At 36.7% G+C, this 144,179-nt stretch overlaps 1 pseudogene; it reads left to right on the top strand.

The window, feature by feature from the left end:
• The first annotated feature begins 35,826 nt into the window (after positions 1-35,826).
• LOC124240812 (14-3-3 protein zeta/delta-like) lies at positions 35,827-123,285 on the top strand (annotated as a pseudogene).
• The last annotated feature ends 20,894 nt before the right edge of the window (positions 123,286-144,179 follow it).

The following is a 144,179-nucleotide window of genomic DNA, read 5'->3' as shown; positions in this document are numbered from 1 at the left end:
CAATAAATATTCATAATTGGTTACATGCTCTAAGCAAGTGGCCTTTACTCACATGACCATTTGTTCAGCAGAGTATACCAATACAAATGGAGAGGCTCCTTCCATTTACATTACTGTCTGGGGAAATCTTAGACTGTAATAAGTGACCAGTTTTATAAATTGTTGAACAATTCTAAAAAGGAATAACATGTGATCATTTTTAAATGTTGTTTTTTTGTTTTTGTGGAGATATAATTGACATAACATCGTGGAAGTTTAAGGTGCACGTGTTGATTTGCTACATTTATGTACTGCAATAGGATTACCACCTTAGAGTCAGCTAACACCTCCATCATGTCGCATAATTACCATTTCTTTTTGTGGTGAGAACATTTAAGACCTAGTCTCTTAGCAACTTTGAAGCGTATAATACAGTATTGTTGACTATAATCACAATACTTTGCATAGATCCCAGAACTTAGTCATCTTCTAATTGCAAATTTGTACCCTTTAACCAACATCTCCCCAATTCTCTCATCCTCCAGCCCCTTCATAACCACCATTCTATTCTCTGTTTCTACCACTTTGGCTTTTCAGATTCCACATATAAGCGGTATCGTACAGTGTTAGTCTCTCTCTTACCTCATTTAGCATAATACCCTCAAGGTCCATCTATATTGTCCCAAATTGCAGAATTTCCTTCTTCCCCATGATTGGATACTATCTCATTGTGTGTGTGTGTGTGTGTGTGTGTACACACTAATATTTTTATCCATTAATCTGTTGACAGACACTTAGGTTGTTTCCATATCTTGGCTATTGTGAATATTGTTGCAATAAATATGGGTGTGCAGATATCTCTTTGGGATTCTATTTCATTTCCTTTGGATATATAGCCAGAAGTGGGATTGTTGGATCATATGGTAGTTCTATTTTAATTTTCTAAGGAACCTCCACTATTTTCCGTAGTAGCTGCACCAATTTACATTCCCACCAATAGCACACGAGGATTCCATTTTCTCCACATCCCAGCTAACACTTTTTGTCTCTTATCTTTTTGATCATAGCCTTTCTAACAGGTGTAAGGTAATGTCTCACTGTGGTTTTGATTTGCGTTTTCCTGATAACTAGTGATATCAAGCACGTTTTCATGTACCTGTCTGCCATTTATATGTCTTCTTTGGAAAAACGTCTATTTATTTCTTCTGCTCATGTTTTAACCTGATTGTTTTTTTGTGATTGAGTTGTAGGAGTTCTTTATATATTTTGGATATTAATCCTTTATCAGATATATGTTTTGCAAGAATTAATCCCGTCCCATAGGTTTCCTTTTCATTTTGTTGGTTGTTTCTTTTGCTGTGTAGAAGCTTTTTAGTTTGATGTCATTCCTCTTGGTGATTTTTGCTTTTGTTGCTTGTGCTTTTGGTGTCACATCCAAACACTCATTGCCAAGACCAATGTCAAGGAGTTTTTTCTCTTTTTTCTTCTAGGAGTTCTATGATTTCAGGTCTTATGTTTATGTCTTTTATCCATGTTGAGTTAATTTTTGTGAGTGGTATAAGAGAGGGGTCCAATTTCATTTTTCTTTATGTGGTTACCCAGTTTTCCCAGCATCACTTATTGAAGAGACTATCTTTTCCTCATTGAGTATTCTTGGCTTCCTGGTCAAGTATTTGTTGACCATATATGTGGGGGTTTATTTCTAGGCTCTTTAGTTTGTCCCATTGGTCTCATGATTCAGTCATTACTTTAAAAAATGATTCATACCAATATGTACTAATATCCAATCAAATCAGATATTTTATCAAGTCAAAAAACAAGGTGCAGAAAGTATGTGTATGTGTGCATGCATATGTATACATACACTTAGAAAGAATTCAGATTACAGATTCAACTAGTATGAGCTGGGAAAGCGGGCATACACAAGAATATAAAGACCCTTGTATACCACCCTAAAGAGAAAGTACTTGATCTCACAGGTATACTATTAAGGAAGAAAATTTAATAGCAGTGTGAAGGAAACATAATTTGATTGCTATCCTTTTAGCATTCAATTATTTTTCAACGCATGTAATCCTTGTTCAAATAATAAAGAAATTAAATTCAAAAGTACTATGTTATATTTGAGTTTACACTATAGTTTCTAAAAGTATTTATTATTTTTTTACACACCTTTATGTACTAAAAGCCTGTGAAATTAATGGCTATCTATTATATAAGTAGATAATTAAATTGAGAATAGTACACTGAATGTGGGCATAATATTCCCATTTGTTAACTGATTTTGGTCATGTACACAAAATAATCTGCTTACAATTGACTAAAAGGAACAAACATGGTATACATTAACATACCCTTTAACTCTTATCCTCTGTATTATGTTTAATTTTAGAGTCAGGAAGGGTCTCAAAGCTCTCTGGACAACTACCTTAACTCCAGGTTTTTCATCTTATTTTAAAGCTGGGCACAGATAAAACATTCTTAATATCCTTTTAACCCCACATGGATAATGGTCTCTTCTGACTGCCTATCCAAACTTTTGCTGTAATCTAAGCTTTTTCTTATTCTGTCTCCTCTAGAGATGAAAAAAAAAAAGAAAACTAATCATCACCTTCTAAAGTCTTTAAATAGTTGCAGTAGGTTGACATGCTTCTTGTCTCTAAACTAGTCTCTCCCAACTCATCAGACCTTCCTCCTAAGAATCTAGTTGTTAGCTCTTTAAGTACTTTGGTCGTGCTTTGCAGGGACCCTTCCAATTTATTCAAGTCTTTCATAAAAATCCATTATCAGAACTGCAAAGCTGAATTCACTGTTGTATTTATATAAGACTCAAATCCAATTCTGTTGATGCTACAAATGTCAAGATGATTTCAAATTATTTTGTGTGAGGGCCATGTTACATAATCCCAACTCTGCAATGAGATAAATCAATATTTTTTATCCAATAAACATCTATTGAATTTCTACTGTGTGTCAAACAATATAAACATAAAGTTCAATTAAAGAGTGTAAGAGACACTGAAATAAGGAGTTACACACAATAGGAGAAGAGCTTCGATACGGAGTATACGTGATGCCATTAGCAGTGAAAGGACAAAACATCTCATTCTGTCATAGATCAGAGAGAAAGTGGTAGAAGATATTCTTAGAGAAAATATCACTTTATTAAATCTTGAAAGATGAAGAAAATGTTAGCTGGGTAGATGAGAAAGAAAAACACTCGACAAAGGGCATGTAAAGTATAAGAAGTCAAATGTGAATAATCACAAATAAAACCAGTGTGTATGGGTCTAGATATAATACTGGGATATATGGCCAGAAAGAAGGCAAGACACTAGATTATGAGTTACTGAATGAAATCAGTAGGGATAGAGATGTGCAACAGATTGTAAAATTATTCATGTAGAAGACAACAGGATTAGCTAATTGTTTTTGACTGAAGCAATTGTATACATAAGAATTTTAGAGTATATAGCTGAAAAAATGCATTACAGATAAATTAAAATTAGCTATCTATTGGGCAAGCATGTAGAGCTATCCAATAAGTAAATATGTTTCTGATTTAGTTCAACAATTCATATCTTACCAGAACTATTGAAACAGTCTCCTAACTAATTTCCCCAAACAGGCTAATTCACTTTTTATAAAACTAAAAGAGAAATTTAGATTTAGGTAACATTGATACACAAGAAAAAATGAGAATGGAATCAATAGATATTGAGGACCTACTAACTACTGTGCACTATAATAGATTCTTTCCCACACATTATTATTATTTCACAATAACACTGAAAGATAAAATTTTGTCCTTATCTTACATATAAGGAAACTGAGCTGAGACAGTCTAAATAATTTGTGCGTTTTTCAACCACTTTATGGAAGTATGATTTGATTGACATCCAGAAAGCTCTACATATTTAATGTATACAACTTGATGAGTTTGGAGATAATTATACACCAGTGAAACTATCATCACATTCTATGTCACAAACATCTTGATCACGTCCAAAAGCATCTTCTCACCTTCTTTATTTATTACTATTTTTTTCTGTGATAAGAACAACATAAAGGAGACGGCCCCGTGGCCAAGTGATTAGGTTCCCTTGCTCCACTTTGGCAGCCCAGGGCTTCACCCGTTCAAATCCTGGGCGCAGACATGACACAGTTCATCAAGCCACGCTGAGGCTGCATCCCACATAGCACAACCAGAAGGACCTAAAACTAGAATATACAACTATGTACTGGGCGGGATTTGGGGAGAAGAAAAAAGAAAGATTGGCAACAGATGTTAGCTCAGGTGAAAATCTTTAATAAAAACAAAGAAAAGATCAACATAAGATCTACCCTCTCAGCAAATTTTTAAGTAGACAATACAGTACTGTTCACTATAGACACTATGCTGTACAGTAGATCCCTAGGACTTATTCATCTTGTATAACTGAAACTTTATACCTTTGGCCAATTCCTCCCCATTTCCCCTCCCTCCCAGCCCCACTTCTGGCAACCACCATTCTACTCTCTGCTTTTATGAATTTGACTATTCTAGATTCCTCATATAATTGATATCATTGGTGCAAGTATTATGGAAAACAGTATAGAGGGTCCTCAAAAAAATTAAAAATAGAGCTAACACGTGATCCAGTAACCCCACTTGTGGGTATATATCCAAAGTAATTGAAATCAAGATCTCAAAGAGATATCTGCACTATTTATTGGAGCATTATTTAAGATAGTCAAGATGTGAAACAATCCAAATGTCCAATGAATGGACAAAGAAAATGTGGCACAGTAGTCCTGCCTTATCCATGGGGATACCTTCCAAAACCCCCAGTGGATGCCTGAAAATGCACATTGTACCGAACCCTATATATACTATGTTTTTTTCATATACATAGATACTTAAGGTGCGACTGCAAAACTAGGATGAATTTCCTTTTCCTTTTTCATAGATGGAAGATTCATTCTCACCATAGATCTTAGAAACTTCAGCATATGACTTTTTTCTTTTCTTACTAAGTCTAAAACTTTCACCTTTTCACTTAAAGGAAGCACTTTACGCTTCTCTTTGGCATATCCAAATGGCCAGCATCACGACTACTCTTGTGCTTTATGGCCATTATTAAGTGAAATAAGGATTACTTGAACACAAGCACTGTGATACCACAACAGTCAATCTGATAACCAAGATGGCTACTGAGTGACTAATGGGCAGGTGGCACATATAACGTGGATACACTGGACAAAGGGATGATTCACGCCCTGTGCAGGACAGAGCGAGGAGTGCAAGATTTCATTACGCTACTCAGAATGGCATGTAATTTAAAACTTATGGATTGTTTATTTCCAGAATTTTCCATTTAATAGTTTTGGACCACAGTTGACTGGGGTAACTGAAATCATGGAAAACGAAACAGTGGATAAGGGAGGACTACTGTGTACACATACAATGGAACATCATTTAGCCTTAAAAAAGAAGGGAATCCTGTCCTTTGCAGGATGAATGGACCTGGAGGACATTAGTCTAAGTGAAATAAGCCAGACACAGAAGGACAAATTTATATGTAGTTTTAAAACTGAAAAATACCAGAGCTGAAATTTAAATGTATATCTAATTTAAATCATGCTTTATTGCTTGTGACATGCTGCCTCTACTCCTAATTGGATATGAAGTAAAGTGCCTTCTCCACTTTATTATACACGTTACTTTTAGATTTATCTTTCCTTAAGATCATTTTAAACATGCTGTGTCATTGCCAAACCTTCTCTAATCATTCTCCCTTACCTACAGAATAAAATGAACCACGGAATAAATTCATAGCCTGATATCCATGACTCTCCATAATCTATCCAAAAAGTTCCATTACTCTTATTCCTATTGCATTGTTCACATAGTCAAATTTGTCTTTCTAGCTAACCTGCTCTGAAAATTGTTTCCCATTTCTATGCCTTTCTAGTAATGCACTCCTTTCTACCTTGAATGCCCTGACTCTTATATAAGCCTATTAGAAATCCCTCCCAGTCGCTAAGGACCTCGACTCCAATGCACCCACTTTTATAAAACCTTTTTGATTGATCTGTTTTAAAGGAATCTATTGTGTGTGTGTGTTCATATGCATTACATGACAGCTGAAAATAGTTTTTTAAATAAATTAACCCTGTATTTTTAAGCCAAATTATTATCTAATGTCCAGAACTTTTTGAATTCTATTGTCTGGGGCTTTTTTTTCGATTTTAGGAAACTATACTATAATCAGTGAGCACATCTTTAGTTTTTTAGATTGGTAACAGAACAGGAACATTGCTAGGAAAGAACAAATGCACTGTCTAAAATCCAGCTGTCGAAAAGTGATCCAGAAGTGACAGAGAGATTATCATATTTGGAATATTAAAATAAAGTCATTTCTAAACACTCCAAGAATGTATAACAGTAATTTAAGAAACCACATATTTGTGGATGTGCTTTAAAAATAGACCACTAACACATTAGTAGATAAATAAAATCTTCCTTTAAAAATGAAGCTTTCTTGTTATATGAATAGGCAAATAATAGCTGCCACGATTTGTACTGTCCATATGGAAAACTATAACTTAATATAAATGATAAATTATTGAGGCATCTCATTATATTTATTAATAAAGAGTAGCTTTGCATGTGCGTGAGTGTACCTGTAGTAGACACAACTGGGTGCTAATACTCAACTGTTTATGAAATCTTCTATGCTGCCTGAATCCTAAAACTTTTCTGGATCTCTCTCTCTCCAATGTGACTTGGGTAAATACTGATTTGCCTAAGCCAATCATGCAGTCCTCTTTCCTAGTGATTGAATCACAGAAAACCATGTAACCTTCTGGCTGGCTTCCAGCACAGGTTTCTTCATGCTTAAAAAAACAAATAAATGTAAAAACACACATCCTTTCCATTTTTGTCTCTGGACTTTGGTGTAGAAGGATATGATGTCTCAGGAGTGCCACCTCATGAGTATGAAGGAAGCGAGGCAATCTACTGAAGATAGCCGAGGAAAATAGGAATGACAATTCCAGGACTTGATGACTTGTTGAACCACCTAATTGCCTAGTCTTAGACCCATCTATTTTTGGACTTATTGTTATAAGGAAACAATTCTCTTAATTTTAAGCCATTTTTAGTTGGACTTTGTTTTTTATTGCAACAGTTTCCTCCAGGACAAAAGACCATTTATTTAAGATGTGTGCAGTGCATTTGATTCTACACACTTCTGCTCCCTCCAAAAAAAAGGAAAAAACAAAAGATAAGGAGAAACATGGCGGGGAGTGAAATAATTCAATAGAGTGAGGAATTCTGCCTATCATTTCCTTTCATGAACTATGACATCGAATGAGTGAGATGGGAGATACAAATCCATTTTTCTTTCCATTGAGTCTCAGTGTCCATGTGTCAATCTTATTGTGGGTAGTCAGCTCCTCTGAGTGTGATTTTAATGTTTGGTGCATATTTTTCATACTTCATGGTCCTTAAATGTGAGTCAATCACTTCATTTGGTTCTCCTGAAATAAAATAGTAATCTCCAATGCTGGAGGGACACCTTGCTGCCCTGGACTTATTTAAAAATAGTACTCTCCTCGTCTACCTAGGTAACTCTGATGGATGCGAGTCTGATTTGACAATACAATCCTGTGTGTTAGCTTATTCACTAATCTTTTCATTGTGTTCAGTTGTTCACAGCAGCCGGGTCATCGTTATTACTAAATTCTTTGAGTAGTGCAATATGACAGGCACTATCCTAGGTGCTTTACTTAGATTATCCCATTTAAGGTGGATAGATGACCTAGGAGGTGTATTATTAACCCAGTCTTACCGATGGTGTTACCAGCCAACTTGAAGAGTCTGAGGTTCAGAAAGATTAGTCAACTTGTTCAAGTTTTTGCATAATTACAAGTAATTAGCTATAAACAAGCATATAATTTATTTTCCCCAATAGTTATGAATAAAAGTTGAAGTGAGAAAGCCAACTATTGACTGGCCTTCAGATAGATTGTTTTCTGCTAATACAACTTTGTCTTTCAGCTTTTAAGAACTAGGGAGGTACTAGCTGATTTTACGTCATCCTGAAACTATGGAGACAAAGAGAAAAATATCTTCTAATCCTCTTGTGTTATTGTTAACATTATCTTAAACCTAATATTTCATGGACTGTTACACAATAATATACTTACTGTCCATCATTACAAATATCAAATTATTAGAGCAAAACAAAGGTAGATTTGTAAAAACAAGCTTTAGAAAGATAAATAGCAAAATTTGTGTAAGTGTGTTTGTGTGTGTATGTCTATATATGTATGTTTTAACTGTGTTAACATTTAAAATCTTTTTAGATGATTATAACAGATCCAAAATATTTTCCACTTCAAAACAAAATTTTACATGAAGTTCAACACACACAAAAAGGACATTTTGCTTTTCCTAGGTCGTATCTACAATTAACCAACACATTGACTGCTTTTTGGCAGCTTTTTTTTCCTTTTAGGTGTCTCAAATGGCACAATCAATCAAATTTACTATACAACAATCCAGAACAGCCATTAAGAAGCAACCTTGAGGTGAAATGCTTTGACCTTCATGAAACTTTAAAGATTGGACTCCCCGAGGATCAGTTCCTATCCCTACACCTGACTTTGGAAGTTGACACCCTGAGGCACTTTATCAATGTAAAATTTCACTGAAATCTTTCACTTTCATCAGAGTTGCATGCAACTCCATTTATCATTTTCTTTCAGTTGAAAAATACCTCACTCCAAATATTCTTGAATTCTAAAAGAATTAATTCCACGATAGCACCATTTTCTTATTTTTTTAATTTTAGGTAAAAGATATGCATTTATAACTTTTTTAAAAATAAAAGGCTACCTAGCAGTTCTCCCATAGCTAATGTATTTCACACGTGTAACTCTTATTTCAGGCAAAAAGAAATTACATTAGAATTGAAGAATAATGTTAGATCACAAACAAATGCATGATACTCATGTATAACCGGGACAAGGTGGTTACTCAGTCTTCTTTGGAAGTGAGATAAATATGCGACGTCTGCTATCTAAAGGGCATCGCTCTCCATGCTATGATAAGAATACCAGCAGAAGTCTTTGGTTGCAAAGAACAGAAATTGATTCTGAATAGCTCCAGCAGAAATTTACTAGAAAGAACTCTGGTAGATGACAGAATTCACAGAAAATCTAGAAAATCAGCCTGTATCAGGATCTAGATAGAGCTAGTAACGATCAGTCTGCTGCGAATCCCACTGTGCTGCCACTGCCACCACCTTTACCACCGCCGGTTTTCTCCTGACAGCGTTAGACACTACATACCCTCAGTACCTTTAATTGCACAAGTGGACACTCCACTCAGCCACAGCCACAGTTAAAATCACGATCTGACTTTGAACCTTTGTTTCACCCCCTCAAGAATGAAAGCACAGACATATGTATCTCATTCACCATGTTTGGATCATGCAACAGGTGCTAGACAGAAGAGGGAGAGGAAACGGAATGTATGAGACATCCTCTCGGATCCTATAGTGGAAGGGGCTACCAAGATTATTCAGGGTCATGAAAGCCAAAATTGAAATTACTTAGTGGTAAAGACACACCCTATACTGATATTTCCAAACTAAAGTAAAGCACACACAGTGGCATAAGTCAAAAACAGACATTTTCCACAGGGTCTCAGAGAAAGGATTTAATTTGAGCTGGGCGATAATAAAGGATATATTAGATAGTATTAGATATAAACTTTGAAGTAGTTCAATTCAAACATTAAATAAAAAGAAATGTCAGTCTTAAATGCTTTCAGGAAATAGAGCAGTGAACACTTTTCAACCTGTTCTATGAGAAAAGTATAAGCTTCTTACCAAATATTATGAAGACATATTGGAAAAAAATTAGAGACTAATTTCCCTTGAGAGTATAATCACAAAAAGTCATTAATAAAATATTAACAAATTTAACCCAACAATATATCAAAAGCATGTTACATCATCATCAGTTGGATCTCATCTCAGGAATTCAAGGTTAGTTTAATGTACAAAAAGCAATCAAAGTAATTCATGGCATTAACAGAGTAAAGAAAAAAATTATACCCTCACCTCAACAGACACATAAAAAGCATCTGACAAATTCAATGCTCACTCGTGGTTTTAAAGGAAATATTCTCAGCAAACTAAGATATAAAAGAATCTCCTCAATCTGATAAATGTCAGTAACAAAACACCAATGGCTAATATATTCTAAATGGTGAAACATTGAACACTTTCCAAAAGGTCAAAAACAAGTCAAGCATATCAGTTACTTACTTCTATTTAACATCGTACTAGAAGATAATTAAATAATTGGCACAGAGATTAATTAGAAAGAAAAAAGTAAAACTGTGCCTATTTGCAGATGACATTGTTATGTAAAAGAAAATGCTGTTCAAACCACAAAAAATATACTAGAAATAATTAGGTCAATATGCAAAAAATCAATTGTTTTTCTATATATTAGCTGAGACTAATGGAAATTAAATAAAGCCATACCTTTTACAAAATTAGTAAATAACATCAAATGCCTAGAAATAAATCCAATAAAAATTACTGAAAACTATAAAACCTTGATAAGAAAAATTAAAGACGACGTAAGAAAAAGATTAGACACAGTCTTGTGCTAGAAGATTAAAAATTAATATATCCATTCTCCTCAAATTGATCTACCCAAGATTCAATGTAGTTCCAGTCAAAATCACAGCAGAATATTTCACAGAAATTGACAAGCTGATATTAAAATTTATATAGAAATACAAAAATATAAAGTAGCCAAAGTAATCTTCATAAACAAGAGCAATGCTAGAGAACTTAAACTGCCTGATTTCAAGACACACTGTAAAGCCACCGCAATCAAGACACTGTGATATTAGTCTAAAAATAGATCAATTCAACAGATGAGTGGCCAGATATAGACTCACATGTGTATGTTTAACTGATTTTCAACTAAAGAAGCAAGTTAATTTGGTGGGTAAAGGAAAATATGTTGGTACAACAAAAATAGATACTCATATAGGGAAGAAAAAGAACCTCAACCACTTATTCCATACACAAATGTTAAGTTGGGAATACATCACAGACTTAAATGCTAAATCTTGAACCATAACATTTCAAGAAGACATAAGGCAATATACTTGTAATATGGAGGTCAAGTCATCCTCAGTGAGTTAACAATTTATGAGCATCAGTAGGGATTTGAAAGATATATACTCATGGGATATATGGAAAATGATATAATAGTTACCTATTATGTTAACAAATATTGTTAAGTACCTAGTTGGTGTGTTAGTCATCGGGAACACACTAGTGAAAGAGCTCAGACAAGATGCCTGCTCTCATTGAACTGGAAGGAAGGAAAGAAGGAAGGAGGAAGAAAGGAAGGGAAGTAGGTAGGTAGGAAGGAGAAAGATAGAGAAAGAGAAAGAAATTAGGACATATTATAGATAAAGAGGCATTTATTATAACAGATAAATTTAAAAAAATAACTTTTGGTGACTCTCCCTAGAAACAGTACAGGATCTGGAATGAAAAAAAAAGTACATATGATAGGAGAGTGACATCCCCAAAATGACATTGTGGGAGACCCCAGTCTCTGGCCCCCACAGAGATCAACAATTAGACAGCTAGCCACAAAAATAGCTCTGGGAGAGCTCCGGAGTACATTTAAGAAACTTCAACAACACAGTGAAACACAGAACCTGAGAATAACTGCATAAAAAGGGAGACACCTTCATTCTGACTGCATTATCCCATCCCCAAGGCTGGCATTGCTCATTGCCAAGGGGCAACTCTCCAGTTAGAAAGAGCTGGGAGTGGAATGAAATGCTGGGAAAGGAGGAGCAGAATGAGCACCCAGCCTCCCAGCCTTAGGGGTATCACACGAAAGTCCTACTTCAGTTTCGCCTCACTGAGACCAGTAAAGCCAAGACTTACATAGATGACTAGAACAAAGGAAGAAACAGGGCCTACCCCAATGGTAGCCTTGCAGCAAGAGTGATTTCAGTTCACAGTGACCTTCTCTGCAGACAACACCGCAGCTTTCACCACTGAATAAACCAAAGGCCAGGACAGCTTCTGCAAAGCCTGCAGATTTCAGCAGCTTTCACCCCCCAGGTGTTGGTGTTTGCTAATGTCAGCTGCCTCAGTCCTTCCAACTCCTTCCCCCACCACCTGCCAAAGCCTCTGAACTGCACTGGTAGCCAGCCAAGTCCTCTGCAGCTGACAGTGCAAGATGCCAGACTTGACCCCCATAGCTGACCCTATATGCCACGCATGTGCTTGAGGCTAGCCCCTCCTGCTGTGCATTTGCACACTAATGGCCCTGATGCCCTCCACTGGCCTCCACTGGTGTGTACATGCCTGGGAGAGACTGTGCAGCCATGAGAGAGCACACTGACGGCCAGGGCCTGCAGCTGCTTGTCAGCCCAGGTCAAGTTCTGTCTTCTGTCACTGGCCTGCACTCACCTGCAGCTAGCCCCTCTAACTGTGCACCTGCATGCCCCCTGGCATGATGTCCATCACCAGCCTCCATTGCCATTTGCCTGTAGTGAGACCTAGCAGCCACTGTAGTGCACACCAACAGCCAAGGACCCCACAGCTGCCACTGTGCCTTCAGTTGGCTCCAGCCCTTGATAACTGCCCTGACTCCACCACTATGTGTGTGTCTGCAAATGGCCCCTGTCACTAAAAAGTCACCTGCAGTTGCCTTCTGCAGCTGAGTGTGTGCACCCCACTGACTCTGGCCACCACTGTTTCCCGCCCTGGTCCCTAACCTCTGGACATAGAAATGCCGCTGAGGAACCCAGCAGGCCTTGAAGCCAAAGTGGATGCCCATAGTGTTCTCCAAGGACACCACAGTTGTCAATGCTGTGGACTTCAGTGACCTGAGACAAAGAGACATAATGTTCTGCTGGGCCCAGTGTTACCACACACCCACACACTTGGCACCTTGCACCACTAGACGCTACAATAAAAGAAAACTACAGATCAATATCGCTTATGAATATAGCTGCAAAAATTCTCAACAAAATATTAGCAAGCCAAATTCAACAGAACATTAAAAGAATCATATACCATGATCAAGCAAGATTTATTCCTAGGATGTAAGGATGGCCCAACATGTACAAATCAATAAATACAATATACCACATTAATAGAATGAAAGACAAAAATCATATGATAAGCTCAATAAATGCATACAAAGTATTTGACAAAATTCCATATCCTTTTATGATAAAACTTCTCAACAAATTAGATGTAGAAGGAATGAACATCAACATAATAAAGGTCACATATGACAAGCCCACAGCTAACCTCATAGTCAGTGGTGAAAGGTTGAAAGCTTTCCCCCTAATCAGGAATAAGACAAGGGTGCCCACTCACCACTCCTATTCAACATAATACTGGAAGTCACAGCCAAAGCAATCAAGCAAGAAAAGAAATAAAAGCCATCCACATTGGAAGGAAGAAGTAAAATTGTCTTTTTTCAGATTATATAATCTTCTCCAATAGAAAATCCTAAAGATTTTACAAAAAAATACCTGTTAAAATTAATCAACAAATTCAGTAATTGCAGGGTACAGAATCAACATACAGAATTAGTTGTGTTTCTGTATACTAATAATGAAACATCTGAAAAAGAAATAGAGAACATAATCCTATTTTCAATGGCATCAAAAAGAATTAAATACTTCGGAATAAATTTAACCAAGAGATGAAAGATCTGTACACTGAAAACAACAAGACTCTGATAAAAGAAGTTGAAGATGACACAAACAAATTGAAAGATTTCCCATCTTGATGGATTAGAAGAATTAATACTGTTAAAATGTCCATACTACCCAAAGAGATCTATAGATTCAATGCAATCTCTATCAAAATTTCATTGGCATTTTCCACAGAAATAGAAAAACAATCCTAAAATCGGTATGGAACTGCAAAGATCCCAAATAAACAAAGCAAATTCTAAGAAGGAAAAACAAAGCTGAAGCATCACACTTCCTAATTTCAAACTATACTGCAAAGGTATAGCAATCCAAACAATATGGTACTGGCATAAAAACAGACAAAGGCAAATGCAAGAGAATTGACAGCTCAGAAATAAACTGTTGCATATATGGTCAACGAATATTTGACTACAGAGCCAAGAATCCTCAGTGGAGAAAGGATAGTCTCTTCAATAAATCATGTCTGGAAAACTGGATAACCACATGTAGAAAAATGAAATTGGACTCCTATCTCACAACACTTACAAAAATTAAATCAAAGTGGATTGAAGACTTAAACACTGAAACCAAAACCGTAAAACTCCTGGAAGAAAATATAGAGAAAAGCTCCTTGACGGTGGTCTCAGCAATGATTTTTTTGATGTGACACCAATAACACAAGCAACAAAAGAAAAAAACTAACAAGTGGGACTACATCAAACTAAAAAGCCTCTACAAAGCAAAAGAAACAATCAACAAAATGAGAAAACAACCTACAGAGTGGGGGAAAATATTTGCAAAACATATATCTGATATGTGATTAAAAAAAAACACCAAACAATCCAATTAAAAAATCGACAGAGGAACTGAATAAAAATTTTTCCAAATAAGACATACAAATGGCCAATAGGTACATGAAAAGGTGCTCAACATCACAAATCATTGGAAAAATGCAAATCAACACCACAATGAGATATTACCTCACACCTGTTAAAATGACTATGATCAAAAAGATGAGATGACAAGTGTTGGGTAGGATGTGGAGAAAAGGAAATCCTTGTACACTGTGGTTGAAATACAAATTGGTGCAGACACTATGAAAACAGTATGAAGAGTCCCTAAAAAATTAAAATAGACCTACTATATGATCCAGCAATTCCACTTCTGAGCATATATATAAAGGAAATGAAAACAGGACTTAGAAGCAATATCTGTACTCCCATGTTCATTGCAGCATTAACACAATAGCCAAGATATGAAAACAACCTATGTGTCTGTCAATGGATGTATAGATATATATACGTATATGTATATATATACACACACACATCTACAAGTATGCACCCATGTACTCACACACACACACACACACACACACACACACACACACACTGTGGAATATTATTCAGCCATAAACAGGAAGAAAATCCTGCCATGTGGGACAAAATGGATGGACCTTGAGGACATTATGCTAGTCAGACAGTGAAAGACAAATATTCCACTTACATGTGGAATCTCAAAAATATGAACTCTTAGAGAGTAGAATTGTGGTTACCAGGGTCAGGGGGTGGGGAAAAATGGGGAGATGTAGGCAAAAGAGTACAAACTTCCATTTATAAGATGAATAACTTCTAGGGATCTAATGTACAGCATGGTGATTATAGTTAATAACATTGTATTATGTACCAGAAGTTTGTGAGAGATTAGATCTAAAATATTCTTAGCAATAACAAGAAATATTAATTATGTGCTGTGATGGAGGTGTTAGCTAACACTAGGGTAGTAATCACTTTGCCATGTATAGTTGTATCTAATCAATACATTGTACATCTTAAATTTACATACTGTTATATGTCAATTATATCTCAGTAAAGCTGGAAAAAAAGTAAAGATTGATTAACATGGAAAATTTCATTGACTCTAATCATTGAGAGTGAAGGTTCTATATATCTATAATGTTATCATTCCTAAAACCACAACTGCTAGGAAAGCATTCATGATTCCATGAAATTTACTCTTTTGAATGGCTCTCTGTATCTGGTTTCTACTATGTTTCCATTATTCAAAGCCTGCTCAAATCATAAATATTCTTAAAGGCAAACTGGAAACTGATGTAAAAACTTCATATTTGTTGGAGTTGTTCTTTCTCTCAAATACCTAAAAATTAGTCACACCTTTGACAATACATATTTTCTAGATTGCCCTAGAAACTACTGTCCATGTAGCAGTTTATCAAATACTTTAAAATCATAAATAAGTAAAAGTTCAAATTTTGTTAATGTACATGTATGTTTGTAAATATATTTACATTATAGATGCATGAGTCAAATATTGAACCCTTGCAATGATTATGGCATTAAAGCATAAATAAAACAAACTCCACTTACGACTCTACAAACGACTAGATTACAATTTCACACCTTTTATTTAAAAAATCATATTTTTACTATTTTTCTCTGAAGTTCTTTCTTGCCCAAAGTAGCTGATTCAGTGTAGAATTTTGTATTCAGTGTCACCTTTATTAAATAGGAAAAACCATTCCAGCCAGCTCTTTCATTTCTGACATTTTCCACTGAATCAGTCACCACTAAAGCAAGGTAATCTTCTTTACCATCAAATTCAGTTAATCTAAGATTATATCTATCTATATCTTTCCATTCTGAACATAACACACCAGTAAGTTGAAGTCCATGTGACTTGAGAAGGAAGTTTATCATCTGTGTTTCAAGTCAAAGCACAATATTCAAAACCATCATAGTTTATGTAACAGTGTATTTATTGTCTGTGGTATTTTGTCCTAATCCAAGCATTGCAGCTTAGAATTTGCCTGTGAATAATGGGCAATAAGAAATCTCTGCATTCTAAAGGCTTCCAGTTGCTGGGGCAAGCCATTTTTCCATAGGGCTTGGAGAAAGGTACTTTGTGAAGTCTGAAATGCCTTATGCATGGACACACTTCATTGGAACAGGACAATTGGTTGCTTTTCCTCCCTATAGACAAGCAAGGGGTGCTTTGAAGGAATCAATAAGAAAATGTCTTTCAATGGATAAAAGGATAAAGAGAAAGCAATATGTATATTGCTTTATATAAACATATATAAAATACATTTGTGTTCATGTATTTGTGTGTGTAATCGAATTTTATTCAGATCTAAAAAAGAAGAAAATCCTGCCATTAGTAACAACATGGATGGAGCTGGAGAACATTGTGTTAAGTGAAACAAGCCAGACACAGGAAGGGAAATCGTGCATGGTCTCACTTACACGTGGAATCTAAAATAGGCAAACTCGTAAAACCAGAGAGTAGAATGGTGGTTGCCGGGGTTTAGGAGGAGGGGGAAATGGGGTGATGTTGGTCCAGGGATACAAATTTTCAGTTACACAAGATGAATAAGTTCTGGAGATCTAATATACAACACGATGATGATAGTTAACAATACTGCATTGTATGCACGAAATTTGTGGAGAAGATAAATTTTAAAACTTTTAAACATACACAAAAAACACACATAAAATGCCCACTGTGTAGAGGTGATGGATATGTTAATTAACTTGATTATGATGATCCTTTCACAATGCATACATATATCATAGCATCAACTTGCATACCTAAACATATACAATTTTTATATGTCAAAGATATCTTAATAAAGCTATTTTTAAAAATTCATATGCCTGACCCACCCTATTTCTACTAGGTAGGAAACTAATGAACATCTTTCCTGTAAATTTTCTGAGCCTCTTGACTAACACAGCGCCTGATCTTTCCGGGGCCTGAAGGATGGTGGGTCTGGAATAAGGTGAATCATCCTGCATATGGACCATTTGTCCTGGTTTACAAGGAAGTGCCTGGGCAAGTGTCCATCATGGAGCTACAGGACCTTAGCTTAAGGCTGGCAGAATGGAACCTTTCTGACAGAAGCTAAGTTAAATGAAGAAGATAACATAACTAAGCTATAGCTCCTATTCCTGGAAAACGTATCAAGAAAGACAGTGGATACTCAGGGTTCTCGGAAGAACACACTAACACACCAATAAAGAGGCGACGTTTGGCCATCTGGGGCACAGAGGGAGTAGGAATGACCAGAGAGGCTATGACGGTTAATTTGCAGGAGAAGGCAACATTTCCCAATCAAATACAGAGACATCTCTTTTTTCTCTCCCAGTCTTGGCTGTTACAATACCAGAGAATATTCCGTCCACAGAGGTAGAACTAAGTCAAGCAGTACTAGGAAGAGAGGAAAAGAAGAGCTTTAAATCAAAATGAGATATTGATGTTTCAAAATGAACAGGCCTGATTCTCAGTAAAAACTAGACTAATACTCTTTGAATAATCAAAAATTAATGAAAAATCATGGAGTTAAATGGAGATATCATTAAACATCTATTTATTCAGTGGGAAATATGAGTTAAAAATATCCTGGCTAGGCATAGTTATTATAAAAAAATTTTATAGCATCAATGAGCTGAAATTCACCAATAATTAAATCATGTTTCCTACAGGCTAGCATATTTTGAAAAGACAATGTGGAATATTGGAATGAGTACAGGATTTGGAATTCAAACCCCAGTTCTGCCACTAATTATGTATCATGGAGTAGCTCACTTAATCTCTCAAAATCTGTTTGTTTATAAAAAAAGATATTAAAAAAAAATCTTCTCTCACAGGATTATTTTGGGGATTAAATTAAGATAATGAACCAAAAAATACCTTATAACCTGCAATTAAGTTCAACAGAACAAATAATAACGAAACAGAGATTTAGAAGCTATGGAATTTGCATCTGTTTCCAGAGCGTAAGTGTTTTCCTCATTGCTTTGATGACTTTACCTCTGTTTTCATGAATGTCAAAAATTTCAGAAACATAAAGAGCTTAATGCGCACTTTGGTATGAGGTGTACTTTACAAAGAAGACAAAAGTTATGAATTAATCTAGAAGAAAAGGCAAGAGAAGGTTGAATTATGAAAGCCAAGATTATCCTATGTTTGCTTTTCACATTTATTTACATATTTTAACCATATTTAGTCAAAGTCTATTAAATGTCGGTCATTAATCAAGGTGCTCCTGTCTTAACAGAATTTAATTGTTGAAGGAGGGGATGAAGTCAGAGCTGCAGAAAGAAAAGCAAGATATATGCATACACATATATAGATGTAGATATATAACACATATCTGTATGGATAACATGTATAAAACACATATATACATGTGTATACATATATAAATGTGTATGTTCATATTTCTGAAATAATTTTATAAAGACAAAATAGTAGGAGAGAGTATAGAGAATGATAGGTGCCAAGAATAAATCTGTCTCTTTTCAATAAGGTGTCCAGAAAAACGGTCTCTGAGGAAGTGATAGTTAAGCACGCACTTAAATGAGGTGAGAATCCCTGTAGTAACTGTAGAAGATCTTCCCAGTCAGAGGATGAGGACAGCAAAGGATTCTTCTGGGGTGACTGGAAGGGTTCAAGCAATGGTCAGATAAGAGGTTGATTTAGTAGTAAAAATAGAGTACAAGTGACAGTAGGGGCCAGATTGTGAAGGCCTGCAGTGTGCTTGGAAGCTAACAGAGACTTTGAGAAGGAGTCCCATTGTCCAAAAATAACTCTGGCAGGTTAATGTAGAAACTGATTCCCATGAAGTGTTTTAAGCTGATTGTGTGCTGGCCTTGAAAGAGAAAGCTGATTGTGGTGTTCACTGGAGCAGTAGAGGTAGAGATGATGAGGAAATGTTTATAGTTAGAATTTGTTTTGTATGTAGACACCACAAGACTTGGATATGGGTTGTGAAATAGAGAGATAAATGAAGGGTAACTCCAAGATTGTTGTATTTTAATGAGGTAGATAAGAGAAAGAGGAGATGTGACCATTGTGTAACCCAAGATTCAGAGAGTGTGTGTCTCCCATCCTGTTCGTGCTTTACCCTAAATTCGCTATCTTCTCCCAAATCTTTCTTTTGGTTGTCACTGTGTACCTTATGTTGATTTAATAAACCAAATACTAAAGCGTTTTAATTTGGTCTTTGAGCATTTCTGTTCTATGACATCTGGATAGCTTGCCTAGTGCTGTACTGGGAAGCTACCATTGCGTCAAGGTAATTTCTCATGTGATAGAGGAACAGAGAAATAAAGCAATAGTGGGAGGGATGTGGGGATGTCAAAGAGCACTTTTAAAAGGAAAGATAATATAGAGTTATTATTTACTGCCGTTAATAACCGATTAATGAGAGGAAATTATGATTCAATTTAGAGGGAAAAACTTAGGTTCACACAAAAACCTGTACACAAATATTCATAGCAGCTTTATTCATAATAGCCCCAAACTGGAAGCAACCTAATGCCTCTCAGTGAGTGAATGGTTAAACAAACTGTGCTACATTCAGATCTTGCAACATTACTCAGCAAAAAAGGGAGCAGATTATTGATACATCCAACAACTTGCATGAAGGGAATTATGCTCACTGAAAAAAAGTCAGTTCCAAAATGTAACATACTGTATGATTCCATTTATATTACATTCTGGAAATGGCAAAATTATAGAAAGGGAGGAAAAATTCATGTTTTCCAGGAGTTAAGGAAGAAGGAGAGGAGGTAGGTGTTTCCACAAAAGGGCAGCATGAGGGATGATGGAAGTATTCTGTGCCTTCACTGTGGTTGTGACCACATGAATCTACACATGATAAAATTGCATAGAACTACATACACAACCCCCCCCCACACACACACACACACAAATAAGTGCAGGTAAAATTGATGAGATCTGAATAAGATTTGTGTATTGTATCAATATCAATTTCTTGGTTATAATATTGTAATATGGTTATACAAGATAGTAACATCAGAGAAACTGAGTGAAGGTTACAGGGATCTTTCTCTATTATTCCTTACAACTTCTTCTGAATCTACACTTATCTCAAAATTATTTTAAAATAGATATACTAAAAATCAAGAGGAAATGGAAAAATGTGAATACAGTTCCATGTCCATTTGAAAATATTTAATCAGTAAACGAAAACCTTCCCACAAAGAAAGCTCAAAACCTGGATGACGAGAATTTTCCAAGCCACTTAGGAAGAAATGAGATAATTTTTAAATCTTCTCCTTCAGAGAACAAAAAGAGGAAAAACTCTGATGATATGCATGTTAAAGTATTTATGACTGAAGTGTACTGATGATTCGACTTAATTCAAAATGCCTCAAACACAAGATGAACTGAGAGATTAATAGAGATAGATATCTGATAAAATAAAGATAACAAAAGGCTAATTGTAGAGGCTAGATAGGGGTATACATGCTTTCAAATTCTCTTTGTGCTTGATTATTCTCTTAAGAAAATATTGAAAAGTGGGAAGTCAAAAATTAGAGATCATAAACATAGACAGCACCTAGATGGAATTTTGCCACAAAGTGGTCATGAGTAGCTGAGAGAGGACAGTTTCAGAGATTGGCTTTAGATGATAATATTCAGATTTTATATATGATGCTAGGTGTGAAAATAGGGCATATAAAGTAGTCAATGCAATTCAACACATTACAAACAATGAGAATATTATATAATTATCTTATTAAATGTAGAAAAACGATTTGATAAAATTAAACAATTTTTCATGATTAAAACTTTCAGAAAACTAGGAATATGAGAACCACCTCAACCACCTCAATTCTAAAAAATAGGTCCAAAGAACATTGATTGCTAACAGCCTACTTAGTGAGGAAATGTTGAGTGTTCTTCCCTGAGGTTGGGAGTGAGATAAGGATGATCCAGTATCATTTCTTCTATTCATCATTATACCAGAAGACCTAGCTAGTACATTAGGATATGTATATGTATATGTCTTTTTAAAAAATTTTTGAGCCACTTCTTTTTTAATAAAAGGAAAATAATATCTCTATTTAGTTTATTATAGATATAATCATATAGAAATATATCAACTTAGCTATGCACTTTTCAAAATTAAAGAAAACCGCACAATGTATAGTTACGTAGTTTACATTAAAGCAGTGCAAAAAAGTGTAAAAATGCAAACCTTTTTTTCTATCTTTATCCACATTTACAATATGGTAAGACATTATCATTACTTTGCTAAACACCTAGATCTGGATAGATACCATTAATTTGGTAAGAAACTGAAACATACAAGCCAGCACCAAGGAAACGCTATAAATAGCTAACGATCTTCCTCATCATTAGAAAGCTGAAAGCTATCACCCCAAACTCCTCTACATTTTTCTGGCAAACCAAATGGCAAAAAAGCAAACAGAGGAGGCAGCTTGACTTCCAGGAGGCTTCGCAGATTAAGACCAAGTTAACTCAGACTGCAGTCCTTATTGAAGATGGTAGTATCTGATCTTCTCACGGATATGAGCTGTGGAAATTTGACATATAGCAACTATATATACAAGGGCCTCCTAGAATGCAACCAAGGATGCTACAGCCTGGAAGTGATGCTTATTATAAATGTCTGCGGACAATTTCAACCACTCATTGTCAGTGGGAGGTCCTAGCAACTGCTCTTTAGTGTTTGGATCCCAGGCAATGACAGCAGACATCATAAAAAGACATGCTGGAGAACAATAGAATAGCTCTATGGAATTACTGGCATTTAGAGGTAGAAAAGATCCTAGAAATCAGCCACTTTTTCTTTTTAACTGAACACATGAAATACAAGGTGGAGCACATCTCTTGCTCAAAGTCAGAGACACAAGAGATAGCTGAGGCAAGAATCAGGTTCTCTCATGCCCAATTCAAATTTCTGCCCTTGACAACACAGTGCCAACAACCACGGTGCTGAAATCCATATGGAGGTACATATAGTCAGCTGAGGAAGTATTTGGCACCTGCTAGTGGTAGTTGTTGTGCCTTCATTCATGAGTTTTCTATTCCATGAAATATTGAAGAGGGACCAGGTGCTGCATTCAGATGAAAGATCTGAGTAATACATTGCAGCAGAATCATATCAGTACAGATCATCCAACCTGGAATGCAGTAAAGTGGAGAACTAGTGCAGTCTTCAATGAGTAACTGACTGATGAACTGGCCACGTGGAATGGTAATTTTCACTTGAATGTAGCAAAGAACAGTGTTTTGGCCTCCAATTGAAACATTCTGGAATATATTCACATCATAGCTATCACTTCAGCTTGAAGGAAATTAGAATCCATTCAATGAATGATTGATAAATTGGCTGAAATTTATTTTTGGAATGTCCCAGATCTAAAAGAGCTGAGTATTAAACGGTCGCACAAAACATATTTTTTTCTATCCTCTCTCTCTTTTATTATGTTTATAGGTTGAAGTGAGCAGGGACACATTATGACTTTCATGAGGCCTAGGCTCTTTTGCTTTCACAGGCCCTTTCCTCCCTAAAAATATTAAAATTATGTTTTAAAGTGCCTTGGCATAAAACAAATATATTAATTATGTATTAAAATAATTTCTTTGACCTAAAAGTTTATTTTTCTAATGAAATTTTTAAAAATTAAAACATTTTAATGAGCTCCTAAAATTATTGTGAGGCCGAGGCAGTGTGTCTGCTGTGTCTAACAGATAAGTTGGCCCTTCGAAGACAGACATCTTTCCGTAGGAACTATAGAAATCCCTGGATTTCACACATCAGCAAAGTCAGAAATGCCAACACCTCCTTAGGTATCTTCAATGGATCATCAGTAGGAACATGTGACTTACTTCTAAAGGTCATTTTTGATACAAAAGCAGGTTCTTAATCACCTCACCATATTCTTAGAACTTAGAAGTGACTACTTAGAAGTAGAACTTAGAAATGACTAAAGAAAAACAGAGAGGTCGGGTTTGTAGATAGATGTTCCTCTGTAGAAGTCAACTCATGTGCATTAGCTCTTGGTATGAGGGTTTCCCTCTTTTTCTCAGCAAAGTCACACCTTATTTTAAGCCTGAAACAACAGTTAAAATTGAAAAAGTTAGAATTTACCAACAACAAAATCCACAGTACTTTGAAATAAACTTTATTCTAAAATATTTTAACCATTATCTTTTCTATAACAAGGTCATTTTATTTGGTTGCATGGGACTCGCAGAGGTAGGAAAGAAATATGTTCTCCATATGAGGATTTAGAAAGAGAGTTAAACTAATTCTGCATCACTAGTCCATCCATCAAGCATACACTTTCCACAATTCTTTTGGTCATGTCAAGATTAACTGAACCAGAAATAAGATCTCAATAGAATAAAACAAAGGAGAAATACAGAAGTGAAAGAACAATGATTTGATTTCTTTGTAGTCTACAATTGTTGATGTTTGATATTAATAATTGAGGGTCCTATTATGTTCATTTACGTGACTTTTCCAGGTTTTTCAATAACTGCAACAACCACCACCACACTTATGTCTAAAAACATTAAATACCAAAATTCACTGCTTTAAAACTTCCAGATTCTAACAGGTATTCTACAGATAAATATGCCCAAGCTGTTTGTCTTTTGTCTTTAGATTTATATATTTCTTAGTATATTCACACAACTAAAAGAGAATATGCCAGTAAATGCCTGCTTTATTTTTTTCTATTATTTTCTAGATTAAAATACTTTTATCAATTGTACAGGGTGACACAGTGCTACATAAAATAATCTCTGGAGGTGTTTTGGCCTCTACTTTTATGGTAGTAACTACAAATTTCCCCAGTTGTCTGCCTCATAAAAAATTTAACTGGAATCAGGTGCAGTAATAAGTTGAACTTCTGGTTGAATGACATATAGTGATTCAGTCCAGAACCCAATCATATTCAATTCAGTCAACTGAAGAATGCTTTTCAATCTTTCAGATAAAGTCCATAATACAAATCTGGAGGATATGCACTCTAAATTCAGGAATTCTTTGACCTTATCTTGTTTGTCTTGAGACTACATCTGGATCAGGTCATAAGTGATAATCTCCCATTTTTGGAATACGCCAGGGCAGAACAAACGAACTTGAAGTAGGGAACTATAGAACAGAATAAATAAAAAAGGGCATAACTCACTGAAGAAATGCCAGTTACTATCTCAATTCAAGAACTTCCATTTGCTTTGTCTTCTCATCCTTAAGCCTAATGTTACCAATATCATGACTATGTAGCTCTTATTAAGAAGCCACACTTTTCTTCCCATGACTTGAACCATGACAAATATTTTTGTGTAAAATTTTGAAATTCCAATATTGAAAAGTGTACAATTCCATGCCTCACTTGCAACATGAAATGGCCTTTCACGATGATTACCATGTAGCCACACTAGCGGGATAATTGAATAACTTTGGCATTTAAGTTATGGCCCAAGTGTATAAAATGTACAGTTTTACAAAGAAAACAGAAATGATGAAAATTTGCAATAACAAAACGACAGGAAAACGTTAGTTCTGCCACCATGTCAGGTTGCATTTATATGTCTGATCTTCTTATGGAGAGGGAAAACGTGGATACTTTTCCAGTGTTAATTATTCCCTGATGCTCTACAGACACTTTCCTCTGATTTAGAACACAAAAAACAATAAGCTTGGTTTCCATCAACAGTTATCCATTCTATCCCTAAAGATTTTTCTTGTGTATTTTTGTTTATTTTACTTTTCTAATTTGTGCCTCTAAAAAAAAAAATGGGAAAGTTCACCCCCAGAATCTGAGATCTTTGAAAACTGTAGGAAAGAAAAACATTTGCTGCAATCTCGTAAAAGCAGCGAAATGCCTGTTGGATTTCTCTTTCTGTCGCCCATTTCCTCAGAAAATTGCTACAATCATTCTTAGATTGCCTTTCTTTGGTTTTGAGAAAGAAAGATTTAAATATTTGAGCTCAATTATGGGCTTACACTGAGAAACTCCTTGAATATTATCCTCCGGAGTTATGGTGGACTTAAATAGTTGATGTGATTATGAAAAAAGTGATTGTGTTTGGAGTTTTCTTTGGAGCTCTTATTTCTGTTTGGGTTTTGATACTCTGCTTCTGAATGGAATTGATATAAAGCATTTCTTTGCCTCAGATTTTCATACTGGCCAACGTAGACCCAATTGGATAATGCTAGATATTGCAGAAACCTTGGAGGCCATATGGTCCAGTTCACTATCAAGATTAAACATTTCTTCCACCACATGCTCAGCAAGTTACTATCCAGGCTCTACGTGTATAATTGACATGCCAGTGAACATAATCCTATCTTAATGATAGTCATAACAGCTCACCCACTCCCCTACATTACCACCACTGTGGGATACCCGAAAGATTGAATTCAAGGCCCTCAAATGATAGAGAAAGAGACAAGCAAAAAGATTAAAGGCTTCACTGCTTTCTCTCCCTGGAAAACCAGGAAGCATGCTTTAGAAAAGGGATACTGAAGGATGTAAATTCCCCTAACTTAGTTGAGTATATGTGTATGTAAGGCTCAAACCATGAGCAAATCTCAGCAATGAAATAGGAATTTGATGTATTTTGAATGTTTTAATACAAAAAGCATTCATGACAGAAAATTGATGAAAGGGAAAAAATAGTATCTAACATTAGAAGAAGAGGATCACTAGACTCCACAGAACTGGATAATTCAAAAAATTAAAAAGAAGATACAGACAGAGGATGTGGGAATTTCCAAAATCTGACTAAAGTGACCAATTAACCTGAATGCCATAATTGGAATTTAATATCAGCACAAATTTAGTAATTTGTCACTAATAGTAATATTTTTATGTTCATTTCTGTGTTTATGTAAGTATATGATACGTACATGTCTTTATACTTAAAGAATACTCTAGAAAAATCACATATTTCTTATTCATTAAAATAGTCCATCGATTTAACTTAAACAATTTGTTGTATTTTTAACTTTCTGAGATAAATATCCAATTTTGGTTCTCTGTGATTTGGATAGGCCCCAGTTGACACTCCATCAAAATTCTGTTACTCTGAGTTCACAGATCAGTAAAGTAGCATCCCTTAAAAACAAAGTCTTATCACTTATATCCTTCCTTGAATTCTTAAAAGAATTAGGAAATTTATTAAGTCCATGGTAGCTCTCCCAAGTTGGAGACAATACTGTCAATGTGTACAAATCACCAGAATTCAAAAACCAGGCAAAACTATCAGAGAGAATCTCCTAAGGATGATGCTTGTGGAGAAAATGGAGGACATTCTCCCAGATCAAAAAATACGACAAAACTGTTTCCATCATTATTTTGAAGGAGCTACAAGTTACCAAAATATGTCTAAAATTCATAAGACTTTCTAAGATTCTTAAAGGATTGATATATTGTTTATAGAGGAAACAGATATGGAAGAATTAGATGTTTGTGAGTATACATTACAAAAGGAAGATCAACATAAAGAGTTGTATTTATGGCCTAGAACATATATTTGAGATATTTGCGAGCAGAGACTAATATGCCATGAATAATTAGAGCCTGTCTTGGGTTCTCCTTGACTTCAGCTAGATTTGTCTGTTGTGAATCTTCTTAGGTATCTCTCCTGGGGCATCACTAGGCAATGGATACCTTACCACCTCCCTTTGTTATACTGAGCAATCATAGAAATATAAAGAGGAACAGGATCATATTCCTTTCATCTGCTCTTGTGCATGATGCAAGCAATTCTTTTAAAAATGTATTGGGAAAATGGCAATCCAGCTTTCGCTTAAACATTTCAGCAATGGGGAGCTCACACCTAACAAGGCAACATGGTCCATCACTTGATATTTGTAATTTTCTAAGTCTTGATGTTGGACTGAAGCATGTTTCCCTCTTAATTCCACATGTTACAACTTCCGGAGATAGACATGATAACCATCCGGATGTCTAAAAGCAGCTATCAATTTCCTTCCACATGATATCTCTCTCTTTTCTTTTTCAGTCCTTTGAGCAATTCTAGATGTGGTAGTTTCTGGTCTCCTTTCACTATGTTTATATTCTCCTCTAGATAAGCTCTAATTAGTAACTCGGTTGTAACCTATATCCTCCTGAAAGTATAGAAACATTTCACAATCTAGACGTGGGCAGGTAATTCTTCCACTATCCAAAAGAGAATATACATATTAGTGTAGATTTTTGGGACTTTGAAACAAAGTGAATTTTTGTTTCATCTCTGCCATTGACATTGCCCTTGACTTTAGGAAAACTCCATATTATCCCAAGATACTAGGGAATTATTAAATTTATAATAAGGTATTATATTAAAGCCTTGGACCTTCAGGGATAAATCATGTCAAATAGTTACAAAGTAATGGTGGTAAGGTAATGATTTCTACTTAGCTTCTGAAAGGAGTATTTAAAATGGTCAGCAAGTTGATATCAGTGCTCCTTTCAAGTACTACAGAAATTGGAGGCAAAATTTTAGAAGCTCTGCTTTATGAATTCCTTATCTAGGAGCCTAGCATATCTTGAGATCCTGAATGACACTTTCATTGATTGCTACTTTAAATGTTAATTTCCCTGGCTTTGCATTTCACATTTCTACCTCTTTTTGCTACTCCATGGCAAGTAGTAACACTGAACTCATTTACAATTTAGTGTTAACTTTATTAAAATTTCATGAAATGACAGTATAGTTGGTTAAGCTATGGAGACAACTTAGTTTGGTGGAGTTTCACATTTTCCAAGCAGGTGAAAATCTCTGTGGAAATTCTTTGGGCTAAACAAAGACTTAAACCAACACAATAAGTAAATATAATGCATGATTATGTTGCCTTACCTAATATCTGTTCTGTTAAGCAACATCCAAGGACAATCTCATATGAGCTCTCAATGAAATAGGAAAATCTAACATTAATACAAGTCATTCCTACTTCACAAATCATACATCCTTCACACTGCAGTTAAAGTGATGTTTCTAAACTACAAATCTGCTTATCTAAGTCCTTTGTACAAACCTTTGAAGAACAGTGTTTAGAGTCATGTCTATGGATATTTCATCTTCAGAGATGAAAAAGAAGTAGAGATGACAGCCTGTATGTGGAAAATTTCAGCAAGATTATTTTCCCCTGGCAAAAGACAAAAGAAAAATAAAGGTCACCCTGAATTTCTTTCACTTTGAACAAGTTAATTATAGTAAATTTTTTGCTGCACAAGAATGTTTTCAACTTCATTATTAATATCTACTGCAAGCAAGATAGAACGAATGAATCTATTGGAACTGGCACCTATTTTTCTGAATGAATCTTCAAAGTGAAAAAAGTCAGTGAGAATTAAGAAACACCAGTCTTTTCAATATAGGTCCCATAGGAGACAAACCACTGAAGCATGGATCTTGCTTGTTTGAAGAAGAGTAGAGAGAATTAGACACCATTAAACATATTGATGTGCACATCTTACATGTTTGGAACCTTTGAAATAACTCTCATTTTGAAGCAGCAACGAAAATTGGGACACAGCAAAATGTAAGACAAGGTCCACAGGAGTCACCAAAAACTATCTGTGATCTGCCACAATCCAGAGCAAAAACAGTTAGATCATTATATTTTCCTGCTTTGAGCCTAACTTTGGGCCCAGGGTTAAAAGACTTAAGGGAAAAGGAAAATTGTACCGCTGTCCACAATTGCAAGACATGTTTTACTTAAACACCTGATATTAAGTGCACTCAATCTCAATCTTCAATAAGATATTAGAGGTCATCTACAATAAATGTCTAGGAAGAATGCCCCTACAAGAGATGCCCATGTCCTAAATCCTAGAACCTGTAAATATGCTACCTTTCATGGCAAAGGGTTTTTGCACGTGTGATTTAGTAAACAAATATCAGAACCATGTTCAGATACAAGAAGGATATTGGAATTATCAGACTGAGAATTTTAAAAAACTATGATTAATATGCTAAGGTCTCTAATAGATAAAGTAGACAGCATGAAAGAACAGATGGGCAATATAAGCAGAGAGGTGGCAATTCTAAGAAACAAACAAAAATAAATGCTACAGATCAGAAATACTGTTATAGAAATGAAGAAGCCTTACTTGGGCTTGTTAGACCGCACACAGCTAAGGAAAGCATTGCTGAGCTTAACGATATCTCAATAGAAACCTCCAAAAATGAAAAGCAAACAGAAAAAAAGACTGAGAGCCAGCCCTGATGCGTAGTGGTTAAAGTTTGGCACTCTCACTGCTTCAGTGGCCTGGGTTCACTTCCCAGTCATGGAACCACACCACCTGTCTGTCAGTTTCCATGTTGTGGTGGCAGGTCACATAGAAGAACTAGAAGCACTAGGATGTACAACCATGCACTGGAGCTTTAAGGAGGAAAAAAACAAAAGAAGTATGATTGGCAACAGATGTTAGCTCAGAGAAAATCTTTCTCTGAAAAAAAAAAAAGAAAAAAGGACTGAGAAAAATACAGAATATCCAAGAACTGTAGGAAAACTACAAAAAGTGTAACATATGCATAATGGGAATGCCAGTAGAAGAAAAGAGAAAATAACAGAAGTAATATTTGAAGCAATTATAACAGAATTTCCCCCATGTTAATGTCAGACACCAAACCACAGATCCAGGAAACTCAGAGAACTCCAAGCAGGGTAAATGCCAAAACAAAACAAGCACCTAGGCATATCATTTTCAAGCTACATAAAATCAAAGATAAAGAAACAATCCTGAAAGAAGGCAAAGGGAAAAAATCATCTTACCTATAGAGGAGCAAAGATAAAAAATTCCATCAATTTCTCAGAAAACACGCAAGCAAGAAAAGAGTAGAGTGAAGTATTTAAAGTGTTGAGAGAAAAAAACCGCTGACCTAGAATTCTGTACCCTGCAAAATTATCCTTCAAAAGTGAAAGAAAGACTTTCTCAGACAGACAAAAATTACAGGAAGTTTTGTCAGTAGACCTGCCTTGCAAGAAATATTAAAAGAAGTTTTTCAGAGATAAGGAAAGTGATATTGATCAGAAATCCAGTTCTACACACAGAGAGGAAGAGCATCATAAAAGCCATAAGTGAAGATAAAGTAAAACTTTAATTATTCTTAATTGATGGAACAGATAACAATTTGTTCAAAATAATATTAGCAAATGATGTATTTAATCATGTATGCTTTATGTATACATATATGTATATTATATATATATGCTTGTGTATAAATGAAATAAATGGCAATAATGATACAAAGGACAGGAGAGAGGAATTAGGATTATTTTGTTGTTATAAAGTTCTCATCCTGCCTCTGAGGTGGTATAGTATTATTTGAAAGTGGACTTGGATTAGTAGTAAATATATATTGTGAACTCTAGAGTAACCTGAAAAAAGTGATGGGGGAAAAAAAGTATAACTGATATGCTAAGAAGGGAAAGAAAATGAAATCATATAAAATTCTCAATTAAAAGCAAAAAAAGAATGCATATGGGAGACAAAAATAGGAACAAAGAATAAGTACAACAAATAGAAAATAGTAAAAAATGTGGTGGATATTAATCCAATTATATTAATAATTACTTTGAACATCAATACTCTAAACCCACCACTTAAAAGAGAGAGACTGTCAGAGTGGATCAAAAAACAAGAACCAATTATATATTGTCTACAAGAAATGCACTTTAAATATAAAGACATATATGGATGAAAAGCAAGGGATGGGGAAAGCTATATCATACTAACACTAATCAAAAGGAAGTGGTAATAGCTATATTAATTTCATACAGAGCAGATTTCAGACCATGGAAAGTTGTCGTGGATAAAGAGGATCCTTACATAAAGATAAAGAGATTAATTTTCCAAGAAGACATAACAACACTTAATAACTATACACTTAAGGAAATAACTTCAAATTACTTAAGGTAAAAACTGATGGAACTGCAAGAAAAGTAGATGAATCTACTATTATAGTTGGAGATTTCAACATCCCTCTATCAGAAATGGATAATACCAGCAGGCAGAGAACCATTAAGGACACAATTGAACTCAATAATACCATCAATCACTTGGGTATAATGGGCATCTAATACTATTTCACCCATCAACAGCAGAATATACTTTTTCTCAAGATCACATGAAACATTCACTGAGACGGGCTACATTCTGGGCTAGAATGCACATCTTAAGAAATTTAAAAGAATAGAAATCATATAATATCTTCTTTCTCAGACCACGATGGAATTAAAGTAGAAATCAATAACAGAAATATAGCTGGAAAATCTCAAAACACTTTTAAATTAAATAATATACTTCTAAATAATACATGGGTCAAAGAAGAAATTTCAAGAGAAATTTAAAAACATTTTGAACTAAATTAAAATGAAAACACAACTTATCAAAAATTGTGGGATGCAGTGGAAGCAGAGCTTAGAAGAAAATTTATGGCATTGAATGCATACATTAGAAGAGAAGATCTAAAATCAGCCATTTAAGCTTCCACCTAAGGAAACTAGAAAAAAAAAAAGAGCAAACTAAATCTGAGTAAGCAGAAGAAAATAAATAATAAGAATTAGAGCTGAAATCAATGAAACTGAAAGGAGGAAATCAAAAGAGATATTCAACAAAACCAAATCTTGATTATTTGAAAAGATAAATAAAATCAATAAGATCTAACTAGGCTAATAAAAAAAGAGAGGACATAAATTACTAATATCAGAAATGAAGCGGGTATATCACTATAGTTCCCATGGATATTTGGATATTAAAACGATAATAAAGAAACACTATGAAAACTTGATGCCCACAAATTTGATTAACCAGATGAAATGGACTAAATCCTTGAAAGACACAATCTGCCAAATTTTACACAGGGAGAATAGTCAACCTAAACAGACATATATATTATAGATATTGAATCTATAATTAATTACATTCCAAAACAGAAAGCACCAAGCCCAGATGGGTTCATTGGTAAATCCTACCAGATATTTATGGGAGAAATTATACCACTTCTCTACCATCTCTTTCAGAAGATTGAAGCAGACGGAATACTTCCTAACTCATTCTATGAGACCAGCATTACCCTAATATCAAAAACATACAAAGACATTGCTAGAAAGAAAATTACAGATCAATATCTTTTGTGAACACGAATGCAAAATTCTTCAACAAAATATCAGTAAAATGAATACAATATGTATAAAAAGAATTATACACATAACCACGTGGGATTTATCTCAGGTATGTAAGGCTGATTAAAATTCAAAAATCCATTAACATATCCCTCCCATCAACATGCTAAAGAAGAAAAAACAGATAATCATATCAATAGACATGTAGAAAGTATTTGATAAAATTCAAAATTTTTCATAAGAAAATCTCTTCGGAAACTAGAAATAGAGGAAAACTTCCTCAACTTGATAAAGACTATCTACAAAAAAATTGCATCTAACATCATATTTAATGATAAGAAGCTCAAAGCTTTCCCACTAACATCAAGAACAAGGCAAGGATATCCTCTCCCACCACTACTTTTCTATATTGTGCTGGAAGTCTTAGCAGATACAAGATAAGAAAAGGAAATAAAAGTTCAAGAAAGAAGAAATAAAACTGTCTTTGTTCACAGATGACATGATCATTTACATAGAATATCTGAAAGAATCACCAAAAATCTCCTGGAACTAATAATTGATTACAGCAAGCTTGTAGGATACAAGGTTAATATGCAAAAGTCAACCACTCTCCTATATACCAGCAATGAATGAGTGAAATTGGAAATTAAAAACACAAAAATTTCCAAAACACCCCCAAAAATGAAATACTTAGGTATAAAGCTAACAAAATATCTATGATATCTTTCTGAGGAAAACTCTGATGAACAAAATCAGAGAACTAAATAAATGGAGAGATATTTCATGTTCATGGACAGCAAGACTCCATGTTGTCAAGCAGTCAGTTCTTCCCAACCTGATCTACGAATTCAGTACAATCCCAATGAAAGTCCAAGCAAGTTATTTTGTATATTTTGACAAACTAATTTTAAGCTTATATGGAGTGACAAAAGATCTGGAATAGCAAACACAATATTAAAGGAAAAGAACAAACTTAGAGAACTGACACTACTTGACTTCAAGACTTGCAATAAAACCACGGTAATCAATACAGCATAGTATTGGTGAAAGAATAGACAAGTGGATCAATGAAACAGAACAGAAAGCCCATAAATAGACTCACATAAATATAGTCAACTGATCTTTGACAAAGGAACAAAAGCAATACAAGGGAGTAAAGTTAGTCTCTTCAACAAATGGTGTTGGAACTGGCCATCTAAATGTAAAAAAAAATAAACAAAAAAGAATGTAAACACAGATCTTACCCCTTTCACAAAATTAACTCAAAATGGATCACAGACCTAAATGTAAAGTGAAAACTCTGAAACTCCTAGATGCTACATAACAGAAAATCTAAACGATGTTGAGTTTGGCGATGAATTTTTATATACAACAGCAGAGGTATGATCCATGAAAGAAAGAATTGCCTTTTGCTCATTTTATAATTATACTGTTTTCTTGTTTACTCTTGAGCTTTGAAACTTCTTTATATATTCTACATACTAGTCTTTTCTATAGAAATCTAGTTTGAAAACATTTTCCTCACAGTCTGTAGATCATCTTTTCACCCTCTTAACAGATTCTTTTGCAAAGCCAACTTTTATTATTTTGATGAAATCAAACTGGCTTTTTTATTCCTTTGGATTAAACTTTTGGTGCCAAATCTAAGAACTATTTTCTTAGATCCTGAAGATCTCCTTCTACATTTTTTACTAAAAGTTTTATAGTTTCACATTTTACACAAGTCCATGAACGATTTCAGTTAATTTTTGTATAAGGTATAAAACATAGGTCAAGATTCATTTTTTTTGTCATGAATGTCCACTAGCTTCAGCATAATTTCCTAAAAGTCTATCCGCCATTGAATTGCCTTTGCACCTTTTTCAAAAATTTGTTGGACACATTTGTGTAAGTCAGTTTCTGGGTTTTTTATTCTGGGTCATTGATGTGTCGATTCCTCCACTTAAACTACATAGTCTAGGCAAAGTCACTATATAAAAGTCTTGAAATTGGGTAGAGTAATTCCTCTAAATTCTTCTTTTTCAAAATGTATTTATCTATTATAGTTCCTTTAACTTCTCAGAAAAAGTGTAGAATAATCTTGTCTATATTAACAACAAATATTGATGGAATTTTGATATAAATTTTGTTAAACCTGTATGCGAACTGGGGAGAACTGACATCTTTACTATGTTGGGTTTTCCAATCCATGAGCATAATCTGGCTCTCCATTTATGCAGCTCTTCTTTGACTTCTCTCATCAGTATTTTGTAATTTTAAGCGCACAGATTCTGTGCATGTGTTGTTCCACTTACACCTAAGTATTCCATCTTATTTTGAGGAAATATTATTTTTTTTTCATTTTGGTTTCTACCTATTTATTGTTAGTATAAAGAAATGCTATTGACTTTTGCATGGTCATCTTATATTTTGCCATCATCTTCAACTCATTTATTAGTTACAGGATTTTTATAGGTTCTTTCTGGTTTTCTACGTAGACAATCATTTCATCCACAGAGTTTTATTTATTTATTTCTAATCAGTATATCTGTTATTCCCTTTCCTTGCCTTATTGTACTGAAAACAACTTCCATCAACTGTTGGATAAAGGTAGTGATAGTGGACATATTTGCCTTGTTCCCGATCTTAGGTAAAAACCATTCAATCTTTCACAATGAGGAGTTTTATCAGCCGCTGATTATTGGTAGATGCTCTTCATCGAGTAAAGGAAGTTCCTCTCTCTGCCCTCTTCCTAAGTTGGCTGAGAGTTTTTATCATGAATAGGTGTTATATATCATCAAATGTTATTCCTGAGTTAGTTGATAGGATCATGTAATTTTTTTTCTTTAAATTATAACTACAGTAGATTGCATTAACTGATATTTGAATGTTGAACCAGACTTGCACAGCTGGAAATAAATTCCAATTGATCAGGGTACGTAATTATTTTTATTCATTGCTAGATTAGATTTGCTTATATTTTGTTGATTTTTGCATCTCAGTTCACCATTTATAGAATCCACAGTTGACATCTCTTTTTTTCAGTACTTGAAAAACGTTGTGCTAATTTCTTCTGGCCTCCATGGTTTCAGACAAGAAATCTAATTAAATTAATTCAAGTTATTGTCCCCCTATAAGTACTACATCCATTGTAGTCATTACAGAGATGAGAGAGAAACCCCACCCAAAATTTTGTTTAGATTTGGAGACTGATGGTGCCAAATATGCACCAAGAAGGTAAGAAAAAGTTTATTCCTCTCATAATGATATTTTCTGTTAGAATATAACAAGTTCCAAAACAAGATAAAAAATCACTTGAGGGGCTGGCTCAGTGGTGTAGTAGTTAAGTTCGTGCACTCCGCTTTGGTGGCCTGGGGTTCACTGCTTTAGATCCTGAGTGCGGACCTACATACCACACATCAAGCCATGCTGTGGTGACATCTCACATCAAAATAGAGGAAGATTGGCAACAGATGTTAGCTCAGGGCCAATCTTCCTCACCAAAAGTAAATAAATAGATAAATCACTTGAGACAACAAGAGGAGACTGGCTTGGATTTTATTGTGGTTAGAGGTATCAACTTAGGAGCCAGTTCCCACATGTGGGCCAGATCTTCACTGGTTTCAACTTCCCACCTACACCAAAGCAGGGAACATCAGGCTTTCTTATCAGCTTGTTCATATTATGAGGCAAAAGGGCAAGAGGAGTGGTGAGGTTGAAAGCTGTCAGCAGTCAAACATCAAAAATCAAGTCAGACTTTATCACAATGTTTTATCTCTCTGGTTGCTTTCATAATTTTTTTTCACTTTTAGTTTTCATATCTGTAATTATGTTGTGTCTTGGTGTAGATTTCTTTGATTTTATCCTATCTGAAGTTCACTTACCTTCTTGAATCTGTGAGTTTATGTTGTTGTTTTACCACATTTGGGAAGTTTTCAACCATTATCTTTTTGAACACTTTTCCAGTCCTGATCTCTCTCTCCTCTCCTTCTGGACCTCCTATGAAACAGAAGCTAGGTCCTTGGTTATGTTCCACAGGTCTCTGATGCTCACTTCTTCTTTCAATCTATTCCCTCTTTTTTTGTTGAGAATGGATAAATTCTATTGGTCCATCCTCCAGTTCACTGATTCTATCCTCTAGGACACTGACTCCAATCACCTCATTACCTCCAAGTAGGGATGTAAACTCAGCTCCCCTCTGGGTCCTGCTGCTATGAAGGAGGAAGTAACAGAGGACTGGCTCATACGGCTTTGTTGCTGTAGGATGGGAATGAAAACTCAGCTCCTTGCTGGTTCCCCCCTCCCATACACACACACCATGATTAAGGGAAGAAAGCAGAGTGTAAACTAGCCCTGCTTCCTACCACATTATGAATAGCCTATCACCTTATTAATGGCAAGAAGAGATGGAGATTCAGCTCTTCAGTGGGCCCACGCTCTTGGTGGGGGATGGGAGGAGACAGCCAGAATCAGAATACTAACTAGCAATATCTTACCCCCTAGATTACCATATTTCCAAACAGTTTTCCCTGCCAGAAATCTCTTCTCATTTATAATCACCTGGACAATCTTTAGTTATCCCCACCAGTGGGTCTTTTTTGAATTTACAAGTTGAGAAAAATTACCGCCTTGGGAGTCTCATAGCATTTGTAGCTTAGAATGTATTTTTTTTCTCTGTGTATGTTTGTTCTTCCATAAGCTACAAATTTCTCAAGAGCAGTTTCTCTTGCCATAGCCCATAGTAAGTGCTGACTATTGAACTGAACTGTGTTGTTTTCTCGGGTCATAAACATACAAGTTTGCTATTTCTTTCTGTAGTTGTGATAAAATAGTCATAGGCCTCTACAAATTAGAAAAACTATGATGTGTGATAAAAATAGGTGGTGTTAATATGACCATTTCTCCTTAAGTAGTTTGAGTATACTTGAGTATGGCCCAATTATCACGAAGTGAGAAGATTCTGTCTTGTCCCTTTCTCAGATGAGGAGCTGCAGGGAAATACAATCTGGAGCAGATTATGAACATTTTTTAGAGTAGACTTGAGGGGAAAAGAAGGAAGTGATGGAAATAGCAAACATTGAAGGAGGTATATTTTTTGGTAGTCGTCTCTAGAAATGGAATATGAAACATTGTTATTACAAATCTTTTATAAAAAATAACTTGTTCGAGTTAAATTGTCCTTATATTACTCCTCAAATTCACTCCTCTGCAACTATTTTTTATTTTTAATGAAAAAAAAGTTTTATGTGACTAAAAGAATTTGGTGTCAACCCATCGACAAAGTCAGATCATTACAATTCTTTTACACTGAGTAATTTATGCTGCTGCCAGTTTCTTCGATCTGAGATTCAAAGGCAGAAATATAAAACTGCCGTTGCATTTGACTGGGTTACAAACTAAGCAGCAGTTAGCCCAAATGTCAGAAAGAACCTTTACCGTGCTGAAGTAGAAAAGGCATTCCTTCGGGGGCTGCTCCAGGAATTTAGTCCGGGATCTGCCAAGCATCTGCAACAGACAGAACTTGTGCTTTGTGGTTACGGGGGAGTTAAAGGGAAAGTCTCAAATCCTGACTCTTCTGCTTGCTCATGTTCAGTTGATTGGGATATTTAAATTCTCAGCCTCAGTGTCCTCTTCTGTGAATGAAAATAATACAAATTTGCCATGGTTCTTCTGAAGCTAAAGTGAAATCATGTGAACAAGATGCTTTGTCCCAAATTTGGCATATGGAAAAGTCCCAACAATATTAGTAAACGTCCTCTTCCGCAACGTTACCAAGGACCTCACAAGGGGGAGCATCGGACTCCTCATCAGAAAGGGAAAACCAAACAAAGGAGAAGAACAATGACGAACTCCATGTCTACATGGAAATCCCAGAATCTTTCCAAGAAATAAACTAAATAATTGTAAACACAAGAAAAGACTGTGTATAAAAGCTTCAGTTTTGTGAAATTTATGCTGAGATCACAATGAGACAGTTGCAAAGCGGAAGCCCCTGATAGTGATCCCTCATATAGTGAGGGTAATTAACAGTATGGAAAAGATTTTCAATGAGAATCTTGGAGTTTGGAAAATGGTGAATTCAGAAGCTGCGTGATTCCTTTCTAGTATCCTTTGACCTTCTGAGAGTAATAGAGCTGAAATCACAGCCAACTAGAGCAGCAACAACATGGGGCAATGGAATTCTGGGAAAGCCTGTTACATGCTCTCTCTTTGCTTCTGTTACAACCACAGACACTTCTCTGTCTATGCCATAAAAATACAGCTCAGATATGACTCCTTCTCAATCTGTACACCTACTACCCTATTCCAAGCCATTACCATCTGTCCTAACCCTGAGTCATCGCCTCCTGACTGGTTTGCCTGCCCTGATTTTTGTTCCATTCTTCACAAAGCAGCAAAAGTGTGGTGTTTAATCTAAGTCAGCTCCTGACACCCCCTGGCTCGAAATCTGAGAGCTTCAATTCACATCACATCAAATAAAACACGAACTCCTTACCATAGCCTACAGAGACTTACATAAACCATCTGCTTCCTTCGTCTCCAATCTTATCTTCAGAGCTGTCTGCCTCCCTCATTCAGTTCCAACCACACTGGCTTCCTAACATCCCTCAAATACAGCAGTCCTGCCTCATGGCGCTAGGAGCTGGACTGTTCAGAACACTATTGTTCCAGGTGTTCCCTCTCTTACTTCATTGATGTTTCTAGTCAGATATCTGCTTTTCAGAGAGCCCTTCCTAGCTGCTTTAGTTAAAATGGCCACTTTTTACCCTCTGTCACATGCTGTCTACTTGGATAGCTGTAATTTTCTTCAAAGTATCTATAACTACAAACTACTTATGTCATATATTTATTTGTATCTTCGTTTTTCATTGTCTGTCTCCCCAACTAGACAATAGGCTCCATGAGGATAAAACTTTGCCTCTTTTATTTACTGCTATAAACACAAAGCCTACAAATGTGCCTGCCATATAGAATGCTAGAGCAGTAACGGCCATCTCTCCACTTCCTGCTGGGATGTAGTCTTGTTTCGTGGCTCCCTTTTCTGGATACAGCACTGATTTTGGCTTAGCTGATGGAAAGGACTTGGTTTTAGACCAACATATGTCTTTCTGTCATTTCTGAACAGGCCACTTTCTGTGTGAACTTGGACAAACAAGTTATACTGAGTTTTGGGCCTCTGATAGGTAAGTTAAAGAAAATAATACCTCAAAGAGTTGATGCAAAGATTAAATTAACTTACCTTTAAACTGTCTAGCCCAGTTCTGGGATTATGGTATTTATCCCATAAGATTCTATTGCGTTCCTCATCACCTTTTTCCTCTATTCTCAACTGTATCTGCTTCCATCTCCCAGCTGGGTTCTGCCCTTCCTGCCTCCAGAGATCCTCTCACCAACTGACGACACCACCCTCCTACCTCATGCTCATGTTACAGCTCCATGTTTCATTCTGGATTCTTCTGGCAAGACCCAACGGGTAATACACAATTTCAGAAAAATAAAATAAAATAAAATATATATATATATATATATATATATATATATATATATGTTTGCCTTAACTCTTTTTCTGAAATTATGTATTTCTGCATCTCTAAGACAACAAAGTGGATACCACATCCACAAAACATGATGACTTTGTTTAGTTGTAATATTGATGGTTTCTTATTTTCTTGGTTGTTTACTGCTTCAGATAAATAAGTAAAAACTAAAAGATGTTTAATGTCTTAAGCTCAGCAGCTTGCAGTGCCATTTGTAACAATTAAACAAATATGAAAGTAAATCCCAATAGTTAATAAGAAATTAGAATCTAAAGAAACTACTCTTTTAAATTTAATATGCCAACCATTTTAACTTCATGAGTAAATCAAATATACTCTATATAATCTTTACAGTTTGAATCCAACAAAATGACTAGCTCTATAAAGGAAACGAAGATATATTACTTTTTTTTTTCTATTTCTACACAGTTCTTTAAAAATGTAATTTCTCCACAAATTCAGAATTTCCAGAAGCATTATATGGTTTTTCTGGAGTATCCTGCACCGGGGGTGAAACTCTGATGTGAGCCTTGTGTTTGGAGAGGCTAACTAACCAATGTGTTGTGTTGGTCAGTGTGGGCTCTGGATTTCAGAGCATACTGCAGACAGAGGATGGGGACGGTCCTTTGCCACTTTGCTGAGGGCCTAAGCCTAGAGCTAGTCTCTACAGAGCATGATTTAAACAGTGTTTAATCAAATTATTTGTGTTCATTTATGCATTATGAATATATACTGCTTAGTAATGGACGTTTTTGTTTTGTAGGTTTGCTTTGTTTGTGTGAGTGGTATAGTCTTTAGAAATTATGAAGAGGTGTTAAATATGCTTTTTTAGCACTTCCCTTAAAAGCAACTATGTTGCAACTTAGAGGTATAGCAATAGAGATGACTATATAAAATGCATGTTTAAAAATTGACGTACTTAAGTGATAACTGAAGGCAGAACAATATAAAATAAAAAAGAGTGGTTAGACAATTTATTCCGGTTTGGGAAAGGTCTTTGTAGAATAAAGTTTAACCTGAGATCCATAGGATAAAGCTATGTTTTCAAACAGAAACAAAACTGTCACCAAGACATGGAGGTGAGACAGAAACTGACAAATATGAGACACTGAAAAAAGGCCAAGGTGGCTAGAATATACATGGAAGAGGGAGTAGAGAGAAAAGAATTTGAAAGGTGTGCAGGGGCCAGATTATGTGCATTCTGAGATGCCACGTAAGAAATTTGTATTTGAAATTGGATGACATCTGGCAATTGGAAGGTGTTGAAGATTTTTTTAAGGAGAATAATATTGTCCAATTCATAGTCTAAAAAGATTATTCTGGTTGCTATTTTTAAAAAAGGATTTAAACAAGGGTGAGACTTAAAGATGAGACTGGTTGGGGCTGGCCCTGTGGCATAGCGGTTAGGTTCGCGCACTCCACTTTGGTGGCCTGGGGTACGCAGGTTCAGATCCCGGGTGTGGACCTAGCACTGTTCATCAAGCCATGCTGTGGTGCCATCCCACCCAAAATAGAGGGAGATTGGCACAGATGTTAGCTCAGCAACAATCTTCTTCAAGCGAAAAGAGGAAGCTTGGCAACAGATGTTAGCTCAGGGCCAATCTTCCTCACACACACACACAAAAAAGATGAGACTGGTTAGGAGGAAAGGTATAAGATATAATTTAAGTAGTTTGAATGTAAATAGTCATAGAGTAGATAGAGACAAATGAATGAGCACGAGCTATCTTCAGAAGGCAAATACGGTAGGAGTTAAAGATTGATACCCTTGGGAGATTCAGGAAGACACTAGTTTCCAGCTTGAGCATCTTGGTAGGTAGTTTTAACAACTACTGAAATGACGAAATCCCAGAAGAGGATCAGGTGTGTTGGATGAAATCAAGAGTTCCTTTTGGAAAACATTGTTTGATATATCTATGAAGCATCCATTTGGAAATGTCAAGTAGTCCAGTAACTATATGAGTCTAAAGGTCAAGGGAGAACTGTACAGAAACAAAGACATCATGAGTTATTACCAACAACAGAAACTGCAACCTTAGTTCTGACCACCCCTTGTAGACAAGCCTTCAAAAGTCAAATCTGAAATGGATGAATGATTCTTGCGCTGATTGAGGAAAAGCCAAAAGGGATTATAAGTACCACTCCCCACAATAAATTCTCCTCTGATATCAGGTTCTAAGTTCTCAAGTTAGAAGTCTGGTCCTAAGATCTCAATGCTTCCTGAAGTAACACACTTGAATTCATGGAATAAAATAACTAATAACAAATCCAAAGAAGGTAGAACAACTCTGGTAGACACATCTATTTCTCAGCTACATCAACTTTACAATAATTTGACGGGACACATGATGCTAAATTTAACATAAGTTTAATTCTTAGGTCAATATTTAACTATTGGACTTAGTCACCAACAACCAGAGGTGATAGTACATATTGACAGGAAGGACATCCCTTACCTTTAAGCTGTCTTGACATATGACTAAAAGTGAGATTCTGCTTCACATGAAACAGTTATAATCAGTTTTAAACAGAGATCTCATAGTATCATTGTTTTGATAATTCTCACATCAGTCATCATTCTGCTTCCAGTAACTTTACAGCCTCTGACACAGAGTAGTACATCATTGTTGAATGAATGAATTAAGGACCCCAAAATTCACAAGTTGAAGAATTCGTGAGACCTAAGACCAGCAAGTTAAATATAGGAACTTCTTATTGTGTAAATTTGCTTCTCCTGGTTTTGTTTGTTTGTTTTCTTTTTGTTCTCTCTTAATCCGAATAAAAACTACTACTCTCATAAAGTTTTGCTTTTATTTGTTTTTGCAAAAGCACACTGACTGCTTTCTATAGAAATAACAGAAAAGTTACTGTGTGTCGGACATAGCTCTGATTTCTTTGACTGTATTATAATGTCTTGTACGCTCCTTTGAGGTAATTGTCATGATTATGTACATCTTACCCAGCACAGGTCAGATAGACAATAAATCTACAGATCTAGTATGACTGAAAGTTTGGTCTCTGATCCCGATGCCAATCCAAATAGTAACAGAGTCTTGGGTGAAAAAGGAAGGGCTTTACTTTGCCAAGCAGAGGGAGCAAAGCAAGGGCCAGTGCCTGAAAACTTGATTGCTCCCCGTTAAGAAACAGGTATGGGTTTTTATTTGGGGTTTTAGGTAGCGGAGGGGGGCCATGGATTTCTTGGTCAGCATTTTCCCATCGGCCTGCGTCTGGAGCTGCTTCCAGAGGAGGAGACAAAGGATTTCTCAGATGAGTGTCCTTGGATGTTTATCTCCATAGTGAAAGGTAGACTCTGAGATCAGGAAGCCAAGGAGTTGGGCTTCAGAAGCTTCAGTTTCCTGATATTTTTTGGACATTAGTTTCTCTGTAAAAGAACTTCAAAGTCCTGTGATTAGCCACGACTTTAGTGGGAGCCCAGCGTGAGGTCATCTGGACTTTAACAATTTGTAACTTCTATTTGGCTCCATAGCTCAGGGAGTCAGAGGTTACAGACACAAGCATTTACATATAAGTGTAACCAAGAACCAAGGAACTGGGAATGCGCACCTTTAGCTCTAACCCATATATGCTGGGTTCACTATAGGGGAACCAGTATCAGGGCTGATAGTAACTAAAAGCTGGTAACACTAGGGTGGCAATACCTCCTGTTTATTCTTTTCTGTAGGATTCTACACAGTTGTTTATTTTTAGTTTAAGTCTTGTGTCTTAGGGGTCACCCTTGTGTCTCCATAGCTTAATGGTCAGCCAATGATTTGGCAGATATTGTGCTTAGAAATCTTGAGCTTCCTCTCTCTGATGATCAATCTGTGTGTGGCTTGGTGAGGGCATTCAAAAATCAGCCAATTTTCAAATCTTCTTTTAAATTTACTTCCCACTGGCTGTCTCAAGTGTATAGTTTCCTAGACAGTCAGGGATGCATAGCTTATCTAACCATTCCATGTCTCTCTTATTTCCAGAATCTCCTAATGAAGTTCTGTCTGATCCACCATTCACCTCAATCAGGATCACAATCTCAGGTTATCAGAGATGTTATTTTCCTCCAGTTGCTCCCCACTACATTCACCACTTTTATCTGCAGAGTTTTGTGTTTACATTTTCTGTACAAAATTGAGTCCACACCCTCTGCAAGCACAGCTGCAAGTTTATGCAGCCAGTCCCAAGCCAATGAGTGACAGTTCTCACCTGTTGAAGGTGGAAGTGGGTCAGGAACAAAGCACCACCGGACAAAAACGTGGAAGACTCCCATTTTTCTTACCCAAAGTTGTAGCAGTTTTACAAGAATTAATGATTGATTCTAAGTTTCTCTTCTACCTTTGATCATTTTCAGAGTCCAGATTCTTTGTACAGAATTCTGTCTATGTTACTGATGTGGGCTCGGCGAGCTGAGGAGTCAAAAGAAAGATTTGTTGGACTTTCAAGGTCTGGCAGTAGGCCTCTTTTATTCAGAGAATAGCATGGAGTAGCACGGGGACAGGACCCGTGGGCAGTAAAGAGCTGCAATGGGTTGAGGGTAGGGCTAAATTTATAAGGCATAGGTATGTGAGTTATTTCTTTACAAGACAAAGGAAAGATCATGAAACAAATCATTAAAATGGTATCAGTGCAGGTGGGGTCTGGTTATTGGGTGGTCCTATAACTTTGGATAGGAATCAGGTCAGATCAGTTCAGGATGTCCTATTCTTTCTGGAGGATGATATAGATTAGTATGTTGGGCAGGATGCCTTGGGCTTCTCTCCCTGGGGCAGCCTCGATCCTCATCATTACATTTGTGTGTATCTGTGTGTGTGTGTGTGTGTGTGTGTGTGTGTGTGAAGGATTAGCAACCTATTCACTCTGCATAGCTGGAAGTCCTAATTCAGTATTTATTATTTTTTAAATGCACCTGGAAGAGCCACATAGAATCTTTACACAAGCACTCAGTGCATTTCCTCTCAGAGTGGGAAGTCCTGTATTAGCATATTTTTTTAATCTCATTTCAAATGAGTAAAAATTCTCCCAAGGGAAAAACACTGTATGTTTTGATCAATTTAGCAAAAAGCAAAACAGATTTGTCATGTTTAAACCATATTTTTAGTTGATCTTTCTAGTCAGTGCTATTAAATACAGCTACTAAATTGTCATCTATCCTGACAAGTTTCCATAGATGTACAATATTATTCATTCTCTCAGACAATAGGATTTGAATGGAATAAATTTATTCTTATGAAAAAGGTCACAATTTGACAATTTCGAATTACATTCAAATATCATTAAGTCAGATTCCACTAATTTTGTAGTATTTATGACCAAGTTAAGGCTATCTAGCTGGAAAAATGGATAATCAACTTAACAAAGAGTATTTTTAATCAGGAGGGAAATATTTTACTCCATAAAAGAGCACATTACTTGAGCCTCATGAACACCTTAGAAGTATCTAATTACATATATTCCTATGCTGACTATAAATAATCTTTAATGATTCATTAAAGCTGGTCTTTAGGCATCTTAATGGGCCACAGTTTGTTGCCCCGACATATTACTCTTTGGAGCTGAACATAAGAAGCTATTTTATCATAGACTACACCTACAAAAAAAGGGGGCGAGGGGTTAGGAGATTCATTGTGAATATTTACAAAATTTCTGTAATAAAGTCAATCACTGAGTTGTCAAAACACTATGTCAACTCTTAGCCAGTTGGTGTTCAGAATTAACTCTCTAGCCTTTGGGGCTAGGTTTGGTACCCATTCTCTATGTTCCTGGAAAATGTTAACATGCATCTCATAAGTCATTATATTCAGTGCGTAACAGTGCCAAACATTTAGAAAGCATCCAGTAATTATTTAATGACTAAATAAAAACTCTCTAAATTTTTTATCCATCTTCTAAATGGACATAACATCAGTCTGAATAGTCAGCGCAGTTACTCTGAGTATCTTGGTGTTGAAAATAAGAAATTTAACCTGTCATATACACTGTGGGCTAGGTCCTGGACTGGATGCTTTATATAAATTCTCATTAAATATTAATAATAACCGTGTGAAACATCTATTATTACTCCTTTTATGTACTGAAAGGTTAGACATTTACCTTGGACACAGAGCTAATGCATACCAAAGCCAGATATTTTAATCCATTTGCTAGACTCTAATGCCTGTGAACTTTGTACAATGCTTCCACTCTGGCACAACAGAGAATGCATGCACTGAGTAGAAGCCTTCTCATGTCCAGGGGACTATAGCCATGAGGAAACGAAGAATTGGTACTGCCATAAAAGCATTGGTAAGAGAAGTCAAATATCTGACTTTAATACGAAATTTCTAATTTTTTCTATTGATTCATTGTGGACCAAAAAAAGAGACTATCTGTAGAATTTGGTTTTTTGACACTTGATCTGCAGAATCTCCTTCCTGTCTAATCTCCTTATCTCTCCAGATAAGGTCTTCTATATCTTAATTTCTATCAACTTTAACGCCTATCTCCCAATTCAGCATCTAACAATAATCAGCTTCTTTAATTTCTTTAGCCATGCTATCCCGGTTCATGCCTTTGCAACTTTGCTCTTGGTGCCTCCACCTCCTAGAAACCGTTACCAACATTCTACACTTGGTAACCACATATATTCAATTAAAACAAAATTTACTTATTTTTTTTACATCCCCCGGAATATTTTCCAAAGGAATGTTTCCCAAAGTCCTCAAATTGGAATAAGTCCTCTCTTCTGTTTCCTATGTCACATCATTCTCACTTCTAGTATGGAATATATAATGTAATTTTCAATGTGTGTTTACCTGAGTGTCTGTCTCACAAGATGGTGATCTCCTTGAAGACAAAGATCAGTTCTCAGTGATGCCATGTTCCCATCAACTGAAATAATAATAATAATAATAACGTAAAGGTAAGGAACATAATAAAACTCTTGAGCTGACTCTCACATCCTTTGATCTGCCCAAACTCCAACTGTTGTTCATACTTTCTATAGAAAGAAAGTTCTGGTATGTCATACTTACCTTTTCTTTGCCTTAGTAAAACTCCTTAAGGATTAGAAGGATGTGTATGCTAAGGTTGTTTAAAAAATTCAAGGCAAATTCATTCTGCTTGTCAGCTCTGAGCAAACAGTAGAATCAATTCACCATTTGGCCTCATAGTATGTCTTATCTGTCATCTCCTCCTTCCTTCTTCCTCACTCATTTGTTTTTCAGTTTTTGATTTCTGGCTGTTTTCTCACGTGGAATAATTTTTTCCCTGCTTCTCTGAAGTGGTACCTGCTTCTCCATCTTCAAATGACTCCCCAAGTTTCAGTTCTTACAGCGAGCTTTCTTTGAGTCATCCCTGTGTAGCTCAAAGGCACATGTTTATGCTGCCGTCTGCTCAGACTTCCCCAGAGCTTCTGCGTTAGGCGCTTGTGTTCAATACCAAATTTAGCTTGTATGATAATGGGAAAACTAAGCCTAACTCATTCAATAATAGCACACAGCACGTCACCAGCCCACAGTGAATGCTAAAAACTATCTTATTTACTTGCATTTTCCAGAAAGGAGGAACATACATACTGTGGATTTGTGAAGTCCAATCGTGCTTTGATTGTGATGGCTTGTTTTTGTAGTTTTGACTCTCCTACATGTTGAAAAGCTATTAGAATTGCTTTCTCACCTTCTCTTAGCCAGTTTTACTTTTATCATATTATTACAATTATTATTATTATTTATTATTTATTTTTATTATTTATTATTTATTTATTATTATTATTTAGGAATTATTATTCCTAAAATAGTTCAACTGAATTGCAAAACAATGTATGCATTGAATATTGCATCCACTTGTCCCAACATGCATTTCAAAGTTATTTGGGTAAGTCAGTTGAATAGGAGAGAAAGGAGGTCAAGATAACTTCCTTAGTTCCTACTGTTTTCAAGGTACTATTCTCTGCATCCTTACTTAATTGAGTATTAATGCTGAAAACTGACAGTAACTCATTTTATGCATGAATAAAAAGATGCTAAGAATGACTCAGTAATTCAACCAAGGTTAGACAACTAGCAAATGGCCCAGTCAGGATTCTAAAACCAATGTTGTTATCACTACATTTGTATACTCAGCACCTGTGAGGTATACATTAGGGTGCATACAAATTCATACTAGAGCCAATAAAGGAAAAGAATAATCACAAAGGAAAGAAAAGTAGTGGTATCTGCCCTGGAAGCAATTTCACAATACATGACATTAAATATACCTTGAATGAACAATACCTTTCTCCTCTCGGTTTTGTGTGTAAACGTGTGCTTATTGCCAAGTGGTTAAGTCAGGATTCTGGAAGAGAACTTGCTGTAGGAGGAAAGAGATCTACAATGAACAAAACAGCCAAGAAACCCTGAGGAGGCAGAATCAGAATCTGAGAAAATAAATTGTATCTCATTTCCAATCTCTGGAATTGATACAGTACTTCTGATGGGGGCAATGCCTCACCATTCGCAATGCCATAACTTTCTCCTTTAGTACTAAGCACACTGTATCCTAATTATTTGTTTACAAATTGGCCTTTGACTTTTATACAATAAGAACATAAAGAGTAAAGATCTTCTCCAAATCTACATCTTCAGGGCTTAACCAATTGCTTGTTGCATAGCTTGAATGAGTGAATATATAAATAAATAAAGGAAGGATTTATTCATTTAGTTTCATTATCGGTCTTCTCTATTTTGCAAGTCAATGAGACTCAAGTATCTTTATAACAAGAACCCAGAATTTAGTCATTGTTCATCAAAATAAGATAAACTTTGAACCTTAAAACAGAAGCACAACATACATAAGATCAGTCACGTCAGTGCCATGGAAATGAGTGAGCATAGAGGTATGAGAGTATATTTAATAATAAGATTATATTAAAGACTGTTTTAAAAGTACAAACACCCATAATCCTACTGTCTAAACACTATTTACACTTTGGTCAAAAAAGAAGAGACGCTCTTATTGTCATTTTTCTCTTGGTGTTTCTGATTGACTCTGCATAGATAACAGAAACTATAGAATGTGAAATTAGAATTAAAAGAAAATAAAACTTTCAAAAAGATAAAAGCATGGGAATAGTGAGAGTGTCTCTGAAATTTGTTGAGAGGTGCTAGTGTCCAAGAAGTGAGTGACAGGAGCATCCAGCAGGAGGGTAGGATAAGAAGTTCTTAAGCAGTAAGTGGGCGCCATAAAAGAATACCAAGAACCAGGCAATAGATGAGACATGAAGCAGAAAGGACCCACCAGAAGGGTACCATCATACACAGAAAGACAGACAATAGAAGAGAAATGCCTTAGACATTTTTGGAGTGATGGTAAATACATAAAATGTTCTAGTTCCTTGAGAAACACAAGTGTGGGGCAGACTGTCAAGATAAAATTGAGGATAGAATTCCAAACAGGAACGCTAGAAAACACTTGACCTCAGAAGGTAGGCAGAAGGCCAGTTCCAATACGGGGGGGGGCAAGATCTGCGCAGGACAACTGACAAGGTATCTTCCCACATGGAGTTCACTAGTCTAAGGTATTTTAAACCTCTCCCCCAGCCAGACCTCCAACCCTTGGCAGTAGAGACAGGCTTCCCTCCCAGGCTGGGGAGAGAGTTGAGACTATACTTGGGGATTAAGTAACCTGAACTGTAAGGACTGGAAGAAAACTGGCACGGGGAATAGAGCAAATCATTTCCCTGAGGCCTGCTGCCTAACAGGCCGGTTCTTGAACAATCTGGTAGTACCAGTCTGACTACCTCAGATGGATGAAAAACAACAAATTAATTCAATCAAAGTAGTGTGACTTTTTTTCTGAAACCTCTCTTAGAAATCAAATTCAACTATTAAAATGGTCAGATTGTATTTTGTATGTTGACAGAGACTAAGGATGTCACTAAATATACTATTAAAGTTTTGAATTTTTAAATCATTCTTTAAATCAGGGTATTAAAACAATATAAAAAATAAATACTTCTATGGTCTTCATTTTAAAATGTGATTTTAAAATGCAATTTTAAATCAACTTAATCTAGTTTTTTCAGAAAATTGCATTTGGTGATAGACCTCCATCTTTGTAGGGACCTGAAAATATTAATGGAATTTACAGTGACTTATTTCTTGGGTTTTTTTTTTTGAGGAAGATTAGCCCTGAGCTAACTGTTGCCAATCCTCCTCTCTTTGCTGAGGAAGACAGGCCCTGAGCTAACATCCGTGCCCATCTTCCTCTACTTTATATGTGGGATGCCTGACACACCATGCCTTGCCAAGAGGAGCCATGTCCGTACCCAGGATCGGAATCGGCAAACCCTGGGCCACCAAAGCGGAAGGTATGAACTTAACCACTGCACCACCCACCTAGCCCTATACAGTGACTTATTTCTTGGAAGAAACCTGCTCCCCAAAGGATGTGGCTCGTTACTTTACTGCAATCACAGGAGATAACAATTGACAGATAAGAGGCTTCCAAGAAGTTTTGAAGCAAATGCTGAGCAAAGCTAATATTTTGCATCTTTTCACACACTTATATTCAGAAGAAAATTGTTCATTTTTTTAAAGAAAGACCAGAATGTTAATATCTTAAGCTACATAGAAAGATATTTGCTGCCAGCCAATCTTTTCCTGAAATGATTACTGCAATGTATTTAAATTAACATTCATGATATAAAACTTTGCTTGAATTTCTAAATGGCAACAGCCTTAACTGTTGAAACAGAAAAAAAAAAAATTGACATGGAAAGGAATATTAGCGAACGAGGCTTTTCCTTTTGATTTTTAAAAAGTTTATTTAACTTTCTTAATATAAAATTCAAAAAACAAATCATGATTTGTTTATTCTTTGTACAGGTGAATAATTCAAATGACTTGATGTCTTCATAGGCTGAAAATTTTAAACATATTTTAAATTATCAAAGTAACACGTCTTCATGGTGACTAGTGGACCAATGCGAAAATATATACAGTTAATACTCTCTCCTCAACCCCTTGCATGCCTCAACGTTGGAGGTAAGCAGTTATAAAAACACAGTATGTATCCATGTGGATATGAATCTATGCAGGCTTAGTTTAGATGGAGGCTGGGTGAGATGGCTGACGTGTTGTTTTACAAAGATCAGTTTATACCATCTGTATTAATTTGCACTTTTGTTTCCTACTTCACACCTCACAGGATTAATAATATCTCATAGAGTTCTTTCTTCCTAAACCTGCTCTTTATTTTAGAACTTTCTTTACTAAATGGTAAACAAAAGCCAAAATTTATTTCCTTTTCTGAAAATCTAATGAAATAAAAGAAAACACATCCCCAAAAATGTGGCCTCTTCACTGCCTCCACAAATAGTCACAAAGAAGAAAAGCACTTCAGAAAAATAACCCAGGATCAAAGCACTCTCTAGATGAGTAACCTTTGTTATTACTATTATGTTCATTAATATTATTAATATTAATGTTCACTAAGTGCTTTCAATAAACCTATCTCTACACTTACCCATTTATAGATATAAGCTCTTTTTATAGTACTTATAACAATTCCAGTATTTAAGAACTATGTTGATGTCCATTTTAGACACAGATTAGTGATTTGCTGATGTGGTCTCAAAACTAGAATGCAAGAGAGACCCACAACAAATGCAAAATAATGCATCCTCCTCCCATATCCCAGTAAAAAATGGCAAGAACTGAAGTCACAACTGTGGAAATAGGAAAGGAGAAAGAAGAAGAAAGAGAAAAATCCTTAAGGGACCTTAATTTTTTATCACTCTCCTATGTCATTATGTGCATTTGTTGATAAGAATTATATATAGCATTTCTGCATCTTGGTGTATTTAGAAACTCGGTCACTATAACACATTTTCTAGATTATTCCACCACTACTGTACTAGATATTCCTTTTTGGTAGCCCATGGAATTCATCTGTGAAACAATAAAAGATCTTTTTATTGACCTCTACTTAAGCAGCCGACCAGTAAAATTGACATACTGACCCACAATAGCTGAATATGCATGAAGCAAGTAAGCTACTCTCAGGTAGTGGCATCTTAATTTATTAAGGTGAAGGCTATATAAACTGATAAAATATGAGTGGAATCATCCTCTAAAAATAGGCCCTGGCCCTCCAAATAGATTAATATTTGAGGACATATTCATATATATTTAAATTAAAATATGTTGTAAAAAAAAATAGCCTCTCTCTTATGTTCCCTGATTTCCTGCTTTAACAGACTTTTTAAGGAACCAATCATCTGTTGGTCCAGATTACATTGATAAGAAGGCTTCTAAAGAAATATATTTAGCCACCACAAGAGATGCATATAGTCAAAGTAGACGATTTTCTGTGTGATATTGCAAACTACCCGATTTTTCACGTTTTAAAAATAATTTCAGGGGGCCGGCCTGGTGGCGCAGTGGTTAAGTTCCCACGTTCCACTTCTCAGTGGCCCGGGCCTCACCGGTTCAGATCACGGGTGCAGACATGGCACCGCTTGGCAAGCCATGCTGTGGTAGGCATCCCACATATAAAGTAGAGGAAGATGGGCATGGATGTTAGCTCAGGGCCAGTCTTCCTCAGCAAGAAGAGGAGGATTGGCAGCAGTTAGCTCAGGACTAATCTTCCTCAAAAAAAAAAATTTCATTTCTTCAACGAAAGTCAAAATAAAATATATAAGAACATCAAGGAGAGTGACAATAGACCTAAAGATCGTGTGAATTAATGTCTACCATCAACTTCTATCTTTGATTTTTTTTTGCTGAGAAAGATTCGTCCTTAGCTAATATCCACTGCCAATCTTCCTCTTTTTTGCTTGAGGAAGATTTGCCCTGAGCTAACATCTGTGCCAATCTTCCTCTATTTTGTATGTGGGTTGCCATCACAGCATGGCTGACAAGCAGTGTAGGTCTGTGCCTGGGATCCAAACCTGTGAACCCAGGCTGCCAAGGTGGAGGGCATAGAAATTTAACCACTAGGCCACAGGGCTGGCCCTTGATTTTTTTTGGCTCCATGAGATGGGAATCTCTTTCAGTAGTGCCCAAGTAGTTCTGGCTTTCCCACTATGTCCTGAGTTGAGAGTTGGATGACATGAGCCACACATTGTCTTCCTTTGGCTCATTGATGACATTTGACCCAAACCAACCAACTCTACAGGCCTTATAATTAATATTGTTTCAACAACACTCAAATGCTAGAAGTAGGGCATAAACTAGTGTATCCTCTTATACCTGCATTCCATTTCAATTCACACAAGAGGGAATTCTTAGTAATTGTGATGCAAAAATATGCCAGAGGTTATCATCACCCAGGACCAGCAACAGAATTATTGTGGACATTTGGCCAGCATGTTGTTCAATTACAGAAAACCATCCTGAAGACCTGCTTTCTAGGAAAACTTCTGCCTTGTGGGGGTTTCCAAATAAGCTGACCCTGAGAAATGTATTCAAGTGTAGTTTGGTTATTTGGACTATAATTCCAAGAAACATAGGTAGGAGACTGGGGAAATGAGAAAGGAATGGGAAGACAGCCAAAAAAGCACGTGTGTAAATCAAGTTACCACTTAGGGAAACAATGGCTTAATCCCACTAGTGTTGGTTCACAAACTGGCCCCCATACACGGAGGGCAAGGAGAGATGGAAGAAAGAGGCAGATCACTCCAGATGGGTAGGTGGCAGGTTTGATAAGCAAAGGCATTTACATATGAGGCTTGTCTTGGGCAGCCCCACGACAAGAAGATCTCTGCATCCAGCCACCAGAATCTTAAAAGTTTCTATAGAGGCCTTAACTGGATTCAGTCACATATTCAGTCCAGATGGTCTCTACAACCTGGCTCCGACTGTGGGAATGGTGGGCAGAACATACAATCCAAGGACAGGGGAGGGAGTGAAGAGACTCCAAGTGCCCAGGTCCAGGTCGCCGGTCAACTGGCTATCACGTCTTCTGGATGACTTCCTCCAACAACTGGGGAATTCTGGGAAGCACCATACAACGTTGACTTCAGAGTTATCCAATCAAGGAAGAGAGAGAACTGAAATATTTATACACCAACTACCATTAGCTGAGGACCCCAGCAAGGAGAGGAGGCATTAATCTCCTGACACTGCCAGCCTACCAGGTGGGCTAAGAAGGTTCCACTGGTTCCACAAAACCTTTAGGGGACAAAAAAAAAAAAAACACAGTAGGTGCTAGCAGTTGGAAATCAGGCCTCTGTGCACTGATGTGTAAAAGACACCAGTAAAATCACTCTAGTGTGCTCTATCTTTCAGGTTATCTCCTGGCAGATGTTAACTAGGCAGTTTTTCCCTTCAGCTGCTTCAATTTATAGATTTTCCTACTCAAAGTTACATATTCTAATGCCTCTAATCTTCTTCTTAAATATTAGTGTTGCTTAATATCATAAACCTTAATTATTTCATCAGCAGCAAAATGAGCAAGCTGCTCACTGATTTCCCCATTTTCTAGGAAATATGTTTTTATTTTTAATTATGCTCTTCTATGAAGTGTTTCATGTAATCTAGTATGAATTTTAATTATGTGACATCTCATGGGACAGACAAAAAGAAGTATATATGGAGAGGCATACATTACAATTAGAGAGCTTCATTAGCAAGTAAAATGTGAAGGAATATGAAATACAAGAACGTCATTACCAAGAAAAAAAAAAAAATAAGAACATTGGTACTGTGTGTATGAGTCCAACGCTATCTCTGGACTCAAGCTCACATTTAAAACTAATATACCAACATATTAAGAAGTAATAGATAAGTTGAGTGTTTTAACCACTAAAATAATTGCAAACGTAATTAAAAAATTCTTATAAACAAAGTGCTAAAACAAGATAGTCTTATCTATGTGTTCTAAGAACAGATAAGTTCAAGCTTATACAAAATTTTTAAGAATATAGAAGAGGAGTAAAAACACTCTGATATATTTTATGATGTGGCTATCCTAACCTTAAAGAAAGCAGAAGCAGATAAAGAAAGATAAAGCAAAAAATGTCTGATGTATCTGCAAAATATATGCCATGACTGGGGATGGAAAAAGTCTAAAGAAGATATTAGCAAACAAAATATATCTTAAAATTATCCCAGTGGATGCCAGAAAATATTTATCTAAAATACAGCATTTAGGCATCATTCTTAGCAAACTAGGACTGGAAGGGAATGCTTTAATCTGCAAGAGGGAATTGATGTAAAACCCACAGCAATCATCACATTTAATGTGAAAAGTTAGCCCTACCTTTAAGAACAGAAGTAAGCCAAAAATACTTTCACTCTACTTTGAAACATTGTGCTGAAAGTCTTGGCTAGGGAAGAAAGATAAGGAAAGAAAATGAAAGGTGTAAGTACTAGAAATAGAGAAAAAATATCAGTATTTGCAGAGAAAATTACTGCCTACATAGAAAATTGAAAAGGCTCTATAGATAAGGACTCATAAGATAATCCACCAAGTTTTTATTTTCTGAAAATATTTTAAATTAGTTGCATTTCTACATACTGCCAATGAATACATAGTACGTGTAATTAAATTTTGTATCCTGAAGTTTTACTGAGTTCGTTCTTAGTTCTAATGGTTTTTTGGGGGCCTCTTTAGGGTTTCCTATACATAAGATCACGTCGTCTGCAACTTTACTTCTCCCTTTCCAATTGGATGCATTTTGTTTCTTTTTCTTTCCTAATTGCTCAGGCTAGGACTTCCAGTTCACTATGTTGAATAAAAGCGGTTGGACTGGGCATCCTTGTCTTGTTCCTGGTCTTCAGCAAAAGCTTTCAGCTTTTCACCATTGAGTATGATGTTAGTTGTGGGCCTGCCATATGTGGATTTTATCATGTTGGGGTACTTTCCTACTATACCCAATTTCTTGATAGTTTTATCATAAAAAGCTGTTGAATTTTGTCTCATGCCTTTTCTGCATCTATTGAGATGATCACGTGATTTTTCTCCTTCATTCTGTTAATGTGGTATTTTACGTTTATTGATCTGCACATATTGAATCATCCTTGCACTCCAGAAGTAAATCCTACTTGATTATGGTAAATGATAATTTTAATGTACTGTTGAATTTGGTTTGTTAACATTTTGCTAGAGATTTTTGCATCTATGCTCATCAGGGATATTGCCTTGTGATTTTCTTTCCTTGTAGCGCCTTTGTCTGGCATGGGTATCAGGGGAATGCTTGCCTCATAAAATGAGTTTGGAAATGTTCCCTCTTCTTGAATATTTTGGAAGAGTTTGAGAAAGATTGGTATTAGTTTTTCTTTGAATATTTGGTAGAATTCATCAGTGAAGCCATCTCGTCTTAGACTTTTCTTTGTTGGGAGATTTCTGATGACTGATTCTGTTCAGATATTCTATTTCTTTGTGAATCAGTCTTAGTAGGCTGTATTTTCTAGGAATTTTTCTATTTCTTCTGGTTTATCTAATGTGTTGGTATATAACTGTTTATAGTAGTTTCTTATGATCCTTAGCATTTCTGGGTTATTGGTTGTAAGTCTCCTCTTTCATTTTACTTATGAGTCTTCTTTATTTTTTTCTTAATCTAGCTAAAATTTGTCTATTTTGTTTATCTTTGCAAAACAAAAGAAGCTCTTAGTTTCACTGATCTTTTCTATTGTCTTCCTCCTCATTTATTTCTGATCCTTGTTATTTCCTTTCTTCTACTAACTTTGAGCTTAGTTTGTTCTGTCTGTATTTTCTTGAGCTGTAAAATTAGGTTGTTTATTTGATATCTTTCTTTTTACTTAATGTAGGTGTTGATTGCTATAATCTTCCCTCTTAGAGCTGCTTTTGCTGCATCCCATAAGTTTTGGTATTTGTGTTTCCATCTTTATTTGTTTCAAGATATATTTTGGTTTCCCTTTTGATTTCTTCTTTGAACCATTAGTCGCTCACAAGTGTGTTGTTTAATCTCCATATATTTGTGAATTTTCCAATTTTCCTCTTGTAATTGATTTTAGTTTCATATCACTGTGGTTGGAAATGATACTTCATATGATTTCTGTCCTCTTAAATTTCTCATGACTTGGTTTGTGGCCTAGCATACAATCTACTCTAGAGAACGCTCCATGTGCTCTTGAGAAGAATGTGTATTCTATTGCTGTTGGTTGGAATGTTCGGTATATGTGTGTTAGGTCCATCTCATCTAACACATAGTTTAAGTCCAATGTTTCCTTATTGATTTTCAGTCCGGATGATCTATCAATTATTGAAAATGGGAGATTGAAGTCCCCTATGATTGTTGTATTACTGTCTATTTCTCCCTTCAGATCTATTAATTTTGCTTTATATCTTCAGCTGCTCCAATCTTGGGTGCACAAATATTTACAATTGTTAAATCCTCTTCATGAATCAACCCCTTTATTGTTATATATTATAATTTTAAATTATATAATGACCTTTGTTTCTTGTTATAGTTTTTGGCTTAAAGTTTATTTTGTCAGATATGAGCAAAGCTATCCCTGATTTCTTTTGGGTTCCATTTGCATGGAATAGTTTTCCACCCCTTCACAAGAAAGGAATTTTTAACTAAACACCAATAGTGCACAATATAAAAGAAAAGATTGATAAAATAAATCACCTTAAAATTAAGAATTTCTTGGGGCCCGCCAGGTGGCGCAGCAGTTAAGTTCGCACATTCTGCTTCGATGGCCCGGGGTTCGTTGGTTCAGATCCTGGGTGCGGACCTATGCACCTCTTATCAAGTCATGCTGTGGCAGGCATCCCACATATAAAGTAGAGGAAGATGGGCACGGATGTTAGCTCAGGGCCAGTCTTCCTCAGCAAAAAGAGGAGGATTGGCAGCTGATGTTAGCTCAGGGCTAATCTTCCTCATCAAGAATTTCTCTTTGTAAAAAGGCACCAGAGGGCTGGTCCTGTAGTGTAGTGGTTAAGTTTGCATGCTCTGCTTCGACAGCCCAGTGTTCGCGGGTTGGGATCCCGGGCATAGACCTGCACACCACTCATCAACCTATGCTGTGGTGATGTCCCACACACAAAATGGAGGAAGACTGGCACAGATGTTAGCTCAGGGAGAATCTTCCTCACCAAAATAAAATCCAAAATGCACCAGAATAAATGAAAACACAAGTCATAAACTAAGAAAATATTTGCAACTCACTAACTGAGAATAAAATAGTACACAGAACATCAAAAGACTCAAAAAATCAATAAGGGGTCTGGCCCATTGGTGCAGTGGTTAAGTTTGCATGTTCTGCTTTGGCAGCCTGGGGTTCCCTGGTTCAGATCCCAGGTGCAGATCTACATATTATTTTTTAAGCCATGCTGTGGCAGGCATCCCATATATTAAAGAAGAAGAAGATGGACACAGATGTTAACTCAGGGCCAGTCTTCCTCAGCAAAAAAGGAGGATTGGTGGCAGATGTTAGCTCAGGGCTAATCTTCCTCAAAAAGAAAGAAAAAAAATCAATGAGAAAAAGATAGCCAAGTTAGAAAACTGGGGGAAAATATAAACAAACCCATATGAACACAAAGATACAAATAACATTAGGGGATGCTCAATGACATTAGTAATTAGGGAATTGCAAATTAAAATCACATTGGCATGCTATTTACACCTACCAGATTGGCATAGATTTGACTATATCAATTGCTAACATTAGGTGTACAGGAATTGGAACTCTTTTCTATTACTCATGGAAGTGTAAACTGCTTACACCACTTGGGTAAATAGTTTTGCACTTTCTAGTAGAGTTGAAAATACACTTGCCCTGTGTCCTAATCATTCCACATCTAGGTATATATCCTAGAGAAACCACCGCACATATATATCAGATGTATATCTAGATAAATAAACCCTCACCCATGTACATTAAGAAAGCTCATAAAAACATTTGTAATAGGAGAAACTAGAAGCCTCTATTGACAAAACAGTAGATAAATAAAATGGCGTATATTTATAAACTAAAATACCATATGACATGGCAATGAATCAATTTCAGCAAAATTTATCAACATGGGTGAATCTCAGAAATATAATCTTTAGAAAAAGAAGAGAAAGTCACAGAAGAATATATACAAAGTGATTCCATTAATATATGTTTAAAAACCTGGAAAACTAAACAGTATATTGATGAGGGCATATCAGATTAAACAATTAGAAAAACAAATAAATAAATGCAGAATTCAAGATAGTGTTTACCCCTGCAAGGATAAGATGAGTGATGAGCTTAAGGAAAGATCATGCAGGGGCTTCAAAGAAACTGGTAACATTCTATTTCTTAAGTTGGTTCACCCATGTGTCTTTAGTAACTTTTACCTTACATGTATGTTATAAATGTTATTTTTTATTTAAATATTTATTAAGTCATTTAAAAATAAAACCAAAATAATTGCAGTATTTCTTTTTTAAGAAATATGTAAGGCATAAATGTAATTTTTCTTACCTGAAAAACATACATTTTAGAATAAGTTTAGGTGCTGTGAAATCAAAGATGTAGCAACTATACAACCCTAAGGTCAAGAATTATTTCTTTTCAATATTAAAATGTTTCCCTTCCCACATATAAAAGCAAGATGAACTACCAAATAATACCATGAGCTCAGTAACTCTCCTTATTAATATCTGGAAGCTAGAATCATCTATGATTCTCATCCTACTGCAATAACATTGATCTCCAGCCATCAGATGAGAGAAAGGTAGCCTATTTAGTGACCTAGAATGGTAGTCTTAAGTGTTGTTATCTCTAGTGCAGTGAAAACAAGGACACAGTTAAAACAAAGTCACCATAATAAAATGATCCTTGGCACTAAAATCGTAAAAAGCGTTCTAGAACCATAAACAAATATAATGTTGCTTTCTCAAGAAATGAAGTACAGCCAAGAATGGAAAGAACCTTGAGAGGTCATACAAGTACACAGTCTAATGCCAACAAAACACTTAGCTTCAATTTTCTCAGAGTAATTTTATATAAACAATACCTTATCTAATTTGATGTTCTAGAATGTTTCACTTTATCCAAAAGGTCATCTTTTAAAATTTTTATTATAGAAAATTTCAAACTTACACAATAGTGAGGAAAATAATATTTGAACTCTCATGTACCCATCACCCAGCTTCAACAATTATCAAAGCATGACCAGTCTTATTTTCTCCATAACCTCACACATTCACCCACCATTCAATTATTTTGAAACAGAGCTCAGATGACACAATTTCATCCATAAACATTTTAGTATATATGTGTAAAACACAAGAGTTGACCTTTAAAACCTAAGGAAATCTTCATCACACCCTCCCAAAAAATAAAAAATAACTTCTAATATCAACAAATGTTTAGACAAAATACAGATTGTATTGATCATCTTACGATTTTTCTATCTTTACAGTATATTCGATCAAATGAAGATCCAAACAAAAGTCATACATTTTGATTGGTTCCTTTGTCCCTTAAGTCTTGAAATATACAATTATCACTCTTTTTTCTTCTTACAATTTATTTTAAAGAAATCAGTTTTGTTTTGTTTTTTGTCCTGTGGGTTTCCCATAGTCCTCATGTGCCATTTGCATTCCAGTAGCATCACTCAACAGGTACACCTCTCTCCCATGTTTATTACACATTCGCAGTTAGATGTAGCATTTGCGGGACTGTCTCACAGGAGGAACATTGTGCTTCCTTTAGCAGGCACCGAATCTCAACATTGCCTCTCTCTCTGATGGCAGCAGCTCTTAGTGTTCAGTGTTTAAATCTGTGTTTCATTAGGGATTGCAAAATGTTTACATTTAAATTAAATTATTCCTTTTTCATGGGTGAGCTGGGATATTTTTACAAGGATTCTCCTCTCCTCATCTACTATTTTGTTTCCCTGAGTTATTGATTTTCTTGGAAAGGCAGAATAAATGCTTATTTCTTTTTTATAACAAATTTCAAAATGAGTTAATTCCTTTTAGTATCTTCTAATAATGATCAATTAAGGCGGAGGAGGGGTTCTTTTGTTTAGTATCATAATGAATTCATGGATTTAAACATATTTGGTATGCTTTGGTTCACTGCAGTTCTGTAGAAACTCAAATTGCCCCTTCTTTTACCAGGAGGAGCCTCTTTAAGTGGGTGCTTGAAATTGGCTAAAGTGAGCGTATTTATACCACAGAAATCAGCAAACACAAATCAGGGCTTTTTTCTCCCAGGAAACCAGTTATCAACATTTACCACGTTACTACTGGCATCATATCCTATACTGTCTCTTTTATCACCATCATTACAGTTTAGATCTGTGGAAAAATATGCATTTAATGGCCACTTCTGGACCACATGATGACTTTTTTTTAGTTATTTTGATTGCCTCAAGGGCATTCTCTTTTAAATCCAATCAGGAAATGCTGATAGAAAAAATACACCCCGAGTACTTGTGTGTTCATGATAGTTTGCCTGTGGCCTTTAGATTTGAAAATCAGATTTCCTGGATGTAAAATTCTTGGATGACATTTTATTTCTTTGAACATCTTAAAAAAGACTCACTGTTTTCTGGAGTTCCAAGCTCTACATGTGATTATTGGGCGTGGAGCTGATGAGGGGTAGGTGAGCCAAGGAGTCGAAAGAAAGATTTCTTGGACTCTCAAGGTCTGGCAGTAGTGCTTGTTTATTTAGATAATAGTGTGGAATAGCATGGGGACAGGACCCATGGGCAGTAAAGAGCTGTTGCTGCATGGGGACAGGACCCATGGGCAGGAGGAGCTGCGGCTGCAGCTGCAAACATGGGTTGAGAGTAGGGCTAAATTTAAGGCATAGGTATGTGAGTTATCTCTTTACAAGACAAAGGAAAGAATATGCAAAAAGAGTTGTTAAAATGGTATTAGTGCAGGAGGGGTCTGGTTATTGGACGGTCTTATAACTTTTAGATAAGAATCAAACCAGATTAAGTAAATGGCAGAAGCCACCACCTTAAATATTATCTTCAGCTAAAGACAAAGGAGGATGTTGGTGGTGGGGGGAGTCAGCTACATGAGGTTACCAGACAAGCACACTAAACAAGACTTAAGTCCTTGCCATCCCCATTAAGAGTTTCTAGAGATAAGGTCACCCCCACTTCCTCCTGGTGCAGAGAGGGAGACACCCCCACAGATGGAAACTTCCTTCACAAATGCAAATATCTCTCATCAAAGGGCAAGCAAATTCCACTCCTCAGAGCCTCCTTCTTATCTGCAGTTTTTAAAAGTAACCAGCCTAAAATAATCCTCATCAGAGAGGGGGACTCCTTACTGTTGGCAGGGAAGAAATCCTGGTTCTCTACTTGTTCCTCTCTTATACCAACTCATAGCTTGGGGGCTTGGGGTGCCTAGTTTCAGCATGATGATGGTGAAAGTCTGGGCTTCACACTTGGTCTTGGCTGGTGGGGAATGTGGGGCTGGGGTCACATTGTTTTCTGTAGTGTTTGGCTGGAGTAGAGTAGCTGTTGTTTAACAGCTGTCTGTCTCACTAGGCTGCCTCTTTCCTAGTCCATTTGCTAGGGAGAGAAGGCATTTGTTTAGGCTATTTTGTACATATCTGTTGGCATTTCTGAGTAGCCGGCTTCTTCAACTCCAAGTCAGGAATATGGGAGGCAAAAAGAAAACCCTGAGGACTCACCACCATGTCATTCTTTGGATTGTGAGGTCCCAGCCCGTCTGCCTTGGTCTCTCCACCTTTCAAAATCTCCTTATGTTTGTTTTATATAATATCCAGAGGTTTTAGTTGTACTTAGAAGAAACAGGGAGAAGCACATCTCTATCTTCCTGAAAGCGGAACCATAAATTTCATCTTAATTATTTTTCAAAACAGTTTGTGTTCCATGTTTGAGAAACTTCACCTATGCGCTTGACCTCTGAATAAAAACTAGACCATACTTTCAGAATGGTAATGTATTTTTGTGTGTCTTCTTCACGTAAACCACTTCTCCCCACAGCGTCCTCACCTTTCCTTCTTTCTCTCTGAATCTGTTCAATGTTTGGTCTGTTTTAACCTCTATTCATTGAATGATATCTTACCTCTCCTTCTTGTTAGTAAATCAACTTTCAGCAGTGTTTGTTTCCTCAAGGTTTTCTTAATTTAACAGCGTTTATTCAGTCCTCAGTTCGTTTTATTAGGCATGCAATTTTTGTCTCATGTCATTTGCATTAGTTTTCTATTTCTGCTATAACAAATCACCACAAACTTAATGGCTTAAAAAAAAACCCACAAGCTGATTCCTTACAGTTCTGTAGGTCACAAGTTTGAAATGGGTGTGGGCTGCCTACATTCTGGAAGCAACAGTGAAGAATGTTTGTTTGCATTTCCCAACTTCTAGAGGCCACCTGCACACCCTTGCTTGTGGTCTCTTCCTCTTTCTTCAAAGGAAGCATCTTCAAATCCCTGTCTTTCTCTCACTGATTCTCCTGCCATCCTCTTTTCTTGATAATGACCTTGTGATTACATTGGACCCACCCAAATAATCCAGGAGAGTTTCCCTTTCTCAAACGCCTTAACTTTAATCACATGGACAAAAATCTCTTTTAGCATGTGAAGGAACTTCACAAAATCCTGAGATTAGGATGTGGACATCATTCAGGGGCCATTATTCTGTCCACACATCATACAACTGTTTTATCACCTCACTTTTGGCTCTTATTTGATAGATTTAAAGTTGTAGTTGCATTGTATCATTAGGAGAGGTTTCTTCTCCAGATTGAGGTGCTTTCTTCCGTATGAAAATATTGGTGATTGCATAATTTTATCCTTTTTTCTCCCTCTGACCTATGCTTTTTCTTTATTTTTTATAATGCATAGCTCTCTGTTCCAATGCAGTTTGTCAGCTCTCTTCTTATCTGAATTTCATTTTGTCTTCAAAGATACAGTTTGAGGGATCTAGACGATTTCTGTTCTATCAACTATTCTATAACTTGAGGGAATTCTTGGGGAAGAAACTGCACTAAACTGAGGTTGCGGTTTGAGAATCAGAGGTCTTACTAGTCTGCTAAACGTCCTTAGCAGAATTCACTAAATTAGCAGGAGGAACCCCATTCTCAGGGAGAGACGCCCTCCTGGTTCCTAATTTAGTGTCTGACTGTGGAAGCTGTCTTTCCATTAAAGAACCTCAGTTCCACTGTTCATGTCCCCTTTTCACTCTCTTCTCCTCAGCAGCCATTTTCTTTCCTCCTCCTTCAGGAAAGGAAACAGTAAAGGAGATCTACTCAGTTTTTCTCTCTCAGTGACAATGTGGAGGGTTGTGTCTACTTTTTATTATAGCTACAATAGGGAAGGAAGTGCAAGAACTAATCTGTGCAGCCTTGCTCTCCATTTCAGACTTTTCTTCACTTTTGCTTTTATGCAAAAGCAACAATTTTTATAGTTTATTGCATTTGGTTATGCTCCTTATTTTGTGTTGTCGCTCTTTTTGTTTGGTTTGGGGAGGGGGGTGGTATTTTTAGGCATCTTGTAAGTTACCTTTGACCATTTTTTTATATTTTAGAGAGGGAAAATTCTGTGATGTTATCTCAGTCAACTTATTTCCAATTAAGAAACAATTCCCATGAGTCCTGTCTCAAATGTGAATAGAGGGACCAATTCAGGATATATTGATTGATGAGTCATGAGATAGTGCGAGATCAGTAACATAAATTTCAACCTCCATATAGCACTTTTTCTTATTTTCAGGAATTATATTTTAATGACCTCACTAGAGCACAATGCATTTAGGGGCTAAATTATATTTTCCATAGTTTTCACAGTTACAATTCATATTACAATTTAGTATAAATCATTTCCCTCTTGAAAGCTTTAGTTGAATTTTAGTTGGAATTTAAGTATACCTGTTATTTCTTTGGGGTAAGATGGATCTTTCATAAAATTACAGGCATTCATAACTCAAAGACATTCTAAAAGGCATACACTTCAATAATCTTTGAAATTGTAGAATACGCTATAGAATTTTTGCCAAGTGGTCATCTGCTTGTGGTTCTCAGATACCTCACCACCTCCTGAGGCAGCCTATACTGTCTTTTGGCTGATAAAAGTCTCAAATATTCATCTGAACTCTTTCTCATATTGACCCATGCTTTATAATTCCTCTGCTAGGGACCTTACAAAGTTCTTTCACATGCTAACACTATTTTAGGGGAACGCTCGTATCTTCTCTTCCTGATGGTGCAATCCTGGGCAGCTTCATATCAAAAGATTTTGAGTACCTTCCCCGCACTGGTGTCTCTGACTAGAACACGTCTGGCAGCAATAAACCCTGTTAAAGTGAAGCCTTAAATATAAACACAATATTTAAATTATGCCTTCACCTAAAAAGAATATCACAGTCTCCCTCTACATAAAAGTGTAGGGGTTTTTTCTTAATTTTCCCCTTACTCATTGCAGGCTCAGGGTGTTCAGAACTTTCGTGGTCATTTCATGTTACAGTCACTGCATACTAAAACACTGCTGCTGAGAGCCATTTAGTCTCTTCCTAAACTTTATGCAGTTGGCTTCATTTTTCAGTTTGCCTTCTCACGTCCCATACTGTTGAATTTCATTTTCAAAAGATATAATCCACCAGGATAGACTAAGAGCTCTATTTTGTCATCCAGCACATTTGTTATTCTCCCAAACTTTAGGGCATACCAGATTTGAAGCATCTATAAGCATGTAAGAGTCAAACCCTTTATAACAAGAGGAGAAATAAAGCAGGAAGAAAAAGAGAGAAACATAGTGGGAAAGAACAAAGGGAAAGGAAGGAGAAAAAAGAACAAGAAACGGAAGTAGCGAGTAGGTCAAGGATAAGGGGCTGATATGTCATTCTCCTCTTGTGTAACCCAAACTCACAGAGATCTAGGAAATCTGAAACCAGAGGAAGGTGCAACCTAATTAAAATGATTATAATTTTATCCTGCATTCTCACGTTCATTTTGGAGGAAGCTATAAAGTATAAATAAACAAATACATAAATACGTTGTCGCCTCTGTATTTACTTCACATATTTGCTCAAATTGCTCAAAGTGCTTATCACACATTTTCTTCATTATCCTCATACATACACCTGTGTACTTGAAGGAGGAAACAATTTCTATACAAGTTATTTTTTCTGAATCACATTAGGCTAGATGCTGGAATTCTGTTTTTTCAAAGATGAAAATAATATGATAGATCGAAAGATGATGGGGATGTTACCCAAACCGAAGTGGGTTCCCTCCTGGTGAGTTAAACCTGGCTCTCCACCAGAAGTAGTTGTCTCACAAAGTAAAGTATATTTGTGGCAAATAGGAGACCAGGAGGAATCATTTCCAAAGTCATGGTGATGTGGATTAAGGCTGCCCCAGCTAGAGAAGCCCAAGGTGACCTGGCCTACATGTCAAACTATGTGACCCGGTGGATGTTTTTATGGTATGAATTAGGGCTGCCCCAGGGAGAGAAACCCAGGGCATCCTCAACTACATGCTGATCTATATGGCCAGATTCGTATCTAAAGTTATATGACCGCACAATAACCAGACCCCATCTGCACTGAAATCATTTAATGACTTTTTACATCATCTTTTCTTTTTCCAGTAAAAATAAGTCACGTACCCATGCCTTATAAAATTAGCCCTAACCCTCAACTCAGGGCAGCAGCAGGAGCTCTGACTGCCCATGGGTCCTGTCCCCATGCTATTCCACACTATTCTCTAAATAAAAGAGCACTATTGCCAGATCTTGAGAGTCCAAGAAATCTTTCTTTCGACTCCTCGGCTCACCGACCCCACATCAATGGTGTCCCTGAACAAAGGGAAACAGACATTTATTTCAGATGGGGAATGAATATTCAAAAGGGAGAGGTGAGTATTTGTTTCTGCAGACTCAGATGGAAAACACACTTCCACATACACTGCAGGTTATGGTAAGAAGGCCTAAGCTCCTCCTGGAGAGATCTCACCATTAAAAGTAACGCAAAGGTCATAGGTGAGGCTTGGTCTGGTTCCAGGTGATTGGTGATTGCATCTCCTTAACATAACAAAAGGAAAAAGAACAATTTGGAAAAACAATTAAAATATTCAAACCTCCCCTTGAGTTCCTTGGGATAACTAGTCGGTGACAGGGGTGATAATTAAAAGTAATTAAAATACTATGTAAAGCCATGCTGACCACAGGGCAGAGTGAGCAGAAGAGACAGTGAGAAAGATTTAAGTTAAATGAAAACAAGCAGCATACTGGTAAGATAGTTGTGACATAAATGTGGTACTTGAATCTTTTAAAATTCTTTCAGAAACGTAACTAAGATGAGATGGTAACTTCAAGAACCCCAGAATACATTGTTTAAGGGTACAAACTTGGAACTAGTAGATAAATAAGTCTTGGAGATAAACAAGCCCTAGTTAAGTAGATAAATAAGTGGATAAATAAGTCACTAATGCACAGCATAATGATTATAGACAGCAATATTGTATTATAAACTTCAAAGTTGCTAAGAGACTAGATCTTAATTGTTCCCACCACAAAAAAGAAGTGATAATTATGTAACATGATAGAGGTGTTAACTAACGCTACAGTGGTAATCAGATTACAATATATAAATGGATGAAATCAACATGTATGCCTTAAACTTACACAATGTTATATGTCGATTATATTTCAATAAAAAAAGAACTCTAAAACAGAAGTAGGTGAAGACAAACCCTGAGCAGACCAAGTGTTTAGGGGCAAAGGAAAGAGAAGATTCAGATAAGGGCAAGGGGGCTGACGTGTGTGGGGAGTTGCAGAGGAAGGTCTCAGAAAGTTGAGACAGGATTTTTGATTAGTTGGTGAAACAACAGAGGAGGGGGCTCTTGAGTGGTGGAACTAAAATAAATATCCTTGCTCATCCCTCCTTCCTAAAAGTACAAAATGGTCATTTTAACTACCAATGTGTAACAGAAAAGGTTTGCAGGAGAATCTCATACAAATATGTTATAATTAAAAAAGAAAGAAAAAGGAAATAGTGAGTGAAACCAGCAGAGTTAGCCATTGATGATTGAGTAGCTAGGAACTAAAGGGTTTTTTCCTTTTTGCAATGACTGATTAGAGCTTTTAGCTGTTTAACCCACCCATTGTTAACTGTGCTATTTGGCAATATGCTATCTGACTCCCACTAGGTTCCTATAGATAACATCTCTCTGGAGCCCGGGTCACCATGGTAATGGGTGTTTGAGATGTTTTTCAGGAGTTAAAATCTCTTTATCCACTCCAGGCTGGTTGAGACCACCAACTCATCAACTAGGCCCATGCAGATGTCCCATAGGCAACATTTTGAAGTCAAGAGGCTAAAAGCCCCACCCTCAGAGCATGCTGACACCGCCATTTTGTGACCCTGTGTCCTATGAAGAGGCATGGAGTCCGACTACACTTGCCCAGATCATCAATCACCTCACCTCTCCTCACCTCCAATCACCTCTCTCCACATTTCAGATCACCTTGCTCCCTACCCCATAAATATCCCTGAGTCACTATTTTTGGGGAAGTGGATTTGAGATTCATGCTCTTGATTCCTCACGTGGCTGCCTTGTGATTAAACCCTCTCTCTGCTGCAGTCTCGTCGTCTCAGTGTTTGGCTTTCTGGGTGGAGGGCAAAAATGAACCCAGCACAATAACACAAGCAGAATAACATTCCTCTATATGATGAAAGCATGCCATTCTGACCACAGCAGGTAAAAATTGTAACAATATTTCAAAATAAGGTAAAATTTAGACCTTAAAATACAACGACTGAAAAAAAAACAATAAGTGGACTAAACACCATCTGGAGGAAACAAAGATCAAATCAATTAACCAGAACAAAGAACAATAAAAATTGCCAAATTGGAACAACAGACAGAAAGTAGACTGATTGAGGAGAAATGAACAGAACTTCAGAAACCTATGGGATAATAAGAGAGGATTTAAAATTCATGTTATCAGAGTCCTAGAGCAGGTACTGACTGTATCTGAAACTCAGTTTCATTTTCTCTAAATTGGGCTAATACTGCTCATCCTACAAGATTTTTATAAGGATTGAATGAGACAGTATAGGAAGAGCTTGGAATACAGTGTTTGGCACAGACTGCTCTCTGCCTTGAAGGTAAAAATGTAATAATTTCTCAATAACTATTAATTCCTTCTTTCCTTCCTTATTATATTCCTTTATATTTCATATATTTTTATTAAGGTCATAGGGAACTGCCCAGCATATTTAGAATAACTTCTATTTGAAGTGGCTAAGTGTTGAGAAAAGAATCAGATTCCATCCTCATCTTCTGCCACCTGAAATCTCTCAGGGATCCTCAAGCATGCAGCCTTGACTGGTTGTAAATTACCATTTTTTTCTTCTTAGGATTTTTATGAAACCGCTCAGTTTTACCAGGGACAATTTTTCTTGTTGAAAAACATTGAAAATCCCCGAGATGGGTAAACCAAAGAAAAGGTTAAAAACAAAAGTGTCAGTACTGACAAAACGTACCAATTTGCTTTTCACTAGTGGACATTAGGCTGCTGGCAGGGATTAGCCAAACACTTCATATGTTTCTTGCTTCCAGTCAGGCAGCAGCTGGTTTGCCATGGAAGACTGCACATTTGTCTGCCTTTCTCTACCCCCAACTGTGCTCCCCTTATGCACTCAAAGAGGTAAAGAAAGTCTCTAAATCAAATTAATAAAATGACAGACCATTAAGCAAAATATGGTACTTTTTCTCTCATTAATCAGAGGTTAAAGGGTAAATAAATCTGCTTCCAGCACAAGTGATGATGTAGGCAAAACAGCAGTCCTACAGATCCGCTCACTGGTCCGCATCTACCTATGATTCTGGTTCACTGTTCTACTTTGCCACTCGCTGAGGGCAAACTGGCAAACTTGCTCTATAGCCAGTGACTTGTTTTCTCAGGAGGGGATCTCCTGACACTACTTTCTGAGGCCATTATGAAAATCACCTGATCTGGAGAACAGTGAAGGATAAACAAGTAGTCACTGTATTACCAAGCGTGGTCAACGTATGAACCATCTGCCTTCTTAGGGAAAGTAATCTGGACAGATTCCCTGCATCCCTCTTGGCAGCTAGATCAATATGACAGGTATAAGCTAGCAACTGATCTACACGATAGTCCATGAGTTGGTGCCACAGGTGACGACACATCATCTACTAATCACAATTCAGGTGTGTGTTTTCATGAGACCATGACGCCAGCTCTTGAAACTGTGCAAAATTTGGTTAACCTATTAAGATAGGAGCTTGAAAAATCAGGGAGCATATAGATGATTGAACACTATCAATGACCTTGACCTAATTGATATTTATAGAACACTTACCCAACAACAGAACTAAACACAGTTTTTTTTAAGGGCATATCGGATTTTAACAAAGTGGGCCATAATGAGGGACCATAAAATAATTCTCGATAACCTTCAAAATTATTAAGTCTAACACTGTATATTGTCTGAATGTGGTAGATTTAAATAAGAAATCCATAAAGTCACAAATATCTGCAAATTAAACAGTTCTCTTCCAAATACCATGTAGGTCAGAGAAAAATATCACAAGAAAAAATAGAGAATACTTTGAAGTGAATGATAATGAAAATACAACCCGTTAAAAATTTCTGGGATGCAGCTGCAACACTGGTAAGAAGGAAGTTTATAGCAGTAAGTGCTTAGACGAGATGAAAGAGGTAATATTAATTATCTAAACTTCCACCTCAAGAAGATAATGAAACAAGAGAAAGATAAACTCAAAGTAAGAAGAAGGAAGAAAATTAAAAAGGTAAGAAATCAAGTAGCAGTAGAGAAGATCAACAAAGACAAAGCTTATTCTTTAAAAAGACTAAAAATTGATAAGTCCTTAACATTCTGAGGAAGACACAAATTAACGCTATCAGGAATAAAACAGAGGATGTAAATCCAGACTCCATAGAATTTTAAAAGGATAATGAGGAAATATTCAAACAACTTATGGGCAATAATTTCAACAAATTAGATGAAATGGACTAATTCCTTGGAAATCACAATTTACCAAAATGGATACAAGGAGAAATAGGAAATCTTTTAAAGAAATTGAATCTGTAACAGACAAATTTCAGTATAAAATTTCACAAAGAAAATTTCAGTATAAAATTACCTCACAGTAGAAATAATCCCAATAATATACATGCTCTTTCAGAAAATATAAAAGGTGGGAATTGCACAATAACTCAATTTATGGGGCCAACATAGAACTGAAAATAAAACCTAAAAAGAAATGACACGGTAATAAATTCACAGGTGGATATCCCTCATAACCGTAAACACAGATAGCCTTAACAAAATATTAGCAATGGAATCTGACAATTTATAAAGTAAAGAATGTGTCATAATAAGGTGGGGCTATGCCAGGAGTAAAAGCATAATTTAACATTTGGAACTCAATCATTGCAATCCTCCCTAGTAACAAATTAAAAGAGAAAATCACGAAGAGTCATATGAAAAGATTCATGACAACATCCATTCATGATATAACTCCCAGAAAACTAAACATAGAAGGAAACTTAATCTGTTAAATGGCATATATGGAAAACCTATAGCTAACATTCCTCACTCCTTGTGGTGAAAAATGAACATTTTTCCCGAAGATTGCAAAAAAGGCAAGGATGTCTGCTCTCAGCAATTCTAGTCAATGTCACACTGGAGGGCCTAGACTTTGAATAAAGCAAGAAAAAAATAAAATTCTTAGTTTAGAAAGTATAACTAAAACTGTCTTTATCCATGGACAGCATGTTTGTTCACAATATATACTTAAAACTATTTTTGGAATAAAAGAAATAAAACATTAAATAATAATAAACTACCCTTTGCCCAATTCCAACAACTCCTGGAAGCAACTACTATAATGAACTATGTGTGTCTACCTGTCAGTCTATTTTTATGCTTTTGTGTCCATACACAAGTAACAATAAATAATATATGGTATTATATGAGTTTTCTGACGAATGGAAGTAACGATGAAATTGATGAGGGCAATTTCTTGCTTTTCCCAGATATAAGGGCATTTAGGATCCTGTCAACTGGACTCTTTTTATAAATATATAATTATTTTGCATAAAAATATAAATATTCGTCAAGTATTAAATATTAATCTTTCTATGATAAGTAGAAGGCAAAACGTGAAATAATTTTTTTCTGACCTAGAGACCATGTATCTATTTTCAGCATTTTTTATTTGTGATACATGAGCATTGTGTTGATAGATCTTCAAAGACTCAATAATTGTTACTATCCACTGATACAATTAAAAAATGGAGAAAAATAGAGATTTAGAATTATTCTAATGCATTCTAATCCAAATTTAAACTGCTATTAATTAATACTATTTGTAGTTCCACAGTCCTAAATCACATTTTTTCACATTTTAATAATTCTGTATTCTGGAGCTTTATAAAATTAATATGTGTGTTAAATGTAGTTACTGTTTCTTTTCTTCTTTTCTGAAAAAGAAAGTGATGTTAGTGAATTTATGGGGTGTTGTACCCTTGATGGAATTTTGTACCTAGGGTATACAATTAATTTATTTTGTTTTTATTTTTTGTCATAAAACAAAGTTTTTTCAGCACTTTCACCATATTTGGCATGCTCAATGATCCCAAGTTTTGCTCTTACTTTGTTAAATGATTTGGATGCCTTTCTCCAATTAAATTTGCTCCAGAATTCCACTGGGAATGATGACAGCTATTTGTTGTGTGGATCTACTTCATATAAAAATTGCCTTGCTAATGGGGCCAGCCCCATGGCATAGTGGTTAAGCTCAGCACACCCCGCTTTGGCGGCCCAGGTTCTTGGGTTCATTTCCCAGGTGTGGACCTACACCACGCATCAGCCATGCTGTGGTGGCAACCCACATACAAAGTAGAGGAAAATTGGCACAGATATTAGCTCAGGGTGAATCTTCCTCAAGCAAAAAAAAATTACCTTGCTAATCCCAGGGACTTTATACAGCCTTTGTAATTATTTTTCCTTATCAACATAGATTATTCTTTTTTACAAACTTTCTAATTAGTACCTCTTACTTCCTCACACTTTCCATTTACGTATTTTCTTCCAAAGTTAGAAACAGAAAAAGTTAAAAAATAAAGTACACCAAACTCTGGAATGGCATTGTGATTAAAAGCAGCAGCTCTGTAGTTCCACTGCCTGGATTCACATCCCAAATATGCCACTTACAAGAGAGGTAGACTTGGGTAGATTTTTTATCCTCTAAACTTCAATTTTCTCACTTGCCACAGGGAGATTATAACATTTCCATAATATTTTGAGATATGTAACAGACTAATCATGTAAAGCATATGGCACAGTGGTTGACACCCAATCAACAATGAAAATTAGATGTTTTATTATGGTTACAATCAATTTCTTTTGGGGCCAAATTTTCATGACATTCAACACTCTTTCCTCACATTTAAAGAGATAATGATTATTTGAGGATTATTAATTAACCAGCTTAAGAAAAGCATTATAATTTTGAAATCTAATTTATAATTATAGTTATATTATTGAGATCAAATTTAATTAAAGTCAAATTTAAGAAAAAATGCACATATCTGCTAAATCTTTTTTTACTTCTAAATTTTACTCATTTATTTTTTCCCTCCTTTTTCCTTAATTTGCCAGGATTTCTCTATTTAACTATGTTTTTCTAAAATAAGACCAAGAACATATTTATAATTTGTTCTCTTTTATATTTTATAATGTAATCATTTCTACTTTGGTCTTTATTATTTCTTATTTTTTGCTTTCCTTTAGCATATTGTATTGTTCTTTTCTAATTGAGTTGAATGTTTAATTTGTTTAATTGAATGAGAGGGTAAGCACTTAAATACATCGCTGTGTCTTTTCTTTTTTCAGTTCTGATGTGTTTTCTTTAAATATGACATTAATTTCCACTTTGCTTCCAGATGTTCTTATTCATTATTCAGAACCACTTGTAAATGTTGGAATGGGTTTGCATTATCTGCACTCTGTAGCAATTACCTTCAGTAGGAGATTGAATTATCAGTCCCAATCTTTTACTCTTCCCAATATTCATACCCTTAATCTGATAACTTTATTGTTTTAGAGACAGCATATTTCCCTGCCCACCCCTTGACTTTTGGGCTCAACCATGTGAATTTCTTGGACCAAAGGTGACTAGCAGAAGTGATACAATTAGAGACTTGATATGTACTTGTGCTACTGAGCTTTCCCTTTTATGTGTCTACCATCCATTAAAAATATATGTCTGGGGCTAGCCCAGCCCAGTTTAGTTGATGAACTCAAATAAAATTGTCAATCTTAGCTCACCCATAGATTCTGCAGCAAGAATGTGTCAATGTTCTTTCAAGGTATTGAATTTTGGTCAGCTTATTAGTCAGCATTGCTATTGGCAATAGTTAACTAACTCAGAAGTTGGCACCTAGAAATGAGGTCCTGTAGTAATAAAATCCTAAAATGTGTGGCAATGGATTTGGGACCAGGTGGTAGGCATTCAAGAAAGAGTTAAAGCAGCTCTGAAAATGGTGACCTGTATTAAGCAGTAGGAAAATATTTGGTAAAAACTACCACCTGTGATAATGTGTAGTGGGAAAACCTACCTAAGGCACTTGTAAGAGTGGAGAGAGGTAATTTTAAGGAGATTTTGAAAGTGCATGTTCTTACTAGATGTGTTTGATTAGATACTGAAAGAAAAGTTTGAGCTCAGAAAGGAACTGGCCAGTTTGCAAACTGAATTTGAAGAGAATACAGTCAGGCCAGAAATTTAAGGGATGGAAGATACAACTACTTCTCACCAAATCAGCTTCAGGAAAAAGACTAGATTTGGAAAGGGGTGAGAGGATAGTGCCAGGAAGGCATGGCCTCAAGGAAAAGACTAAACCAAGAGTGTCACTCCAAGGCCCTTTTATAAGAACTCTGAAAGAATTAATATGAGCACCTAAGAGAGCCTCTCATCCAAAGAAGATTCTAGAATGGCTACTGGTGTGCTTCCACAGAAGTCTGATGCATCCAGATCCTCTGCCATTGATATAATAGAAAATTCAGAGTTTATGAGAATGCTGAATTGGCAAAAGCCCTGCCAGCCTGGCCTAAAGGAGACTGAGACCATTTGAGACATGAACTCTCAGGGCTTCTAAATTCCTGCAGGCAGACAGCAGACTGTGAAAGCTGACCAAGCACCAAAAACAGCTGTTTCCCTAGCTCTAGGGCAGAGGCAGGCCCATTGTTCCTGTAAAGGAATAGATGGAAAATATTTTAGGCTTGCTGGCAACATATGGTCTCTGCATATTGTTCTTTGTTTGCTTTGTTTTGTTTTAAACAAACCTTTCACATAAAAACCTCCCTTAGCTCCCAGGTTATACAAAACACAGTGGCTGGATCTGGCTCAGTGGGCCATCCTGTGCAGACCCCTACCCTAGGCTATGTGGACCTGACGACATTTGCCCTGGAGAATTTCAGAACTCCAAAGGACCGGGCAATGCTATGTTAAACAGACAAGGACGTCTTTATTCCAAGCTATGGCAGTAGGGGAGAGAGGCCAGAGCAATACAAAACATTCTCAGGTCACTTGAGTCTCACAATTCAGTCTCAATTCACTCATTAAAATGTCCAATAGTCAAAACTTTAGCATTGATTTAAAGTTAACACGTCCCCTTTTCCCTCAGTTGGGAGAGGAGTTTATAACTGGTCCTTTCTACCTTCAGGAAAAAAATACAAGGGAAAAGAGGAGTACAATATAATGAGTTAAGAACTTTCTCACTGATGGGTAATGTGGAAATTTGGCTTCAGTTCTCTCTGGAACTGGCATATGTTTGAAGCTGTCTCTTTCTCTTACGGATACTTTCATTGGCTTTGGGATCACCCATGTCCCTGTTCCTTTTCCCATTGCATCTGCCAGCTGCATGCCTAGCCATTTGGCAGTACCACCTCAGCTGAAGACGAGGTCTCTTCTCTCCGGAAGGATTTAGGTGTTCCTCTAGAGTTGACATTTAAAAAAAAAAAAGTCTATTTGTACCTCAGCCTTCTGGACCAATGGAGAAAAGAAAAAGTAAGAATACCTAATTTAGCTACATTATATTTGATTAAAATTTTTAAGAGAAAAGGAGTGGAAGAGCAAAGCAGTATGAAGGACATGTGCAGGAGGATAAGACAATAGACACACAAAACAGAGATAAACAGAAAGGAGACAGGTCCAGCAGCTCCTGTGATATATGCTAATTAGCTTTGAAGTCATCCTCTCCTATTTTCAGCTGTGAGTCGCAGAATATTTAGCACCTCAAAACACTGCTCTTTGAAACTTCTCATCAATTAATTAACCTCTGTTCACAACTCTTTAGCTGGTAGTTAGCTGCTAGAAAGTAATTTTTTCCAGAAGGGTTTCTACCCTTCGTTTGTTTGTCACTGCATCCTTGAGCCCACTACAATGTCTGGGATGTGGTGGGCAGACATTTAAAACAACTGTTTTGAATTAATAAATGAATACATGTGCCCTTCGACCCGCAAGGAAGGAAGTTACACTCTGATCTCTAGCATGGGGCTATAACAGTATCACCAGGTGAACCAAGATGAAGGTAAGATAATTTCATTCCTTTAGTTCCTCAAATCTGCATTGTGCACCCATTAAATAAACCTGAATTTCAAAACCCATCTTTGTCTCGGGGGAAAAACTAGTATTACAGTGGTATTCCCTTCAGTGCAGGAATTGTAGTAGTTTTAAAAAGGAGAAGTCTAAAAAGTATAGAGTCAAACTGCCTGGCTTCTAATCCCAGCTTTTTCACCTGGTAAATGATCTTGCACAAGATACTAAATATCTCTGTCTCATTCTCACTAGTAAACGAGAAAATAATTTTAGTACCGACTTCACAGGATTATTTTAAGGTTAAATGTTAAGGACTTAGTCTCGTGCCTATGACATATTAGGTATCCCACATATATTACCTACAAATATTATTTCACTTTCCCCTCTACAGAATCCCTAGGGGTTGTTTCACATGTTTGCAAAAACATGATCCTCACAAGCACAAAATGAACTCTAGCCTTTCCTCCATTCCTTCTGTAGACCTGTATTAAATTACAGTTTAGATTTTCATTACCCCCAAAACATCTTTGATGATATCTACCAGAAATACCACCACTGACTGCTAATGTGTGCTCCAAGATTGTTAATGCCCAATGTCTGCTTCTATCAGCAATGAGGGTGCTAATGACCTTCATTTATGAAGCCGTAGGCTTCAATACTATTAATACACTACACTATCATTTTCTTCAAAGAAAAGAGGATGGAGTTCCAGGTAAGCTGCCCCAAAACATGCCATTTTGGCATATTGATTTATTTTGAATTAAAGTTACTTAAGAAACAGCCAGTACAAGAAGGATATTCTGAAGTTCCTTTACCCCCCTGAGCAGAAAAGAAATCTCCCATGTGAAAGGAATCCTTCCTATACTAGGAGAGACATCTTTATCTCCAGAAAAAGGGCATTCAGGGCCAGGAAGTCTGTATAAACAAACCGTTTTACTTCTTTACTAATTTACTACCCAAGTCCAAACCCCTCTACCTTGTCAATTCTTCACTAATTTATTGTATCTTTGTCTAAAAGATATAAAATTTGCCTGCTCTGGTCACTTCTTTGAGTTTCGTATTTCCATGAGCTCCTGTACATTTGAAACTAAATTTGTTTTTCTCCCGTTAGGCTGTTTTATGTCAATTTAATTATTAGAACAGCCAAAGACCTAGAAGGGAAGAAGGGAAAAGTTTTCCTCCCCTGCAAATACAAATATAGGACATTTGCTGTTCCTGCTCTCTTTTTATACTCCGTCATGCTAGAGTTCAAACATAAATTCATGATCCATGATCAGAGGATATTTGAGATAGAGATATTATTCTATGCTCATAGTTATCCCAATTCATTTTGACCTTGAATCAAACTTATGTTTTAATTCTTTCTCCCTTAGGAAGTATTCCCGTGTCCATACCTCCCAGAGTTTGCTCAATAACTCATGTAAATAACTACTTTGAAAACCCCACAATCATCACCAGTTCCCCGGGTATTGTAAAATGTGCCAAAACTCTAGGATAGGTATAGCTTAGTCCCAATAATGGATCAGAACAGGATGAGCCACTGCCAGACTGCAGCTGAGAGGGACCGGGTGCTGAAGATAGAGTCGAGAAAGGCGGAAGAAGCCTGGAAGGACCCACAAATGCTTCTTAGGAACTTTTAGGAGTCACATCAGTACCTATAACATCAAGAGAAGTGGGAAAACTTAATAATGAGCATCTATTTTCCATGGATGGCTGGTACTACTTACTACCACGTCCTGAGAGTAGACTCGAAGTTTGTAACATATAAACCACTCACATTTTAGAGAAAGGAGTGGTTTTCAACCAAGGGGTGAGGTGGAATTGAAGTCTAAGCTTCACGTTCTAAGCTACATCCTGGCCCATAAATTCCCCATAGAAACTGTTAGCCAGACAAGTGACTTGATTTCTGAAAGACAGACAGATGTAAATGACCTCAAAAAGATGACTTTGGACCAGTAACCTGGACTGTCCCTCTCTATTAACTTTTTCCGACTATCCTATACAGGTCACATATGGTAACCAAGACGTCTACAAGGAAAGTTCGGCAAATCTTTCTATGCTACTATATTTCCAAATAAAAGATTCATTCTCTGAGAAAGTAACTAGAACACACACGCAATTTTTAGAAAATTACTTTCAGGTAGATATGGGTATGAATTTGTTCTCCTGAGTGAAATTTATGTGCTCTCATCTTTAAAACTGGTCATGATGCTGCATGTCAATAGTGTAAACTAGAAAGCAATTAAAAGACATTAATATTTATTCCTCATGATCCTCCTAAGGGAACTTTATAATAATCCTGTTGAGGCTATTTTTGTACGTCGAGTTTACTTATTTGTTTGATTCATAAATGGATACACTTATATAGCCTCAGGCTCTACAACGTCTACATCATTGGATAAAAACCCATGGAAGAAAGCAACATCAATGAGAGCAGCATATGGCACAACTTTAGATTTTAAAATGATCTGTCAGTTAAGAGGCATTCACTTATAAGCAAAAGAAGACCCAGCTCAAAGTGGCTTAAAAACATAATGGCTTTAATAAGTAGAAGCAGAAAGAGACCAACCTTTGGAGTTGATTTGATTCAGGGGCAACACAATATCAATACAGAGTTTTTCCCCATCCTTCTGCTTTACCTTCAGTAGTGTCACCTTCCTCCCAAAACTGCCACTCCTTTCAGTCACGATTCTTCCTATCCACTTCTTCCTTCACCTCAGTGGAGGGAGAGAGACTCACTTAAAGAAAATTTCTGATAAGACAGAAGAAGCTTGTTTCCCATTAGACCCTAACAAACATTTTACCCGGTCTTACTGGACCTAACTGAGTCAAGGATGACAAATTTATCCCACGCTTCAGATTATTGCTATACAAGAAATATTTTATAAGTTGTTATGGCATATTTCCATTTTAACATCTTAACATGAGAATTTCACAGTACTAGAAAATAATGACCCTTAAGCATGAAGATGGTAATTTGATTATAGGGTAGAACATTTTTGCTGTTCTCTTCTTTAAGATGTTGTCACATTCTTTAGCTTCTCAGGTAATAAAAAAAGCACAAGAACCCACTTCTTATCCTTTAACACAATTTTATATTCATAATGCATTAATCAGACACTGATGAATATAATAACTTGTGGAGAATTTAAACATTAAAACTTTTCAGGTAGCACAATGATTTAAAATCAACCAGGAGAAAGTTCCCTCAAAATATTGTTTTATGTAATTTTCTGTCTATTACCATAATAGCAAAGTAAAAATAGTTAAACTTTATAAAGAAACTAAAGGAAAATGTTTCACTTTTCTGCTCTTTTGAAACATCATTATTAGTGCTCAAATAAAGAGGGCAAACTTTTAATTTGAGGGGGGTGGAATCCTTTATAAGTGAAATCATCAACTTTATCTCAGTTTTACAGTAACTAATTTAGGAAAGAAAGAGATAACTTTGATTCAAAGTTTTACAAAATATTTCATTTTTGCAAAGTGGAAAAGTAAAATTTAAAGTTAAAAATATTAGCAAATTGCACTAACATAAATCACTCATCAATGTATTTTACTATTTTTAACAAATTCATAATTATGGAAAACTAGGTTAGGAAAAGTGTCCTTTTTAGAAAAATTGGTCAGATTAGTTCTAATCACTAGGCAAACCACATGACTCTCTGAGCCTTAGGATCTCCGTCTATAAACAGAGGGAACTAGGCACAGTGCACTTTAATACCCCTTCCAACCTACAAATTTATGTAGCATTTTAAGTAATCCTTGAAGGAATGAGGATTTAACCTCCAAGTATTTTCTAGATACATAAAGCTCCCCTTTAAGTTGCAAAGCTTTACTTTAAGCATTTACAATAAATGTGTTACATATCTCCCTGTCACCCTAAAAACATAAGAGATATTACTGATAACACAATATCCTAACTTCTTAGTTCTGTCTCTCAAACATGGCAGCTGATAGACTAAATCAGCACACATGGATTTCTGGGCCTTGGCTCCAATTCTTGGCAACTTTGCCAAGAACTCTGAGTCTCAAGCAAGGAGACCGGAATCTTCCCTGTCTCACTGTTTTCAAGACCAAAAGAGATACCAAAGTATATCTAAACAAGAAATATATAGAAACAACAAATCACCATACCAGTGCAAAGGATTATGATTGTGAGGAACAATCGTGACTTTTTCCTGATGAAAATATCTGGATGCTATATAAAATATATCTTATTTTAGAGGACTTGTACATTTATGGTTCAAAACCTTCAACTAACTGACTAGTCTGCAGTCATTTTGTTTCATTTCTAATTTGCTGCTCTATCTTCTAATTACATAGGGCTTGATACTCTGTTTGTCCTAGAGTCTAGAAGTTTGACCTTTTAATAAGGGAAAATGAAAATCTACAGATCTCTGCTACTTTAGCAAATTTGATGTCACCGTTCACTTTAAAACAGTGGCTCCCTAAACTCAGGAAGTTTTTTGTTTGTTTGTTTGTGCTTTTGTTCTTTCTTTTTTGTTTTTTGGGGGTTTTTTGGGTTTTTTTGAGATTCTGAGGCTCCAACCCTAGAGATCCTGATTCAGTGTGTCTGGGAAGGACACAGGAAAGCTCTGTTTTTCAAAATTCCTTTCAGGCAATTCTGAAATCAGCTAGTTTGGGAACTACAACTTTGCCCTCAATTTTAGCAGCTGCTGCTTGTGTTTTATGACAAACATAAAACTTTCCTCTGACATTAATTCTAAGAACATTCAGGGCAAATTTGTAGATATCTACAGAGAACTACTTATAACAATCTGTTGCAAGAAAACTTTAAGATATTATATTAACGGCAGAGTAAAGACTGCAAGTAGATGCTGAAAAGTGAGTGGCTGTACCCTTAGGAGGCAATTGTTTCCCGCTTTATTGTAGTCATTCACTGGTAAACAGAGACTCTTATGACAATCGTCATTACTAAATAAAACATAGAAGACCTCCAAATAACCAAAAGGTGGCTATGTAGTAAATCAACATTACAGAGAAAATGTTTCTAGCAGACCTAAATGAAAAGTTAAAGTAAACTGCGCTGTTTCCTGTAGAATTGCAAAGATTTCCATACCTCTGGAGTTTACCATAAACAAAATAAAAAAGTTAAATAAAACTACTAACGTTGAAAAATAAGTTAAATTAGCTCCAAAAATATATGTGTAAAATAGGTACAACTTCACCTTTTAGAAGGTTTAAAGGCTATATAGTTTTTACATTCTATTTATTCTGCCCAGAAGTTTATTACGAAAATGAGATGTAAAATGCTTGGTACAAAGAAGGAACACCACTCTTTCCAAACTTAATACAAAAACCGCATTTGGCTTTTCCAGGTGTCCTAGATGTCTGTAGCCCCTGCAGAATGTATGCGTTTTGCTGGTCTGCTTGGCACATGCTTGTTATGAGCCTCATGGTTGGTGTTGTGCTTCCAGGCAGCTGTGTTATACACTGGGAAGTCTTATATAGATGAATATAACTGTCCCATAACATTCTAGGAGGTACAGCTGCAGTTCTCCTTGAAATATTGTACAAGACATTATATGGGCAGTCTATAACTCAAATCAGCCAGAGAGCTGCTCCAGATATCACCACAGGAGGCTGGGGTGTGGTTAAACACATGTCATTGAAGAATCTATCACTTTTCCTCAGAAGCACATCATTTCCACAATCACTCAGGTCTGTCAAATCCTAATTACTTAATGTGACATGAAATTGAAAAAAGGGTAAACCACCTTCGTCAGTATGGAGTTTCCTGACTGCTCCATCACATTCTCGAAAAGTTCAAACCCCATGTGAGAGAGACGGGTGATATATGAACTACCTGCAATGGCTGGGTTGGTAATTTTACATTTGCTTCAAGTTCTGTTTCAGGAGAGGAAATATACTACAAATCACACAGAATCTAGCAGTTTCACAGCCATCTTTAATAATTTCATCTACCTTGCAATTTGGATTAAAGCTCCCATTTCGAAGAGGTGGAATTATTTTGTTGTGCCACCATACAATAAAGAGTAGTGAATTGACTAACATTCCAATCAAAATGCAACTTATGTAGAAATGTCCAAAAAGTACTGAACATTCTATCTGGTGATAGGGATCTTCCCGAAGCTCTCCTTGTCTTGAATCCCACTCTGAGCCATGCCTGCTTCCTTGTGTCTCTTCTAGATCCTTCTCACCTTGACTGTAAATAAATGATGTTTGCATCTTTAGCATTTTCATCCCTAAAAATCAAGCAATTCCTGCAGACTCAAATATACTATCTCTGAACAGTTGAGGTGATAGATTATCTGGAAGGAGACATTTATATCTTGACTATCTCAGAAACTGGAAAGGTCTTCTCACCTTTCATGGATCTGAAGGTCGGAGGAGAAGTGCTTGTACAAGTCCATTTGGCCTGACACTACATTGGGTAGAAGGCCCCAAGGGGGAGTCTTAGGTGCTGAGGCCACCGCTGGGTCAGGGGGATTCAGAAGGTACAGCCTGTGTGGGCCTCTGAGATCCCTACAACTCCTACGCCAGCCTAGCAATGAAACCTGCCCCGGAGCCTGAGCTACAGACATTTGGTGGCTGTCCACCTTTGAACTAATAATGTGTCCAACTAATCATATGCTAAAGTATTTTGACCTGAGCCATATGCCTCATTTTTAGAGTCAAAGAAGGAGTTTACTTCCCCCAAAACATGAGTTTTTAGCAGAGAGGATCCTGAAATGAAAACCAGGACTATTACCACAAGACAATGGGATGGATGACAGAGGATGAAACAATTTATGCTAAAAATGTGGAAGTGGTTTATGATTGGGCGGAATTAGGTAAGATATCATCCAAAAACAGTTTTATTTTTCTCCCACCAGTACCTGCAAATACACTTTGTAGATCCAGCTTACCTACCTCTGGTGAGAATCTTGATCAGATCATCTACTCTGTTATTCTAGCCAGGGCACACTACGTTAAAAACTCAGCGTGGAATCTGACTGACTGCTCTTCCCTCTTGCTCTGCTCAGGCCTGATTCATGGTTTGTAGACTTGCCTGTGGGAAAGGAAGGTATGAACTTGGTTCTATTTTCCATTCAATTAACTCTTCTACTCCTTCCCCCACCCCTTACCTGCTTTCGACTGGTCTAGGGTTGGGAACATGGAAGAAGGACCTGGAGCAAGAAGGGCAAAGTGCTCTATGTGTTGTGTTTTTGCTTTCGTTTTTGTTTTTATGTGGCTCTTGGAGTCCTCCATCATAGGCACCATCCAAAAGTTGACTCTCTATTTCAAGCTCAATTTGTCTGTTCTTTGGAATGTCCTCCCTCCCTGCAGGGGTTCTCACACAGTCCTCTTTCCTTACTCTTTGATGTATTCCCTGCTTGACCACTTAAACCCTCTCCCATCTCTTGTCCCTGGCAGAAAACCCCAAGCATCTTTCTGCTAAAGCCCCTCACCTCATTGGCCAGCCCTCTTGGGTGAGTAGCTTTTAAGACTCTAAGGGCTCCTGGTAATACTTAGCCCTTGCTGACTTTTCTTGCCTTATCCTGCCAAAACCAGATGATTCCAGCCAGTCTTCTACCTTCAAAATTATGCAGGCAGGAGATGGCTACCAACTTCCTGGTGGGTTTAAAACTCAAATTGCTGGGGATTGAGAACTCTCTTAAGTAATCTTCAGTAGCAGCATGGTAAGGATGAGGATATGCAGCTCAACAAGCAACCAGTCCAGAAATAGGATGCTTGCCCTCCTTCTTGTTGGCGGCCCAAATTTTTGGAGTGATTCTCTTGGGATTCCTTCACTCAACTTTTGTTGGAGGGAAGAGAAAGGAGCATTCCCCTCCCCCACCTGAAAGGAAGGGAAAATCCCACAACTTCTTACTCCTATGAGTTTGTTCCAAAAGAGGTTTCCTCAGTGACTCTCCAGTCTACTCTCAATATTGTTTGGAGATAAGCAGTGATAATGCCTGCACTGGTTACAGCCGTCTCTAGAATGCAGAGGTTCATACACACAGGCTCAGCCTCAGAGTTCCAGGCTAAATTCTAAGACAACAGTAGTTTAAATAAGAAATAAAGGTAGAAGGGCCAGCCCAGTGGGGTAGCAGTTAAGTTCAACTGTTCCAATTCAGTGGCCCGGGGTTCGCAGGTTTGGCTCCCGGGCAAGGACCTACGCACCATTCATCAAGCCATGCTGTGGTGGCATCCCACGTACTAAATAGGGGAAGACTGACACAGGTGTCATCTCAGGGCCAATCTTCCACACCATAAAAACAAGAAAGAAAGGTAGAATTAGGGATAAATTTTATGATTCATTCCACCACCCACTTAGTAGTACAGCAGCCAAGCCCAAGAGCTTATATTCTTTTTCCTACCATGCCCATTTTTCTATTGGCAAAGAAAAATATGTGGGCAGAGGGGAGAGAAGACTAAAAGGAACGGGGTGTCCTAAATATATAACTGCTTCTATTATCCTACCTCCTGAGATCCAAGACTCTCAGTTCCTGAAAGGTTAACCACATTCTGTGATAGCACTAGAGAGCATCTGTGATTCCCTTTTATCTAAAAATAGAGGTTTTGAAGAATGTAGAGGAACTATATCATTATTTTAATATTTAAGCCTGTGCTCAGTGAGATTCTAAAGCCCTGAAAACTTTCTCGTCACAGGAAACATAAATCAAGGGCCTATATTTAATATCACACAAAGCCGAAATAATACGACACACACACACACAAAAAAAAGAAAAGCAGGAAGGGGTGAAAGCACTCTTACAGATATAGTACGTTAAGCAGATGTGCATGCCCTTATTTTCAATGCGAGCCATTGAAAAGGTGGCAATCATGATCTAATAGGCTTTATTTTAAACCAACATCAGATAGAAGACACCAAAAGCAAATGTGCAATCTTATCAAATACAGCAACTGAATTTGAGCTTATCCATTCAATACTAGAGGCACTGAAACTCAGAGAATATAATTCCATTTTGACTATGTTTACAGATAAAACCACTGCAAAATTGTTTTCAATTTATACAGATAAAATAGATATTCTTCTAAATAGAATGCATTCTAATGCTGAAATAATGTTTAAAAATAGAGAAAGATTTAAATTACTGTTATGTCTGAACAGAGAAACTAAACATAATGTAATAAATTACTTATTAATAAGAAACTGACAATTATAATAAAAATTTAGTCATCTAAAATTTTTCAATCCAGATACACCTTTTTAGGAATTAGCTGTTTTTAAAATAGTGTGTGTCTCCTGAAAATATTGCATTCAAAGATTTTTAATGTTCAATTATTTTTTAAGATCCTGACCATTATGAGAAAAACACTATGATTAACACTACAGTGTTTACGACAATTAAAAATATAGTGATTACTGGAAAACATGCTTTGTTCTTGTGGAGAAATTCATTATTTCCCAACGCATCTGAAATGCAAAAAAAAAAAAAAATCAACAAAGTTTTTTATTGTGAATTAATTAAATTGAAAGTTGGAATTACTTTACTTTGCTCAGTTTGTAGAGGTAGGATAAGCTCTTAAATTAAATGTCCCTAGAAATAGAAAAAGAGTTGAATTATCAGATAATCATAAAAACAACCTCCAAAAAGAGATTGTACAGTTAATAGCCTAGTCATTTTGATGAAGAGCACGCTTAATTCTTAACCACCTTTCTATGGTGATGACAAGTCATAGAAAAGCAATTACAGTGTAAAAATTATTCTTACACTTGCTGAGTCTGACCCTGTATGTTTCCATAGGGAATCCAATAGGGTTTGTGATGAATTCAGGAGGCATATTACACAAACTTTCTTTGAAGCTAATTGCGTTGCCACATTTACCAACATCTAGCACAATAATATCTGACCTAGCATTCTCGGTTATGAGCAACATGTACAAATTGTGGGCAATCAATAATAACTAGAAAATTGAGCTGGCAAAAAGAAATCATTATACATGAGTCAGAGTCACACTCAATTGTTTAATAAAGGATTCTTCTACGGGAAGACATGTGTTAGCACAAAATTCTATACAAAATATGAAGTTGTAGTGTAGTGGTAATATTGCAGAAAATCAGAAGAAAATGTATCATTCTTGGTTAATGTTAAATAATAAAGCAACCCTCCACATGCAGCATTATGAGCCCTCAAACACATGTGGAATCAATTTCTTCTTAACATTGTGTAGGACATTTCTTGAATAGTAACTCTTCCTGAAGATGTCCTCGTAAGGCAGAAAGTCAGAAATCAAATGATCATCTATATGGGAGAAAAACGACTCACTCACTCGCTCTCCCCTTTTACTGCATTTCTGGGGGATTTGAGCGGGGATGGGGGTACCTATGAAGCTTGAAAATGAAGAGGGGGTTTTCCATAACCTAGGCCCATGTTAGAATAACAGATGGGAACTTCTGTAAGAAATTAAAAGTAGGGAGCATAAAGTGATATTTTGTTAGTATAAGAACACAACAATCATGCTGACCAATGTCCTTAGGCAGTGTGGAAGTCTCATTGTTTGGGGGATATTTGACCTTAGGACGAAACTGGTCTCTTATATTCCTCCTCCATTCATAGGGATTCTAAACTCTCCTGAGAAACATCCAAAAATAAGAAAGAAGACAAAACAGACAACTAATAGAACAAAATGATTGACAGTCTCAAAAGCCTGGAGGGCAGGAGGCAGATTCCAGACCAAGAAGTCTGGGGCAGCCTGGGAAGAAATAGGTGATTGGAAAGAGGGTGATTTGAGAGGTGGCCACAAGAATGGGGACTCTGTCATGCCCACCAAGGAAGAATTGGGATGAGAAACAGAACATATCCTCCTTATTTTCTACCCAAAGTGGACTCTTTTTATACTACATAAAGCAATTTGAAACTGACAGAATGAATAGTGAATGAATACTGAATAACAAAATAGAATAACGTATTTTTCTAGAATCCGTGTGTGACATAATTCTCACATTAAAGAATTACCTGTGGTTGGAAATGTAATTTATTCTTTCTCTCTTTCTGTTCCTACAAAAGCAGCTCAACGTGGCTCTTGCTGGGACTATTAGAACCATTGTGTGTGTGTTGTGTGTGTATGTATGTGTGTGCTCGTGTGTGTGTGTGTTTGTGTGTGTGCGTGAAGAGGGATAAGATGCCATCACCTATTGTCAACTCATTTCACAAGAATTATTCTCAGGGCATTTATTCTCTCCCAAGTCCACTGGCTTGAGACTGTGCACAGCCTTTATTTTCTACCCCAAAGACGCAATGGAAGTCACATCGCATATTCTCCAGGATCTTTGTGAAATTGCAGGATTAATGTTCTGATTACTTCACATGTAATTCATTGAGTTTTTCTGAATGGAGAAGGGAAAAAAACGTACTCAACAAAGGTTATATTGTTTTTTTAGTAACTAGCCTTCACATTGCAGAAATTAACTAGCATCATTCTTGAGTTAAACCTCACCAAAAAGGGTTTGATTTTGTTTCAGAGTCTCATTCTTTTATTAAGAATTTTAAAACTCTCAATATTAATTCATAATGCATATGAATCTATGATTAGTGAGTACTAGAACAGTCTCAGAGTATATGACACAGCTAGTTCTGTCCACTGAAGAATCAGTTACATGTGGTTAAGACAAGTACTTTGGAGTTAAGAAAACCTGAATTCAAAGGAAAGCTTCACCATTAACTTGAACTATAATGTTGGGTAAACTCTAAACCTCTTTTATTTTTCAGTTCTAAAATGGTAATACAACATCAGCTTCATAAGAATGCTGTAAAACAAAATAAAGACTGTTCCTTAATTGCTCTGATAACATGTGCAAGGTCAACTGCTTGCATTCCTACTGACTCATAGCTCAAAACATTGTAAATAGTAAATGCTCTCTGAAAGAATGCATATGGAGGGAAGGAAATTTAGTGTCAGAACTTGAGAAGTTCATGCTTGAATTTTTATATCTGTTTGTATTATCAGTTCTTTGAATTATCTTTCTTCATTAAAACAGTTTCCTTTCCATTATGTCTTAAATAATTTCCTTAAAATTTCTAAACCAGCCTTGGCACTCTTTGCCAGTATCTAGCACTTTTATAGGTGCATTCCTTTCGTGCCTTTATTTTTCTCACTATTTGGTGGACATTTGGGATGAGGGGAGGAAATAATGGGGTTACACTACTCTGTCATGTTGAGCTAAAAGTCTCAATTTATTTTCAAATTTAAGTGACATATATCTGTCTGTTTTCTTGCATTTTGAGTATAGTTGTAATTTCAGTTGTTCCCTCACCTTGAAAGAGAAGGCTATCAGAGTTGGCAAACAAGGTGACAAGACTTCACAAAGAAGACCCTCTGTGGTAGGCTCCTAAGTTTTGTGAAATTTACCCATCATGCCAGAAATAAACTGTGGGGTTTTTTTCAAAAATAGAATCATATATAAGGATATATTTTAGCAGGTCAACTTGCAAAAGATAAAATACCAGTAATTGATCATTAAGAGTTGAATGGGAGGCCAGCCCGGTGGCTGAATGGTTAAGTTTGTGTGCTCCGCTTCAGCAGCCCAGGGTTTGCCAGTTCAGACCCTGAGCAAGGACCTACACACTGCTCATCAAGCCACGCTGTGGTGGCATCCTGCATAGAAGAAACAGAATAACTTACAACTAGGATATACAACTACGCACTGGGGCTTTGGTGGGGGGAAGAATAAAGAGGTAGATTGGCAACAGATGTTAGCTCAGGGCCAATATAAAAAAAAAAAGAAAACAGTTGAATGATGGACATGTACTCCAAGAGAGGATTTCCAGGCAAAGAACAACTCTTTAATAATAATAATTTAATTATTATATCATTTAATAATATATTATTATCAGTAGCCTTGATAATCCCCTCTTTTAGTACTAGAATGCTATCCTTTAAAATTCTAAAAAATAATCGACATAATGACAATCCAAATCAGCTGACATTTACATAAATTTATTAAATGCCTCAAATGTCCAAGCCATTGTGCTAGACAATATGAATAATACAAAGAGGAAAGGATTTGGTTCTTATGTATTTGGAGTTTACAGTGAATGTCAGAGAGCTGGGTATACAAATATATTTTTTTTAAAGAGGAATTAAATACTGAATGAATATTTATTTCCAAAGCCAACACTCTCTATTTCATTGAAGTGACTATAAGGGAAGAAATGAGGCAAGAGGTCTTGGAAAATGGTCCAAAGGTAATAGAGCTGCAAGACACAGAAGTGGGTAACGAACTAGGCTGAATAAAGTCATTGAGGCAGGAATCTGCAGAACATTATAGAATAAGGAGGACTCCTGCTGATTGTGGGACAATCAGGCTTATCTTTTTCTGTTTCCAACTTCCAACTTCCCTCCCCATGAAAGGAAACGTACACTCTTTAGAAGAGTGAATGTTACACCTTGAATGTACATATACGTAGCATTCGCGCGCTAGGAATCATGCTCTAGCGTGCCGTTTATGCTGTAAGAGTAATAAATGTTTTGAACTGGACTCAGAGGTGAAAAGGCTCCCTAGAGATGCTTTTAAATGTTCAAACTTCAGGACATATGTTTTCTATCTCTAAAATGAACAAAATCCCAAAGGAGAGAAACCAAAATAAATAAATCAATAGAAGGGTGGGAAAAATAGTGGACCAGCTAGTAAGACGGAGTTAGAAACTTGGCAGTTTGATAAATTCAATTTACTGAGCAAACACAATACAGAGTAAGGAACAAATGGAGCAGGTCAAGGAGAACAAACTTCAAGAGCTGTTACACAAAAGACGTAAGCGGAGGAGTGTTCACTAAAAAGAGAATGGAGCTTAATTTTACAGGATCTTCATTTCTACTGTCTCCTTCAAAAATGTGTTCCTATGATTATATATCTTGAAAAATTTGCAAAAGTAAGTAATTTCAACCAAATTTAGTTAAGATCACTGTATCTTTCCTCCTCAATTTGTGCTCTGTCACAGGTCCCTTCCTGTCAAGTCGGACAACTTTGGAGTGGCCTTAGTCATTATCGGGATCAAGCTAGATGGAAGCTGAGTTGAAGACTTTCTATTTTAGAAGGATAGGAGCCATGATTTTCAGTGACTTCTTTGTAAAAGAAGTAGTTAGAGTAACTAGGTTTTTTTTTTAGCCCTCTTGGTGTAGCGATTACAGCCAGTATATTCAACTGCCTATTGTACCATCTTAGTTTTGCATCCAATTTTGCATTATAATTTTATCTTACCTTGCTTAAAGACAATTCTCAAAATTTTATAAGCTTCATAACCCACAAAATCCTGGATAGAACATAATTTCTGGAATGGAGAAGTTGATAACTGACTTGGAGGGAAAGAGCAGGTCCCAAGAAACCAATATGATATAAAAACTGATACAACATGTGAGGATTAACAACTCTGGGTTGCAAATGAGAAGACCTAATTTCTTGTCCCGGAACTGTGTAATAGGCATAATAATTTAATATAATGGGCATAATAATTTCATCTCTTTAGGCTTCAGTTATATTATCTGTAAAAATGAAAAGGTTCATCCAACTTATGATTCCCAAACACCAGTGTTTGGATTAGAATTCATTCCTAATAAAGCTTTTAAGGGCAGTGCATTCATTCGCATACGACTAGGATGACACAGATATTCAGTGAACATCTACTACGCGTCAGAAGCTGCTAGGCTTCAAGGATGCACGAGCTCTGCCTTGCTGCAGGTGAGAGCCTAGTGTTTGGGGTTTTTTGTTTTTAAAGAGGGGTGGAGACATTAAACAAATAATCATAGAAATGCATACAAAATTACATATTGTGTTTAAGTACTATCAAGACGAAGTGGAAAGAGCCACAGGAGAGTATAATAATTAACTTCTGAAGGAGACCAGATAAGGCTTCTCTAAGAAAGTCTCACTTAAGCTGAGATAAGGATGAGCAGGAGGTAACTAATGACAATGCAAGATTGAAGGAGGGGGAGAGCCTTTCAGGCAAAGCGTGAGCAACATCCCAAAGTGAGAGGGAGCACAGTTCACGGGAGCAGTGGCCTTTATTCTGATTGTGTACAACAATCGGTTAAAAAATCTGACCATAATACAATATTTGTTTATTTATTCATAAATAGTATCCATGCACTACTTTATTTACCTTGTGTGTATAATACAAAAATAGCAAAAACATGAATGTTTAAATATTACATGAATGGTACAGAAACCTTTCCACTCACAAAAATACAGCACTGTTAATTGTGACGGATTATGCCTCTTTGTTTTTTAAAATCTTGGTTTAGTACTTTGTGATACAGTGATGAAAAATCTTTGTTCTATAGCCAGTTTATTTTGATGACTAATTTTAATGGTTGTTACAACTTTAAAATGTAATAGTCCACAAAAAGGAGCAAATCTAAGTAAGAAAATGCATGATTAGCTAAATTTACCGAATTATGACCTTGGCTTTTTAATCCATTTACCCAGTAAGCAAAGGTTTTATTAAAAATTGCCTAGCAAATGACAATTTTGTGGCATCAATCAGTAGATGGCAAACTAACCAGGGTGTGTTTTATTTTTAAATTTTTAACAAATGAATCTAAAATCCACAGAAATTTTTTCTTTAAAAAATTCTATGAAATTGCAAAACTTTGTTTCCATGATAAAGCGTGCAGAGATATAAGAACATTTATAGGTGATGCTGTGACCAATTTTACCTCACTCTGGTGAGAGTCCAACCTACATTCAAGGGAGCTCTGAGGAGGGGCCCTGTGGTGGGTCTCATACCCACAATCCACCCCGTCCTCGGAGAGTTTTTTCCTGTTCAGTGTCACAGATTTGAAATGAAATTGAAGCTGAGTGTTCAACAGCACAAGCTTTATTCAATGGCCAAAGAATGGAGAAGCAGGAGCCAAGTTCACAAATCAACTTCTCAGCCCCTGGGGTGATTTAGTAGCTATTCTAAGGGGTGTAGGTAGTGAAGGGGAAGAATATTGATAGTTATTCAGGGAAATGGTCAGGCTGTTCTGGGGATCAAGGGTGCCACCTCTTTTCTTTCCTTATTTGTTTATATCCTGCCATTGCCACGGCAGTTGTAAACTGTCATGGCATCAGTGGACGTGTTCTATAACAAGGTAATATATTACAATGAGTGTACAATGAGGTGCGGGGTCTATGTCAGGTCAAGTCACACTGCCTTTTTACCTTCAACCAGTTTTGACTGGTTTTGTTCACCCCCTCCTCCTTCCTTTCTTTGTGGTTTCCGGCAAGCTAAAGATAATATGTTAGGCTTGTTCTGAGCAGGGTTGTGGGTTAACGTCTTATGGAGTCAGTGGTCAGATAACAACGCAATCATTTTACTTTCAGCATCTACATCATAATGATGGAAACACTTCCAAATATCTTTCTGTATTCAAAAGAGCTCTATTCATAACAAGAGTTTCTTTAAAAAAAAAAAAAAAAAGGTATCATTAGCTATTTTGAAACTGAGAACCAAGTTAAAAAAATCTTCCCCAGAGAAAAAACTTTGAGATAAGCTTTGCTAACTGCAGCTGTGCATACTCAGCATAATCAATTGTTGTTCGAAACTTCCAGGTCTTTCTGCCCCTTCTTAGTATACAAGTGAGCTGTCTTTCCCAGGAATTCAAAGCCCAGATGTCAATACTCAGCCTCACAAGGCCAGACACAGGATGGTGGGAAGGCGCGAATGAGCAAGGTCACATGCTCCCCCTCCCCTACCTAAAACTCCAAATAAAAACCCCTGCCTTTTTCCTTTCAAGGAGTGGATCTGAGTTTTAGCTCCCAGCTCCTCCTCTGGCTGCCCTTTGATAATAAAAGCCTCTTTCCTCGCCACAAGGCTGGCATTTCACTTTGTTTTCCTTTCAACCCCTCTTGTTTCCAGGTAAACAAACTTCCGTTTGTGTTCCATAACAGTTTCACTTATTAAAACATCACAGCTACCTCAAATAGATTAGGCAATTTTAGTTTTAAAAAATAACTAGTAGGTTTGAAATTGAAGAAAGCCATTGGATACAAAACATCAGCACATTTTTTGAAAAGGAAAACTTAAGAATTCATCTTTAAGTACAGTAATTCTAAGAATTTTGCCATGTATTAACTAGCAAAACTTTGGACATTACAGAAGATTTTGATAGTCACCTCCCATCATATCTCCAAAGGATATTAAAGACTATTATATAAAGCATTGTTTTTTAAAAAGCAACCTCAGTAAAACCTTAGTACAAGAGTAAAATTATTTTTAAAAGAAAGCCTGTGTTGCATGAACTGCAGTACTTTCAAATATTCTGAAAGTTGACAGAGGACTAAGGGTGAACCTGTTTCTAGCCCAGGTTTGCAAGCACCCACTCTTTCCTAGGAGCTCCTCTCCCCTGTGATGGCTCACCCTCTGACAGAGGTACCAAGGAAGTCATCCTGATTGAAAATATCAGTGAAGTCTACTTTTATAATTTTGTAGATGAATATTAAAATAAATCCTAGTATTTTCTCCAGCACCTCAATGTAATTTTACCTTGTGACCCCCATCGTCTTTCTTTACCTCACTTTGTTGACTACTGCTTGAGAAGAGCCAAAAGAAAGTCAGGAGGCTGGAGGGCCAAAAGCAAGGTGAGCCAGAGATGATGCTGGTTAGAAAGCAGGGGCCAGACCATGCAGGACCTGTAGAGCACGTTAAGGATCACCTCATGAACAACAGGAGTGGCCATCAACTAGATGGTGACATTTTTAGGAAGTTAAAATGGATTCACCACGGGCTGGCCCAGTGGCATGGTGGTTAAGTTTGCGCACTCTGCTTTGGCAGCCCTGTGTTTGCCAGTTGGGATCCTGGGCATAGACCTACACACCACTCATCAAGCAGTGCTTTAGTGGCATCCCACACAGAAGAACTAGAAGGACTTACGACTAGGATATACAACTATGTACTGGGGCGTTGGGGAGAAAAAAAGATGTATTTACCAGATTGTCCTTTATTCTGTGGTTATATTAGTGTTAGTATTTGGTGCCAAATTTTTCAAACAAGTCATATGGTATTTTCTCTAATGTTATCTTATTGTGGTTAATATGAGATCTACCCTCTTAACAAATTTTTTAGTGTACAGTAAAGTATTGTTGACTGTAGGTGTAAAGTTGTACAGCAGCTCTCTAGAGCTCATTCATCTTGCTGACTGACACGTCATGCCCATTGATTAGGAACTCTCCATTTTCCTCTTTCCTCAGCCCGTGGCAAACCATCATTCCACTCTTGGATTCTATGAATTTGACTATTTTAGATACCTCAAATAATTAGAATCACGCAGTATTTGCCTTTCTGTGACTGGATTATTTTGCTTAGCATAATATTCTCAAGTTTCATCTATGTTATCTCATACAACAGGATTTTTTGTCTTTTTAAAGGCTGAATAATATTCCATGGTATGTATATGCCACATTTTCTTTGTATATTCATCTCTTTTTAATGTGTTTGATTCCATGAAAATCTGACCACTCTTTGCTTTCTTCTACCTTAATTGTTGTTACTATTGTTTTAAAATTTTGATGGTCCATTTAATCCAAATGTCTGAGAACGACTGGTCTACATAAAATCTATGCTCCTTTAGTCTCTAAAATTCTTGGATTATATATGTGAAAAAAAAGATTGAAGTCCATTGTGGAAACAAGCCAGTGCAATTTTGTTATTAAGAATAGAAATAAACCGTCCTTGTATAAAATGTTTACCTATGATTAAAGATGCCACATAAAGTTAACTGTGTGTCCCAAGGATTTGGACAACCCACAGATTATATGGCTTTTTCTGTCAGTTTCCTACAGTTATTATACTAGATATATTATTAAGTGTCCTATACCAAGTGTGCTGATAATTACTTGAAGTTTTTAGAAAAGCATGGAGTAACAATATAAAATACTCTGGAAAAAATTAAAACACAATATATTTTCCAGGTTTCCAAAACCTGAAAATTATTCTAGAAATAGAAAACCTTCTATTATTCTAGAAGGGAGAAATTCTGGGAATTGAGCAGAAGCCAGACTTTATATTTTGCATGTTTATTGTCATATAGACACAGCCTAAATGGTAATGATTCTGTAAAATATATTCGTAAAAACTATTGTCTTGCATTATCCATGAGAATAAAATCCCAAACTTGCATGAACTTGTGTTTATAGTAGCTGATACTTGTCAAGTTGTCAACAAAAGCAAAAAAGAAAAAAAACCTATAATGTTTGACTAGTTTTTGTTTCAAAAAATTCCTTAAATATGATACTTCTTAGAATAAATTAGATATTTTCTTCCATCTTTCAGGCAGGAGAGATTTCATTTACACATAGCTAGAATGAGGTCTCATGCTATTAAGACCTCATTATTTTTACCAAGTTATCCGTGACATGTACTTATCTAAATGATATCAGCGATAATTAAAATTAACTTCACTTGTCAGAAAAGATATTAAGGATATAGTATATCCTGAAGTCATTTTCATTTTATAGAAACCAACGTGAATTGTCTTTATTTTTTACAAGTGCTTATGTTTATATTAAACTGCGACTTTAACAAACCTTTTCACAGTTTCCGAAGATTTTCCACAAACTGTGTCATGACTAAAATTTTTAGAAGCAGCACAAATCTGTGATGCAAAGATATTTTAAAAAGGATAAAGGTGTATATTATTTTCAGGTACAGTAATAAAGATACGATAGGCCATAGCGGGACAAATAGCCAGAAACCCAGAGTCAGCTGTCAGCTCTCTAACGCATTCCATTCCAACTTTCATTTTTGAAAAAGTTACACAAGAGGAAAAAAACTTTAGTCTTCTATCTAATTATGGACTCAGGAGACACTGTTTATTAACTTGAAGTAATAAAATACTTTAAATATATTAAGTGAAAATCCTCTAAAATATTTAGCATTTTAGAAGTAACAGGTGGTTGACTGGCATAATCCATTCTTCAAAGCATGTGATCAGAAATCTTAAATTCTGCTACGAAAAAGCCCTTGAATGCTCTACTTTTTCCAATGGAGAAGTTAACATAACAGAATAGACACATCAGTTTGTAGGGAAAAATGAATAAATGTTTTCAGAATGTCATTAATATAACTGAATTTAAATTACCCAGGTCCTGAATGATCCTCAGTGTTCAGTGTTCCATTTCAGAGGAAGATGAACTATTAACCTACTCATTTGTGAACTCAATAGTTCTTTTACTTAAATTTCCCTTTTAAAATGAATATTTCAAGATATTATAAATATATGCATAAGTATGTAACTATGAATAAATATATCTATAAAAAATTATCTAATAAGCAAATCTCAAATTCGATAGCATTTGAGAGGTTAAACTTTTAAAAATTCAGATCCACACTGGCAAAACCTTACCATTATATGAGGTTGGGACTGGCACTAATGAGAAGTTGTAGAAATTAAGCCCCAGAAGTAACTTCTGCTAAAGAGAACAGAAATTTCAGTGCTGAGGTTTGAAATAGTTTTTATAGTCTTAACATAAAATTTATCTTGCCCTGGGATCATTATATTTTCCCCGAATTTTTAAGGACACTCTCCATCTACTTCCTAACAACACTAAAATTGCCCTTCCATTTAGTCATATTGATCTTCATCACTTCTGAGTGCAGAATTTTGAAGTCCAACTGAGTGAGCAATGCTGCTTGAGGACTAGAAGACTGCTTAGGGATAAATTGTCTTTTTCAAAGCCAAGGAAGTTTTAGCCATAAATAGGTTAAATTTCCATTCTTGATGATGCAGGTATGTGAACCAACCAATTTTGATGCCTAAATATAGTATATTACTAGTAATTGTTAATTAAGTTGGACATGTAGGCTATATAATTTATAATATAATCTTGAAATTCAATCCCCATAGAGAAATACTGAGGGTACTTAACACTAGATGGATGATGCCCGCTGGTTCTGAGACTATAAGCCCCTGTTGAGTTTTGTCCACATTAAAAAAAATAAATACCACCACTGAAATGTAACTGCCTTCTCAAACTTGAGAACAATACTTTAATTGCTAAATCTAGTTACTTCTTATCAATTTTCCTCTTTCTTAGTCTCTCTGAAGGCTCTGGTACCGATCACTTCATCTTTCTGGAAACTCTCCTGGCTTCCAGAATGTTACTGTCTTCTATTTCTTTTTCCTCTTTGATCCACTCTTTCTCACTTTCACTTATTATCACCTTTTTCTTCTACATCCCTACTGAATTATATTTTCCCTATTTTTATGCCTTAGGCCCTCTTTTCTCTATACATTCTCCCTAGGTACGTACATAAATGCTGGCAACTTTACGTGGTTAAACGTACACATTATAGAACATACGACCTGAATATTATATAGGTACTTCTAATTCAATAGAACCAAAACTTGCCACATCATTTGTCCTTCTCAGCAGCTCTTCTTTCTGAGAATTGGTTCAAGACATTATCAAGCATCTAGCAGGTTTTCATTATCTCTCTTTCTAGTTGATTGCAAAAACTTCTTCATATGTTGTTTCTATCTCTAATCCTACGAAACAATCTTATTCTCTGCAACACGAGTGATTTTTCTGGAATACAAATCTGACCTTGTCACACATCTACTTAAACTATTGCAAAGGGTCATCCAAATATAAAGGTGATTTCCGAAGTCTTTAGCTTGGAATTCAAGACTTTTTACAATGAAGAGCTACTTCTCCTTCTCTCCATTACATTCATTCACTCATTCTTTCTTTCATTCATTCATTAATCTTCTACCTGTCAATCTGTTAGGCACTAAGAATATGAGGTCACAAATAATACATCCTTTCCCTCCTCTATCTTTTGCTCTCTTTCATTTCCAGTCTTAACTGTACCACACGGACTGTTCCACCTCTAAAAATGTCTTGATGTTTCATGCATAACGCCTTTGCTGCTGAAATTTTGTCTTACTTGAGTGTCCTTTTATTCTTTGTCCATCTCACAGTATCTTATCCTTAAAACTAACTGAAATTGCAACATCTTTCTTCAAGTTCTAAATAATTTCTCCTACTTAAATTCCAACCAAATGTTCTCTAAACGCTTAACTGTCATTATTTAATATTATATACAGGCTAAAATACAACGTTAAATTAATTTATAATATTACATATTATAGGGATTGAAAGCATGTCTTTGGAGTTAGTAAAATTCAGTCTCAAATCTTGACTCTGTCATTTATTATCTGTGGGATTCATTCTCGGGAAATTACTTTGTCTGTGCTCTGCTTTCTTGGTCTGTGAAAAAGGCTCAATAGATCTAGTTACATACCCTGATCTAAATACCTAAATCTATGTCTCCATCTCTACAAACTCATGTACTTCTCTATAATGTCTTCAATCGATGCATCCTTTTTAAGGACAGAGATTCTGATATCTAGATAATGTATACAGAGTTGATTCAATGCATTTTATAAAATGCATATGAATACCCACATTATCATTATACCCATGTCCCTATTCTCAACATCGTCCACTTTTCGTTATTAAGGTGTGGCCATTAATAAAAATAGTTGGGTCAAATAACCAGCAATGTATATAATTAAACAGAACATGTGCTTATGTAACATTTTAAGCAATGACTACATGACAGTATGCAAGTCATTTAGCTATTCTGAAATTCACTGTCCTAATTTATAGAGTGAGATAACAGTGGCACAGTCTTTTCCAGCTCTAAATTCTCATTCTCATTTTTAATTCTGTAATCTATAGCACTCTGGTTATAAAAGTAGTACTATAATAATGATACCACAAACTTCAAGAGTGCTTCATTGATTTAAAATTTTTATAGCTTTATCTATTTTATTCTAACAGTTTTGCGAGATGAGCAAGATGTTACCATTATCTTTTAAGATGAGAAAACCAGTGATAATGCTTAAATGATGCCGGGACGTCAGATAGCTAGTTAAAATTAGTTCTGTTTTCCGGGCTAGTGTCCCCTCTGCTACACTAGTAGTTTCTAACCTTTGAACTCAGGCCCCCTTGGAGGTCTCAAGGCCCTGAATTTTAGTCTATAAGCCTTCATAGAACCATTCACTCAAATTGTAGTCATGCTTATGCAAGGGCCTGGGAATTATTTTTAACACTGTAGTTTTTTCAATCATTAAAAATACAAAAGCATAATCTATCTATTTATCTACCACCGGCATTTACTTCAGAATTCTACGTCGTGACACACGCAGTTTGATAGAAAAGCAAAGGACCAAGCATCCAAGCGCTTGAATTCCCAGCTCCATCCTTCCTCCTGCTTAGACGCTCCACCTTTTACCTACAGCAAATTCTCCATGTGTAGAACAGAAAACAGCAGGCATTCAATCAATGCTCCAGGATGATATATACATATATTCAAGGAAATAAGAGCAATCTGCAAGTACTTTTTGGCCATTAATTTCAACCCTCTATTTTTTTTTTCCCCAAGCCTTTTGTTGAGCTGCTTAAAGTAGTAAAGATGCTACTTCATTATGTAAATTAAGGTCCTTACAGATTCTGAAAGTGCCATAACCAGGCCAGGAAGTGCCAAGAGAGAAACCATGGCAGGGGGTGGAGCAGCCATGGATTATTAAACTGGAGATTGTGCCTACGCCACTAACATGCCTTGTGGAAACATGGATGTCCTCATGAAGAAGGGATTTCTGAGCTGTTGTTCCACTACACTGTGATTTCCTTGAGTAAGAATCTGCTTTTAATTCATCTTTATATCCATAATATTCCATTACAGGACACAGAGTAGATAACTCATAAATATTTTGAAGAAGTGAAAAGAATATAGAATCCCAGCTCTGTTGTCTACATGTGTGAACTTGGGCAAAATACTTAATTATCTCCATTGTAACACGGTACAAATAACAGTTACTTTACAGAATTATTTTAACTTTTAAATGTGCTTGGCATTTATTTAAAGCTCAGTAAATGTTAATTTCCCTTCCATTAATCTTGAATGAATTAATGAATAATTGCTATTTCAGGCAGGATTTTTTTATTTTGAGCAAAGGCCCTAATGTATTAGTGTACACAGAATATTCCAGAAATGGAAAAAATGTTTGTGATTACAGAGCAAAATAATTTAAAAGGACCATTTATGCAGGGAAATAGGCTGAGGACAAGAGTGCATGAACAGAGTGAGGCCACGGTGTTAAAGACCTCAAATGCCGTACTCAATAATTTCAACTTTTTCTTCTAAGAAATGAGAAAGTATTATAGCTGACCAGTGCCATACTTAGATTTATGACTTAGAAATAGTCTTTGGGCAGCAGTTAAAAGGGTGACTTCAAAGGTGACCACTCTCATAGAAGTCCAAACTAGAGCTGATGAGGGTTCTGGATAGGCACACTGGCACTGGGGACAGAGCAGAGCGGATGGTAGTGAAGCAAATTTAGGTGCTATCTTGATAGGAGTTGATGACAGATTATATATAGGGAATGTTAGAGAAGAAAGATCCAAGGATAACTCCAATATTTCCAGTTTGAAAAACTAGATGAATGATTGCTATTGATATTCACTAAGATAGGAATAATTTATATGACTATATAACTTGATGAGGGTTCATTGGAGAACAATGATAATAATTAAGTATAAAAACGTAACTATAGGGGGCCGGCTCCATGGCCGAGTGGTTAAGTTCGCGCGCTCCGCTGTGGCGGCCCAGGGTTCGGATCCTGGGCGCGAACATGGCACCGCTCATCAGGCCACGTTGAGGCACGTCCCACATCCCACAACTAGAAGGACCTGCAACTAAGATATGCAACTGTGTACATGGGGGGTTTGGGGAGATAAAGCAGGAAAAAAAAAAAAAAGATTGGCATCAGTTGTTAGCCCAGCTGCCAATCCTTAAAAAAAAAAAAAAAAAAAAAAGATTGGCAATAGTTGTTAGCCCAGGTGCCAATCTTTAAGAAAAAAAAAAAAAGTAACTACAGTTTATTAAGCCCTACACTGCCACACGCTTTATCTCACTTAACCTTTATACTGCTTCTTCCAGATGGATATTATTATTTCCATCTTACACATAAGTAAAATGAGGTTCAGAGATACTAAGTGACTTGTCCAAATTCACTGAGCTAAGTCAGAATATGAGTAACTGCCTGATTCTAAATATTATGTCTTTAAATTATATGCTACATTACGTGTCATTGAAGATTTGGGAAATTAGCCTAATGAGGGAAAAGCAAAGCATTTGGCCTTATTTAGCCCAGGGAAGTAAAGTTAACAACATGAAGCTGTTTTATGTGAAAGATGGAGAACTTCCTTTTTTTTATAGAAGACAAAAAAAAAGTCAATATTTTGGAGTTAGGTTGAGGTCAAAGCAATACAAGTAAGTTATTAAAAAGAACTCACATCAAAGAACTTTAAGACATTAGAATTAAAATGAGAATTAAAGAGATTTAAAAACACACCTTTTGGGAATGATATATACAAATGTAAAAAGTGTTTTACTGGATTCACATTCTAAGAATAGCACTCTGCAGAAAATGTAGCAGGAAACGTATGGCATTTTTGTTTTAGAAACTGTTTAATGCTCCATACATTTTGGTTAAAAACACAAAAGAGGTTCTTCTGTCAGACGGGAAAGAAGCAGCTCTTATACAGATCAGTAAATAAAAGAAAAACCTGCAGCACAAAATAAACCAAAATTACTATGACCAAATAAGACACAAAAGAAAAGATACAAATGGCCAAGAAAGGCGATAAACATCCTGCCTCTTATTAATCAAAGAAAGGAAAATCAAAACACTATTACGATAACACTATTTATTAAACTTACAAATATTTTTGTGATAATATTGTCATCTAGGGTGAGGGAAAATAGCTTCTGATGGGAAATGTTAATTGGAAACAATAATGACAATAATAATAATATTTCTGAAAGTTTCTGCTCAGGCAGGTACTATTATGATTATTTCCCATATTTTATCTATGAAATCTTCACAGTGATCATATGAAGCAGTTTTATGAATCCCATTGTATGGATGAGGAGACTCAGCCACATAGAATCAGCCTATGGTCTACAGCAGATGGAATCCAGAGCCTGTGGTCTAGCAATTATCTCCAGAAGGACACATTCTATCTGCAGGGTACTTAAATAATCAAATGTGCAAACACTCTGACTCAGCAATTCAAGATTTTCTCTTAAAGAAGTGATTAAAGCAGTGACATAAATTTATGGACAAGAGCAGATAGTGTAGCATTACATTTAATAGTAAGAAATGAGAAACAACCTGGTGTCCAGCAATTGAGAGTCCATAGTTATATATCAATATTATGAATGCAATCTGTATTACAGTACTTAGAAGATTATTTAATTACATGGGGGATGATTACAGTATTTTTAATTAGTATGCAAGTTGCAGAAGAGTCTATACAGCATAATTATGGTCTTCATAAACACAAACCTATATAAACACAAACACACATATCTGTGAAATACTGGGAATTGTTCACAGAAATGTTAACATGTTTATCCTTGAGAAGTTAGGATACTGGTGATATTTAATCATATCTGTATATTCTAATTTTTCCATAGTGAGTATGTTAAAGCAAACAGTCTCTTTGTCACAATCACAAGGTAACACATATGACTCTCCATGACACCTGAGAGAGAGTGGAGCACATCTGGCAGAAACATTGCCTGGAGGACAAAAGGACCATCACTTGGTCAACAGGGTGAAAATCTGCATCTTAGAACAAACATCTGAAATTTTATTCAAGGACAAAGAAGACTTCCTATCATTGCATTGAAAGGAGTAAACAACAGAAAGGCTGCTCTCTTCATTTCCCACTAATGGATCTGCTAACACTTGCTTTTAATGGTTCTGAGATCCTAAATCTTGTGTGTTCTACATGATGGCAGTTTCACAGCTTCCTGTGGTAGACAGATTGTTCTAAAAACTCAGTTTTAATAGTCAGAGAACTCTTTCCTGAGAATCCATTCTAAAGGTTTTCCCTCAATTTCCTCCTCATCAGTTTTCCTTGCATCTTGGTAATTATTGATTGTTTCTAACTTCTGTAGACTGACGCATTCCTTTAGATTTTTATGGCAGTGACCTGTATCTTAGATATTTTCTTTGTAGTATAACTCATTCACATGCTCATCCCCTTGCTTCACTTCTCCATATTTCCCACAATTGGTTCATATTTACGTGGTTTTCCATAGTGCTTAAAGCTCTCATTCCTCCTTAAGATAATTAAAAATATTTTTATAGAAAACATGATGGCTGGTCAGATTATGACTTACACACTACCAACTTTTAGGTCCTGACAAAATTTACACAAAATAAGAACATAATAAGTTAGCCTTCACTTTGTTTAGTAAGCAGAATACGAGCAATTTATTTTCCACAGATGATTAGAATGCTTTACTGCGAGCTTATTGACCTTTTAAGCTGATGTTCTGCCAGAGAATGTGACATTCTGCCCAAGGCTATGATCCACGAGATTTTCCCCAAAGGTTGTTGCTAGGAGGAGGAGGAGGAAGAGTGAGCTGATGGCACTCAGGGGTTGTTCTGCCCCTTTTTGCTGGACTACCTGAAATTTGCTTTACTAGGAAATACAGCACAGGCTTTGGAACCAGACAAGCCTGGGTGTAAGGTCACATCTGCCGAGGACCAGCTGTATGACTATAGGCACGTTGCCTAAAGTCTTCAACCCTTGGTTTCCTTATTTATGAGAAGAGGATATTAATATCTACCTTATACTATTTCTATAAAGATTAATCAAAATAATTTTTATAAAGTATTTTTATTCAGAAGGTGCCCCATGAAAGTTTTTTGAATGAATTAAGGAAGTAATTAATTTTTACTCTTCATACTGTTCTCAAGGATATAATGACAGCCCTTAGGCACTGATTCAGATCTTGTTGATAAATGTTCCAATGATGCTCAGTTTCTTCTTATACTTTCCATGGTTTCAAATGTTCTTTTCAATCCAAATGAATGATATTTCTCAACCAAAATGATATTAACTTATTTCATGTTATTAGCATTGATCATGACAATAATTGACATCCAACAATCCTTACGGAGAAAATTCTCTGTTATAAACAAAAATGGAAGTATAACTGAGGACTCAGTTATCCATCTTAATTAGTCGGCATATGTCACTGTATATAGACCTGCCCCTTGATATGTTCCCACTGCCTTTTAACCCAGATGTATCTGCTTGCTTTCTTGAGGCTGCTATTAATAAAGTCAAATTGTACAGAAGTATCTGTCTTAGTATTTCTTCACTTTCCCTAGACTTTCTTATTTTGGATCATAGTTGGCCATTGGTGACTTATGGTAGTAGCATCTACTAGTTACATCTATGTGTCAGGCAGACCCAGGATCTATTCCTAGTGTTATCATATATATTGTCCTTGAGTAAGTTACTTACTTTGCCTAGATTTACATTCTCCACCCATGACAAGGTCATAATACTAGTCTTTACTTTAGGTGGATACTTTAAGTATTTGTTTAGATAATGTTGTAAAGCATTTAGCAAAACTTGCCACACTTTAAGTACCCAATTTAACTATTTTAATATTATTAAAATTCAATTTAAAAAGTCATAATACATATATCTAATTTTTGGATATGACACCTAAAGCTCAGGAAATCCTGCCATTTGTGACAACATGGACGGCCTGGAGGACGTGATGCTAAGTGAAATAAGCCGGGCACAGAAAGACAAATACCGTATGATCTCACTTACATGTGGAATCTAAAATAGTCAAACTCATAGAAACTGAAGGTAAAACAGTGGTTCCCAAAGGTTTGGGGGAGGTGGACATGGAGATGATGATCAAACGGTAGAAAGTTTCAGTAATGCGAGATAAATAAGTTCTGGAGATCTACTCCACAGCACAGTGCCTATGGCTCATGATAAGGTCTTGTATACTCAAAAGCTGCCTTACTTATCGACCTCCCTTAACAAAGCCTTACCAGCACCAGTCTAAGTGGCTAACCATATCAGTGTCTTTACCAGCTCCATGGCATTCCCAGCATTCTCAAGAGCACCTTAGATTCCCACACTACCATATTTCTTTCTCCTTATCTGTAATACCAATTCCCAGCATGGTAGCATTCCTTCTTCCACCTTCTCTCCATCTGCTCTGAGTTTAAAAAGTTTCAATTGCAGAGTCACTTTTTTTATTAAAAAACAAAAAGAAAAACAAAAAGAAGCTTTCTTCCCAGTGCTCTATTCTAGATTTTCCACGATTGGCAGTTGTTCCCTCAAATATGAGACAATCTCATCCCAGGTTTTCTTTTCCTCTCCCTCTCCTCTCTCTCCAGCTTGTCACAGATATCAACATATTTTCTTTGTCGTGTGTTTAGTTTTCTCTTCTCTTAGCAAATAACCTGGATTCTGTGTAACAAAAGTGACAGTAGGTAGCTGATCCAAAAGGCAGAAATTTTTTACGCTTAGGACTCTGGATGGTGTTGAGGGGACTGTGTATGTCCACTTACTAAAAACATATTATTCCCTGACTTATATACATCCATTCTCTTGTGGATGCCATCCACCGTCTGGTGATTACTTCATTCAGTTCTAGGGGATTCCACATCATTCATGCTGGAGGATCTAGCTCTATTTCTTTTATCACCTCAAGCCATCAGTCTTCTCAAGTCCTCTCTTGCTTACTGATTCACAGAGAATAAGGCTATTGAATATGAAATTGTGATTTAATTTATACCAATTTCATCACATAATTTCAGTGCTTTGTCTGTCCTCAGAAGGGATGTGTTTTCTTTAAACTTCTATCCTCCCAAGAATTAGTTCTCAGCCTCAACCTGAACAAAAAAGATGACTAAGAAGAGAGATAGAGAATTAATAGGTTAATTTCCTCCCCCTGAAAATGGTTTGGAGTCAAATATTTTTATTACATGGTTCTCTATCCACTTCTAATCTCCCCAAAATTAAGTATGTTATTTAATTAGCTACATAAATCTTTTATTCAAGATTAATAATTGAAATGCCATCACAACCACCTAGGTATAACCTTATTCAAGACGGTATCCAGGTACCAAAGGAAAAAGGATGATTTTGACATAAGTGCAGTTCTCAAGGAGGTTTGAAGATAATCAGCAAAGGGTATGGTGAAATAGGTGGCACTGAGGGAAACATCAGTAAAAATGAAGACATGGGAGAGAGGTAAGGAGATATTTTTTGGAAGCAATTATACCTAAGAAGAGTCTTAAAGGACGAGCAAAAGTTGGTCAGGTTGTCTTCGTTTTAGATCCACCAAAAGCAGAACCTGAGAGTAAGGCTTATGTGCAGGGAGTTTACTTGGGAATTGAGCCTAAGCAGCATGAGGAAGGGACGGGGTAGCAAACCAGGGAAGGAGGGAAAGCCAATATAAGTATGTGTTATTGGGTTGGTCACCAAGGCGTGTGACTGGTACTACATTATATGAAACATCCTCAGGAAGTTTAAACAATATTCACAAAACTATCCGCCCAGAGGATGAAGGTGGAAACATTTATTTATGTCCACTATTGGTCAAGAATGGCCCCAGAGGCATCCACTTCCCCCAGACTCATTCATGACTACCAGGCAAATTTCTACAAGCATCTCATACCACAACATCAGAGAGACCCATGGCAGGATATGAACTGTACACAAACAGGACCACCTGGAGCTCCTTGAAGCCACCACAAAACTATTCCCACAGAATGTCTGAAGTCAGAAGTGGGGTCAAGAGGATTTGGAGTGACACATAAGAAATATCTCAAGGGAAGGAAGGTAACAGAGACACAATGAAAACCAATACAGTGTGGTGCGGGCTGGGAGTGATAAAAAAAAAAAATGACATTGCAAGAATACTCATCTGAAACTAGGTATGGTGAGACAAGAGACCCGAGAAGTAGACAGAGGTTTAAATGCTCTGTTAAGAAATCTGGAATTAACTCTATAATTAATGAGGAATAAATAAATGATTTAAAGGGATGTAATCATTGTAAATGTTTCAATCTTTAAGAAAGCTGTTGGCAAGAACCAGGGTAAAAGATAATGTTTGAGAGCAACAAATGAAGACGGAGGATGAAAAGACTTATTTGAAATGAAGGCTTTTTGCTTTGGAAAATGAGGTATTAATTAGATCAGTGGTTCTGAACTAGGGGCAATTTTGCCTCCCAAGAGACTTTTGGCAATGCCTAGGCACATTTTGTTTGTCATAAGTGGGAGGATGCTACTATATGGATAGAGGAAAAGAATGTTGCTGTATATGCAACACACAGAACAGCCCTTATTAACAAAGAATTATCCAGCTCCCCACTGCAATAGTACCAAGTGAAGAAACTACAGACTAGGTACTTTGGCTCAGTTAAGAATATACATGTACATACACATATGCCTAGCTGGAAGCATTGCAGAAATAACAAAGTAGTAAGTAATTATCCGAGCAAGATCCAGCAGCGAAAGAAAATCCAGAGAGGGTAGGGTTTTTATTGTGATAGTGTTGAAGTAAATACGGCAAGAACATACGTCTTAATAATACTGAGTTTTTCACCCCATGAATATGATACAGCTCTGAATTTTTTATACTTTTTAAAATCTCTGTTGGCAATTATTTGTAGTTTTCAGTATAGAAGTCTATTTTTTTTTTTTTTTGAGGAAGATCAGCCCTGATATAACATCTGCTGCCAATCCTCCTCTTTTTTGCTGAGGAAGACTGGCCCTGAGCTAACATCCATGCCCATCTTCCTCTATTTTATATGTGGGACACCTGCCACAGGATGGCTTGACAAGCAGTGCAAATGTCTGCATCTGGAATCCGAACCAGCGAACCCCGGGCCATGAAAGCAGAAGCTGCAAACTTAACTGCTGCACCTCAGGGCTGACCCAAGTATAGAAGTCTTTTATGTATTTTTTAAAAAATATCTCCCTAAGTATTTTAGGTTTTATAACGCTCTTATAAATATTTTTCACTTCATCTTCCAATTCTTTATTACTATTTAAATAAAACCGACTTTTTGTATTGATCTTACTAAATTCACTTATTAATTCTAGAATTAAAAGCATTATAAACTTAATTTTCTCCAGTGGATTTTTTTTTTTTATAATCTTGTATTTGGATAACTGAAAGTACTCTGTTGCATCCTAAAATTACTCACTCTGTCCAGTTATTTTCAGACATTTTTAGTGGCAAAAACCTTTATTCAAATGAAATTTTAACTGGCAGCCCAACAAATGTATCAGATAACTCAGAGCTTCTGTGGCTGAAGCTAGTGTGAGGTGTTTGTGTGGGATGCAGGAAGCAAAGCCCTGCCTACCCAGCCCAGCCACCTCCAATGTGGATGGTGTGAGAGCTCACCAGAGCCCCAGAGGGCTCCATGGAACAGAGACGGCAAACTGATGTAGGTTCTGGGGGCCGTACATGTATAACGAAAATTTAACTTCAGAAAATTGTCAAATTTCTATATTTCTTTTTTTGTTTTAAACATTGGCACCTGGGCTAACAACTGTTGCCAATCTTTTTTTTTTTTCTGCTTTATCTCCCCAAACCCTGCCTGGTACACAGTTGCATATCTTAGTTGCAGGTCCTTCTAGTTGTGGGATGTGGGACGCCGCCTCAACGTGGCCTGAGGAGCGGTGCCATGTCCACGCCCAGGATCCGAACCAGCAAAACCCTGGGCCGCCGCAGCGGAGCGCGCGAACTTAACCACTTGGCCATGGAGCCAGCCCTTATATTTCTTGAATAAAACATTTTTACTGAAAGATATTGTGATGTAAACAGGGAAAGAGAAGCATAACTCTGCATGTGGCACTATTTTGAAAACACTTGTAAGGAAAGTGGGGTATCTCTGAGTACAGGCAAAACTCATAATAGGAATCGGAGATAGTGGATAATCGCAGGAAAATCCAAATTTCAAATGTAAAGCACAGAAAAACAAAGGAAATCGGAAGAACACAGGCGCATGTGTGTGCACACACACTATCCCTTGACAAAGAGAAGTAGCAGAAGATCTTGAGTTAAATGGTAAAAACTTGAATCCTTGCTCAAATTGACACTGTATGTGACCCTGGCCAAAAGCTCCTTAAATTCTCTAACCCTTAATTGGTTTATCTATAAAATAAGCTTTTTTGAGGTTATGTAAGTAAAACACCACTGGGTTTGAACTCAGTAAGAACTTAATTACTGTTTTCTTAAAAATTAAACGCTTCCCTCCTCCCCCTCCCCAATTCAGCATCATGGTACGTGAGGTGGCCTCTCTCCAAACTGTGGATGTATACACTAAATGGTAATGGTGACCTCGTTGATTTGGTTTTCAGAAATTATGGCATAATAGCAAGTGCATTCACGCCATATAAAAAAATCAATTCCAGGTAGATTAAAAACCTAAATGTGAAAGGCAAAACCATAAAGCTTTTAGAAGGTAATTTGGAAGAATATATTAATAGCCTTGGTAGAAAAGGATTTCTTAAACAAAACACAAAAAAGCTGTAGCCATGAAGAAAAAGACTAATAAACTCAACTATCTTAAAATTAGGATCATAATTTTGCCTTCTACAAAAGACACCATTTAAAAAAAAAGTAAAGAGCCATAGAATAGAAGGTATTTGCAACACAGACAGCTGAGAAACGATTTTATCCAGATTATATATGACAAGGAAGAAAACTCCTAAAAAGTCAGACAACCCAATAGAAAAATAAGTAGAAGACTTGAAGCAGGCATTTCACAAAAGAGGAACTCAAATTACTAATAAACATATGCAAAGGCACTAAATTTCAGAAGTCATGAAAATGCTAAATAATAGCATTTTTCTTAATATTTAAATGGTTAACATAGAGAGTTAGAAGATTTCCCACATATGGCTGAAGGGATTGCAAACTAGAAGGACCTCTTTGGTAAACAGTATAGCGAAACCTAACATCTTGAAGATGTATTTCCTTTGATTCAGAAATTTCACCCCTGTGCACAGTCTATTGAGATAAAAATACTTATTCGCAGCAGGTACAAGAATGTTTAGAGCACAATTGGACATAATTGTCAAATATTGGAAACAATCCACATGACCAATAGTATTAGAACGGGAAATCCATTGTGGGTATATAAATACAGCCGATCACAGATACAAGAACATTCGTGTATCTAAAAGACATCATTTTGAACAAAAAAGAGCAAGTAACAAAAGATTATACACTGTGTTTATATAAAGTTCTAAAAAAAGCAAAATGAAACTATGTTTAAACGTGGGATGAAACCCAGCACAGCCCTCCGCACCAAGAGAACGGAAACTCGCCACCCTGCACGCCTCAGCTGGAGTCCAAAGCGGAGGTCTTTGGAGCTTAGAAGCTGGGGCTCCCTGGGCAGAGAGCCTCCAGCTTCCACTCAGGCGCACACAAACACACACGCTTGCACAGGTACCATAAGGATACACACTCATACTCCTTCTGCCTCCATACTCACAGTACACATGCACCCCTAAGTGTGCAAGCACATGGTACCCAGCCGCCCTCCAGCTCCGCAGGCATCTACTCATTTGTAACACACGTTTTCATTGCCAGCATATTTGCACATGCACACCCCTTACACCCACATGCACTAGCAGGTTATTTTTCAAACTGGTTTAGTATTTTTAAAAACGTATATGTGAGTAGCAAAATTATAAAGGAACTCAAGAAAATCATTTTAAATGAGTTAGGATAGCAGCTGCCTCTGGGGAGAAATGAGGGATCTGTGATTTGTAAGGTGTATCAGTGAGGGTCCCAAACCACGATAACAGAGCAGTAACGACCAATATGCAACTAGGATTCTGAAGAATGCGGTAGGTACACACGGAAGGACCACCTTGGAAGGGATTCAGACCTTGTTAAGAAAGCATAGTTTAAGCCCAAGGCACGAAGTTCATTCAGTTGTACAGGCCAAAGCTGGTTCAGAGCCACTAGGCAAGCAGGAAACATCCCTCTGCGGTGCAGGAGGGGCGAGGTTGGCGGGCAGACCCAGAGGGAGGGGGACATCACCACGTTGAGGATCCAGCATCAACCAGGCCGCACACACCTACAGACAATACTTTAGGAGAAAGACGCCAACGGCGGCACGTTGCAATCAGAGACGCCCCTTCCTCCTGCGAAGTCCCTCTAGCTCCCTCTACCGACGACGCTTAATATCGCGTTGGCAGCAAAGAAAAAAAATGCCTAAGGCTCCGTTATCAAACAGCAGATTTTAAAAAGGGGAGTTTGAAGGTAAGAGGCAATCAATTGATATTTGGCGCAGAAGAGATGGAGAGAGCCTTCTGAGATACGAGCGATTTTCTACTACTTCGCTTGTGTGGAAGTTACACAAGTGTTCTCTTCACAACTGTTGTTAAACTGCACAAGTACTATGAACATTTCTGTATATTTCACAATAAGATATTGATTTTAAAAAGCAAATTAGCATGTACAACAGTTAGCTAACTTGAGTTGTACTCTTTCTCATGCTAACTACCCATAAAAGCTTTACTAAGCCACTTAATTTCTCCTCGTCTTGAATCCATCATTCTTAAAATGGAGATGGCAATACCTGCCCAGTTATATCAAAGGATTTTCATTTTTTAACAAAAGGAAAAGTAGGAAAAAAGTAAGGTAATATGTACAATGTTTTGAGGGGCATGTGAAAATGTGAAATTAAATAATGTAAATTACTGATTTGCCAATCATTTTGAAAACTACAGTTTTTGAAAAAGGAAAGTGTGTTAGTCAAGGTTCTCCAGAGAAACAGAACCAATAAGATATATATATAATAATGTATTATATGGATATATAAAATAAGAAATTGGCTCACATAATTATGAAGGCTGAGGATTCCCACAATCTGTCTTTTTGAAACTGGATACCCAGGAAAGCCAGTGGTATCATTTCAGTCCAAGTCTGAAGGTCTGAGAATTGGCAAAACCAGCAGTGTAAATTCCACTTCCTGTGCGAAGGCCCGAGAACCAGGGGAGTTGATGATTTAAACCCCAGCTCAAGGGCAGAAGACCAACATCCCAGCTCATCCTGTCAGACAGAGAGCAAATTCTTCTCTGCTCTGCCTTTTTATTCTTTTCAGGCCCTCAACAGATTGCATGACGCCCGTGCACACTGGGGAGAGCAATCTGCTTTACTCAGTTCACAAATTCAAGTGTTACTCTTTTCCAGAAACACTCTCACAGACACACCCAGAAAAAGTGTTTATCCACATGTCTGAGCACCCCATGATCCAGCCAAGTTGACTCATAAAATCAACTATCACAAAAAGCATATATTTATTTTTAAAGTGATATTACTACCAAAACATACCAAGAGCTAAAAAGTCAGTTATTCTTCTATTAATTGAGAATCAAGAGCATGCACACAGCTACTTACACAAAAAATAAATGTTTCTTCTCTTGCTGAAGCATGTATTTTCCAAGTTGACAATGACACAAAGATTATTTAGTCCAATCTTTAATTTGTAAATATGGAAATGTGTATGCCAGAAACATTAAGGTTTTCAATTAGTGAAATCCAGGGTCAAAACTGGAACCCAATTCTCCCCACATACAAATCATGTTCGTCCCTCAATTACACTTAGGATCGTAACAAGTCGCCTAAGGTTGCAGAAAATCTATGAGTATGAATGGAAGCAGCAGCTATGGTCTACTTCCTTTTTTACTCATTTGATTTCTCCTCTTCTGAGTGGGTTTGAAGCTGAGATTTATTACCAACTGGTAGCCTCTGGCGGTGTAAGAGGAAGATGAGCCTGCCATTGCAGAATAAAAAATGAAAAGTGTGATAAGATGTAATGAAGTGAAATAAAATCTCTGCTTAATGCCCAAATAAAACTGTCAGGGTTTGGGTGCTTCCGCCTGTTGGGCTGAGCTTAGAAGGGAGCAGGGGAGATCGTGCTGTGTTGAGTGAACATGCTCTTATTTCAGTTTCCGAAATCGCAGATCTCTGAGTTGATGTAAAAAATGAATGACAACTCAAGGTGCATCTGATTATGATATTTGATGTTGGTCACAATCCAGGCTAAAGCAAATATTTAAAGCAAAGTTTGGGTCTGTCTTACAATTACTACATATTTAAATAATAAGTTCTGAACTAATTCTACTGTAGAGTTCGTGAATAGGTTACAAAATGCAACCACAGACAATAATTACTATATTCTTATTGTAAGTTGAATGTAGGTGTCGACACAAATATTCCATAACCAACCTATAAATCAAAATTGAGGTGAATTTATTATGAGCCAGGAGGGGGATTATAACCCAGGAAGGCCTTAGAAGGTGTTCGGAGCAGCATGGGTATCAGTAGAGTCTTATATCATTTTAGAACAAACTCACGTTAAACAAATCTAGGGTACATTTTCATCAAAATTTTAAAGAGGTGTTCAGTTGCATATTATGAGCTCAACATGACCGTGATGTCAGAAAGGGACTAATCTGGGTGTTTCCACTAGGGTGTTACCAGGAGGGCGCAGGAGGAGAAGTATGCATCCTTATCTTAAGAGAGTACATTCTTTACTTTATTAGTTAAGCAGGAGTACAGTATATGTTTGATAAGCCATAAGTCAGGCTTTTTAGCTCAAGCCGAATAAGTTTTGAATGGGAATAGTTACCCCGTATCCCTCAATATGTGAAAATCCCTTGTCATAGGCTACTTGAGGAACTGGGGTAGAATAAGTCTTTCCTACTTAAAATCAGAAACCCTGAGTTCTCTGATAAGTCTTGACTTGTGTAAGAGTAGAAATAGCTCTGAAATCCTCCATTACCTGTGGAATGCAAAATGCAGCCATTCAGCAGCTGGATGACAGTGATAAAGTGCAGACTAATGGTGTTCACCCTCTGCACTAACCCTGATGTACCTGGCCTTTTCAAAACAGGGAGGCTAATGTCTAACAAGTCATGTAAAAGTCAGAGTGAATGAACCTTAAAGTAAATGCAACATAACATCCTTTGCATTTCAGTTTTCCCTGAAATATCATCATTTTAAGTTCAGTGTCAAAGCCAAAAGGCAATGCTCTGGGTGAGTTTTGAAATGTGTGTTAACTTAACCAGAAAACAATCCAGTAAAGAGAAAGTTGAATCACTTGCTGTCACTTGGTAGTGTTAGCACTCAGTTTTTGCTTTGGTGATCAAGGTGCTGGAATTGGCTTCAACATACGGACTTTCACTGAATTTAGAACTAAATCATTTTCACCCCAAAGCTAAAACAGCAGTTTATGAAAATATACATTAGTTTCATCATAGAAAATACTGAAAATTAAAGATTTACTTTGTGAATACCTACTATGTACAGATGCTTTTGCATAAATTATAAATATATTCATATTTTTCTCATTTTACCAACATGGCAACTGAAGTACAGAAAAGTAAAAGAATTGTTCAAAGTCATGGATTCAGTAAGTGGTGGGTCATCATAAAACCCCAGATTTGTTCATGATTTCTTTGTTGTTTTAAATATTTAACACAACTCCTGGTGAAAAATTAGATATTCTGCTAATCACTATATTTAGAGCAGTAAAAAATGCTGCATAGTATATATGTTTGGTTGGCTAGTTTAACTGGTATGCATCTCCTGTAATAGAATATTGGGTCTTGGTCACAGTTCAAAGATTGAAGCGGGGGCGGGTGGGGGGCAGGGTGAGGGCCTAGGTCATCAGAGATCGTACTAGAGAAGAGAGTGATCCAAAAAATGGCTGACAAGATTAGGAACCCAGAACTTAGATGAAGTCCAAGGTATACCACCCTAAGAAAATAAAATTAGGAGCAGAAGATTCGGACTTCAGAGAGGAAATAAAATGCTTCCTCAGCTCTGACTTAATCAGCCTATGGGTTTTATAGCTGTGATTTGTGTCTCTCCACTTCCTTCTTTTAGAGACGTCTTAAATATTTAAAGGCCTCATGCATTCTCCTTTAAAAAGAAACTTCAACAGAGAAAAGGCTAAGGCTTGATCTTTCAGTAATTGTAAGTTATGGTGTCTGGCCCATATTTTTTTATGGCTTTATGGAGATATGATTGACCAAAATTATATATATTTAAGGTGTACAGTGTGATGTATGACATATGTGTACATTGTGAAATGATTACCACAATCAAGCTAATTAGCATACCCATCAACTCACCTCAGTTTCCTTTTTGTGTGTGTCAGAACACTTAAGATCTAATCTCCTCACAAATTTCAAGCATACAATACAGTATAACTATAACTATAATCACCATGCTGTGCGATAAACTCCCAGAAGGTCCTGTTCTCACAGAAAAGCCCGTCACTGAACAGCCTAGAGGACAGTCTGACTTAAACAAGCAGGATAAACCTTGAGGCTCCTAGTCCTGACTAGCAATGAGATTCAGTTATTAAACAAAGAAGAAAAACTGGGAATACGAACTAAGAAAGGAGTTGGTGTAATCTACAGTATAGATCAGCAGTGACCAACTAACGGTCAAATAGAGATCATACAGGTTCAGAATACAGCCTTTTTTAATTTCAGGATGAGCACTTCTTAGGACGCTGCCTCCTTCTCACTACTTCTCTAATATGAAAAAAAAAACCAAAATTACTTTCTCATTGGAATTATTTTGTACAATAAAATAGGTAGTCTGAGTTGTATGAATATACACGTTCTCCTTGGGATTCAGAGAAGTCAAATAGAATGAATATGTTTTCTTACCTGTTAAATGTCACTCTTTCTGGGTATTGGTGGTATTTTATTTTATTACAGTGTTTGAATATTTTAAAATGACCGTTTATCTTTTTTTAAATTTATCATCTTAACCATTTTTTTCTCAGGAATTTTATCGGGATTATAATGTTTCATAACATTGTGTAATTTGGGGTGTACATTATTGTGCATCAATTCCTGAATATACTTCACTGTGCTCACCCCCAGTAGTCTAATTTTTATACATCACCATACATATGTGCTCCTTTATCCCTTTCGCCCAGCCCCAAATCCCCTTCCCCTCTGGTAACCACTAATCAGTTCTCTTTATCCATGTATTTGTTATCTTCCACATATGAGTGAAATCATGCAGTATTTGTCCTTCTCTGTCTGACTCATTTCACTTAACATCATACCCTCAAGGTCCATCCATGTTGCTGCAAATGGGACAATTTTTGTCTTTTTTATGGCTGAGTAGTATTCCATTGTATATATATGCACCACATCTTCTTTATCCATTCATCTATAGAAGGGCACTTGGGTTGCTTCCACATCTTGGCTATTGTGAATAATACTACAATGAACATAGGGGTGTATAAATCTCTCTGGATCATTGATTTCAAGTTCTTTGGATAAACAACGAGTAGTGGGAGAGCTGGATCATATGGTATTTCTATTTTCAATTTTTTGAGAAATCTCCATACTGTTTTCCATAGTTGCTCTACCAGTTTGCACTCCCACCAGCAGTGTATGAGGGTTCCCTTTTCTCTACCTCCTCTCCAACATCATTTATCATTTTTTTAAAGATATATTTTTAAAAACTATTCTTATTGCTAAATATAACTTTAAATATCTTTATTTTCTGTAAATTGGTTCTCATGTGGAAAAAAAGGCTGATTAAGGATATAAATAACTATGAGTCAAGTGAATCAGTATTTCTCTCCTACGTGGACAATTTAGGTGGGTAAGACACTCCTGATCTGAATTTAAAACGTACCCAGTTTTGTCATGGCGATAAATTATCATTCCTGGAAGGTCCTAACATCACCATAACATTGTTTGTAATGTTTCCTAACCCCGGCCAATGCTCTTTTTCTTTAGAATCACAGATACTTATATGAAGGAAATGTTTCTGGCTATATCATGATACACAAGTACATGTTCAAAAGTGGTCTTGTTTGGTTGAGGAGGGTTTGAATTATTCTATTTAGTTTAGTTTGGTTTAGTTTAGCTTGTTTTCAACTGAAGAGAAGGAAAATATATAGATGCCCTTCCAAACCTGCACAAGGAAAAAGATCCAGAGAGATAAGAAGTGCCTGTCAAATGCAGGTCTGAGGGATTGGAGTGAATCCGCAGCCCCTACCCAGCACAGTTTCGTCTGCTTTGACAGTGAGAAGGATCACACAGTTACACACAGGGTTGTTGATACCTCTTCAAGAAATAAAAACAAACTTGTTCTTTCTGTCTTCAGTTAATCATTTTCTGTTTGATGTATAGGTTTCCAAACACAGACAAGTCCACTGAGAGTCTGTTTCTACAGGTTATTTTCTGAAGTGAGAAGGATTTTGAGTCCAGCCTCTCTTAGGTAGAAAATTAGTCTTTCAAAGTTCAAAACCAACCTGTAGCACAAAGTATCATTATATAAACATTTTCTTGAAACAAAATTATTTCCAAATGCATTCTTTATAACTATCATGTGTTGAGTTCTTACTCTGTGCTAATTGTCCTGCATGTATTACTTCATTTAATATTATAAACATATAAAAACCTATAAATAGATAGTTACTAATACTCTTATCTTGATATTACAATGAGGAAACCAGAGCATAGAAAAGTTATTTGCTCAACGTCAAATAGCTGCTAAGTCACAGAGTTAGACTGTGAACCCAGCTTTACTTGACTCCTGACCTTCCTCTCTCCATGTTTGTTTCCTACCGTCTCTCAATCAAGAAGAATGGCCATGGATGTCAGTACAAGAAAACAATCCGGACAATATCTGAAAGATAATTAAGGGATTGGAGCAATAGTTTAGTTATCTCCATTAATCAGTAGTGTCAGAAAAATTAAAGTGATGGCTGTGTGGAATTCTTAGGAAATGATGTCTATATAATTGTATAAAGTTCAGTCACTTTTAGAGATTTAAGCAATTTTAAGTTCAAACCATGTTCTCCATTCTTTGTATATTAAGGTGATTTTTACCTATTATAAAAAACTGTAGGCTAGGCTGGAATGAAGTTTTACCCATCTAAATTTTTAGAGAAATAAATGGAATCTAAGCAATGAAACATAGTTACATTGGCTGGCATTCTGACTTTCTTCTGCTTTGGCCCTTTGGTACATCAAGCTTCTGCTTCCAGCCTGGATTCCAGTAAAGAGAGTATCTGCACTTGTCTCTTCTTCCCTCCCTGATTCTGCCTTATAACTCCAGGGAACTAGAATCAGACATTATCCCCACAGAAACCTTTGAACATTCCAGATTATCCATAGTTTTCTCAGTATGTATTAATAGTAGAGAGCAGCTAAAGAGTCACGTAAATCTCTTTATATTTCCAATAAATTTTCAAATATCAGGCCAATAGTAATTCATGTCCCTATTGAAGATATTATAAACACACGCCAGTGCTAGTGACAGCAAACCTCTTAATGTCAAGTTCGTATGCCTGATGTGCAGTAAATCAATCACTGAGACATCTGTGCTTAGAGATGGAGAAAGGTTTATTACAATTGGCCAAAACAAGAAGGTGGGAGGATGGATTCTCCCAAATTTGCCTTAACAAGAGCAGACAACGGGGGTGGGGGGTGGTTTGTAGAGCTAAGAGGCTTGGCAGGAGGACATTAGGAGAAACAAAGGGTCACAGCAAAGGGGAAAAAAAAGGGATTTGATAAGATTAACTTATTTTCATCTAAGTTTGTGTTGGGAACAAGGTCAAAAGGCAATCATGTTCTTATTGAACATCTACAGTAACCCTCAGGTACCTGGCTTCACTAGGACATCAGTAAATCTTCATTTAAATTTTCTAAAAGGCATAGGGAATTAGCACGGGCAGACATGTTATATTTTGAAAATGTAATGGATCTCAAGTTCACAGACTTGGATTGATCATAATCCAATTGGCCCATTTGTGACCTTCCTTTATGTATGTGTGCATTTACTACATTTATGTGACTGGATTGCTTGTTTGTTTACATTGATGTAATAAACATTTGTAAACATACCACCCAAGATGAAGGCCAGATTCTTTTTCTTTGTCAATTTTATTGAGGTACAATTTATAGAGAATAAAATACACCCATTGTAAGTATAGAGTTAAATGAATTTTGACAAATATATAGACTTGGCTAACCCCTACCACAATCTAGACAGAATACCTCCATCATCTCAAAAAGCTGCCTGGTGCTCCTTTCCAAGTCAATACACCTCCAGCTCCAGCCCCAGGCAACCACTTATCTGCTTTCTTTCACTATAGTTTAGACTCTTTAAGAGTTTCATGTAAATGGAATCATGTCAGAGGTACTTTTTTTCTGATTTATTTTCTTCATCCAAATTCTTTTGAGATCCAGTCATGTTGCAGGTATCAGTGGTTCATTTCTTTTTATTTGTAAGTAGTATTTCATTACATGGATGCACTACAGATTATTTGCCTGCTGGTGGACATTTGGGTTGTTTCCACTCTTTGGCTACTCTGGATAAAATTGCTGTGAATATTCACCAACAAGTCTTTGCACATATTTTTTTCGTTGCTCTTGGGTAAATATCTGGAAGTGACACTGGTGGGCTGCATGGAAGTGCATTTTTTTTCAGATAGTACAGTGTGATGATTTAATATATGTTTACATTGTGAAATAATTACCACAATCAAGTTAATTAACACATCCATCACTTCATATAGTAGCTATCATTTTTGTGTGTGTGGTGAGAACACTTAATATCTATTCCTTCAGCAAATTTAAAGTCCACAATGCAGTATAATTAGCTATAGTCACCATGCTATGCATTAGATCCCCAGAAATTGTTTATCTTATAACTGAAAGTTTTTACCCTTTAACCAAAGTCTCCCCATTTTCCCCAACCCCCAGTCCCTGGCAATGACCGTTCCATTCTCTAGTTATATGACGTTGACTTTGGTAGACTCCACATTAAGTGAGACCATACAGGATTTGTCTTTCTGTTTCTTACTTCACTTAGCATAATGTACCCCAGATTCATCCATGTTGTTGCAAATGGCAGGTTTTCCTTCTCTTTATGACTGAATAATATTCCATTGTGTGTATGTGTATATATATATAAATAAGTATATATAAACACACTTTATTTATCCGTTTGTCTGTCAACAGACATTTAGATTATTTCCATATCTTGGCTTTTGAGAATGATGCTGCCATGAACATGAGGATGCAGATATCTCTGCAAGATAACTGATTTTATTTCCTTGGATATATACCTAGAAGGAGGAATGCTGGGTCATATGGCAGTTCTATTTTTTGTTTCTGAGGAACTTCCATATTACTTTCCATAATGGATGTGCCAATTTACATTCCCACCAAAGCGCACAAAGGTTCACTTTTTTGCAGACCCTCATCAACTCTTGTTGTCTCTTGTCTTTTTTATAAAAGCCATCCTAACAGGTGTGCAAGGATATCTCACTGTGGATTCGATTTGCATTTCCCTGATGACTAGAGATGTTGAGCACTTTTTCATATACCTGTTGGACATTTGTATGTCTTCTTTGGATAAATGTCTGTAAAATTTCCTTTGTCTACTTTCTAATTGAATTATTTGTGTCTTTTCGCTATTGATTTATGTAAGTTCCTTATATATTTTGGATATTAACCCCATATCAGATGTCTAATTTGCAAATATTTTCTCACACTCCACAGGTTGCCTTTTCATTTTGTTGATCATTTTCTTTGCTGTACAGAAGATTTTTAGTTTGCTGTAAACTTTGCTTTTGGAGTCAGATCCAAAAAATTGTTCCCAAAACCAATTTCAGGGAGATTTTTCCCTACATTTTCTTTAAGGAGTTCTACAATTTCAGGTCTTACATTTATGTTTTTAATTCATTTTTTACTAGTAATATATTGTTTCCCACATATTATTACATATAGCTATAATTCATTCATTTTGACTGTTGTTTCATATTTCATTGTGTAAATAAACAATTTATTGTATGTTTATTCATATCAGTTATTAAGACTTTTATAAGCTATAATAGTAGAAACAGTATATAGCTGGCATAGGAATAGATATCTTGATTTACATTGCCCTGACAATGGGTGAGGTCAAACATTTTCTAATCTCTTTACTAGCCATATGCATTTCTTCTGCTATGAAATGCCTTTTCATGTCTTGTGTCCCACTGTTTCCCACTGTTAGTGCTTTATCTACTAATTTGTGGGAGTTCTTTAACTGTCTTGATAAAATTTATTTTTTTGCTATGTTTAATGCTGATAACTTTTTCCCATTTATAACATGTTTTCACTTAGGTTTATTTTTCAATGAACCGAATTTCTTAATTTTAATATTGTCAAATATTGTCAATAATTTTTGTGCCTAAAATATGCTCACCAATATGCTCACTAAGATGTTCACAGTTTTGTTTTAATAGTCAAATCCTTAATCTAGCTGGAGATGATTTTATTTTTCTGGATAACCAGTTTTCCAGTTTCATTTATTGCATCCTGATGTACCTGATGTATTGCGACTCTGATGTACCTGAAGTTCTGTGAATGCATGAGTCTACTCTTGGTTCTCTGTTCTATTCCATTGGCCGGTTTTCTATCCCTATGCCAGCTATATACTGTCTTTACTATTATAGCTTATAAAAAGTCCCAATAACTGATATGAATAAACACACAATAAATTGTTTATTTACACAATGAAATATGAAACAATCAAAATGAATGAATTATAGCTACATGTAATAATATGTAGGAAACAATATATTATTAGTGAAAAATTCCTTAATTACTACATATAGCATGACATACTTTTCAATAAAGTTAAAAACAACTGAAAAATATACTTACTATGGATACATATAACAACAAAAAATTATATAAAAAGAAAATTATAAAACTGCTCTTCTTCAGGCTTATGATTAGGAAATCCGTAAATATAATTTGCCACGTTAAGATACTGAAAGAGAAAAGCAATATGTTTATTTCAAATAGGTGTGAGAAAGTTGTGTGATAAAATGCAACCGAAATTCATGATTTAAAAGAAAACTTTCAGTAATTCAGGAATAGATGAGAAGATCATTAATCTGATAAAAGTATCTTTGAAAACAAAAAGGCAGAGACCGCTGGGCCTCTGTCCATCCTCCAAGAACCACTCCAGACACAAAACATTCATCACAGATAAAAATAAGCCAGAACTGAAGCCAAACTGACCGAGCAGGCTCAGCAATATGATGACACGGCAGCCTGCAAGAAGTCTATAACTGAGCAAGGAGCTGAATTAGCCAATGACGAGAATCATCTTCTCTCAGTTACTTATAAAAAAATGTAAGAAGTTGTAGGTCATTTTGGAGAGTCACCTCAAGTATTGAGCTAAAGAGAGAAGACGCTGAGAAAAAGCAACAGATGACTCATGACAACAGAAGGAAAATTGAGATCAAACTTAGAGGACACCTGCAATGATGTACAATCTCTTTTGGAAAAGTTATCCATCCCAATGCTTCACAAGCAGAGAGCAAAATCTTCCATCTGAAAACGAAAAGAGACTAATATCATTACATGGCTGAGGTTGCTGCTGGTGAGGACAAGAAAGGGATTGTGGATGGGTCACCAAAAGCATACAAAGAAGCTTTTGAAATCAGCAAAAAAGAAATGCAATGGACTCATCCTATTAGATTGGGTCTGGTCCTTAGTTCCCTGTGTTCTATTATGAGATCTGAACTCCTCTGAGAAAGCCTGCTCTCTTGCAAAGACAGCTTTTGATGAAACCATTACTGAATTTGATACATTAAGCGAAGGGTCACACAAAGACGGCACCCTAATAGGCAATGACTGAGAGGCAACTTGACATTGTGGACATGGGATACCCAAGGAGACAAAGCAGAAGCAGGAGAAAGAGGGGAAAATTAACCAGCCTCCCAACTTTTGCCTGCCTCATTTTAAAATGTACATAGTAGAACATTTGTCATCCAGGCTGTCCCACAGATAGTTTTTTGTTTATGACTTGTGACAGGCTTATGTTACTTCTCTCTGAATTTCTATCTTTCTCATGTGGTTTTTATGTTTAATATTAGGGGAGCAGAGACAGTTAACAATTAGAGAGTTATCTGTTTTCATTTTGAGGTGCTCAATATGGGGATGTGGAGTTTTTACACAAATTATAAATGTTTGGCATAGCACTTTTGGTACATCGTGCTTCACAAGGGCCAGTGTTAAAACAGCTTCCATGTCTAAGCAAAGAAAACTGCCTGGTAGGGGGACAAGGAGGAATTGGTTCTAGTCAGAGGTGAACTTACTGTGGGTCCTTTAAGGTGTGGAGCCAAAGGCTGCAGCAGAAACAGATGCCCCGATGGTATTACCTATCAAACCAAGTGTCTCAGTGGAATGCACAATCTCATTGTGCACACTTTGACTACAGCTACAGAAGTGTTCCCTGAGAGAAACTTTGCTCTGTATAAGAGCAGAAATGGTTCATACTCCACAATTTGTAAAGTTGCCTGTTGTTTACTTTCATTATTTTTGATACACTTATTTGTATCCAAATATTTTAGGCAACCTTAGAACAAACACACAAGCAAAGATGAGGTGAAAATGAATTTCCTGATACCCATTACTTCATATATGTCAATCACAGCAGTAAAACAAACAAAATATGAGTTTGACTTTTTTTATATTTGTTTTTTTCATTTTTGTGTTGTACCTACACGACTGTGAAAGTGGTTAACAGAAATAACTTGAGGTGATGGATAGGTTTGTTTAATTCCTGATGAAATTTTTAGTACCAACTTAAGCATAATTAAGAACATGTGTATTAAGTTGATATAAGTGGAATAAAAGTTTTATGAGTCTTTTTTTTAAAAAAGAAAAGATTATCCGCTATCACTCCTTTATTCACATTTACTTTACGTTACAGCCAGTGTAAGAAGATGAACAATTAGAGATATGAGGATTAACGAGGAGGGAGCAAAACTCTTTCTTTACAGATGATGTTACCATTTATACAGAAAACTCAAAATAATCTACAAGTTACTAGAAAGCAAGGAAGTTTTGTCAAAATAGCTGGATAATGGTTAGTATACAAAAGCTAAGTGCATTCCATACACCTTCAACAAGTAAGAGGGATGTGTAATGGAAGATTTTTTTTATAATGGTATTAGAAAATATCTAACATCTTAGAGATAATTTTAGTAAAGCCAAGCAGGTCTTTTACTGTGAAAAATATACAAATTTATTAATAAATCTCAAAGAATATCCTACAAAACTAGAGAGAGACACTATAGTCACTAGGAAGACAAATGGATCTCTAGATTCAATGCAACTTTAATAAATATCTGAGATTTTTTCAGAGAACTTGATATATTTATTCCAACATTTAGTTGGAAAAGTAACGCCAAGAATAGTCAGAGCATGCATGTTCCCCTGGGGATATTTACTACTTGTCAGGCAAAGACAATCTGGCTCTAGGCCAGATTCTCATTTGTGTCAAGCCTTGTGAGTTCAAGGATAGTGGAAATGGATGCACCCCAGGGTAAAGAGCCTCGAGCACCAGAAACCCCATCAAAAGAGTTTTCAGGTCAAGACTTTACCCTCAACCACCAGAGAGAAGCAGCCTTAGGATGAGTCTTGCACACAACAACTCAGATGTGAGAAAAAATCAATTTATTTTCAATGACTGGTCTCATCTTCATTCTGGAGCTCCCACTCTCATTTAGTAGTGAAAAAAACATTTAAATCTCCATTCAAGGTAACTTAATCTTTTCCAGTTAAAACACATCACAGCTGTGTGTAAACATGTTTTCTCTTCCATCCACCCACGGTAAGAAATACTTTTTTCCCTCATTGTGACCTAGTACGACAGAAGTATGAATATGTATTTGTGTGTTATATAGATATGGAGATAGAGATTTACTATTGATATAAAACTGAACTTCAAATGACATGAAACAAGACTTCGTGGGATACACTTGTATTTCTCTATGTTATGCTATTTTTAATTCACAAATTGATTTCAAGATGCACCAATAGATATGGCCAGTAGTTTAAAAGACACTGATGTAAAAACAATGATATACAGCAATTTATTTTAATCTCAACTGACTCTAGATTTTTCTCTCTCCCTTTTTCTTACCTTTTTCTGTCCTGGAATAAATTCAAATTATCAAGATGTAGGAACAGGGAGAGGTGACTGCTAAGCCTCATTACAATATTACAAGGCTATACCTGAGAAGCAAGGTATTACCCCTAAATTTATCAGGTTGTTTCTACCTGTCCCTCCTCAAACTTTAACCCCAAGGACTGGTGGAGGATAGATTAGTTAGGGTACTGTGTCTAACCTCTTGGCTCTCTCTCTCTCATTCCCTCTCTCCCAATTTCTTCCCCCAGCATGAATACAGCATTCTATTTCCCATTCTTTTCTGGTAGCAATGGCCCTTAAGTCTTATCCTTATCCTCTCCTGGTAGCATTTGTTCTTCCCATGCTGAGCCAACATGTCCCGGCCTCAAGACTTAGTCATCATTGCAGAAGAAAAATATCGATAAGGAAAAAATACTGTAATATCTCAAAATGTTATCCCATTACTTAGGAAACCAATTTCTCGTGATACATTTCATAGCTGCTTATGATATGCTATTATTCAGGAGCGTTATAGCTGAAAGTCACCAAACAACTCCAACCCTTTCCTTTTCTAATGAGTAGACTGGGACCCCCAGAGAGAGTGGGTCTCCCAAGTCCGCTCCACTGCTTCTCTACTGCTGCTTCTCCCCTCCGTTGCATTCCAATTTTCTAAGGAGTGTGCCCAGATATGTGTCTTTTCGGCCAATCAGAGGCAAAACAATAAATAGATAAAAGTAAATCTAATATGACCGGTCTTCCCACGTGAAACTCTCCTTGTCCTTTCTCTTGCTTTCCCATCTCTACCGGCGACCCTCAACCTCCAACCAACACTTCACTGACCATCACGTTGCCTTCAACACTTTACACAACAGAAAGTTGCTACTAAGAAGTTAACACAATCTTATAATATGATACAGCACTCCTCAAACTAGAATGTTTTTGTCAACACCTTGTATCCTAAACATTCAAGTTTAATATTCAGGCCAGGCTCAAAACTGAAGGCAGTGCTAAAAAATTTATGGAGGCACAGAGATTTTTACATCAATTTTCTAGTCATATTCACTTTTCTAATGTGATATATTAACATGGCAGATTCATCATAGCTGATTCTAACACAATAGGACGTTTCATTATATACTTAATTAGGATATTAATTAAATCGATATTGTCCCAATTAAAACAATATTATTCTTGAAATATGAGAAAAAAGTTTATTTAAATGAGTATACCTGATTTTGAAATAATAGAAAGTACTCCAAATGCTTATAAATTATTTTTTAAGTTAATATAATATCAATAAAGAAGAAATTAAGTGGATTTGATTTTAAAATAATTATACTAATAAACAAAACCTCTCTGCCCTCTTAAACATCAACATGTTTCAGAGATAATTGTTTTGAGAAGGGTTGTGTGTTAATTAGAGAATTAGAGCATATTAAACATGGTGCCTTATAAACATGTTTCCATTTTTCCTTTTCTCACTTTGTCGCGTTAATATGATAACAACCAGAAGTAGTCACATGAAAGCTGAGTCTAAAAGCCAAAGTCAAATTAGGCTAAGCCAATCAAATATATCCCTAATTTAAAAAAATCTGATTTGGGCTGCCTTGTATTTAAAAATAGGAGTTAAAAGCACATGCCGATTGCTTGTTTGCCTATTGCCCTTCTCTTTCCGTCATTAGAAGTCAGGGCCAGTCACTGTGATTTGGTGATTGCTCTTCTGAAAGTTGCAGGGGATAAAAGCACTTGACCTACATTTTCCTTTAGGCTCTTCCTTCTGTAACCTGAAAGAAAAAAATCAGAGTTCACAGTGAGAATAGTAATCTTTCCTGCACCACCTACACCTTCATTTTCAGGGATCTGCAATCAACTGTGACAGCATTTGAAGACACTAATCAGTCAGGCTCTGAGATTATTGATCCCAGAAAAAAGTGCATGAATGATTTCCTTTCCATTTCTTCATATCTGTGGGTAGCTCCAAATAGAAAACTCTGTAACATCAATGAGTCAAAACCTCCTACAAATCTATGTGTTAAGTCATAATACATAAAAAAGGAAAAGGTGTGATGGAATTTGAGTGATACGGTTAACATTTATTTTGCCTTTGAGAGGGGTTCTGCTTCAAGGCATACTATGCGCAACTGCTCTTTCCTATGAAGGAGATGGATGGTGGGGGGGATTTCGCTACAAACAATTGCCCAGTTCTCTTCTGGTTAGACCCTTTGATATGTCATAGTTTGAGCTCTAAGAGAACCAGCCTTTAGCTCTACAGAGACAACAGGAATTCATATCTGATCATGTGTGCAAGAATAATGTGCACAGATCAGTATAAACTACGGAGAATCTTTCTTGCTCCTTCCATACAAGTCTCCTGAGGAGAGAACCTCAGGATGTCACGTACACTATCTTGCATGCTAAAAGCCAAGTTTAACTTCAAATGTCACATCCCCATGAGCAGCTCATAATGTGTTATCCACATGTCTTATTTATCTGTGTAGTCTCGGTCCTTAGTATAATGCCTGCCACATAGAAATGGCACTAAAATTTGGGCTAAACTGAAGAAAATAGAGGCGCTCTCACAGGCTATTGAGTCATGAAGAGTTAAAAAATCACAAATATTTCTGTATTACAAAACGCCATCCAATCAATGAAGTTATATTTATAAAACTCAACATAAAAATTCTTGACCCCCGTATCTTCCCTAAGGGGAGAGTTGGTTATGATTTTTGAGATACTTAAAAGTAAATATCAAATATGAAACAATAATATACAATATCCAAGACTGAAGCCTAAAACAGAAAGATTGGAAACCACATGGAAATTCATAAAGTCCACTGTTTTAAGTCGATTTATTTTTGGTTCTTTGACTTTTTCTCTGCACAAAATCTGTGTTCCATTTGGTAGGGCCATTACCTATCCTTGAGGCAGGAACTTCACAGTTTCCTTCAAAGAAATATTATCTCTAGGCACACCTAGTGCTTGGCTTGCCAAGATGGTTGACCTAATATTAAGAGTCTGGTGAATTACACTCACAGTGTATTCAGCCGTATAATTCTCTGCACCATCAGGGAGGAAAAATAAATGCTTTCAGAACAGATTTTCAAAAAGTAGCTTTCTTCAATCTAGCATAGTTTTAGCCAGCACAGTTTTGAAATAAAAGGTTATAGGAGCCTTCAGAATTTCCTTTACTAAGGTCCTTTGAGTTAAAATAGTTTTTCATCTGTCTGTCTTTATACAAAGATGAAGAGGAAAGGTAATAGTTCCTATAGAGAATTTTTTTCTACCTCTGCGGTAGACATGAAGTTGCACCACCCAGATTCCCGTTCAAGGTAACTTATCGCCCAGATATAGAGAATGCAGTTGGCAGCCAGTTTCCAGCTGTCAGCTCCTTCGGGGTCTACTTCAGCTGCAGTGAGCCACTTCATTCTCCTGTGGAACAACTCAGACAGGCACTGCTCCCTCCAAGGCTCCCCGCTGGGTTAGCCAAGGATTTTGTGGGTCCTGCATCACAGTTCCTCCCTCTGTCTAACACAGTTTCTTCCTCCTTCCTTTCAAAAGTATTGATTAGTAATAATCTTGCACTGTGTATTGTCTTAGCATCAACTTCAGAGGAAACTAAACTGAGGTAGTGGATACCAGGACTAGTCCAAGATCATAGGTGATAGGATGGAGTTGTGGATTATTCACTGTCCTGTTAGATGAGAACCCCATCACTGGTAGTGGTGGGAGGGGGCACAAATTGTCGTTGACACAAGGTGGCAGTTCAGTTGTTAATACCTTTACCAGAAATGAATTGGGATGGTGTACCAGGAGAAGGGGATGTGTTAATGAGTTTGAGTATTGGATGGTTATTTCCAACGAGCATTGATGCACGATGGAAGGATAAAGAACAGCTGAGGATGAGTAATAGGCAAGTGAAAAAACAAGTGTGAAAAACAGATAGTCTCCTTGGTTTCACTAAAGAAGCTTTCATCTATTATAGCAGAAGGGCAGAGAAAGCTGAGGATGAAGCCCATGGTTTAATTGTCTGAGTGACTTAACTCCAAGGAAAATTAAATGCCAGACCAAGCAAGTCTGTTATTCCAAGTTCAGGGCCTTGGTTGGGAAAATTCAAGACTTGGACATCCAGTTGGATGTCCCCAGATGAAATGAAGATATCTCAGTGGAGACCCCTATCCCTATATATTTTGACTTGCCAGCCTCCTCCAAATTTCTGAACCTGAAAAAGTATCTTGTCTCTCCATAAACAGCCTCCCCCAAGCATACAAACAAACAATATCTCCTATCCCCATGGAGGAAGAAAATACAGATGTTTCTATCTTAAAAAGCAATGTCACCTTCTCAGGATTTGACCTCACCTCTCCTCTTGGCCACTCTGCCCATAACTTGGGTTAAGTTATGATGTAATCTTCCTAGGGCATTGCTAGGCCTGATACAAGAGAAAGGAGATTACATCCACAGTAGTTGCAAGACCTAGCCAGCACGTAATGGCAGGATCCAAGGAAGTAAAGACAGGACCAGATTCTGAAGGTGCTTGATAAAAGTTATTAGGACATAGAATTGGGAAGGAAAGAATTTGGAGGTGCACTCATGACACACTGGATTTAGCACTCTGGCAAGGAGTAGGTGCAGCAGGCTTGCTGCTAGGATGATACTTAGAAGCATAGAAAAAGTGATGCCTGTATTGAAGGAAGTTGGAAGGACAGAATTGCAATGGTGAATGGTGAAGGAAGGGATTAAATGTTCACCAGGGAAGAACTAAATAAACACCTGACACTGGCAGTGTTTTCTGTCAACAGCCACCTCAAAGTAGGCATGATAGGCATATAAGTGAAGTGGCCATAGTGGCAGATATAGAAGCTCCATTCGGGTTGCTGTAACAAAATACCATGGACTAGGTAGCTTATAAATAACAGAAATTTATTTCTCACAGTTCTAGAGGCTGAAAGTCTGAGAGCTGGGTGCCAGCATGATCAGATGAGGGCCCTCTTCTGGGTTGCAGACTTCTCATTGTATTTTCACAGGGTGAGCTAGCACTCTGGGCCTCTTTTATAAGGGCACAAATCCCATTCACAAGGGCTCCACCCTCAGAATCTAATCACCTCCCAAGGTCTCACTTCCTAATATCATCACCTTGGGTGTTAGGTTTTCAACATAAGAATTTTGGGGGACACAATCATTCAGACCAGAGCAGAAGCTGTGCATAGACCCAACAACATGGACTTCTAATTACCAAAGCTGATCTATTGCTACAACCTACTGTTCAGTCTACTGGCAATAGAAAACAACTCTTAGCTCCCAATATGGCACCATTTTTCAAGGAGACCCATTGGGCTCCTTCCGTACTGGAAGGTTCAGACATTTGTTCTCGTAGAATAGATCCCTATTCTGGGTACAGGTTTTCCTTATTTGTTCGCAGAACTTAGCACAACTGTGTGAGATCTTAGGGAGTATTTTTCTATTGGCATGGAATCCCACAGCCTCACACCAGACCAGGGGAAAATTTTACAGCAAATGAAGTGTGAGCGTGGGCTCATGATTATAGGACCCACTGGATGTATCACTTACTGAACTAACCAGAAGCGGCTGGCTGGACAGGGCATTGGAATGGCTGTGCCGGTACAGATGAAGCACAAGCTCAGAGGCATTATTCCATAAAAAGGGAGCATCTTCTTCCAGAATGCATTGAAAGAAAGAATTTTGTATGGTACCGTGTCACCAAATAGGATGAATATATAAGTCCAGAATGGTAGCAGTAGGAGTGGTCTCACTTACGTTTACTCCTGATGATCCCCAGGGGGGCTTTGTGCTTTCTGAACCTGCAATTTGCGCTCTACTTTAAACTGGATAGCAGGTTAACGATTCTGCTCTGCGAAGGGCGTGCACTCTCCCCAGCAATACAAGAGCTTCATTAGATTACAAACTATAGCTGCTTGGATTCAGCCAATGCATTTATTTCTACCTCAGTCTGAAAAGGAGCACACATTTTGAGCTCTCTGTTCCCGAGGAGCACCACTTTCTCTTCAGGAAGAGAAGCGCACAGAAATCCTAGAGGCGCTACTCTCTTGATGTGTATGGAGAAGTGGAGTTGAGCAGCGCCAGTGAGGACTATGGCGGACACGCGGATGAACTATCGAAATGCCTTTTCAAGGGAGGACTTGCTGCCCAGCAGTAAGAAGTGCAATCGGTCAACAACCTCCACCTATCTTCTCCGTCAGGGTCTGCCTCAGCAGCAGAGAGCCGTCTGAGGTCACACCGTTTTCCTGAGTAGCCATCTGGTAGCTGAGCTAGGTGGCCATGTAAAGGCCCAGCAATTCTTACTCAATATGGGACAATTCTGACGGCACTGCTCAGAGTTCTCCATCAGTTTGGCCAGGGCTTTGTCAGACCTGGTTCACAATTCAGCTACCTCCTTTGCCCACTCCTGCTTCCTCTCCCTTCTTTCACAGGTATTGATAACCTAATAAACACCTAATACCGAAACTCTATCTCAGCTTCCACTTAGGGAGACTCAACCTTCAAAACTTCCCACTGCAAATCCTCCATTTCTGATTCTTAATATCTTCATTTCCGTATTTCCTAACTCAGCATTTCCCAAAGTATCTTCCTAGGAAATAAGATCCCATCAAGATATTAACTTTTATTCTACCGTAGTAGAAATGATCAAAGAAGTCGATAAATGCTGGGTAAGACTAAGTGAAATGAGTTTTCTTACTGCAGGACCAGAGCGTCTGACCTGCAAAGGAACTTAATCACAAAAAAGTATTTTCCATCTTGTGAATCCCTAGGACATCAATCCTCCACCCATTGCCAGTGATAATCTCTCTAGAGAATAAGCAGTCATGTGGTGATTTTTGTCTTCTATTTTTTCAGGAGCAGAAATAAGAATTCATAAGTACCATAAATCATCCAACTGAAAATTAAAAACATCATTTGTAACAAGAGTTATAAGGCTACTTTACGGCAGCTATGACTCTCACCCTTTGGAAACTGAACAGAGAGAATCAATGAGCATAAAGGAAGCTTGAAGGACACTTAAATGTTTAGTTTTTCATAATTTTTTTCTCATTTATCTTCATTAATATTATTAGATAATTTCTTTTAAAAGATGTGATTAGATATCCAATCAAATCTAATACAATCAAAGCTTTTAAAATCACATCTTGTTTCAGAATATGAGTAACAATTTTTCAGTGGAAGATTACTACTTTGCATACACTCTTTAAAAATTATGGAGATTAGAGAATTCATACATATTATTTCTTTGCCCAGATGAAACCCGTCTTTCCTTTAGCTTTGAAAGAACTTATAGATGGAAATTTTCACACTTTGTTCAAAAATGTCCAGCCTTGTATATACATTTTGCTGTCAAAATAGTCTTTAGTTGACTAAATGATTAGTCTAAGCCAACCACATTTCCCTTGCTCCTCTACATTTAGAAAAGGACATGTAACCAAAGATAGGACAATGAGATGTGAGAGAAGTTTTCTGTGAGACTTCTGGGAAATCAGTCTTTTCTACTTTGCAGAAGACACACACACAAAAAAATGGACACTTCCTTCCAACAGACACTGCCAATTCTAGATATCATGCCAGAAAGTTCTAGAGTTGTCTTTTTACCAGGCTGAGTATGAAGTCAAGACGAGGAGGGTAGAGCCAAAAGAAGCTGAGCCACAGCCTCCATATTCCTCACCTCCCTTGATTCCATCTCACACCTACACTTCCTCTTATGTGAGATAAAACTTAACTCTTGCTAAGACTGTTTGCACTGGGATTTTCAGTTACATGAAATGTAAAGCATCTTTGCTTATAGGATATCTCCAATTCCTCTAGAAAAAAACCTTAATGACCAACGACCAGTTAATTTGCCCTTATAAAAACTGGTATATTCCATTATAAAGAATAGAATTACTGAATTGTGAGATAGAAATACTATATAAATTAATGATTGCGAAGTACAGCTTTTATTAGAAGTAATCAAACTTGAATAAGTGACCCAATGTTGTTGTTCTTCCCCTACAGAAAAAAAAAAAAATGTGTATATTGATAAAGACAAGAGAGTAAATTTAGGATATTTTTTTTTGAATTTCAGTTGTACATTATTGTTAGTCAGGTTGTAGGTGCACCACTTCACCCTTTGTGCCCTCTCCCCACCCCCCCCTCCCCTGGTAACCACCAATCAGTTCTCTTTGTCTATATGTTACCTTCGACCTATGAGTGGAGAGGATATTTTTATTTTTAAGAAGTCCTTGCTGAGGTCCTAAAGTATGCTCTTGTTTTGTTGTATTTATTTACTTTTAGGTGGTAAGGTATGATAATTCACCTGGTCTTTTCACAAATTATGGATGATTGGAAACTGGTGATTCTTCATTGACGATGACGGCAGAATAGAGATTTTGGAGTCAACAATACTACGCCTGCTCGAAGCTGGCTTTCTAACACAGTTCTGCATTCCTGAAACCTGGCTCTTGATTCTAATTCCAGAATATTTTCAAGAAAGTGCTGGAGTCCAGCTCCAGCAGAGTCCAGGTTTCCTGAGGGATGGATGGTGTCGGCGAATGAGAGGCAGTGAGACTGGAAGTGAGGTTTCCAAGTCTGATTTATTCAAAGCATTCAAGCACTTATATGGGGTCCAGGTCACGCGTTTATGATTTCGTGGAATTGTGTCAGTACATAATTTTGGCAAACAAAATGGGTACATAAGCATATCTTGTTATAATATTAGCACAGTACGTCTATGAGAAGCAAGCAACCTTTGTTAATTACAGATATTGACCTCTTCTGTATGTCTACTAGCCGTCTAGGTGCCTAAGACTGATTGCAAAACGGGGTGCAACGTCTAGATTCAGTTCCCCATGGGTCGAATGGCACTAAGCCTCTATCTTTATTCCTGTAATAAGGAAAGCAGAAGTAGTGCAAAGTATAAGGGGACCAAGTATACACAGGCCCCCAGCTCCGTCTGATGGAAAGCCACACAGGCACAGTGCTTGGGGTTTCTCTTTTACCATTAACTATTTTATAGGGTTCCCAATTCTCATCATAATCCCAGTTCCTCTGTGTCAATATATTATGATATTTTTCTGCAACTTTATCAGGATCATGAGTTGTCTTAGGAAGGGGTAGTTTTTGTATGCCTCTGCTCCTGGGTGAATGCCACCATTTACCTCCTGTCCTAACAGGCCTAGGATAACACCTACCTCCTAGAAGGACCTGAGGAGGGAATGTTCTCTTTTGAGGCTGATTATTAGAAGGCTTCCTCCTTGAGGGCTGTCCAAGCTCCCTTTCCCGCCTTTCCAGGAGGGGGTCAGAATGTTTTTTCCCTTCAGGCTGCTGTTCCCCTGAACCTTTCCTAGAAGGCCAGGTTACATCAACTTTTTTCCCCTGCTTGGAGAGATTTTCCCCAAGATATCCTCATGTACAGAAAAAGAACAGCACGAGCAATATTGCTAAGATTAGTAGCATGAGTAGGATCAGGAGCGGCCGACCGCCATCTTCTGAGGGTCCGCCGTGCGTTCCCTCATCTCTCTCCCGGGACCATTGTCCTAGGGTAGAGGCTTAGCTGACTGATGGGCGGCACCCGGCAAGAAAGAAAAGTCATGATAAAAGACAGAGAGAGAAAAGGCGTATATAAAATGTACTTCTCCAAATGGAAGAATGTGACTGAATATTGACCTAGAATACATTTAACTTAGCCTTTTTATAATGGATTAAAATAAAGAGTGTAGATGTTGAAATCTTCAAATTAGCAGATGGCTGTACCTTCTTCGAGTAATGAAATGTCAGACTGACTGGTGAAAGTTCTCAAGAGACTGTATGCATAGCCAGAACATAGCAGGTGAATTGCATTGTGGTAGCGATAGTTCAAGGTAATGAAATAAAACAAAAGTAATCCAAAATTTACTTAGGATAAAATGGCCTTAATTTACATATTGAAGACACAGGAAATAGATTCTACTATAGATTTGGCAATGCTTCTTGAAGAATAGTCTGTGGAACCACAGCAATCACTGAGACTGACACGAATCTAAAAGGCTACAGCCTCAGTGAAAAAAACCTACTGGAATCCGTTCAGCAGTCAGGCAAGTGCAATTAGCTTTGTAAACGAGCCAATGAGACATTCAAACAAGATATCTCCAAAATCATCATGACGACCACAGATGTCTTGGAGATAATTCTACACATCCAGCTGCTGTGAAGACAAGAATGTTCCCTATGCGTTTATATGCTCCAAACAGCTCTGAGGTGGGCCTCCGGCCTCTCTAGGATGATCAGAGCATGCTCTGTCACCATCAATAAAGACAACTTTGCAGCTGAATCAACAGATCCATTCCATCAGCAGTTCATTGAGAAGCTCTTGGTCTAAACCTGTGGTCTCCATTAAGTTCTTCCAGTTGACCCTTCCCCTGGTAGTGCGTGTTTGTGTGTGTGTGTATAAGTAATCTCTGGATTCGCATACAGTGTGTTCAGCTAACTACCATTGTTAGAAATAGCAGCACTGAATCTAGTTTTTCGATTTTTGTATTAAGCCTCTGTCCCTTCTCATATTCTCCTTTGAAAATGCGCAGAGTGTTGGCCATGTGAGTCAGGAAAAAGCCAGGAGAAAGTGTGCGGAACCATGATAAAGAAATTCTCCATGCTTTCCTCAGCCAACTCTTATTGGCCTCCTGGATGCAGAAGTACATTGTGCAAAAGTACAGAGGGCATACTGTAGTATTTGTTAGCTTGTATATTCCACCTAAAGTGTGAGTCCCTTGAAAGTAAACACCCTCAACTTTGTATCCCTTGTCCCTAGCATACAGAGGTATTCTACAGATGGTAAATTAATCAGAGATTTTCTTTGCTCTCTACTGGATGTGGATCATTTGAGGAGGAAGAGTGCGTTCTGTAAGGTTATTGCTTATATGTCCAGGTAATCAGTTACTAATGAATATCCTTACTGTTTTTCAATGTTGACATAATTTCACACTCTTTTCTTCTGGGGATGGTGGCAGCACACAGAACAAGCATGTGCAGAATTGCAGAGGAGGCCTGGGCTAGTGAGACACAGAAATGCTCGACGTAGGCCCTGAGAGAAGGGTGGGATCTAGCAGGAGAGGTAGGGGCAAAGGCCCATAGGTCTCTGTGAAAGTGTCAGTTGAAGCCTGTTAGAGCATTCTGGGAAATTCATGGAGAATCAGATGGAGAGCTCAGTGGAAATTACTAAATCTGAAGAAACATCTAGTAGGTGAGGATTGTCTTCGGTGGATATTTTGTCCTGAGAGCTTCAACCCATTCCTGCACTAATGTGCCGTTCATTTTTGAGAGCAATCTAATAAAATAGATATTCATATTCCAATTTAAAAGAGTACAGGAAATAAAAAATATATATATTCTATGTTTTTATCCAAATTAGGACTCACTTGCACTTAAAATATCATGTTAAATTCAGATAATTGAATCTCTAAAGCGAGTCACCCATTGTGAGAATATTTTTCCTCATATTGAGTAAAATCTTGTCTACTAACAAGTCACCCACTAGTTGGTATTTTGTCCTTTGAAGCACATTGAAAAAACTCAACAATTTTCTACATGACATTTCTTCAACTTTTTGAAAATATTTATTACATTTATCCTTGATCTCTTCTTTAGGTTAAACATAATACAATTCAATATCTTACTTGCTTTCTTTAAGCAAGTTTTAGTCTCATGGAATTCTTCTTAAACTGTAAGCAGAATTAAAGGTAATATGTAGACTTTTTCTAACTGATGCGCTGTATTAAAGAGATTGTTCTCTCTCAGAATAAGGGCATTATATTTTTTATTTTCAATCATTCCAATGTTTCTACACTGCAGGTTGTATACATAGATGGATACTTACTTAAATCTGGCAGCATAAATATTTTCAAATAAATTAATGTTTAATAGATTTACAATACAGTATTTTAGACAAAGATTCTCAGGAATTTTTAATTTTGAAGAATAGCAAAACCCCTAGTTATTTACATCACATCTTTTTGTGCCTTTTTTTTTGTTACTACTTGGGAAACCCAGTAAAGTACTTCTGAAGAACTTGAAAATGTTCTGGTCTACAATACACAATTGGTTAGAACATAAATGTGCAAACTCACTTAAAATACTTTAATCTGTAGGACTAAACTGAAATGTGACTAAGTGTATTTGCAAACAATAGGATGATCAAAACAACATTGGCCAACCATATAATGTAGATGTGACCCCTGTGAAAGAGAGCCCGAGGAAGATTAGTAGGAAACTTCTTCAATGGTTGAGTAGTTCTAAGAAAGTTTTGGTGAGACTAATGAGACTAATGAGGCTGGAGCCAAAGTCATCTGTCAGAGGAGTCCTTCATCTCATGGAACTTGCCCTAGTATCCTTCACACTGATTCAAAGACTCCTTAAAGTGGCCTTGGTGTACACAAGATGGTGGAACCAGAGTACAGCAGCTAGGGTCATCAGTCAATTATGGTTCCCTAAATAGAATATTTGGGAAAGATATATTTCATGGCCACCATGCCACATTACGTGGACTTTTTGAGTATGTGATGTTTGCTTTTCAATTTAAATGGACACATTGGCATTCTTAAGTTAATACGTAGGAAGAGAATGAGTTCCATGCACACTTCAATAACCTGGTTCCTCTTATAAGTATCAATGTTAATTAATTAATCTGGATTTTTTTTTTGCTGTTTTTTTTTAAAGATTGGCACCTGAGCTAAAAACTGTGGCCAATCTTTTTTTTTCTGATTTTCCTCCCCAAATCCCCGCAGTAAATAGTTGTATATTTTAGTTGTGGGCCCGTCTAGTTTGACATGCGGGACGCCATGTCAACATGGCCTAATGAGTAGTGCCATGTTCACACCCAGGATCCGAACCAGCAAAACCCTGGGCCACCGAAGCAGAGCACACAAACTTAACCACTTGGCCACCAGGCCAGCCCCCTAATCTGGTTTTATATATCTCATTTCAATTTGCTAAATGTGAGAGTGCTTTGAAAAGACCCATTGTAGCTGTACTGATAAAATATAGTATCTCTGCCTGAAAAGCTAAGGAATAGCGCATAGGTGATGATTTATCAAGATTTACCAAGATTATTATTGTTACCCCCATGAGGCCACCTCAAGAGATGCTGATGACCTTTTCATTGTACAGACCTTGGCTATGATGATGGCCAAATGTGAGGACAGCTTGCTTTTCTTGTTAGAATTTCCACACCCCAGAGATTGACCATAGAATCATTGTATTAACTTTAGAAAGAGCCAAAGATATCATTGAGCCTAGCCTCCTGATTTTGGGGGAAAAACCTGGAAAGTTTTGCTTATTTAACAGTCATATGAGTGAGGAGCAGAAATGTCATGAAAACTCATAACTCCTGTGTCCTGGTTTAATACTCTTTCTGGTACAGAACTTATGGAAACGCCTTTATCATTCTAATCATCTTTCTCAAGTTTATGAGTTTTGAATACTGTTACCTCACAATTCCTAGACTCTCATCCTTCATTGGTGCATTTATTTAACAAGCTTTTCAATAAGTAATTTGATATAGACCTTCACTGCCCAACATGGCAACGACTAGTTACATGTGGCTATTACACCCTTGAAATGTGGTGAGTCCAAATTAAGATGTGATCTCAGTGTAAAATGTTAAGCATGAAGCCTTAGCTCCCAAACATATAAGATATCTCAGTAAAAATTTTAGGTTGATTATTCGTGGAATATTATTTTGGATATATTGGATTAAATATAATGTACTATTAAAATTAAACTCACTGACTTCCTTTTATTTTTAACGTTGCTACCAGAAAATTTAAAACTATATATGTGACACATTGTATTTTCATCATACAGAGCTATTATAGAAAATTGCAGCGGGTCACTTATTCATCAATTCAATGAATATTTAGTACAACCCTACAAGTTTTTAAGCATTGTGCATACACAAAATGTCCTCTTTTGTCTAAAGGTGGTGTTTCATTTTTTTAAAGTGAGGTGATTTAGGATATTCTAAAATGGGAAAATATTACTTGTTTAGATAAGGTAAGACCCAGAAGGCATCTATCGTCCGTCCTGGAGCTAAAGATGTCTGAGGAATAAGATCAGGTTTACATAATACCACTGACCTTCGTTTCTGGAGCAAGGTGTGGGTCAGCTAGGTTTACAAAGCCTGGCCTCCTAGCTGTAGACTAAAAACAGCTTTATTGTTTCTCTGATACCAAGTCAAGCTCCTAGTGCTCTTTAGATTATCATCTCCTTTGTCTCTGCTCTGACACTTGTTATCCTTTCCTTCCCTTTCAGCTGAGATTTCTCCCTTAAATTGGCATCATTTTTAGCAAGCAGAATCAGGGAAGAAATAAGCACAACTAAGTTTTCCAAATAGATGAGATATTAGAAAACTGTTACTGTATTGTAACAGTTTTCATCTGAAGTCTTCTATCATCTGAATTCTTCCCTAACTTTTTTATGATGGAGTATATGAAACCACAGACATACAGGCATCCTTAAGAGGACAGTAAACAAAACTTGAAGAACAGAAAATCAAAGAAATTGCCTGACATAGAAATTCATAATAAACTATGAGTTGGTGAAATTAAAAATTAAGTGCCTTGCAAAGGGAGAAATTGCGAGGAAAAAATGAAAAATATGTGATGTAATTCTCTCTATAAAATTAGAGAATAGCCTATTAAGTATGGAAACTCAGTTAAAGAAATTGCCAGTTCAGGATGAAAGGACCTTCAGTAGCAATTCTTATCTTTTTTGAATGTATGACAACAAGCTTACAAATAACCAGCAGGTGACATGACAAAGTAGTCTTCTTATTTGCTTCTTACAGAAGTGGCCTTGGAAGAAGAATCCAGAAGCTTTATACTCATAAATATTAGAAATTAGAAGACAAAATAACCTTGACTCAAAAAATGAACGTTAAAGAAGTAACAAAATGCCTTACTTGGCCACTTAGGGTATTGATAGTTGGAGGGCTCACCTTTGTGACACTGAAGAGAGAATCTTATTTTTGTAACAATGGGTTAATTGAGTCTATCTCTGTTATGTGAGCTTTATAACTCATGTAGCTCACCATGGCAGAGAAAACCAAAAGCCGTAAGTCTCCTAAGTTCCATGGCTGTTCTATTTATTAGGTACCTTAAGGGGTTAGAAATATTTCTCCATGATAGCTTTACATTTTGCAATTTTCAAAAGAAGGGAAAAAAAGATTGAAGGGTGCACTTCTAGTTTTGTAATCAGAGTGATATAAATCAACAAGGATTTCTTTCCTTTCTGCTTTGGAAAGTTATTCACAGTGTTACTTTACTTATGGGCTAGTCCGCCTTATTGCAAAAGTCAAACAGAAGAGTTCGTTCACTGTGCATATGTTATTGAAGCGATGTTTTTTGTTTTGTTTTGTTTTGTTTTTTTGCTGATGAAGATTCGGCTAGAGTTAATATTTGTGCCAATCTTGCTCTATTTTGTATGTAGGTCACCACCACATCATGGCTGCCAACAAGTGGTGTAGGTCCACACCCAGGAGCCAAATCCTGGCTGCCAAAGAGGAGCATGCCGAACTTAACAACTAGGCCATGGGACCAGCACCTGAAGCTATGTTCTCAAGTCTATAAAAATTAACCCAGTCTCTTGTTGTCTTACCAACAGTGTTAAGAATGACCTAAACATCTGAATGAATCACTATCATCAGAGTTGCTGCCACCTAGTGCATGGGTCTGCACTGAAGAATGTACCATTTCTTCAACAAATGGTGCTGGAAAAACTGAACATTGATATGCCACAAAATGAATCTAGACACAGACCTTACACCCTCCACAAAAAATAACTCAAAATGGATCATAGATCTAAATATAAAACACAAAACTATAAAACTTTTAGAAGATAACATAGGAGAAAATCGAGTTGACTTTGAGCATGGTGATGCCTTTTTAAATACAATGTCAAAGACAAGATTCACGAAAGAAATCATTGATAAACTAGTTTTCATTAAATTAAAAACTTTTGTTCTGCAAAAGACAATATCAAGAGAATTTGAAGACAAGTGACAGACTGAGAGAAAATATTTGCAAAAGATATATCTGATGAAGGACTGTTATCCAAAATGTACAAAGAACCCTTAAAATTCAACAATAAGAAAACAAGCTGATTTAAAAATGGGCCAAAGTCCTAAACAGACACCTCACCAAAGAAATCTACAGATGGCAAATAAGCATGGGAAAAGATACTCCATGTCACACATCACCAAGGAAACGCAAATGAAAATAACACTGAGATTCCACTACACTCCTCTTAGAATAGTCAAAATCTGGAACACTGACAACAGCAAATACTGGAAAGGGTGTGAAGCAACAGGAACTCTCATATATTGCTAGTGGGAACACAAAATGACACAGCCACTTTGGAAGACAGTTTGGTGGTTTCTTACAAAACTAAGCATACTCTTACCATATGATCCAGCAACCACACTCCTTAGTGTTTACCCAAAGGAGTTGTAAACTTAAGTCCACACAAAAACAGCACAAGAATGTTTGTAGCAGCTTTATTCATAATTTCCAAAACTTAGAAACAACCAAGATGTCCTTCAGTATGTGAATGGATAAACTGCGGTATGTCCAGGCAATGGAATATTATTCAGCAATCAAAAGAAATGAGTTATCAAGCCATGAAAGGAAGCTTAAGTGCATATTACTAAGCAAAGGAAGCCAATGAGAAAAAGTTACATACTGTATGATTCCAAGCATATAGCATTCTGGAAAGAAAAACGATGGAGACAGAAAAAGATCAATGATTTCCAGGATAAAGGGGGAGGGGAGACAGATGAATAGGCATAGCTCAGAGGATTTTTAGGGCAATGAAAATACTCTGTATGATATTATAGTGACAGATGAGTGTCATTATACATTTGTCAGAACACATAGAATGTACAACACCAAGAGTGAACCCTAAGAACAACCATGGACTCTGAGTGATTATGATGTGTCAATGTAGCTTCATTCTTAGTAAAAAAAAATAAAATAAAATAAAAATAAAAGGAAGGAAGAAAAAAATTAACACTCTAGTGAAAAATGTCGATAATAGGGAAGATTATGCATGCGTGGAGTCAGGGTGTCTATGGGGGCTCTCTTTATCTCACTCTGAATTTTGTTATAAACTTAAAGCTGCTCTAAAAAGATAGTCTTAAAAAATAAAAATATAAATAAACAAGCAAAATAAAAAGAAGATGCCATTGAAAGCCTAAAGCCCAATTCTCAAAGTCAACCCCTTCACCATTGTCTAGCCCATTACAGAAACTAATAATGAAGGTACAGACCTCTCACTGTTCAACTTTCCCTTCGAATTCCAAAAAAGTCTTTCTTGTTCCTGTGGAGAGGAGGGGTCATGTTGAGAAAATCATAAAGAAACTCTAAAGTGGTACAATTAATAAAAATGGACCTTGCTGCAAATTAATGTGGCTCTCCTTTGGGAACACAATATAAGCTCCCACCTTTCTGTTCATTAATGGAAATTGAACTTTACTAAATTCTTTGCTAGGAAAGTAACAAGGAGGTCAAGAGTTTCTTTCTCCCATGGCAAGGATTGATTTCTCTAAATAAGATTGGTGTCAGGGGCTGGCCCTGTGGCCAAGTGGTAAAGTTCATGCGCTCCACTGCAGGCGGCCCAGTGTTTCTTTGGTTCGGGTCCTGGGCGCAGACATGGCACTGCTCATCGGGCCACGCTGGGGCAGCATCCCACATGCCACAGCTAGAAGGACCCACAACGAAGAATATACAACTGTGTACTGGAGGGCTTTGTGGAGAAAAAGGGAAAAAATAAAATCTTTAAAAAAAAAAAAAAAAAGAATGGTGTCCCCGAAAGGAACCCTATTTCTGAAGTGCTGGCAGTAGCTTGCAGAGTTTCTGGCTTTTCCTTGGAATATAGTACTGCACTGCTGGGATTAGGTGGTGAGGGGTGAGTGAGAGGGATTGAAATGAGGCTAGAAGCCCAATTATATGCCAGATCCTGTCTGGCACACGAATTTTGAAAATTGTGTTTGGCTACTCCAGTTCATCTGATCCATACCAATATATCAGTGGTGGGATAGCTTTTGGGCCCTACCCTTCAAATCTGAGATCTAACCAATAAGCTAAGGGGAGCTTTTGGAAAGTGTAATTATTTGTAAATTGGGGCCCACCTGTAATCTTAGTGTGGTGATGCAGAGGGCCAGTTTTGACAGAGCTGAGATGTGGATCCTGGTGTCAAACAGATCTGGCTTAAAGTCTCAGCACTGCCACTTTAGGATCCGTCACCTTTCCAAGTTTATATAACTTCTAAACATTAGTTTGTTCATCTGAAAGTTGGTCGTAAGAATAGTACACAGTCCAATGAGTTACTGTGAAGATTAGATCAGGTAATAAGATACTAATGATGTAAATCTCTCTATGAAAAGTAGTTTTGCTTAAAGGAAAAGACAATGTTTATTATCTGTATTGACCAGAGCTGTATTCTGTATACTAGCCATGGTCAATGGACATTTGTTGACCCTCAGTTACCCTTTAATCCGTATATCCGCAGAGGCAGTCACAGTAGTCAAACCATTCCTCTGACTGAGCAGTCTATTTTTGAGGCAGTAGGTAGCATGTACTTCTTCATAGAAATGAAAATATCTTGAATTAAACTACCTGGCAACAACAGAAATCTCGCTACTAATGGGTTTAATAAA

This window comes from Equus quagga, chromosome 6 (genome assembly GCF_021613505.1).
Source record: "Equus quagga isolate Etosha38 chromosome 6, UCLA_HA_Equagga_1.0, whole genome shotgun sequence".
NCBI classification, from domain to species: domain Eukaryota; kingdom Metazoa; phylum Chordata; class Mammalia; order Perissodactyla; family Equidae; genus Equus; species Equus quagga.
The sequence above is the reverse complement of the archived record's forward strand: the minus strand, read 5'-3'. Positions and strand labels throughout refer to the sequence as shown.